Raw genomic sequence first — 144179 nt, forward strand, 5'->3', positions numbered from 1 at the left:
AGTGTAACTTGCTGTTTGAAACATTTTGCAAAATATCTTTACATGTAGAAGGCCATCCATCACTACCTGTCATTCTTGAGGTACAACATTAAAAGTGTTGGCCTTCTAATGGTGTTTGAAACTTCAGAGTGTCTATTACAGAGGTATCTAATTGGGTGTGGCCTACAGTTTTCTTAAGGATATCTAAAATAGATAACTTATTTTGTAACTTACAGGGTTTCATAATCTTACAAGTTCTTAAAACTTTATTTCAGTATTAATGGGGTGTCCACTTGTAAGGCTAGATTTTAGTCTGATTTTATATACTACCTCTAGCCTTTGGTTACTTTTTAAGTCTTTCTGTTACTCCACTCTCTGCTTCTGAAATAACAGAAATATTCTCAAACCCAGATATAGTAATCTTATCTACATATAAAATTAGAAAATGTAGCATTGGTTCTGCTTTGAAAGATGGCTGTCTAGCAGCTTAGATGTCTTTTAATAAATCTCATGTTAGCCTGTATCTCTTCTGAATTATGCTCAATAAAAGGGCAAGCTTTTTATAAAATTTCAAGATGGTTGTGTTACAAATTGCAGTTCCTTTCTTTTAAGTTTGTCTCACTAATTATTTGGCAGGAATGTATTTTTTAAAAATTTCCTTGCCCCATTACTGAAAGATTCTTATCTGACATGGTGGTATCATTTGGTCATTTTATTCCTCATAAATATCTTTCAAATAAATCAAAAACAGAATGGGAAAGGCAGACATTTAAGAAAGTGATGATGACTGGAGAGTAAATTACTTCACTTGTTCATATTAGGCATAAGTTCAGACTGTCCTATGAGTATATAACATTTTTTAAGGGAATTTATTTGAACTGAAATGTGTAGAGTCTTTGCTAACTAGCTCAATAGAATTACCTCATGTATCTCAATATATTTTAAAAAGCATAAAATCTGACCTATGCATAGTCATTATTTTTTTCAAGGCAGGGATTTCACAACAACTTACTACGATTTTATCAGCAAAGGTGATCTAAAATATTTCTAGAATCAAATTTTATTTAATAATAAAGGACATTTCACTTACTTTTTGGATAATTTCTTCCACAGAAAATTTAAGGCAATACTTATGTCCTCTTCCTGGAATATCCTATTAAGAAAACGTGATGAGTTATTACAACAGTAACTCAGTTCTTTGTATTGTTGGAAGAATACACTCTCATTTGGTTGGGGGCAGAGGGCTGACTGGCGGGGGTAAATGATCAAAGCCTTAGACCTTGAAAAAGGCATGTCACCATGTATAGAACTTCAGATTCAGGAAGTCCTGTATCAGGTTTATTTTGGATGAGAACAGAGAGGGGATTATAAACATATATATATATATATATATATATATATAAAATCAGAGGACTTCAGCCTCTGGATCTGTGATCCTAAATTCTCTACAAAAGAAATTGTGAAACATCTTTTGATTCTAAGACGAAAAACAGGATATACCAAAGAAAAGGTTTTCAGAAAGCCCTGTGTACCTTCCAAATCGTGTTCAATGAAGGTGAATTCCATTTTGGAGCAGATAACTGCAAAGTGGCTAGAGATGTTAAGTATTATTTTTACTTACACATTAGTGGACCTACAAAATGAAACTTTAGCAAGTAAGACAAATGTTTAGGTATTTCACTTTTGAATCAAAGATACAATTAAGAGTTTATACCTCATTATATGGTGCAGTTTTGAAGTAACATCTACTCCCTGTCAGCTCTTATAGCCTATTAGTTGTATTTTATATCAGATAACTAAGCTTTTAGTAAAATGGAAACAAGGCTGGTTAGTGGTTACTTTGGCCGTAAGCATTTATTTTAACCCTTTGCCAGAGGGAGCACATCTTTTACCAGCAGTCTGTGGCAGTGGTGTTTGGGTAGTTAAAGAAACGCTTCAGCCCAGAATGCTTTTCTCTGACTTTGGTTGTCGGTTTCTCTTGCTTTTGCTTCCCCTTCATTTCGGTCAAAGGGTCTGGTAAGGATTGTTCATAAATTTTCGGCAAAGAAGAATCGTTTGGAAGAGAGTTTTTGTTCAGGTTAGCATAGTAGATGAGAAACACAGTAGCAGTTTTAAGGTTCTTTTGAATGGTTCCTACAGGTTTCACTCTGTAAAGGGTAAAATGCCGCCCCACATTTAGAACATTTTCCCATTTCTTTGTAATAGTGCCCATTAAAAAACGGCCTCTGCCTTTCCAGGAAAAAAAACCGCCCTCACTGCTCTGGAGTGGCAACTATCTCCAGAACTGTTAACTTCCCTAGACTTGCCTAGTCCCCAAACGGGCAAGGGTGAAGTGGAAGGGAAGTCGCACGAAGATCGAGGCTGAGACCCTCCGGAGTGGAGGGAAAGCGAGTAGGTGCGGGCCCCCGCCCGCTGCCGTCTGCTGGACTCACCTCCATGCTGGCTTGTTTGATAGTCTGCACCATAAACACCTTGTGGGGGGTCCCCTGCTGGTAGTTGATGCAATTCTCCGCCACCGAGGCCGCCCTGGAGGCCGGGAAGTGGGTCGGGGGGATTTCCATTCTTGGTGAGCGGCGGGTGGGTGAATGCACCGAGGCTCTGAGGCTCTAGCTTAAGGGACGGGACCCAACCGGTGCACAGAACCGGTGCTTCGCTGGTCCAGGCTCCTGCTGGGTAGCTGAGGCGGAAGAGTCGGCACGCCTGGTTCGGGCTGGGTGTGGGCAGGCTCGCCAGCTCCTACCGCCCCCCCTTCCCTCCTTCCCTCCTTCCGATTCGGGAAGCTGCCGCGGGGCGCTGGCTCCTGCGGCACCGCCCTTTTGCTGCCTACGTTTACTCGCTGGTTCCTGCCAGGGCGAGGGTCCTGGCCTTCTTTCCGGCTGGAGGGGGTGGAGGTGTGGGGAGGTGGGTTAGGTTGGCAGGGACGTCTTCCTTTCATTGACCTTTACTGAAGTTCCGGGAGGGCTTTTCTATCCTTTTCCTTTATGGAGCGCCTCTGGGGATTCCGTTTTCCTCTCCACTGGAAGAAGTATGGTTGCTTCACAGCCTGGAGCACACCTTCCTTGTATGCAAAGGGACAAAGTGCAAAGGAGCTCTAGGTAGTGAGTTCATTACTACTTTCTTCTTCCCATTCTGAGAGTCCCAAGAGCCGGCTCTGTTTAATCCCCCCTTTCTGTGGGGTTTGCACCAATGCTGCCCAATCAGGGTATGAGAAACTGCAAACCATAGTATTAATGGGGATCAGGAGAAATAAAAAATACACCCGCACCCCTCTCTCCCTTACTAATCTTAGAAAAATGAGGTTTTGGTATAAATCATGCTTCTTACTTTATGAATCACTTTGAAAATTTTACTTTAAGAATTAAAACATAGGGGCGCCTGGGTGGCTCAGTCGGTTAAGTCAGACTCCTGGTTTCTGGTCAGGTCATGATCTCACCTCACCATTTGTGAGTTTGAGCCCTCATAGGGCTCAGTGCTAACAGTGCAGAGCCTGCTTTGGATTCTGTCTCACCTCTCTGCCCCTCCCCTGTTCGCTTGCTTGCTCTCTCAAAACAAATTTTTTTTTTTTGAGAATTAAAACATACTTAACTTAAAGCACTGCACTGAAGTAATTTCTAACAAAGGCAAGAGTTTTTAAAGCTGCTTAAGCAAGCACAAACTTTCAGTAGACAGTGCATTTTCATTCTCCAGTTTTCTTAATTACCTTCTTGTTTTAGTTTTCAAGGGCCTGGCTGTTGTTTGGATTTGCTCTAGATCAAGTTAAGGTTCCTTTTTATCTGTATGGCCAAACCTTCACTTTAGCTTGTTGGCTTGGAAATAAAGATTCTTTGCTTTTTTCCTCAAAATAGATTTTTGAAGATTCTTTGGGTAATCATATGTGTTGTGGCACTTTTAAAAATAAGTTTAAAAATGTATTTGTAATGTATTGTCTTCCTCAAATACCCTCTTTAATTTACTAATAAAGTCCTTATTTGGAGTAAGTATATATTTTTAAAAACGTAAGGAGTGAGGCATTTCTGTCTTTTCTAGTTATATTAGCCAATAGCTGTCAAGTAAGTAGGGGATGAAGGGTTAGTTTCTCCTCTTAAGGCTTTTTCTCAAAAAAATTGAAGGTTGTTTTACTTTTTGGGGAGTGAGGAGGTGAGTCATTCATCTATCAGTCAACATCTTAGGTTTTCATTATGTGTGTGGGGGTGGGGTGTGTGTGTGTGTGTGAATTGTTTGAATCATGTGTTTCTATGATAATGTCCAGGAAAGAAAGGCTGAGTACATTCTGATGATACTGAAAGAGCTTGTTGCTGATAACATTTTTAGTTTCACAATTGCTAGTTAACATCTCCTGGCTGTTACCTGTTAGAGTTGTGAGAAATACAATATGTGAATTTCCTAGATAAAGTCACCATTTGAAGCTTCATGAGTATGGTTACCATCTTTGCAGGTCAAAGCCAATTATGTAGGTTGTGACATATTAGACATTTACTAACAGCACACATGCTAATTTATGTTCTTTTGTAAGCATAATTATTACTTTAAAACTTAACTTTAGGGGCGCCTTGGTGGCTCAGTCAGTTAGGCGGCCGACTTCGGCTCAGGTCATGATCTCGTGGTCCATGAGTTCGAGCCCCGCATCGGGCCCTGTGCTAACAGCTCAGAGCCTGGAGCCTGTTTCAGATTCTGTGTCTCCCTCTCTCTGACCCTCCCCCGTTCATGCTCTGTCTCTCTCTGTCTCAAAAATGAATAAACGTTAAAAAAAAAAATTTTTTTTTAAAAACTTAACTTTAAATTATCACTTTAAAATGTTTTAACATTACTAAAATCATTTAAATAAAACACTTATTTACCTGGATGTTAAATAAACTGCATTAAGAGACTCTCATTCCTATATTTGAGTCCTTCAAATCTTATTTACTAAAGCTTTATGAATGGTTAGTCAAAAGTCTGTTATCCTCAGATTTGAATAATGTGTGGGCTACCTTTAAAGTAACAATCATTGTGGCCCTCCGGGATCAGGTAAATTATTATAATTTTATATAACTACATGAACATAAAACTAAGTAAAAATGTCTATGGCTTGCAACCTTAGTATAACAATAAAATCAAAATAAATCTACAAAATAGAGATAAAACCAACACAGTTCTAATTAACATTAATTTTATCGTGAGAGATGACATTTTGCCAAAACTAAATTGCCTTTCACAGCATGCTAGTGGTCTGATGGCAGGTATGGGTTCTTTTACCTTCAGCAGGCCTACTAGCTGCCTACCAAGTGATGTCTTAGTTCTCTCACTTCTTTTTTGAGCTCTTATAAAGTCTGTCTTAGTGTACCAGCCTCTAATACCTTTTGAAGTGAATGCATCATTTGCAGGTTACATAAGTTTATATTCTTGTTAGCCTTCTAGGAAAATGTTTGATTAAGAGTATTGGTTTTGGTGCAAATCCTGGCTCTGCTGCTTAATAGCCGTATCCTGTTGGGCAAGTTGTTTAGCTTCTCTGACCACAGGCTTTTCATCTGTAAAATGGTGATAGAAATTGTACACACGTCATAGTTGTGGTGAAGAGTCAATAAAACAGTCCATAAAAACTGCTTAGCACAGCCTGGTACCTACATGTTCCATTATTTGGCATCTGCTTAGTTACGATTCAGACACGGTCCCTGCAACTGCATAGATTACTTGTTTGTGAACTGGTCCTTCAGAGCAGTGCCATCCAATAGAACTTCATAGTGATGGAAATGTTCTGTCTGTGCTGCCCTGGACAGTAGCCACTTCCCACATTTGACTGTTGACCACTTAAAATGTGACTAGTACAACTGAGGAACTGGATTTTTAATTTTTAAAAAATTTTAATTTAAATGTAAGCATCCCTGGTTAGTGATTAACCTATAGATAGCACAGGTCGAGAATATATTTGTACAGATGTTATATTATTATGTCAAGTTGAAAACAAAATTTTAAATGTCTGAGAGCACTTGTGCATACCCAAGAATTTGTCAGTGGACCATAGTTTTGGAATCCCTTCAGTAATTCTGTGGTGCTTTGAAGCTGTTTCTCTTCTGCTTCTGTTCTCTTAGTTCTGAAAAATGGTTTTTTCCCTCCCAGGAAAATTAACCTTTCAGCATTTTGTTTTTCACAGCCCATCCTGAAGCTCTTGGCAGCTGGAATATTATATAAAAGCAGTTTATCAGGCACATTCACACTTAGGCTTTTAATGAAATCTGCGTATTCCAAGCTGGCATCTCCTACCAAAATTAACATTTACTTCTCCCAAACCACTCACAGATCTGTATGTAATACACTCATTAATGTCCATTTACCTGCAGTTATCTGAGATAATTTTGATAGCGGCTGGCCTCCTCCATCTTAGGGTCTTGAGGAAGGTTTCATTTAAAAAAAATTTTTTTTTAACGTTTATTCATTTTTTTGAGAGAGAGCGAGCAGGGGAGGGGCAGAGAGAGAGACACACACGAGAATCTGAAGCAGGCTCCAGGCTCCCGGCTCCCAGCCACCAGCACAGAGCCTGATGGGGGGCTCAAACCCATGAACCGTGAGATCATGACCTGAGCCGAAGTCGACCGCCCAGCCGACTGAGCCACCCGGGTGCCCCTAGGAAGGTTTCATTTTAAAGGAAGAAATGCCCTGCAGACTGTAGATACTCATGACATTTTTTTTTTCCAGTGAAATAGTGTATGTTTACAAATGTTTAATATGCATATAAAGTGCATATTCTTTTTACGTCATCATTAGTGGTTTGAAGTAAACACTGAGCTGTCTATGTATGTGTCTCTTTAAATGACTTACTTAATGTTGGTCATTATTTTGCCATTATTCTTTCTGGGTGTTAATCCATCTGCAACTCTCTTCTCTGGTGTTCTGCCACTCCATAACTTCCAAGTAGTAAACACAAATAGAAACCATCTGATTAACTGCAGAGCTCCTATTTTCAAGTGACTGTCTTCAGTTGTGGAGATTTAAGAAGAAAACACTGTGTCCCAGGGAAGGGAGGCATTCCAAAAGAAGAGGGTGAGTTCTTTGGAATGTAGGTTACAAGAACAAGAACCTTAGATGGACTTTTAATACTTTTACTTTCCTACTTATGAAGTAAAGAATTGGCATAATTAAACCCATGAATTACTTTGGTGTTGTATGCCACCATACTTCAAGTAAAAACAGGAAAGAGAGAATTTTTCTTCCAATTTATTTTATTTTTGAGAGAGACAGAGAGACACAGTGTGAGTGGAGGAGGGGCAGAGAGAAAGTGAGACACAGAATCCAAAGCAGGCTTCAGGCTCCGAGCTGTCAGCACGGAGCCCAACGAGGGGCTCAAACTCATAAACCGTGAGATCATGACCTGAGGTGAAGTTGGACACTCAACCGACTGAGCCGCCCAGGCACCCCAGGAAAGAATGACTTTTTAAATAAATTTTGTAATGAAGTTTTATGGCAAGGTCATTATGTTCAAAGGAAGAAGTAAAAATGGTGAAATGCGGTTTTTCATTTAAACCAGGAGTTATTTCATTTTGGTAATTACATAATGCTGTCTTAAATTTTTTTTTTCCTCCTAAATCACTTTCAGGTTTGAATTTACACATAAAAAACAATCTGGTGGTGCAGGCCAGTTTGGAAAAGTGATAGGTGTACTGGAGCCTCTGGACCCAGAGAACTACACTAAGTTGGAATTTTCAGATGAAACATTCGGGGCAAACATTCCAAAGCAGTTTGTGCCTGCAGTAGAAAAGGTAAAAACAAAAATAACTTTCTTACATTTTTTTCAACAAGCTTATTAATAAAGGTATGAAATCATGTATTTTTTAAAAGTTTTATTTATGTAATCTCTGCACCCAGCGTGGGGCTTGAACTCACAACCCCGAGATCAAGAGTTGTATTCTCTTCCGACTGAGCCAGCCAGGCACCCCTCAAATCATATTTCTTTCACATTGTCTCCCATAGTTCATTTTAGTTACAGTCCTGCTTCTTTATCTGATTGTTAAGCTTTCCATCTGATTTAGAATCTTCAATTCATTAAGTTCAAGAGCTGTAAATATATGCTATGACAATGTGGGGGAAGTCATTGTTTCTTAATCATAGTTATTATATTTCTTTTGATAAATTGAACCTACCTCATTAATTGTAATCAATAATTAAGATTCCCAACATCTCGGTTCTCCTGTCATCTCTGCTACTTATTAATGTCATCTTTGGTAAATCATGGTGTTCAGAGGTAGTTTCTTCAACTGAGAGTAAATAAAATACTTAAACCTCAATCCCTCACAAACTTGAGGACCAGATAATACTCTATGACATCTCTTTGTAAATTGCAAAGTGCTTTGCACATGCAAGGGGTTAGTGCTTTGTTGGCTTATCAGGTCACAGGCTTTAAGACTGTTGTAAACCTTCAGCAACTGTCTGTTCTCATAGATTGAGATTTTTAAGTTTTCATTTACCCTTTTAACTTAGAAATATTTACTAATAGATTTTAATTTGGCTTTAGTGGAGGAAGCATTTTTTGGGGGGATCAGTGTATTTCATTCATTATACTTAATTTCAAGACAATATTTCGTCATTCTCATACTTTTAAGTTGTCCTCTATTCTCCAAGATTAATGTAGGTGAAGGAGAGCTTATATTTTTTCCAACATACAGAGTGTACAGTCTTGCAGTGTCGTAAATACATTGTATTGCATGTGCAGCCATGTGATTGTTTGCCAAGAAAAACTAACTTGAATTGGGGGAGCTCTACAAATATTTAGGTGAAATGACTGAAAAAGAATTGCAAGCTTATCAAATTATACCTTTAAAATATGTTTAGTTTATTATTTATCAGTCATACCTCAGTGAGGCTGTTTATTTTAAAAAAACTGCATTAGGAAAAATAAAATTACTTTTGAATTCTGGTTCTTACGTATATAATGCTAAAGCTATAATGTCTGATCTGCCAATGAGGCACAACAGGGATGGGTGTCTGGTCGGAGCTCAGGTCATAGCTGTTGAGCCAATGCCAGTTTTGATGGAGGTACTCTTACTTGCCTTTCCTCTGTTTCCTCCTTTTAAGATTAAGAGCAGGCTGTCTGCATAATGGGTTATAACAGGTATGCAATTCCTGAAGATGGTAAGGGTTAGCACTCAGCATCATTTTTAAAACAGCTCACACCTTTAAATGATATGCTTTTCCAAGGTATTGTTCATCTAGATGCCACAGTGATAAAACTTAAATAGTGAAGGTGTTGAACTTTTTAAAACTTCTCTTTTTTTCTTGAGGGATGAAATGTAGTATTCATAAAAATGCTTAACTTCTAAACAGTAAAATGTTTGGGTATTCTTGGTAATTCATCTGCAAGTGAAATCCATTCACTCCAGAGGTTGTGTTCATTCATTAACAGGGGTTTTTGGATGCCTGTGAGAAAGGCCCCCTTTCTGGTCACAAGCTCTCTGGGCTCCGGTTTGTTCTGCAAGATGGGGCACATCACATGGTTGATTCCAATGAAATCTCTTTCATCCGCGCAGGAGAAGGTGCTCTCAAACAAGGTATTCTGAGTCCTGGCACTTGTTCCAAACTGTGTCTATTTTCCCTGATAGACCATCAGAGCCTCAGAGGGCAGCCCTGCCTTCTGTTTCAGTCTTGTCCCCCCAGAGCACTAGGCAACCCACCAGGGAACATGGCAGGTTCTGGGCATATATTTATAGAATCGAAGTGAGGACAGGTTGCTGTGTTCTCTTTCTTACAAAATTAAAAGCCTACCTTGTTCTCATAAATTATCTAGTAATTTTTGTCTGCTTAAAATTTATAGATAATCTGTAAGTTCTGTTTTGTTTTTTTTTTTTTAACGTTTATTTATTTTTGAGACAGAGAGAGACAGAGCATGAACGGGGGAGGGTCAGAGAGAGGGAGACACAGAATCTGAAACAGGCTCCAGGCTCTGAGCTGTCAGCACAGAGCCCGACGCAGGACTCAAACTCACGGACCATGAGATCATGACCTGAGCCGAAGTCAGCCGCTCAACCGAATGAGCCACCCAGGCGCCCCTAAGTTCTGTTTTTAATAGGGAAAATAGAAATGATCGGAATTCTAAGAAATATTTTATAGAAACATTACAGTCATGCTATTTTTAGTGACTTATTTAGATGTCAGGAATTCCATAATTTATAAGTAATTTTCTTATGTATGATATTGTAGGCTTTTAGGTGTTTTGAGGATGGCAAAGTATTTTGAAAGAACTCGGTAAACTTTACAGTGCAGACCTTGTGCAAAACTGCTAACATTGTGACCCTTTCTCGCACAGAATAAAGGTGTATTAAAACCCTGATGAACCAGAAACCTAAACAATGGCAAATATATCTGATCCATTGCTTTTTTTTCTCATGTTTGTTTATTTTTGAGAGAGAGAGTGCAAGCGGGTAAGGGGTAGAGAGAGAGGGAGATTCAGAATTGGAAGCAGGCTCCAGGCTCTGAGCACTCAGCATAGAGCCTGACACGGGGCTCGAACTCACAAACCATGAGATCATGACCTAAGCCGAAGTCAGACACTCAACTGACTGAGCCACCCAGGCGCCCCTGATCTATTGCTTTTAAAAGAGAAAAGCAAGTAACACAGCAATTTCACATCAGGGTTATTCAACAAAGGAACTTGAAACTTGTATCTTGAACCCAGAAAGTTTATTCTCTTTGTCATCTCTTCTGTATTCATTATTAATAATGTCCATAAGTGTCTTAACACAGGGCAATTATATTATGATTCACAAAACATCTCAGAAATATTTTTATCAAAGAGTATCAAAATGGACAGTGGAAAATCAGGTAAATCATAGCACATTTTTTAAGCATTCTATAAATCACAGTTTTATTGGTTCTGTATGAATTTTGGACTTTGATTTCATGTTGTTCTTCCATTTGCATCTATGATCAGGTGTAGGGCAGTGGTTGGAGAAGGTCACTCATTTCTTGACCAGGCTCTAATTCCTTATATTACTTAAACCAGTGGAAGCCATTCATAATTTGTGTTTTCGTTTTTCACTTGTGAATAGGAGAGAAAATCCTTCATTTTCTTTATTAAAAATGCAGTCAAAATCTGTGGTTTGGAAATCTTGTCATAATCTAAAGATTGTGTTGATAGGAAAATGGGAAATTAAGTCACAAAGAAAATAAGATTTTGTTAGGCATGATTCACATTAAAACACCTATCTCTTGGGGCGCCTGGGTGGCTCAGTCGGTTAAGCATCCGACTTCGGCTCAGGTCACGATCTCACAGTTCGTGAGTTCAAGCCCCGCATCAGGCTCTGTGCTGACAGCTCAGAGCCTGGAGCCTGTTTCAGATTCTGTGTCTCCCTCTCTCTGACCCTCCCCCGTTCATGCTCTGTCTCTCTCTGTCTCAAAAATAAATAAACGTTAAAAAAAAAAACAAAACACCTATCTCTTCCCCTCTAGGATGTTTATCACTTTAATATATATTAAGATAGACAAATTAGTTATAATCACTTTATGTACTTTTTTCAGCTTTGTTGCAGTATAACTGACAAAATTGTAAGATATTTTAAGTGTACACATGATGATTTGATATACATATATATTGTGATACATTCTACAACTACAGTTAAGTTAGAAATCACCAATTGTTCTATGCTGGTTCTTGACTGGAATTTGGTAGCTTTCCTGAAGATAGAATTTACCCAAAGCCAGATAATTGGTATGGTTGTCAGTTAACAACTAGCCTTATCATCTTTTTTAATTGCTCCTGTATGAAACATAATTAAATGTAGATATATATGCCCATTGTATACACGTACATATCCATGAAAACAGTCTGTATGTGAATATTAACTAAACAGTTGAATATGTGCCATTTGCTTTTTTAATTATTTAAGTGTGATTAACTGCCTGGTGGGTGTACACTAGATGGTAATTGGGAATTTTGTTTTTTGCCAGGTAAACGTGTAAATAAGCAGGATACTGGCATGAAAATTAATTACTTTGCTGTTTCCCCATCTGTTACTTAATCACCCATGACTAAGAGACAAAAGTGTATGAGGGTAAAAGGAAGTTCTTAGTTCAGTAAGAAAATCAACTTTTCATTCATATTCCTCTGTTGAATGCCATATGCGAGTTTGGGGGTGAAAACGTTAATAAATGAGCCCCGTATCAGGGTAGCTGAGGCTTATGAGCTATTCTCTATTATCAAAATTGGAAGAAAAATAATTCAAATTCTCAGGTATGTTTTCATTAAAAAAAATGAAAATTGGAACTGTGTTGAGTCACAGTTTAAACTTTGTCCCGGAGATTAATCAGTGATGTAACTAAAACTGAAATATAAAAATTGGAGGCCACAGGTGTGACCATTGCCATCATTTTCTGTGGCCAGGTTTTAGAAAAAGAACTATGCTTGGTCTCCCCAGAAACATCACACTGTGGCAATCTACAAGAGAAATAAAAGCCTGGAAATAAGGGTTAGCTCATTTAACTTGACAGTCCCCTTTCTTTGATCTCCTGCCCCATTATGTGATGGGCTTTGAGTTTAAATCCCAGCTCTGCTCCACATTTACTGTGTGGAGATGTGCAAGTCATTGGAACTTCCCCCAGGCTGCTTGGAGATAGTAATTCCACAGTATTAAACGAAAGAATGTAAAATTAAATATAAGAATGTATTTGAAAACACTTGAGCATGCAGCCTTGGGCAGTGAATGCTAATCACTCTTTCCTTCATGTTACCTTTGACTTAGTACTGTGACATGCCACCCATTCCCCAGCTTCTTGCCTCAAGTGGTCATAATAACATGTGTCGATCACTTATGTGCTATGTATTATGCTGAGCGTATCTTAATGTTCACAATGACCTTACAGTTGAGAAAACCTGGGACTCAGAGCAGTTAATTGAATGGCTCAAGGTTACATGATAGTGGCGGAGCTGAGAGTTAAATCCCAGGCAAAAGTCCTAGCCTTTGACTACCGCCTCATATGGCTTCTTCAGAATCTGGCCTGGTGTTATCAGTGTTATTCCTGGTGGGCTGAAATAAAAATAATATCCTGGTGTTATTCCGGTGGGCTGAAATAAAAATAATATCCCCCCTGCCCACCACTTCAGGCTTAAAAGTTCCCATGCTGATACTGGTGTCTTTACTTGTTATCGTAAAAAGCTGTAGACCACATACATGGATGTGCTTGAAGAAAAAAATGCTTTTAGGAGTTAGCTGCCATGTGGCTATTGAATATAGCAGGGTGAATTAGCTCCGGAGTGTTGTCACAGGGGGTTAGAAGAAGGCGTGGGTAAGGACAAGATTCTTTGGAAGTGAGTCAGCCGGTGAATTGAGGGAGGAAGAAGGGTGTAAAAGGAGAAAAGCAGGATGTGAGAATATGAAACTGAGAACTGGACAGGACATCCTCAACAATTAAGTATGGGCACTGTGTACTTAGCCCTTCCTTCCCTTTAAAACTGACCCTTTCACAATCTAGCTCTTATGTTACTCACCTATGGAAAATACTAGATAGTGTGTACTAAATCTTGTCTGCACACATCTTCCTGGGTGCCTTTTTCTGCATTAATTGCATTTATTTAGAGCCAAGGAAGCTCTGCTGTTGTGAGAACCCAAGACGTCATGAGAAATAGAGCTGTTTCTACTGCATAGAATTGTTAGTCTGCTGTTTTAGATGTCTGTATAGGGTTCTCCGGGGCTTAGATGATGGAGCTTAGGAGTCTGCAAAGTTCAGTTATTTCTCTTTTTTAGAACAAAATTCACTAATTAGGACTAATTACTCAAAGGTAGGTCTGAGCTTTGATTTGAATTAGAAAATATTTCAAAGAGATCCAAGTATATTAAATTGCCTTCCTTATAGTTATTGCACTTAAGCTAAGAGTGTCTTTAGGAGAAGTGCTTTAATTAATATACAAGAATGATTGCTAATTAATTATAAACAAATTAATGCTGGGAAAACTATGATTATCTTAAAATATTTTGACATCTTTTCTGTGTTTTGCTTAAAGTTTTTATTTAGAGATAATTCATCCAGTCTAAGGCTGAAGTAATACTCCATACTATCATAACATTAAATTTAAATATGAATGTTTGAAATTTTATTCTATTCTCTTCACATTGTTACAGTTAAACCTCAGTCGGCATTTGTCACAGTAAGAAGTATTCTGGTTACATATTAAGGGGGATAAAAAAGCAGCCTGGACACACACATTGGACATACACATTTTAATTCTTCAATATCTCTTAGCATCCAGGGTCTTTATTTTGCAGGTGAAGAAACTTGAGGCCTGGTTTCTTATTAGGGGCAGGGCATAAACTTATGAGGGGCATATAACTTATTAGGGGCATATAACTTATTAGGGGCAGGGCAGAAACTAGAACCCTGGTCTTCTGATTCTCAATAACATGTTGAAATTGTTTAGAAAAGGAAAGACAGATCTCAGGTGTGACTTGATAATTTTCTCCAAATATATGATAAAAGTTATTTGATGATAAAAATAATCATCTTCTAGGGACCAACCATAAAGAATCAGTTTATCTGGTCAAAGACTTAACAGTTAGTTGTCTTTATTCCTGAAAGTATTCAGAGGGAGAAAATAAGTAACCCTCAACTGGATAGTTTAGATGGTAAAGGACTTGATTGAATGTTGCATGAAGACCTCTTTTATATTATTCTCTGCAGCTTAGTAATGTTTAAGGATTAAAATAAAGTAATAGAAATATTAGTACTATAATTATGTATTATCTTATTGGAATTTCTGTTTAGGAGAGGGACTATTACTGCTACTAGAAAAAAGTCCAGGTCAAATATTTTAACCTCGTCACTCATGTGTATACCTTTGGAGGACACCCTCTATTTCCTTTTTGTATATCTAGTAGAAAAGAGTTATCATTTGTCTAAAGGTTAATAAACTAATTTGTAAATTTTTTTTTATCCAGCTTTGGCAAATGCAACATTATGTATTCTTGAACCTATTATGTCTGTGGAAGTCATAGCCCCAAATGAATTTCAGGGACCAGTGATTGCGGGAATTAACAAGCGCCATGGGGTAATCACAGGACAAGATGGGATTGAGGACTATTTCACGCTGTATGCAGAGGTAAGTACTATTGGTCACTGACAATCTTGCTTTTAGTAACCACAGAAGGAAATGAAAGTTGGTTTTTGGACAGTGTAGAGCAAATTGACACATTATCCTGGTTACTTGAGTGTTGTATTTGTGGCTTAGATATGTGTGGCAATTTTTATAATTTGCTATTAGAGCAACTCTTAAGTTGCTAAGCTAAAAATAAGATTTATATGTGCCTTTATGAATATGTCGTTTTCTTACATAGTTATGTGTCTTTCTCATTATAAGCTTTATTTGTATAGCTGTTTTATCATTTTCTCCCTGATTTGCTGGGATCATATTGAAGTCCATTGCCTGCATATATCACATTACATAAGGCCGCCTAGAAGACACTACTATCAGCATATTGAGGTGTCCAGAGGGAAGCTGTATTGACGTTTTCATGGGAGAAACACTTCTCACTGCTTGAGCTGCAGCCAGAGTGTGGAGGTTCTGAGGAGGGAAGGCCGTCAGTAGTGTCCACCCTGTGAAACAGAAAGATTTGGTTTCTAGTTGTGACTGTCAAATGAGTGTGTGTGTGTGTGTGTGTGTGTGTGTGTGTGTGTGTGTGTGTGTGTGTTATTTATTTTGAGACAGGGAGGGAGGGAGAAAGAGGAAGAGAGGGAGTATGCCTGAGCCGGGGAGGGGCAGGGAGAGAAAGAGAGAGAGAATCCCAAGCAGGCTCCACGCTGTCAGTGCAGAGCCCTACATGGGACTCTGACCCATAAACCATGAGATCATGACCTGAGCCAAAATCAAGAGTTATTTGCTTAACTGACTGAGCCACCCAGGCACCCCTCAAATGAAATTATTTTTAAATAAGGCTTTTACTTGCAGTAAAACAAAAATAGATTTCTCTGTCTTTTAATTCTTTTAAATCAAGAGTGGTTAGTAGAAACCCAAGTCTAAAGGAATTACAAGTCTTTTCTAAAATATTTTTCAATAAACAATACTAAAATATCTACTGTGTTTGTTTTCAGGTCCCTCTAAATGATATGTTTGGTTATTCCACTGAACTTAGGTCATGCACAGAGGTAAGCAGGTGTTTAAACTTTACTTTAGTGTTCTTTAAGAAACCACCCTACACAGCACTCAAATATGTGAAATCTTGTCTTTGCATGACTTTTCCTTGGTAGTTGTACCACAACAAACAAACAAAATCTCTTTTGTTGTTGTTTTAATTTCTTAGGGAAAGGGAGAATACACAATGGAGTACTGCAGATATCAGCCATGTTCACCGGCCACACAAGAAGACCTCATCAATAAGTATTTAGAAGCTACAGGTCAACTTCCTGTAAAAAAAGGAAAAGCCAAGAACTAACTTCCCTCACTTTAAGCTTACTAGCTGTAACTGAATCTGCAAGATTTAGATACTTTAATGGATTCCAGTGGAAAGAACTCATGCTGAAACAAATTTTAGAAGCCCTTCCTATTATATTCAGGAACTTCTGTTATATTCAAAGACAATTCTATGTATATCTCAACTCTGTTGATTGGTTTTATAGTTCATTGAAACACCTCGAATAAAATATGATTATTACTGAAATATATTTAATATTTAAGGGAAGAGACTGATTTCAGTTATACTTCTAAACTTAGAACGGTATGTCAACTTCCTTTCTGAATTTTTTGTCCTAAGAATTTTCAGCATCTAGAAGAGCTAAAACAGTACAAAGAACAGGCCTGTACAATCCATCTAGACCTTATAATAAAGAACAACCTTGTTAACAGTTTGTTCATCAAGTAATTATTTTGTCATATTTGCTTTATCTGTTTATATCTCATACCTTTGTATTTAAATTTTTTTTAATTATTGTTTTGCTCTGAACAATAATTTGAAAGTGAATTGCATGTATCATGACACTTCTTGGGGTGTCCTCCTTTAATGAGCAGGCTTTTTTGTGGAAGGCAGCTGTGCTCACCACTGTACCACCAACGCACACTTGAACAAACTTTTTTTGTTTAAGAGTGGATTTCATATGTTCTTAGTAGAGAACATTTCTCAGATTCTTCATGGGAATATTAAAATGGCTAGTAAATTTCTAGCTGTTTTATATATAGGTGATTGCTTCAACTTGTGGCTTCTGCACATTTGTAACTGCCTGTTTTTATGTTAGTTTCTTGTGGATCTTTGAAATGAAAAGCAGATGCTTGCATATTTTATTCTTACCTATTTTAATCTCTCTGAAGCTCTGAATAATAAAATATAATTTACGTAGTTGCTGCCTTGTCAGTTTCATTCACTTGGTAAATGCTAGTTGAATTGGGGTCTGTTGGAATTTATCATATATTGTATTCACTGACATGGTGAAAGAACAAGTGTTAAGTTTTTGTTTCTAGAATAGGTGGGACTTTCCCAGACAGTTCTACCATGTTGTTTAGAATTACTTCATCCCCAAATCATCTGATGTGACAGACATATCCTGGTCCTTTCCCTTAGTGGATAATAGAGATAAAATAATTATTTTAAATTCCTTTTTATTCTTGACTTATAGGTTTGGCTTTATAACTTAAGGTTTCTAGAAAAAGATTTTTTCAAGTATTGAGCATGTTTTCAAGGCATCTGCTAAATGCTTTAAATGCACTATCTAATATAGTTTTCACAACCCTATGAAAGTACTGTTACTGTGTCTGTTTTGTAATAGAGGAAGCAAAAACACAGAGAAGGTAAGTAATTCATCTAAAATCACACAGCTTGTTAAATTTTCACGTTGATAAATAGCTGTATTCATCAAACCAAGTTCATTTTCCCTATGAGTATGTGTGTTGCTGTATAGTAGCATCAAGCCTGAATAATACTGTTGCTTTGGCATTTCATCAGCCTCTTGTACTATTAGTGATGACTTTGAAAATTGTTCCCGATGAGGAAATACCTTCCTAGAATTTAGCTCAGTTTCTCTGGCTATTGCCAATAGTTAGGAATATCGGAACTGTGATGGATAAATTTGGATGTGTTTTTTAACTTGGTAAACATTCTGCTTATAAAGACAGACCATCAGAAAAGAACCTAGATATTTAATCTAACACCAGCATTTCATAGGCAAAAACGCAGGCTGGCTGATGGGAGTAACAAGAGTGGGATCACGTAGGGACAGGTGTAGGAACAGAACCTGCATCTCTTGCCATCTCTTGCTAATTAGTTTGGTTAAAATTGGAAGAGACCGCATCCAAACCAAAGTCTGTAGCCAAAAAAAAAAAAGAATATTCATAAATGAGGGTTTTTATGTATTACTCTAATGAAGGATAATTGTTGGCTAATATTTTTTTAATGTTTTATTTGTTTTTTTGAGAGAGAGTGCAAGCCGGGAGGGGCAGAGAGAGAAGGGGACAGAGGATCCGAAGAGGGCGCTGCAAGAAAGACCGTATTACTTGTGTTGGAGACAAGTAACAGCTCTAGGTAGTCAGTATTGCAGTGATTCCCAACCCACTAATTCTGACTGCACTTTAAAAGTCACATGGGGAGTTTAAGAAGAAACTCCCATTTCCAGCCCCTAGATACTTGGATCCTTTGGATTCAAGATCTAAAGTTTTCTTTTTTCTTTTTTTTTTTTTTTTTTTATATTTTTTTAACGTTTATTTATTTTTGAGACAGAGAGAGACAGAGCATGAACGGGGGAGGGGCAGAGAGAGAGGGAGACACAGAATCGGAAGCAGGCTCCAGGCTCTGAGCCATCAGCCCAGAGCCCGACGCGGGGCTCGAACTCACAGACCGTGAGATCGTGACCTGAGCTGAAGTCGGAGGCTTAACCAACTGAGCCACCCAGGCGCCCCAAGATCTAAAGTTTTCCACCTGAGAGGCGCATGGGTGGGTCAGTCAGTTAAGCCTCCAACTTCGGCTTAAGTCATGATCTCATGGCTCAAGGGTTCGAGCCCCGTGTCATGCTCTGTGCTGACAGCTCAGCACCCAACTCTCTCTCTCTCTCTCTTTCTCTGTCTCTCAAAAATAAACATTAAAAGTTTAAAAAAATCATTAAAAGTTTTCCACTTGATTCGAATATACAGGAAAGTTTAAAGACCAGTATTTCTTGCACCTCCAAGACATGAAGTGGAAGATTTGTTTAGATGTGTTGTATTATTAATGTTCTTTTGTATGATGTTAGAGTTTGGGATATAGGTTCTCAGTTTGATAACTCTACCTTTAAAGACATATGGTCAATTTTCCACCGTTTCTTTCCTCCTTGCTCACTTGTTTAGTTTTAAATTACTAAAATTTTATCAATTCAGAAGTGTTAGACTTTTTCATCTTTAATATTTTTAAAATCCGGATGAGTTTTTAAATTGATGCAAATGGAACTAGACATCCACGAGGTAGTAGTAAATTGTGACATGCAGAAGTATATCCCTTTATAGAAGACACCTATTTGCATTGCTAACACTATAAATTGTTGAATGAGAGCTTTAATTGTTGCTTTTAAAGTGTCTTCAAATAACTAACACTGGAGTGCATCCTTGAAATAGTCTGTTGTATTTACAATTTATTGTGAGCATTCATTCATTCATTTATCCATTCAAATAAGTGCCAGGAAGCAAGTTAGGTGAAAGTATGACTTTGAAAGCTAGGAAAGGTCACAGAACAGGTCATAGAATTTTCTAATCTGAGGGAAACTGGAATAAACTCTTACGTCATGAAGAACTGTCATTCAGGAGCAAATATAGAAACTTCCAACTGACTTTCAGAATGTGTTTCATTTCTAACAATTAATAATCCAGGTAAGAAAAATGAAAGTAGAAGGCAATGGAATGCAGATAAAATCCTGGTATTATTTTGTGTGTCTTAAAATTTTGAAAGTTCTAGAGATAAGGAAAATAAATGTGATGCTGTATATACCTGTTACTGGCTCAGTGACTCGGAAGAATTTAGACTTTTTCTTTTTTTAATTTAAGTTTATTTCTTTTGAGAAAGAGCACAAGTGGGGGAGGGTCAGAGAAGTAGAGACAGAATCCCAAGCAGGCTTTGCAACATCAGTGCAGAGCCTGATACGGGGCTTGAATTAACGAACCGTGAGACCATGACCTGAGCTGAGATCAAGAGTCGGACCCTTAACCAACTTGCACCATCCAGGTGCCCTGGAAGAATTTAGACTCTTAATGAAAAGAAGACTTAGGGATTTTAAGAGTTTTTCATTTTATGTCAAGGCAGATGAAGTAATTTTTCTCTGCAGTTAGCTGACAAAATCAATACTAGCAAATTTGGTCAGCAATTTAAGATGTTCTAATAGTGATACTAGGAATATTTAGTTGGTTTAAATTTTGGATGTTTTATAAATTTAGACAATTAGTTGTGTTTGTGTGTTGTCTGTAGAATTCCTCTTCATAATCTGTTATACTGAAATCTGTAAAAGGGTTAAATCTGATTGAATAATGGTCATATTTGTGAGCTTAATCTCACTAATTTAAAAAATGCTTTTATGAGGAAGAGGACTTTGAGATAAGTGAGACTAGAAAGCTGAAAGCCCTTTCTGGCCCTTAATGTGATACTAAAAAGTTGATTAAAGATCACAGGACATTGAATATGCTAGTACTATAATGCTCTCCAGACCTTTTTTGAAGATTACTTAGGGAACTTCAGGTAGAGGTTTTGGTTTTGACTTGGTCTTGTCATGATTTAATCATTGTAGACTGATATTTTATTTTATTTTTTTTAATTTTTTTTAACGTTTATTGATTTTTGAGACAGAGCATGAACAGGGATGGGTCAGAGAGACAGAGGGAGACACAGAATATGAAACAGGCTCCAGGCTCTGAGCTGTCAGCACAGAGCCCGATGTGGGGCTCGAACCCACGAACTGTGAGATCATGACCTGAGCTGAAGTTGGACACTTAACCGACTGAGCCACCCAGGCGCCCCTAGACTGATATTTTAGAAAAGGTCTTTTCTTTGCATTATTATATAGGTGGGAGATCTGGTGTTTCATTTAAATGATTGTTTCCTGTGCTTCAGAATACTTAATGGTTCTTTAAATCAGGCAGATTTTGGGAAGGTGAATACAAAGGATTGGGGTTTAAATAGAAAAACATATAAACTAGATCTAAAAAGTAAAAATACATAAACTAGATCTAAAAAGTAACCATATCATCCTAGTTTTTATTTTGTAATAGTCCATGTCTATAAAATTTTTTGCTTCAGTATAAACTCTTCTAATTTTCTAACAAGGTAGACTTAAAAGTAATATTTTGGTATATTTTAAAGCTGATGCCTCCTACTCAGTTACTCGCCAAGGAACCTGGCTAACAAGTTTTGAGACTGATATAAGCATTCCATTAAATGGCCAAGGGCAGGCCACCCCACAATGTCCCGCTTTGGTATATTGATTATTTTGAATAAAAGTTGCTTAAGAGACTAGGCACAAGGACACTTGGACCACACCATCTATGCCCCTGAAAGGAGGAAATAAATCATGCAAAAAGGCACCCTCTCTATAACACAAGGTGAAGACACAGCCTATCACCAGAGATAGGAAATTTAGAGCCAAAGCCAAGAAAGCTGTACAAACAACCCTTGTTACTTGTTACTAATTTACTATCACAGCCCAAATTCAGTTTAGAATTCTTTACTAATTGAAGCTCCCAAAGTTTTCTTTATCCTGTTAATTCCTCATAGATTGTCTATAAAGTAAAAAAAAAACAACAAAAAAACCTGCCCATTTTTTTAGGTCTCAGTTGCATTATTGGGCCTCTCTGCACATGTAAAAAAACCTTTTTTTCCCCCCTCTTGTTAATCTGTCTAATACCAATTAAATTCTTAGACTAGCTGGAAGAACCTTGATGAACAGAATAAAATTTAAATTCCTCCCCTACAGTTGGCATATTTGGCAGGATCAACTTCCACTGGAGAATTGCTGTGAAGATTCTGCAGTTTTGAAATATTGGGACATCTGATCTACAACCAGCAGAAGGTAAGATTTTTTTACCATGTTAGCCTCCCAGATTTGGCAGTAAGCATCTGCCAAATCTAGTGGAGTGAGAGTAATGAGAATCTTTTTTTTTTCCTTTAGATTAGCAGGAAAAAATAATGTGGAACTAAGTCATTGGGCTTAGCAAGTCTTGGTAAAAATGTGGGTGAGTACTCTCGGTTTTAGTGATCCGTTTCCTCCCAGAGATGGTCTTGGTTTTCCTTTGTCTCTTTTGTGTCATTTGTTATGAAAACGAATCATAGGGCAGAAAGCAGGCACAGGCTCTAGAAGCCTGCTGTTTGAGCCAACCTCACAGAATGATGAATTAATGGTTCTTATCAGACTGCTGTCTGTTTAGATAAACTTTGCTGTGGGTTAATGGGCACATGAGGGAAAGGCTGTTGCCAGAGGAAATCTTGGAAGCCAAAGCTTCAAAATGGATGGGCATGGGTTGAGCACTTAAAAGCTGTTAGAGTGCTCACCACCGAACTCAGGGACTCCCCTATGTTAGGAAAGTTGGTCACAGAACAGGTTAGATTGACAGTAAGCATCTGCCAAACACCACACAATCCACAACCGCACAGCACATCCCTCCTGGGTATTTGGCTCTGAGAGACCCAACACCAAGCTAAAGCTTAGAAAGATCAGACGAGATTTTTCCTTTTATCCTGTCATATGTCCTAAGAGCTTGACTTTGTGGTCAGTAAGAATATTCTCTCTGGTCTTCGCCGCCTGGATGGTACTTACTGGGGGCACCTTGGTGGCCAAATAGACCTGGGTTTTGATATGTGCAGTTACAAGCAGCACTTTGTACTTTTTACAAGAACTTTGGCTGTGCCAGTTCTCAAGGGGAGTTTCTCATAAAACGTCCTGGTCCATAAGGTCCTGAGCCTTTGTCGTCTTGTCCTTCATTGCTTGTTAGTGTTGGAAAATTCCATTGTAGTTGTGCCTGCCTGGTGTCACAGATTAGCAGATCTATTCATTTTTGTGGGAGACCGGCAACACCATTTTCACTACAGCATCCTTACTGCCTCTGCATCAAAGTCCTTTGCTTAATTAGATAATTCTGGGGAGTAAACTTTTGTATGACAGGGGTTGCATCATCTATGCCCTGTCTAGGGACACATCTTGCACCTTTGATTAAGCCATAAAAGGTCTTATTGTTTTGAGCTGCTACTGAAATTAATAAGATCCTACTTGTCAGTGTCCAGAAGAGAGATCCTTTGAATTGGCTGAATTTGAAAGAAAAAAATTATTTATGGAGAGTTCTTAATTATCTGATTAGTGTAATGACTAACCTGAGGGACTCCCTGGATGAAACGAAAAAAAAAATTAGACTTAAGACATTAATGTCCAGGGGCGCCTGGGTGACTCGGTTGAGTGTCCAACTTCAGCTCAGGTCATGAGCCCCCAGTTCACCAGTTCAAGCCCCGCATCGGGCTCAGTGCTGACAGCTCAGAGCCTGGAGCATGCTTTGGATTCTGGGCCTCTCTCTCTCTGCACCACCTCCCACCTTACTTATGCATTCTCTCTCTCTCTCTCTCTCTCTCTCCCCCCAACCTCTCTCTCTCTCAAAAAAAAAGACATTAATGTCCACATCCAACATAAATTCCCTTTTTTAAAATCCAGCCCCATCTGCCTGTGTTAACTTTCCCTAGAAGATTTACAGAGAACACTCTGGTCTAATCTCTAGGTTTAAAGTAGGCTACTCAGGCTAGTCGTGCAAACGCTGAAAGCTAGAAAGGGAATTCAGCAGAAGCACCTGGGACAGGCCATAGGGCTCGCTTTGCTGCAATCAGGCTCTTTCAGCTTTAGGCATTTCTGCGCAGTGACCTTTACAGATGTATCCTAGACCCCGCCATTATAAAAACTGCATGTCTCCTGAACAGCAGCAGATCCTGTGAATTAAAAAGCCTTTTTTCCTCCACTTTCAGAAGATCCTACCAAATTTAGAGAAGAATTAGATTAATGGTTATTTACAACCCCACTCACAGAGACCTTGACTGGCTTCTAAGGTGAGTTCTACCACCCCATGATTATACTATGGTTATTAGTCCAGGCAGGTCCCTGGAGAAACCCTCCCTTCAGAGAGGAAACAGAAGACCAAAATTTCTCATGGCCCTCCTACAAATGAATTGGGGAAGACCAATTTTCAGGCACTAATAGAAGCCAAGGTTAAGTTCTATACTCAGAAAAAAGGCTTTTGTTAAAATGCTTGATACAGATTTTACAAAGGCATAAATCTTTTGATTCCCTTTTTAGTTGAAAATCTTCCTGCTATAAAAAACTAAAACTTTAATTTAAAAGGCAGATCAGGGTGCCTGGGTGGCTCAGTCGGTTAAGCATCTGACTCTTGATTTTGGTTCAGGTCATGATCTCATGGTTCATGGGATCCAACCCCCCTTCTGGCTCTGTGCTGACAGCACGGAGCCTGCTTGGGATTCTCCGTCTCCCTCTCTCTCTGCCCCTTCCCCACTTTCTCTACAAATAAATAAGTAAATAAAAACTTTTTTTTTTAATTTTTTTTTTCAACGTTTTATTTATTTTTGGGACAGAGAGAGACAGAGCACGAACGGGGGAGGGGCAGAGAGAGAGGGAGACACAGAATCGGAAACAGGCTCCAGGCTCTGAGCCATCAGCCCAGAGCCCGACGCGGGGCTCGAACTCCCGGACCGCGAGATCGTGACCTGGCTGAAGTCGGACGCCTAACCGACTGCGCCACCCAGGCGCCCCAATAAAAACTTTTTAAAAAGGAAAAGGCAGGTCAATCCATAGATATTTAGGCTATAATTCATTTGTTTGAGGGACTTGGAAACAACAGTCTTTGTCTTACAAATTGCTACGAAACCAGAAATGGAACTCTAGAAACTATTCAGGCCCACCCTGGTTTTTTTTTTTTTTAGGTTTTAAATTTTAATTCTAGTATAGTTAAAATACAATATAGTGATTCAACAATTATACACATTACTCAGTGCTCATCATGGTAAGTGAACTCTGATCCCCTTCACCTATTTCACCCATCTGCCAACCCACCTTCTCTCCGGTAACCATTATTGTTCTCAGTTCTCTACAGTTAATTGTCTGTTTCTTGGTTTGTCTCTTTTTTTTCTTCTTTGCTCATCTGTTTATTTCCTGAATTCCATATATGAGTGAAATCATATGGTGTTTGTCTATGATTTCTCTTAGCATTATACCCTCTAGCTTCATCCATATCATTGCAAATGGCAAGAATTCATCCTTTATTACTAAATGATATTGCTATGTGTGTGTACTACCTCTTCTTTATCCATTCATCTTCCATGTGTTGGCTATTGTAAATAATGCTGCTATAAACATAGGGGTGCATGTACTCTTTTGAATTAGTGTTTTTATATTTATGGGGTAAATACCCAGCAGTGCAATTACTGGATCATAGAGTAGTTCTATTTTTAACTTGCTGGAGAAACACCATAGTGTTTTCCAAAGTGGGTATACCAGTTTGCATTCCCACTAACGGTGCACAAGGGTTTTTTTTTTCTCCACAACTTCTCCAACACTTGTTTCTTGTGTTTTTTATTTTAGCCATTCTGACAGGTGTGAGGTGATATCTCATTGTAGTTTTGATTTGTATTTCCCTGATGATGAGTGATGTTGAGCATCTTTTCATGTATCTGTTGGCCATCTGGATGTCTTTTTAGAGAAATGTCTGTTCATGTCTTCTGCCCGGTTTTAATTGGATTATTTGTTTTTGGGGTGTTGAGTTGTATCGGTTCTTTATATATTTTGGATACTAACCCTTTATCAGATGTGTCATTTGCAAGTATCTTTTCCCATTCAACAGTTTGTCTTTTAGTCTTGTTGCTTATTTCCTTTGCTGTGCAGAATCTTTTTATTTTGATGTAGTCCCAATAGTTTATTTTTGCTTTTATTTCACCGGAGATAGAATTTTAAAAAGGGAAAAGAGGCTTTTTTGAAATAAAAACTGCTAAAAAGGCTGTTATGCTGAGACTCTGGCACCTGTGATAAGAAGCCAGCATATCTCAGGGTGCCTAGGTGGCTCCATCGGTTAAGCGTCCAACTCTTGATTTCTGCTCAGGTCCTGATCTCGCAGTTGGTGAGATAGAGCCCGTGTCTGGCTCTGCGCTGGCAGCTCCGAACGTGCTTAGGATTCTCTCTATGCACCTCCCCTGCTTGCTCATGTTCTCTGGCTCTCTCTCATAAATAAATAAAATTATTTTTTTAAATGTTGTGAAAGGTTTATAGCAAAAGAAGCTTTGGAAAGGAATTTTATTTGTGTCCAGTACTGGCTAAGATTAAAATAAGTTTCCTTAAGGATGTGTTTTATCAAAAGTACACTGTTGCAAAATTAGAATTTGGTTTTTCTCTGTTGAAAACAGGGGCGCGTGGGTGGCTCAGTAAGTTTGGCTCAGGTCATGATCTTATGGTTCGTGAGTTTGAGCCTGGTGTCAGTCTCTGTGCTGACAGCTCTGAGCCTGGAGACTGCTTCAGCTTCTGTGTCTCCCTTTCTCTCTAACCCTCCCCCTCCTTGCACTCTCTCTCTCTCAAAAATAAACATTAAAAATAAAAAAAAATTTTTAAAGGAAAACCTTTTCTTAAGTTACTGATTTGCTTTTTATAAAATTTGTATACAAAGTTTTCCTTTACTTTTAATGTAATCTGCTTAGAAAAACAAAGATTCTATGCTTTGTCTCTGTTGGGTCTTTGATTATCAAAAAACCCAAGTCTCGTCTTACTATTAAAAGAGCTAAGCTTTACTCACAACTATATAACCTTCTGCACTTGCCTTTGGAATCTTTTATCACTTTGGTTAAACAGACAAGTATGGTTTCAGAATGTTCTGTGAGCCTATTTAATCAAATGTTCAAACCTTCTGCTATTTTTTGAGAAACTTGCCAGGATTAAAGTCTAAAATGAAGTCTTTTGACCACAACCTTTTTTTTTTTTTTTTTTCCTTAACATTTATTTAGTTTTGAGAGAGCATGAGCATGAGTGAGGGGAGGGGCAGAGAGAGGGAGAGAGAATCCGAAGCAGGCTTCAGGCTCTGAGCTGTGCCTTGAACTCACAAACTGTGAGATCATGACCTGAGCCTGTCTGACACTTAACTGACTGAACCAGGTAGGTGCCCCTCTTTTGACCACAATCTAACTGAAATATTCCAGAGGGCCCACGGAACATTTCAGAAGATCTGTTCTCCATATAAAAAAGTAAGTATTAAGCTAATTGGGCTTATTTATCATGTTCAGTTACATTGGAAGAATTGTCAAAGAAGTGATACTAAACCCTCTTAGATTATATTTGTGTAGATATGTTATTAAAATGTTTTCAAAGTTGAATGAAATCTTATATGTGCTAGTATGTTATTATCTTGATGTGTTAGTTGTCACAGCAATGACCAGATTTATTCATCAAATGCATTACAATTCATTCTAATCATGGCCATTTTTTTTCAACATTTTTTTTAATGTTTTTATTTTTTGAGAGAGAATGAGAAGGGGAGAGGTGGAGAGGGAGGGAGACAGTGGATCCAAAGCAGGATCTGCACTGACAGGACAGAGCCTGATGTGGGGCTCAAACTCACAAACCATGAGATCATGACCTGAGCTGAAGTCAGACACTTACCAGACTGAGCCACCCAGGCACCCCTCATCGTGGCCATTTTTAAATCTTTTCTCATATACAAACAATTCTACTTTTACTTAGATGCTTTTACAAAAGCTTCCTGCAGATGGGTTTCATCTTCAGTGAGACTTGTGGAAACAATTCTGAGTACAGGTTTCTGATGACCTTAAGATTATAAAACTGAACTGGGTAAGAATTTCTGGAACTAGTGGAAAAATTGGATTCAAGCAGCAGAAGAAATAATAACATGAGCCTGAATGAAGAGGAAGATTATAATTTCTATGACATTTTTATTAGAACCATTAGTGATTTTTTTTTAATGTTTTGGGGTTTTTTTTTCAAATTTAAGGGAAGTTTTTCTCTTACACTATGACTTACAGCAATTTGATAAATGTTTCAATTTGTTCACAAAGGTATATTTTATCTTTTTCCCCCCTACCTGATTGTTCCAGAGTTCCTAAACTCTCAGTGAGTATTCTTACATTTTCATAATAATTTTTATTTCCATAAGTTCAGTAAAAATCTGTTCTCCTTGTAACAGAACACAATTGGAAACATTGGTTGTATTACCAAGGTTTTCACTGAAATGTCATATTTGAGGGAGACATGCATAGACTCAGACATGACCAGAACAGCTTTAAGGTTGACTGTATGGAATAAAGCTCCTTAGAAAAAGCTGGATACAGGTTTCCCAAGCAGTCTAAGTGAGTAAAGAAGGTCACTTCGTTGCAGGTGCAAGAACCTCAGGATTCTTTGGGGACCTCAAGAAGAGAGGACTTAACCCCAAATGATAGGTATTACAGGCGAGGTCTGATGGCAAATATTTGGCTTGGCTTCTGGGCCTTCAAAGGCTGTTAAAAGTCCAGTCAGAGATTCCTTACAAAAAGTTTAAGCAAAGCAGATTTAAAAGAGCCTGTATGATCCATCACTATTCTTGCTGTACTTCTGTAAATAATCAAGCCAAGTTTATTGAAACTATATTCATTCTGCAAATAAATTAGCCTTACTCTGGTAAAAATAAGGGTGAATATAGAGGGAAGAATTTTATTTCACTAACACACCTTTGTGTAAATTAGATTCTAATACAGTTCATTATAAACTGGACTAGATCCTGATTCCTTTTAGTTTCCTCTAGTGCCTGGCCACCGCCCTTCAAATGAGCGAATGAATGTCTTCTATTTTTTTCCCCATCCTTTTGACTTGGAATCATTTGAGAATTAAAACTTCTTTTTCTTGAAGCCCTGCCAACTGAATAGCAGATCACCATAACAGCTCATATATAATCTTCATGCCTGTTGTTCTATGGGCCACTCAAAACCATCACCAGAAACATGCAAACTACAAAGAAAATCTGTCACATTGCCAGACCTGCCCTAAAAGCATCTATCTGAAGATGCTTTGAGCCTACATCTAGAAATCCTCTTGACTAGCTACTCTCAGAACTCAGAAATGGGTTCACAATTTGGTTCAATCGTTAACCATTATTTTTCTTTTATTTCCATAAAAGTTCCTCTTATTACATGATTATTTGAACCATAGGCTTAACGTTGAGAAGACACCTGTGTTCTGAAATGAGTTTAAGTTGGTTGACCTATTGTCAGTATTAAGACACTGATTCAACAAGAAGGAATAGTCTACCAGCTCAACTTGTAATGTGTGAAACTTCCAGGGAAGCTTCGGTGGAAGGAACTGTAGGAGCCAAGGGCAGGCCGCCCCAAAATGTCCTACTGTGGTATATTATTTTAAGTAAAAATTACTTAAGACCATGCAGGAGAGACACTGGGATCCCCTTCTGTCTTCCTGAAAGCAGGAAATAAACTCCCCCATGTGAAAGGAAATAAATACCCTTCCTGTATCACAAGGTAAAGAGACATCCTTATCAGAGATAGGAAATTTAGAGCAAAGAAGTCTGTACAGAAAACGTTTGTTACTTGTTACTGACTACCTGAACCCAAATTGTTTAGAATTCCTTATTAATTGGGGTGCCTGGGTGAGTCAGTCGGTTAAGTGTCCTACTTCAGCTTAGGTCATGATCTCACGGTTCGTGAGTTCAAGCCCTGCATCTGGCTCTGTATTGACCACTCGGAGCCTGGAGCCTGCTTCAGATTCTGTGTCTCTCTCTCTCTCTCTGCCCCTCCCCTGCTCACACTCTAACAGTAAAAAAAAAAAAAAAAAAAAAAAAAAAAAATTCCTTAGCAACTGAAACTCCCAAAGTTTTCTTTGTCCTGTCAAGTCCTTATAGATTTATACTCTGTCTTCAAAGTATAAAAATTGACTGCCTTCATTTCTTTAGGTCTCAAGTGCATTATTGAGCCTCTCTGCACATGTAGTAAAACTGTTTTATTTTCCTCCTGTTTATCTTCCCCTTTAATTCTTAGACCAGCTAGAGGAACCTTCATGGGTAGAAGAAAATTTAAATTCTCCCCCTACAAAGGATAGGAATTTTGAGAGGCAAGTGATGGCTACGTTTCCTGGATCACTTCTTCCTGCCTTGGGGAGGTACTCCACTGAATTTGATTACGGTACATATTATATTTACTTTTATAAATTAATTTAGGCCAACACTGGGGTGCAAATTGTCATTATAGATGAAAATTGTACATATTTGATAGAATTTCAGTTACATCACTATTCAATTTAATACATTTGCAGACACTCCGCTTTATCCATGAAACACTTTATTTATAAAATTTGAATTAAGCAATATTAAGAGTTCATTTAATTCAGTTTAGCACAAATTTTGCTTATGGATACAAATCTCTATAAACACACACTGAACACATTTTATATAGAAAAGTACATATCAAAAAAAGAATACTTGCTTGAAATGAAAAAAAATTAAAGTTTGTTCTAAACTGGTATTATTTTCCCTGCAATTTGCTTTCATTGAACTATATTTTTTATATACTAAGTAGAAGGAATTTAGCAACAGAAAATAGTTGGCTTTGCTATGTTCAAAGTAATGAGAAATACAGCTTTAAAGGTAAGACCATCAATTTTTGTTTTGCTAAATACTTATTGATCCAATTACAGTATATACCAGTTGATTCTTCTTTTACATTTAGGGCTGAAACCCTGAGAAACCTGTGGAGTAAACTGTTTAGCGCTGAGCAGAGTTCAGTATGCCTGTGTTCCCAGAATTAACAAAATAAACCAAACCAATCGAAAAACAAAAACCCCAGCATCTTTTAATTGTTAAGTATTATAATTGCAGGCTTTCTAAAAAATATGAGAATACTTTATACCTTACCTATTTTGCCAGAATAGTGATTTACACTATTTAATAGAGTCATTTTGTTTAGAATTTGGTATAAGCAGACCTTTTTTCTTTTCAGAAATTATTGAGCTCTGTTGGTGCCACAGCTGAACCTTCTTCAGTTCCAGAGGCTTCTTCTGGTGTCTGTAGCTCTTGACAGTGGTACTTCACTTTAAGTGGTTTGCCAGGGTACCAGACCAAGTGAATACGACAAGGAATGATTTCCTGGAAAATAAGAGTTCTAAAGTACTATGATCTGCAAAAATTTCTGGCAAAAGCATTTCTGTATCATAGGAGTGCTGACAATACTGACTCTGTCTTTGACCCTCCGTCTTGCTCATGTCTGTGCACTGACCTCCCTCAGGAACATGTTCCCGGCCCCTTGGAGGTAATATGCCCTGCCCCAAGTGCAGGAAGGCTTGTCTTGATCTCCCCTAATGTTTTGGTAACTAGCAGAGCTTGCCTAGTGCCCATGCCCCCAATCCTGATGGTACCACGAGGTCTGTGAAAATATTAGACCGCTGACCTCACCACAGTGACCTCTGCACATCCCCTTGCTCTATAAAATCTGTGCACTAACAGTCCAGACTTTGCAGAGAACAGCTGCGCAGCGCCTCGGTCATCACCTGCCGATCCTCCCGTCAGTAAGTCACCCTGACTAAAACTCCGTGTAAACTGGGTGCAGCTGCCTGCCGTGTTTTTTGGTCTCCAAGTGCCTTCTCAGTTTGTACGATACTTTACTGTTTCCCTCCTCTACCTTCTAACCTACATACAATTCTATGTTTTACCTGTGTTGAGAATTCATGGAGTAGAACGGTATAATCAAAATCAATTGCATCGTCATTTGTTTTCTAGAGAAAGAAAAAGAGAATTAGTGTAATAAATGGGATAGATTTATATTAGCTCAGAGTTTGGAGGGCTTCTATCATTATAAATTCTTGTTTGGACGAGTGCCTTGAATCTCCTGCTGCCTCTTCAATCCTAGCCTCAGCTCCTTTAGTAGTGGCCTGCAGGCAAATATGAAAGCCAGGGTTCCTTACTGTTTTGTCACCAAGTTAGATGCAAATCTAGTTGACTGTCTTACTATCACTTGTTCTAATATGTATGGCTAAGTCCTATGGGAGTAGGGAGAATCTTTGGACAGCCTTTGGAGTCTAAATACTGTAGATGCACCTGCATTTGTATGTCAACACCAATATGCCAGACACCTGGACAAGGGGCAGGGCAGGTGGCATTCTAAAATGCCACCATGGACCAAGTTCTGTGCTAAAAACTTTATACATTCATCATGTAATTCTCTGTCTTGTAAGAATATGTACTATGAGCCTGGCTTTACAGGGGAAGTAACTTGAGGTTACAGCTGGTAAGTGAAAAATGGGGATGTGAACCCTGATTTAACAATTTTCCTTTTAATTTAAATTCAGGTTAGTTAACATATAGTGTAATAATGGTTTCAGGAGTAGAGTTGAGTGACTCATCACTTACATAAAACACCCAGTGCTCATCCCAACAGGACCCCTTCTGAATGCCCATCACCCATTCATCCCACCCCACCCCCTTTCCCCACCAGCAACCCACATTCCTTACACACTGCTTCTAAAAGCTGTATGCTGGATATTTATAGGTAGGCAGGCAGACTATTTATGTATTTGTATAGTTTAAAAATTGGTTTTACTTATAAACTTGAAGTATTTTCTCAAGCCAATACCTTTTTATTCTGTTTTGGAAAATAGTAATCCGAAGAAAATCCTAGCAGTGTCTAGAGTTTAGGCAAATCCTGAAACGATGAGTTTCCAACTTAATCTTATAAACTCTATTGCTAAATACACAGTGTTACATATTTTTTAATACAAAAGTTTGGATTATTATAATGCTTTTAAACCCTGTACCATTTAATTAAGACCTTCCTCAATAACATTATTAAACCTTTACAGTTTTGGTTTTATAGATTCTGCCTCCTCCAGGAGGAAGCACTCTTACCTCAAGCCCAAAAGCAGGGCTTATTAAAAAAACCAGAGAACGGGACACTGCACATCCCAGCCTGGCAAAGTATTCCCGGGTTGGGCTGCCCCCGCCAAGGCAAGCTCTGCCGAGAAGTAGTTATTTTTAATGTTATTCAGATTTAATCTCCTTGGCTTCTATTCAAATTATCACAAATGCCAAAGCCTTATAATCCAAATTGATGATTTCCTGTCACATTTTCCAGTAATTCAGCACTTTCATCTTCCTAGAGGCCGACTGGAAGTGTTTTGTTTGTTCCCTCTTCCTTACTCGTGATCTCCACCACAACCAGTCTGGTTTTAGTTGAGTCAGTAGGCTTATATTATTAGTATATGCTATCCAAAGTAGACTTCTTAGTCGAATAAATAAGGTAGATAACAAGGTCTCTATAATGCACCCTTGGCTAGCGGGGGGCCTCTAGGTAGGGGAAGGCCTTGGACTGACTGCTAGTGCGTGGAATAGTTGGGGGGGCTGATAGTGATTGGTATGGACAGATAAGGGTTAGAACAATGCTCACTTTTCCTTTTCTCAATTCATAAAGGTTAAGCGTGTAGGGAAAGTCCTCATCTGTTTTGTTTTGTTTTCCTAGCCACCAAATACCTCCCTTGCCCTTGGCACGGTCCTTATGGCATTAGGAATAACACCCGCTCTTGATTTCCAAAGCAGTAACTGTGCCAGTCAGATGGGTCTTACTTCGTATCTGTATTTTAGTCGTTACCCCCTCTTCTTTCAGGCCTTGTTCATTTGGAACTGTGAGTTTGTAAGCCTGCACTTCCTTACACTGTTGCATTAAAAGGAGACTTTAACCCTGAGTGTAAAGGTAATAATTCCCACCCTTTAAAAAGCTTTTGAAAAACTATAATCTCTATACTTTGCTAAGCCACAGGACACCTGCAGTCACTTCCTGCCTCTGTGTTGTCTTGGCTTTATCAGCCCCACCACCTTCCTGTAGCTCGTCTCCTAGAACAGTATATAGATCTGATCTCAGTGACTTTTTAAACACTGTTTCTTGTTTTGCTTGTTGCTGCATTGCTTCTTTTGTGCATTGCTTCTTTTGCTGAGAGATCATGAGAATCCTTAGTGGCTACCAAATAGCAAAATCTGAAAATCTATGTGGATATGTGCATACTTTTCTTTAAGGAAACTGACAAAACAGGAAAGAGTATCCAGTGGAAAAAAGAAAGTGTCTTCAGCACATGGTGGTGGGAGAACTGGACAGCAACATGCAGAAGAATGAAACTAGACCACTTTCTTACACCATACCAAACTCAAAATGGATGAAAGACCTATGAGACAGGAAACCATCAAAACTCTAGAGGAGAAAGCAGGCAACAACCTCTTTGACCTCAGCCACAGCAATTTCTTGCTCGACACACCTCCAAAGGCAAGGGAATTAAAAGCAAAAATGAACTATTGGGACCTCATCAGGATAAAGGGCTTCTGCACAGCAAAGGAAAACAATCAATAAAACTAAAAGATAACCGATGGAATGGGAAAATATTTGCAAATGACATATCTAAATGTGTATCAACTTTGAAATCAAATTTACCAAGTGATTCAGTGATTTAGATTTTTGTTAATTTCAAAGACTTCAGTAAATTTGTTAATCCTCACTTAATAGGTCCTAAGAGATGAAGTCATCTGCCTTGGGTGGCACAGCAAGCCAGTAACATTACTCAATTATTAGTTGTCTAAAACCAAAATCCCACAGGGTTAAAAAAAAAAAAGCTAAATTTCCTAAGTGATGGTTCTCCCTCTGCATTTAAAAAAAAATTTTTTTAATGTTTTTATTTTTGAAGGAGAGACAGAGACAGAGCATGAGTGGGGGAGGAGCAGAGAGAGAGGGAGACACAGAATTCGAAGCAGGCTCCAGGCTCTAAACTGTCAGCACAGAGCCCGACGTGGGGCTCGAACTCACAAACTGTGAGATCGTGACCTGAGCCGAAGACGGACGCCCAACCGACTGAGCCACCCAGGCGCCCCCTGCATTTTTGTTTCCTTAACTCTACAATTACGTCGGTCCCAATTTGGGTGAGTGATATTAATGGACACATGATAGACCTCAAAGGACAGCTACAAGACAGAAATGGAGCTGCTGTATCTGGCCATACTGTGTCCCAGTGGTTGTTAGTTTGGTAGTGTGTTCTGTACAATGGCAAATGAAAAGAAAGCACTGACATTAAAAGATCCTAAGGAGCGGGGAAGATGCCAGAGTGGGAGGACCCTGAGCTCCCTAATGTCATGGACACACCCAAGCAACAACCACATATGTTACAGCTCACTCTGAAAACAACCTGAAGCCTGCAGAAGAGAGCTTCCACAGCTGGTTGTAGAGAGGAGGCCACATCAAAAAGGCCAGCAGAGGGGCGCCTGGGAGGCTCAGTCGGTTAAGCATCTGATTTTGGCTCAGGTCATGATCTCACAGTTCGTGATTTCGAGCCCCACGTCGAGCTTGCTGCTGTCAGTGCAGAGCCTGGAGCCTGCTTCGGATTCTGTGTTTCCCTCTCTCTTGACCCCTCCCCTGCTTGTGCTGTCTTTCTCAAAGATGAATAAATAAACATTTATTTAAAAATGTTTAAAAATAAACAAACAAAAAAAAGAGGAGCAGAGGTGGAGACACAGTTGGGAAGCAGACCTGACATGACTAAGCACAAATGACAGGGATATCACAAGCACAGAAGAGTGAAAGGATCAGACCCCACACCAGGCACCCCTGGCCCTGGGCATCCACCCTGGAAAGAGTCTCCATAACATTTACCTATGAAATAAGTGGGGCTTAACTCTGGGAAAGATGGAGGGGCCACAGGAAATAAAGTCTCTGCCCTTCAAGAGCCAAGATGCTAAATAATAAGGCCAAGACATAGCACAAAAGGAGCACTTTGCAAAGCACCTGGCATATACGTGAAAGGGATTTATTGACTGATTTTAGGACATGGGCCAAAGGGACAGGGATCTACAGAAGATTTCTCCAGGAACAAAAGTGGTGGGTGTCATTTTCTTGTCCTCCTCAGCCTAGACAGTCAGATGCTTGTGGGAGCCAGTTCTGATACTTTCCATCTACTTCGCCAGGACCACGTGCCCAACCTGGAGTTCCTTTGTAGACCCACCCAGCAGGCAATGCTGGTAAGGACCAGTGCCCCCTCAAAGTGATTCCTACCCTGGGGAGGGGAGGCAGCGATAACCCTACAAACCAGCATACCCACACTTCCTGGGTCTGGGCCTCTCATCTGTGCAGGGAGAAAGCCCCTCGCACTTTGTGTGCCTACAGTTTGTGCAATGGCTGATTGCATACAGCCATGCTGAGGGCCAGCCCTGCCCACTAGTGATCCCACAGCCACTATAGACAGGACTCTGAACAGCATGAAGAGCAAACCTTGCCCAGTGTGCCCGCAATAGGCAAAACAGGTCACTGCACCAGCTGGGCTGAGGGCCAGCCAGGATCACTGGCATGCCTACAGCAATCACATCTTGGCAAAAAACAGGTGTGCACACAGCCCACACAGGAGGACATCCTTGGAGCATGTAATTCTGAAGATGGGTTGGGGGATTGTGCTACAGGATATCACAGGACTGCTTCTATACAAGGCCACTACGTTCAAGCCCCAAAAGACTTAGACAAAATGAGGAGACAGAGGAATATATCCTAACTATAAGACAACAATCACAGAAACTTAAGTGACCATCAACTTAATACAGCTATATATAATGTATGTATAATATATATATATTATACATATATATGTATGTTATATATATATATACACACACACACATATATATATATATATATATATATATATATAATATACATTAATACCACGGTAACCACAAATCAGAAACTTGTAATAGATACACAGAATGAAAGAGAAAGCAATTCAAGCATAATACTAAAGAAAACCATTAAACCACAGGGGAAGAGAGCAAGAGCAGGAACACAGAGAACTACAAAAACAACCAGAAAACAATAAACAAAATAGCAATAAGTACATGTCCATCAATAACTACTTTAAATATAAAATGCTCTAAAGGCTCCAGTCAAAAGATAGTGACTAAGTGGATAAAAAAGCAAGACCCATCTATACTTCACGTACAAGAGACTCACTTCAGACCTAAACACACAAGCAGACTGAAAGTGAAGAGATGAAAAATAATATTAAATGCAAATGGAAGCAACGAAAAAACCAGGGTAGCAATACTTAGACAAAATAGACTTTAAAACGAAGACTGTAGCAAGAGACAAAGAAGGACATGACATAATTCCACAAGAGCATATAACATTAGTAAACATCTATGCAACAAATATAGGAGCATGTAAATACATGAAGCAAATATTAGCAGACATAAAGGGAAAACACAATAATAGTAGGGAACTTTCACACCCCACTTAGGTCACTAAATGTATCATCCAGACAGAAAATCAATAAGGAAACAGGTTTTGATCAACATATTAGACCAGATGGATTTAAATTGTTGAGATTTGTTTTGTGGCCTAAAATGTGGTCTATACTAGAAAACGATTTGTGTACATCCAAATTATGTTTTTGGATGTAATATTCTGTGTACGCAGAACAAAGCTCAAAGTCATTAGAAGGAAATAAAGACTAGACAGAAATAAGGAAAAAAAAATAGAAAAGATCAATGAAGCCAAGACCTGGTTCTTTGGAAAGATAAACAAAATTCATAAACCTTTAGCTAAGCTCATTAACAAGTAGAGAAGACTCAAATAAATTAGAAATGAAAGAATAAGTGACACCACATAAATACAAAAGTTTATAAAAAAAAATACTAAGAAAAATTAAATGCCAACAAATTGAACAACCTAAAAAAATGCGTAAATTCCTAGAAAAATACAATCTTCCAAAACTGAATCAGGAAGAAATAGAAGTCAGAACAGACTGATAACTAGTAACAAAATTGAATCAGTTAAAAAAAAAAATCACCCCACAAGCAAAAGTCCAGGACCAGAAGCCTTCATAGGTGAATTCTACCAAACACTTGAAGAAGTAATACGAATTCTCCTCAAACTATTATAAAAAATAGAAGGGGAGGGACAACTAGCAAGTTAATCTGAGTCTAGAATTATCCTGATGCCAAAACCAGACACTACAAGAAAAGAAAACTATAGGTCAATATTCCTGATGAATATAGATAGAAAAATAACAAAATATCAGCAAACTGAATTCAACAATACATTACAAGGATCATTCAGGGGGAGGGGCCAAGATGAAGGAACAACATGGAAGGTTTTTTTTTTTTTTTTATGTCTGTCGTCCCTGAAATGCAGCCCAATCAACACTAACCATCTTGCACACCTAGAAAACTGATCTGAGGATTAACACAACAATCTGCCCAATCTGAACCACAGAACTTGGCAGGTACACAGCATGGAGAGGTGAACTAGGTGAGAGAGAAGCCACGGAGGGCAGGGAGCTGTTTTTGCTTGTGGAGAGAGGACAGAGATGGGGGGAGAGTATGGGAAAAGCTCTGCCCACACAACCCCAAAAGCAGCTGGACAGAAAGTGGAAAAGTGGAAATAGCTGCAGGAACTGAACAAAAAAAGGAGAGGGTCTAAATTCCATTAAGACTCTACAAACGGGGAGCACAGAGTCTGAAACTCCACAGCTTGATACCCGGTGGTGCTCTGCTCCTGGGGATTCGCCCTTCCCACCAGAGAGTGAGGTCCAAGGGGTCTTCGGGCCACACAGAGGAGAGGCAGTTCCCCTGCTGGGAGGACATTTGGTAAAGGCTGTGTGGCTACCCCAGAGGCAAAGGTCCCAGCGGACCCCAGAGAACCACCATATTCACTGGTGCTAGAAGAAGGATGTTAAGCGGAAAGCCTGGTGCCAGACATGTGTTGTGATTTTCCATAAACCCTGAAACGCTGCTGCTACAAGACCACACTAACTTTTTCTGGGGCAGACTGGCACCCAGCCGCAGTCTCTGGGCATTGGCAGCAGTTCAGTCTCGTCAGTGTTCCTGGGGGTGGGGCAGCACCTGGCCATTGCTCAGTGAGACCATCCCCCAAAGGTCTGAGCGGGTCAAAGCCGCAGTCCCTTGGAAGTGAGGGTTTGGGAAACAGCCCATTTGAGATAAAACTCAGGAGAGAGGTGCTGCGTGGCAGGCTGACTGCTTGGTCACAGACAGTATAGAAGTGGGGAGTGGACAGAAGCTGGAGACAAAGGAGGGATGCCCGATTGCCAGTCGTGGAGAGCACAGAGTTCCAATACTAGAGGCTGGGTAGCTGGGTGACGCCATTTTCACTCCTCCCGCACATGTGCATACACATCTACACTGCCACAGCAATCCACCCCAGTAAGCAGAGCAGTGCCATCTAGTGGATAATGGAGTCATTACACTAAACCCCATCCAACTTGGCCATCAGCACTCTTGACAAACAAGTCTCTCTGCCTGCTTAGTTTATGGACTATAAAGTGCTTCATAGCTTGACTTCTACGGGAAACCTGCTGTAATTTCAATTGTATTTCATTGTTTGCTGGTCCTTTTATTCAACATTTTTTCTTATTCTTGAATACAGAAAGAAAAAATATATATTTTTATTTTCCATTTTTATTAAAAAGATATTTAATTTTTTCTACTATATGTTTTACTTTTGTAAATTTTTAAATTCTACTTTGCTTTCATCATTTCATTTTATTATATTTTATTGTAGTCATTTTTAAAATTTTTCAAATGTTTTCCTTTTTTCTTTTCTTTTCTCATCTTTCCCTTTATCTCTAATCTATCAAGCTTCTTTCAACAACCAGACCAAAACACACCTAGGATCTAGTATCCTTCATTTGATTTCTTTCTGTTGTTTTTAATTTTTAATTTTTTTTTACTTTATTAATTCCTTTTCTTCCTCCAAAATGATGAAACAAAGGAATTCATCTATAAGAAAGAACAGGAAGAAATGACACCCAGGGACTTAACACAGATACAAGCAAGATGTCTGAACCAGAATTTAGACTCATGATAAAAAGAATACTAGCTGGGGTTGAAAATAGATTAGAATCCCTTTTTGTGGAGGTAAAAGACATAAAAGCTAGTCAGGATGAAATAAAAACTGCTATAACTGAGCCGCAATCTCTAATGGATGCCACAGCGGCAAGGATGGATGAGGCAGAGCAGTGTATCAGCAATATAGAGGACAAACTTATAGAGAATAATGAAGCAGAAAGAAAGAAGGAGAACTAACGCAAAAGAGCATGAAATAAAAATTAGAGAACTCAGTGACTCATTAAAAAGGAATAACATCAGAATCATAGGGGTCCCAGAAGATGAAGAGAGAGAAAAAGGGGTAGAAAATATTTATGTGAGCAAATCATAGCAGAAAATGTTCCTAACCTGGGGAGACACAGACATCAAAATCCAGAAAGCACAGAGGAATCCCATTAGATTTAACAAAAATCAACCATCAACAAGGCATATCATAGTCAAATTCACAAAATACTCAGGCAAGGAAAGAATCATGAAAGCAGCAAGGGAAAAACAGTCCTTAACCTACAAGGGAAGATAGATCAGGTTCGCAGCAGACTTATCCACAGAAACTTGGCAGGCCAGAAAGGAGTGGCAGGATATATTCAATACGCTGAATTGGAAAAATATGCTGCCAAGAATTCTTATCCAGCAAGGCTGTTAGTCAAAACAGAAGGAGAGATAAAGAGCTTCCCAGACAAACAAAAATTAAAGGAGTTTGTGACCACTAAACCAGCACTGCAAGAAATTTTAAGGGGGACTCTCTGAGAGGAGAAAAGATGGAAAAAAAAAAAAAAGACCAAAAGCAACAAAGACTGGAAAGGACCAGAGGATACACCATAAACTCCAACTCTACAAGCAACATAATGGCAATAAATTCGTATCTTTCAGTACATACTCTAAACATCAATGGACTAAATGCTCCAATCAAAAGACATAGGGCAACAGAATGGATAAGAAAACAAGACCCACCTATATGCTGTTTACAAGAGACCTACTTTAGACCTGAAGATACCTTCAGATTGAAAGTAAGGGGATGGAGAACCAACTATCATGCTAATGGTCGCCAAAAGAAAGCTGGAGTAGCCATCCAGCTACTTAATATCAGATGATCCAGATTTTAATATAAAGACACTAACAAGGGATAAAGAATGTCATTATATCATAATTAAGGGGTCTATCCACCAAAAAGACCTAACAGTTGTAAACATGTATGCTCCAAACATGGAGGCACCCAAATATATAAATCAATTAATCACAAACATAAAGAAACTCATTGATAATAATACCATAATAGTAAGGGACGTCAACACCCCACTTACAGCAATGGACAGATCATCTAAACAGAAAATCAGCAAGGAAACAATGGATTTGAATGACATACTGGGCCAGATGGACTTAACAAATACATTCAAAACATTTCATCCTAAAGCATCAGAATACACATTTTTCTCCAGTGCACATGGAACGTTCTCCAGAATAGATCACATACTGGGACACAAATCAGCCCTCAACAAGTACAAAAAGATCAAGATTATATATACCATGCATATTTTCAGACCACAATGCTATGAAACTTGAAATCAACCACAAGAAAAAATTTGGAAAGATAAATACTTCGAGACTAAAGAACATCCTACTAAAGAATGAATGGGCTAACCAAGAAATTAAAGAGGAAATTAAAAAGTACATGGAAGCCAATGAAAATAACACCACAGCCCAAAACCTCTGGCACACAGCAAAGGCAGTCATAAGAGAAGTATATAGCAATCCAGGCCTTCCTAAAGAAGGAAGGTCTCAGATACACAACCGAACCTTACACCTCAAAGAACTGGAAAAAGAATAGCAAATAAAACCCCAAACCAGCAGAAGACAGGAAATAATAAAGATTAGAGTAGAAATCACTGCTATCAAAACCAAAAAAAAAAAACAAAAAACAAAAAACAGTAGAACACATCAGTGAAACTAGGAGCTGGTTCTTTGAAAGAATTAACAAAATTGGTAAACCCCTAGCCAGTTTGATCAAAAAGAAAAAGAAAAGGACCCAAACAAATAAAATAAAGAATGAAAGAGTAGAGATCACAACCAACACTGCAGAAATACAAACAATAACAAGAATATTGTGAGCAATTACAGGCCAATAAAATGGGCAATCTGGAAGAAATGGACAAATTCCTAGAAACATATACACTACCAAAACTGAAATAGGAAGAAACAGAAAATTTGAACAGACACATAACCAGTAAAGAAATTGAATTAGTAATCAAAAATCTCCCAAAAAACGAGTCCAGAGCTGGATGGCTTTACAGCATAATTCTATCAAACATTTAAAGAAGAGTTAATACCTATTCTCTTGAAGCTGTTCCAAAATATAGACATGGAAGGAAAACTTCCAAACTCTTTCTATGAAGCCAGCATTACCTTGATTCCGAAACCAAAGACCTCACTAGAAAGGAGAACTATAGACCAATTTCCCTGATCAACATGGATGCAAAAAATTCTCAACAAGATACTAGTCAACCAATCCAACAATACATTAAAAGAATTGTTTACCATGACCAAGTGGGATTTATACCTGGGATGCAGGATGGTTCAACTTCCTCAAAACAATCAATGTGATACATTACATCAATAAAAGAAGGACAAGAACCACATGATCCTCTCAATAGATGCAGAGAAAGCATTTGACAAAATACAGCATCTTTTCTTGATAAAAACCCTCAAGAAAGTAGGGATAGAAGGGTCATACCTCGAGATCATTCAAGCCATATATGAAAGACCCACTGCTAATATCATCCTCAGTGGGGAAAAACTGAGAGCTTTCCCCCTAAAGTCAGGAGCACAACAGGGGTGTCCACTCTTACAACTGTTATTCAACATAGTGTTGGAAGTCCTAGCCTCAGCAATCAGACAACACAAAGGAATAAAAGGCATCCAAATCAGCCTGAAGGAGGTCAAACTTTCACTCTTTGCAAATGACATGATACTCTACATGGAAAATCCAAAAGATTCCTCCAAAAACTGTTAGAACTGATCCATGAATTCAGTAAAGTTGCAAGATATAAAATTAATGCACAGAAATCCGTTGCATTTCTATACACTAATAATGAAGCAACAGAAAGAGAAATCAAGGAATCGATTCCATTTAAAACTGCACCAAAAACCATAAAATACCTAAGAATAAATCTACCCAGAGAGGTGAAAAATCTGTATACTGAAAACTATAGAAAGCTTATGAAAGAAACTGAATAAAACACAAAAAAATGGAAAAATATTCCATGTTCCTGGATTGGAAGAACAAACACTGTTAAAATGTAGATACTACCCAAAGTAATCTACATATTCAATGCAATCCCTATCAAAATAACACCAGCATTCTTCACAGAGCTAGAACAAACAATCCTAAATTTAAAAAATTAATGTTTTTATTTATTTTTGAAGGAGAAAGAGAGAGCATGAGTGGGGTAGGTGCAGAGAGAGAAAGAGGGAGACACAGAATTCGAAGCAGGCTCCAGGTTCTAAGCTGTCAGCACAGAGCCCGATGCAGAGCTTGAACTCATGAACTGTGAGATCATGACCTGAGCCAAAGTCGGACACTTAACCGACTGAGCCATCCAGGTGCCCCAATCCTAAAATTTGTATGGAACCAGAGAAGACCACGAATAGCCAAAGCAATCTTGAAAAAGAAAACCAAACCTGGATGCATCACATTCCCAGACTTCAAGACATATTACAAAGCTGTAATCATGAAGACATAAGATACTGGCACAAAAACAGACACTCAGATCAATGGAACAGAATAGAGAACCCAGAAATGGACCCATAAACATATAGCTAACTAATCTTTGACAAAGCAGTAAACAATATCCAGTGGAATAAAGACAGTCTCTTCAGCAAGGGATGCTGGGAAAACTGGACCACTTTCTTAACACCATACACAAAAATAAACTCAAAATGGATGAAAGACCTAAACGTAAGACAGGAAGCCATGAAAATCCTCTAGGAGAAATCAGGCAAAAACCTTTGACCTCAGCCACAGCAACTTCTTAATCAACATGTCTCCGGAGGCAAGGGAAACAAAAGTAAAAATTAACTATTGAGATCTCATCAAAATAAAAAGCTTCTGCTCAGCGAGGGAAACAATCAGCAAAACTAAAAGTTAGCAACTGACAGAATGGGAGAAGATATTTGCAAACGACATATCAGATAAAGGGTTAGTATCCAAAATCTATAAAGAATTTGACAAACTCAACACCCAAAAAAACAAATTATCCAGTGAAGAAAAGTGCAAAAGATGTGAGCAGACAATTCTCCAAAGAAGACATCCAGACGGCCAACAGACACATGAAAAAAATCCTCAACATTAATCATCATCAGGGAAATACAGATCAAAACAACAATGAGATACCACCTCACACCACTCAGAATGGCAACATTAACTCAGGAAACAACAGATGTTGGTGAGGATGCAGAGAGAGAGGATCTCTTTTGCGCTGCTGGTGGGAATGCAAATTGGTGCAGCCACTCTGGAAAGCAGTATGGAGGTTCTCAAAAAAATAAAAATAGAACTACTCTATGACCCAACAATCATACACTAGGTATTTATCTAAAGAATACTGGTGTGCTGTTTTGAATGGGGCACATGTTCATAGCAGCTCTATCAAAGTACAGAAAGAGCCCAAATGTCGATTGATAGATGAACGGATAAAGAAAATGTGATGTATATATACAATGGAATATTACTCAGCAATCAAAAAGAATGAAATCTTTCCATTTGCAACTACATGGATGGAACTGGAGGTTATTATGCTAAGCAAAATTAGTCAGAGAAAGACAAATATCACATGACTTCACTCATATGAGGGCTGTAAGAGGCAAAACAGATGAACATAAGGGAAGGGAAGCAAAAATAATATAAAAACAGGGAGGGGGACAAAACATTAGAGACTCTTAAATATGGAGAACAGAAGGTTACTAGAGGGGTGGTGGGAGGGGGATTGGCTAAATGGGTAAGGGGCATTAAGGAATCTACTCCTGAAATCATTGTTGCACCATATGCTAATGAACTTGGATGTAAATTAAACAATAAATATTTTTTTTAAAAAGATCATTCATCACAATCAAGTGGGATTTATTCCAGAGATGCAAGGGTGGTTCAGTATTTTTAAATCAATGTTAACATGTTAACAAGAGGAAGGATAAAAACCATATATTATCACTCCAAAAAATGCAGAGAAGATATCTGGCAAATTCAACATCTGGTCATGATAAAAAACCTCAACAAAGTAGGCTTAGAGAGAACATACATCAACATAATAAAGGTCACATGTGAAAAACCCACAGCTAACATCATAATAGATCAGGAAGAAGAGAAGGATGTGCAGTCTCACCACTTTTATTCAGCATAAAGTCACATGAAGTCCTAGCTGCAGCAATCAGGCAAGAAAAAGAAATAGAAAGCATCCAGCTTGGTAAGGAAGAAGTAAAACTTTTTATATTTTAAGATAACCTGATACTCTATATAAAAAGACCTTACAGACTCCACCGAAAAACTTTTAGAACTTAGAAACAACTTAAGTAAATTTGTAGGATACAAAATGAATATACAGAAATCTGTTGCATTTGTCTACACTAATAAGGAATTAATTTTGCTTTCTACTAAGAAAATAATTCCACTGATGATTGCACCAAAAGAATAAAGTACATAGGAATTGATTTAAACAAGATTTCAGATATACTCTGAAATCTACAAGACATTGATGAAAGAAATTGAAGATGTAACAAATGGAAAGATACATATCTTCATGAATTGGAAGCATGAGTATCATTAAAATGTCCCTAATACCCAAAGCAATCTACAAATTCAGTGCAATCCCTATCAAAATACCAACAGTATTTTTCACAGAACTAGAATAACCTTAAATTTTATTTGAAACCACAAAGGACCCCAAATAGCCAAAGCAATCTTGAAAAAGAACAAAGATTTAAATATCTCAATTCCAGATTTCAAGATATGCTACACAGCCACAATATTCAGAACAGTATGGTATTAGCACAAATATAGACACACAGATCAATGGAACATGATAAAATGCCCAGAAATAAACCCACACTTATATGGTCAGTTAATCTACAACAAAGAAAGCAAGAATATACAATGGGAAAAAGACAGTCTTTTCAAAAAATGAAGCTGGGAAAATGAGATAGCTACATGCAAAAGAATGAAACTTGAGCTCTTCTACACCATAAACAAAAATATATTCAAAATGGATTAAAGACCCAAAAATGTGAGACCCGAAACCATAAAACTCCTAAAAGAAAACATAACAATTAACAAAACGAAAAGGCAACCTACTGAATGGGAGAATATTTCTACATGATTTATCCAATAAGGGGACTCATTCAACTCAACACCAAAAAACCCCACAAAATACAAAACAAAACAAACACCTCCAACATTCCAATGAAAAAATGGGCAGAAGAGGGGCATCTGGGTGGCTCAGTCTGTTAAGTGCTGGACTTTTCATTTCAGCTCAGGTCATGATCTCAGTTTGTGACTTCAAGCCCCATGTTGGGCTCTGTGCTGATAGCACCCCCCCCTCCCCCAAACATTTTTTAAAACTGGGTAGAGGACATGAATAGACATTTCACAAATAGACCTACAGATGGCCAATGGACACATGAAAAGATGCTCTACATCACCGATCAACAGGGAAATTCAAATCAAAACCACAATGAGATACCACCTCACACCTGTCAGAATGGCTAGTATCAAAATGTTGGTGAGGATGTGGAGAAAAGGCAACCATCATGCACTGCTGGTGGGAATGTAAGTTAGTGCAACCACTGTGAAAACAGTATGGAAGTTCCTCAAAAATTTAAGGTGGGAATGTAAGTTAGTGCAACCACTGTGAAAACAGTATGGAAGTTCCTCAAAAATTTAAAATAGAAATACCATACGATCCAATAATTCCACTCCTATTTACCCAAACAATATGAAAACATTAATTTGAAAAGATAAATGCACCCCAATGTTAATTTCAGCATTATTTATAGTAGCAAAGATATGGCTACAACCTATGTATCCATCTATAGATGAATGGATAATAGAACAGGGAACTTTACTCAGCCATAAAAAAAGAATGAAATTGCCATTTGTAATAACACGGATAAATCTAGAGAGTACTATTGTAAATGAATTAAGTCAGGCAGAGAAGGACACATACACCATATGATTTCACTTATATACGGAATGTAAAAAATAATGAAACAGATACATAAATACAGAGAACACACACTGCTCATTGCTAGAGGAGAGGGAGGTGGGGGCGGTAGGGAAATAGGTGAAGACCATTAAGAGGTACAAACTTCCAGTTGTAAAATAAATAAGTCACAGAGATGGAAAGTACAGCACAGTCAATATAGTCTCACAGAGATGGAAAGTACAGCATAGTCAATATAGTCAATATTAAATTCTGTATTTTGACAAATGGTTACTATTCTTATAGTGACAAACAGTAATGTATAGCCCTGTTGAATCATTATATTGTTTACCTGAAACTAATGAACACTGTACGTCAACTATACTTGAATAAGTAAATAAATCACTTCAATAAAATAAAAAGTGTTTGAAAAAAATTCATTTTTTCCCTCTGTTGTGTCTATATTGCTGTATTATTGTGTTTTTGTCTCACATTCATTAAAATTTGTTCTAAATTGTCTTGGCATAATTTTCTACACTGTAAACCAAAAAGTTTCCCCTAAGCGTCCAGTTAAGGTAAAAGTCTCTTGTATATATAACCATTGTGAGGAATAAGCTTAGGAATTCCCTGAGCCTGCATTGATGGGTTAATAAGGCATAAAGAATTACAAAGCCATAGGATGCTCACAGCCAAGTTTGGGTAAACAACATTAGGTAAATAAGTATAGAGAGGGAGGGGCAAAGGCCCCAATACAAAGGTATATGAGGTAAATAAGATTAGGTATTCAGGGCAGATACCCCACCCTCCCCAATTTAGTACTAGAGCAAAAAGCTACTTTCACAGGAAGGAAGAACCAAATTAGGTAAACAGGTAAATAGGGCTATAGACTGCTGAAGGGTGAAGCTGCCCAGAGCAGAGCTAATTAGCAAAAGAAAGGTGCCTTGCTGACCCTGAGGTAGCATGCTCTGTCTTACCCCCTAGACTAGCTAAGATAAACAGATGAGGTGCCTCATGGCCTCATGTCTGCCATTAACAACCATCTGCCTGGCGCCAGGATTTTGTTTTATATTGACCCAATTTTAATAATTAATAAAAAACTATATTTCTCATTGTCTGTTTTACAAGTGGCCCTTGAACAACACACCAAACTTACCATCGTTAATAATGCTTACTTGACCTTGTGTGAGGGTCCAGTATGGCAATGTGGGAAGACCCTGAACTCACTTCCTCCATGGATACACGGAGTCAACACCCATATAGAGAACAATTCCTCTTAAGGAGCTTGAGGGGTGACTGAACAACTTATATACAACAAAAGATAAAGGGACCACAGAGAAAAATGGCAGGAGACACGGTAACCTTGGGAACCCCAGCCCCAAGGCTGCAAAGTGCAGTGAGTCTATAATACTGATAGACTGGGAACAAATTCATCTGCCCTGGGCCACAGGGAAAAAAAAAGCCACAGATAAAGAGTTCAAAGACAGTTCTCTCCAGACTGTAGAGAAGAGTGGATGAAGTTAGTGAGATCTTCAACAAATAGAAAATACAAAAATAGAACTAATCATAGTTGAAGAATACAATAAGTGAAGTGAAAAACACACTGGGGAGAATCAACATCAGATTGGCAGATGCAGAAGAATGGGTCAGTGATCTGGAAGACACGGAAATGGAAAGCAACTAAGCAAAACAGCAAAAGAAGAAAAAAAGAATGAAAATAAAATCAGGACAGATTAAGGGATCTCTGAGACAACATCAAGTATACTAACATTAGCATCATAGGGATTCCAGAAAAAGAAGAGAGAAAGCGGCAGAAAACTTATGGGAAGAAAAAACAGGTGAAAATTTGGCTAATCTGGGGAAGAAAACAGACATACAGTTCCAGGAAGTACAGAAAGACCCAAATAAGATGAACACAAGGAGGTACACCAAAACAAATAATTAAAATGTCAAAGATTAAAGATAAAGAGAATCTTAAAAGCAGCAGGAGAAAAGGGACTAGTTATGTCCAAAGGAAATCCCATAGTTATCAGCTGATACTTCAGCAGAAAATGTGCAGGCCAGAAGTGGGTCATTCAAAATCCTGGAAAAAAAAAAACCTACAACCAAGAATACTATATCTGACAAGGTCATCATTCAGAATAAAAGGAGAAATAAACAGTTTCCCAAACAAAAGTTAAAGGAGTTTACCACTGCTAAGCTGACCTTATAAGAAATGTTAAAGGGACTTACTTAAATGGAAAAAAAAAAAAGGTCCTAAGTAGAAGAAAAATGTAAAAGGAAAATATTCATGAGCAAAAGGAAACTTACAATAAAGTTTGTAGACCAATCACAGGTAACACTAGTACAAAGGTTAAAAGACAAAAGTAATAAAATCAATTATATCAAAAAAATTAGGGACTCAAAATAAAAAGATGTAAATTATGGCAATATATACATAAAATGGGGGAAGAAGACTATAGTGCTTTTAGAATGTGTGTGAACTTGAGTGACTGATGAGGGAGCAGGAGGTAGGCTGAGAACAAAGCATAAGCTTAGCACACACCCCACCCCCACAGATGGGATATGTGTGATATTCCTTGGACACTCCCAGCTACCCAAAAATGGGAAAGGACAAAAAAAAAAAAAAAAGTCAAACTGCTAACAGTCTCTACCAGTTTACCAGAAAAAGGCAGTATCATCATAGCTTAAAGTCCAGGAACTCCCTACTGTCTTAATGTTAATGTCTTGCTGGAGGGGAAAACAACTTTAGCTTAATAATAGCTAGACCTCCAGTAAATCTTTAGCAAGTGAAAGTCTCTTTGGAAACTCCCTCTTGATCCGGACTCCATAAAATAGATTGTCCCCCACAGTACAGCTCTTCCTGCCCAGAGGTCCTGTCTCTGTCCTTTAATAAAATCACCGTTTTGCACCAAAGACGTCTTCAAGAATTCTTTCTTGGCAGTCAGCTCCGGATTGCCCCTATCACCTCAAAACTTCGTCAAGACCATCAATTAATAGAGACTACTATATATTTAGATTATATATGAATCACATAGTAAACATATGTGAAAAACCTGTACTAGACGGCAAAAAAATAAAGAGAAAGGAATCCAAGCATAACACTAAAGAAAGTCATCACAAGGGCACCTGGGTGGCTCAGTCAGTTAAGCATCCGATTTCAGCTCAGGTCATGATCTCAGGGTCCAGGGGTTCCAGCCCCGCCTTGGGCTCTATGCTGACAGCTCAGAGCCTGGAGCCTGCTTCAGATTCTGTGTCTCCCTCTCTGGCCCTCCCCTGCTCACACCCTATCTCTCTCAAAAAATAAACATTAAAAAAAAATTTTTTTTTAAGTCATCAAAGAAAGAGAACAAGAGGAATAGAGAAGAAATACAAAACAACAGTAACAATGAACAAAACTGCACTAAGTACATACCAATTAATAACTTTAGATGTAAATGGCCTAACTGCTCCAATAAAAAGGTATTTTTAAATCCAGATTAAAAAAACCCCATCTCAGGCGCCTGGGTGGCGCAGTCGGTTAAGCGTCCGACTTCAGCCAGGTCACGATCTCGCGGTCCGTGAGTTCGAGCCCCGCGTCGGGCTCTGGGCTGATGGCTCAGAGCCTGGAGCCTGTTTCTGATTCTGTGTCTCCCTCTCTCTCTGCCCCTCCCCCATTCATGCTCTGTCTCTCTCTGTTCCAAAAATAAATAAATAAACGTTGAAAAAAAAAAAAAAGAACCATCTCTATGCTACCTACAGGAGACTCACTTCAGACCTAAAGACACAAGCATACTGAAAAAAATATTCCCATCATTCAGGGATGATAAAAAAAAAAGATATTCCTGGCATGCCTGGGTGGCTCAGTCGGTTAAGCGGCCGACTTCTGCTCAGGTCATGATCTCGAGGTCCGTGAGTTCGAGCCCCGCGTCGGGCTCTGTGCTGACAGCTCAGAGCCTGGAGCCTGCTTCGGATTCTGTGTCTCCCTCTCTCTGACCCTCCCCCGTTCATGCTCTGTCTCTCTCTGTCTCAAAAATAAACATTAAAGAAAATTTAAAAAAAGATATTCCTTCCATGCAAATGGAAGCAACAAAAAAGCCATGGTAGCAATACTTTCATCAGACAAAAATACACTTTAAAACAAAGACTATATAGCAAGAGACAAAGAAGGATACTACGTAAAGATAAAGGGACAAATCCTACAAGACGAGGTAACAATTATAAATACCTATGCAACCAATATAGGAGCACCTAAATACATTCAACAAACATTAACAGATATAAAGGTAGAAACTCACAAATATTAAGACATAAAGGTAGAAATACAGTAATATGGTTGGTCTGAAACACAATACAGAATCTTCAGTTTGAAAAGTACCTGGGGGCTACATGAAAAACATGTATTTACTAATCTAAGAACATGCCCTGGAGGAATAGGGATCTTCAGGAGATTTTTCCAGGAAGAAAAGTGCTGGTACTGCCATTTCTCTTCCCCTCCCCCCAGGCTAGATAGGACACTTGTGGGAGCCAGTGCTAATATTCTCCATCTATCTTGCTAACATGATAGGTCCTGCCCCAAGCAACTCACCAGCAACAGCAGGTGTCCCTCCAAAGCAGGTCCTGCCCTACCACACCCTGCAAGCAACTCTCAGCTGAGACGGGTACCACCACTCCAAAGTGACTCCTGCCCTTGGAGAGGTGGGGAGACAACCCCACACACTGGAAAGCCTACAGTTCCTGCAGCTAGTCCTCTTTGCTAGCTGCCCATGGATCAAATCTTGCCATGTTGGGTATGCCTGCAGCTGTGACAGAGAGGCAGATTGAAGACACCTGGTCTGACTATTGCTCCCATCCATCAGTATGCCTGTGGCGGCCTCAGAGAAACCTCTCAACAAAAAATATGCTGCTGGTGCGGAGCCTGCTTGGGATTCTCTCTCCCTCTCTCTCTCTGCCCCTCCCTGTTCTCTTTCTCTCTCAAAATAAATAAACCTAAAGAAAAAAAAAAAGACAAAGGGTGATGGAATGAATAAAAAAGCAAGACCCATCTCTATGCTGCCCACAAGGGACTCATTTCAGTCCTAGACACATGCAGACTGAAGGTGAAGATATAGAAAAAGCATTTATCATGCAAATTGAGAGAATAATAAAGGATAGCAATACTTATATCAGACAAAATACTTTTGAAAACAAAGACTTTAATGAGACAAAGAAGGACAGTATGCAATCACTCATAAAGGGAACAATCCAATAGGAAGTTATAAAAGTTGTAAATATTTATGCACCAAACATATATAAACCAGCTAATCACAAACATAAAGTAAGTAACTGCTAGTAATGCAGTAAGAGTAAGGTACTTTAACACCTAACTTACATAAATGGATAGACCATCCAAACAGATAATCAACAAAGAAACAGTGGTTTTGAATGAAACATTGGACCAGATGGATCTAACTTATATATTCAGAGTATTCCATCCCAAAACAGCAGAATACACATTCTTTTCATGTACACATGAAACATTATCCAAAATAGATCACATTTTAGGCTACAAAATCAGTCTCAACAAATTCAAAAAGATCAGAGTCATACCATGCATCTTTTCTTTTTTTTTTTTTTCAACGTTTATTTATTTTTGGGACAGAGAGAGACAGAGCATGAACGGGCGAGGGGCAGAGAGAGAGGGAGACACAGAATCGGAAACAGGCTCCAGGCTCTGAGCCATCAGCCCAGAGCCCGACGCGGGGCTCGAACTCACGGACCGCGAGATGGTGACCTGGCTGAAGTCGGACGCTTAACCGACTGCGCCACCCAGGCGCCCCCCCATGCATCTTTTCTTACCACAATGCTATGAAACTAGAAAGCAACCAGAAGAAAAAATCTGGAAAGACCACATACACATGAAGGTTAAATATGCTACTAAACAATGAATGGATCAACCAAGAAATCAAAGAGGAAATAAAAAATACACGAAGACAAATAAAAATACAACAGTCCAATATCTTTGGGATGCAGCAAAAGCTGTTCTAAGGGAGAAGTTGATAGCTATACAGGCCTACCTCAAGATGCAATAAAAATCTCAAACAACCTAACCTTACACCTAAAGGAGTGAGGAAAAAAACAAAACTCAAGCCAGTATAAGGAAGGAAATAATAGAGATTAGAGCAGAAATAAACAAAATAGACACTACAAAAAACAATAGATCAATGAAACCAGGAGCTGGTTCTTTGAAAAAAATCAACAAAATTGATAAATCTTTAGTCTGACTCATTAAAATAAAGAGTGAGAAAGAAGACTCAAAAAGAATGAGAATTAAAAGAGAAGGAATAACAACTGACACCACATAAATATAAAAGATTATAATATTATGAAACATTATATGCCAACAAACTGGTCAACCTAAAAGAAATAGATAAATTCCCAGAAACACGTAACTTCCCAAAACTGAATCAGGAAGAAAATAGAAAATTTGAACAAACTGATCACTAGCAATAACATTGAATCAGTAATCAAAAAACTTCCAACAAACAAAAGTCTAGGACCAGAAGCCTTCACAGGTGAATTCTACTAAACATTTAAAAAAAGAGTTTATACCTATTCTTCTCAAAGCTATTTCAAAAAACAGGAAAGAAAGCTTCCAAATTCATTTTATGAGCATTACCTTGATACCAAAACCAGATAAAGATGGTACAAAGAAAGAACTAGAGGCCAGTACCTCTGATGAACATAGACACAAACATCCTCAACAAAATATTACCAAGAAAGACAGCTTACAAATTCATTTAATGAGCATTACCCCAATACCAACACCAGATAAAGACACTAAAAGAACTACAGGTGAATATCTCTGATGAACAAAGATGCAAATATCCTCAACAAAAATTATGGAACTGAATCCAACAATACATTTAAAAAAGCATCCATCACAATCAAGCGGGGTTTATTCCTGGGTTGCAAGGGTAGTTCAATATTTGCAAATCAATTACGGTGATTCATCCCATCAAAAGAGAAAGGATAAAAACCATATGATCATTTCAATAGATGCAGAAAAAGCATTTGACAAAGCACAACATACATTCATGATAAAAAGCCTCACTAAAATAGGCTTAGCGGGAACATACCTGAAGACAATAAAGGCCATGTATGAAAAACCCACAGCAAACATCATACTCAGTGATTAAATACAGAGCTTTTCCCCTAAGATCAGGAATAAGACAAGGATGTCCACTCTTCCCACTTTTATTCAACACAGTACTGGAGGGTGTACACAGCAGCCAGACAAGAAAAAGAAATAAAAGGCATCCAAACTGGTAAGGAAGAAGAAAAACTTTCACTATTTGTAGTTGGGTTTTTTTTTGTTGTTTTTGTTTTTTTTAATTTTAGAGAAAGAGCATGAGTTGAGGAGAAGGGCAGAGGGAGAGAAATAGAGAATGTTAAGCTCCATGCTCAGCACAAAGCCCACTATGGGGTTTGATCCCACAAACCTGGGATCATGACCTGAGCTGAAATCAAGAGTTAGATGCTCAACTGACTGAGCCACCCAGCCACTCCAAACTTTCACTATTTATAAATGACATGATACTACATATAGAAAATCCTCAAGACTCCACCAAAAAACCCTACTAGAATTGATAAATGAATTCAGTAAGATTGTAGGGTACAAAAATCAATGCACAGAAATCTGTTACATTTGTATACACTAATAAAGAAGCAGCAGAAAGAGAAATTAAGAAAACAATTCCATTTACAATTGCACCAAAAAGTATAAAATACCTAAGAATAAACTTAATCAAGGAGGTAAAAGTCCTATTCTCTGAAAACTATAAAGAATTGATTAATGAAATCGAAGATTACAGATAAAAAAGTAAAGACAGTCTGTGCTCATGAATTGGAAGGAACAATATTGTGAAAATTTCTATACCACCCAAAGCTATCTATACATTTATTGCAATCCCTATCAAAATACCAACAGCTTTTTTCATAAAACTAGAACAAATAATCCTAAAATGGAAATCCCAAAAAATCCTAAAATGGAAAAACAACAACAACAAAAACAACAAGACCCTGAGTAGCCAGAGCAATCTTGAAAAAGAAGAACAAAACTGGAGGTATCACAATCCCAGGTATCAAGATATATTACAAAGCTGTAGTTATCAAAGCAGTATGGTACTGGCACAAAAACAGACAATGGAACAGAATAGAAAGCCCAGAAATAAACCCATAATTATATGGTCAATTAACCTTCAACAAAGGAGGCAAGAATATACAATGGGAAAAAGTCAGTTTCTTCAACAAATGTGGTAAGAAAACTGGACAGCTATATTTAAGAAAGAATCAGGACCACTTTCTCACACTATACACAAAAGTAAACTAAAAACAGATTAAAGACCTAAATGTGAGACCTGAAAACATAAAAATCTTAGAAGAGAACACAGGCAGTAAATTCTTTGATATTGGCCATAGCAATATTTGTCTAGATATGACTCCTGAGGCAAGGGAAACAAAAACAAAAATAGGGGTGCCTGGGTGGCTCCGTCAGTTGAACATCCAACAGGATCAGGTCATGATCTCAAAGTCTGTGAGTTTGAGCCCCGTATCAAGCTTGTCTCTCTTTTAAATGTTTTTAATTTAAAAAAAAAAAAGCAAAAATAAACTATTGGGACTACATCAAAATAAAAAGCTTCTGCACAATGAAGGAAACAATCAACAAAACTAAAAGGCAACCTATGGAATGGGAGAAGATATTTGCAAATTACATGTCAGATAAAGGGCTAGTATCCAAAAATAAAAAGGACTGATACCACTCAACACACACACAAAAAACTGAATAATCCAATTAAAAATGGGCAGAAAACATGAGCAGACATTTCTATAGAAAAGACACACAGGGTGTGTGCCTGGGTGGCTCAGTCAGTGGAGCATCCAACTCTTGATTTTGGCTCAGTTCATGGTCGCAGGGTCATGGGATGGAGCCCTGTTTCAGGCTCTGCACTGAGCGCAGAGCCTGCCTGCTGGCTCGCTCTCTCTCTTTCTCTCTCTCTCTCTCCTGCCCCTCTCCCCTGCTCATGCTCTCTCTCTAAAAAAAAAAAAAAAAAAGACAGAGAGAAAGAAAGACATACAGGTCAGCCTGTATGTCTGAACCTCCAACAGTATGGAGGTTCCTTTAAAAAATTAAAAACAGAATTACTATGCGATCTGGTAATTCCACTACTGGGTATTTACCCAAAAATATAAAAACACTAATTTGAAAAGATATATACACTCCTATGTTTACTGCAACATTATTTACAATAGCCAAACTATGGAAGCAGCCCAAGTGTCCATTGATAGATAAATGGATAAAAAAATGTGGTATATATACATATAGTTGAATAATAGCAATAAAATCTTGCCATTTGCAACAACATGGATGGAGCTAGAGAGTATAATGCTAAGTGAAATAAGTCAGTCAGAGAAAGACAAATATCATATGATTTCACTCATTTGTATAGTTTAAGAAAACAAATGAATAAAGAATAAAAGAGACCAAAAATAAAAAGACTCTTAACTATAGAAAGCAAACAGATGATTACCAGAGGGGAGAAGGGTGGGAGGATGGGTGAAATAGGTGATGGGGATTCAAGCATGTACTTATCATGATGAGGTAACGTACAGAAATGTTGAATCACTATATTGTACACCTGAAACTAATATAACACTGTTAACTATACTGGAATTATAATTTATTTTTTTTTTTTAATGTGCATTTTTGAGAGAGAGAGAGAGAGAGAGAGCAAGCGAGCATGAGTGGGGGAGGGGCAGAGAGAGATGGAGACACAGAACCCGAAGCAGGCACCAGGCTCTGAGCTGTCAGCACACAGCCCTATGCAGGGCTTGAACTCATGGACTGTGAGATCATGACCTGAGCCAAAGTTGGACACTTAACCAACTGAGCCACCCAGATGCCCCAGCTATACTGGAATTATTATTTAAAACACACAAAGATATTTCAAAGTAAGCGGACTACAAAGAATGCCTGCATAAACAAACATCTGAGATTAAAAAAAAAAGAGAGAGAGACCAATTGAATTTACATTTATTTATTTATTTTGAGAGAGAGAGACAGAGAGAGAGAGAGAGAGACACAGAGAGAGGTGGGGGAGGAGGAGGAGAGAGAGAAGAAAGAGAGAATCCCAAGCAGCTGACAGCACAGAGCTTGATGCGGGGCTTGAACTCACAAACCGTGAGATCATGCCCTGAGCCAAAATCAAGAGATGGATGCTTAACTGACTAAGTCACGCAGGTGCCCCCAATTGGTATCTCTTGAATAACTTTTCCTGAAAGAAGGGATTTATTTTGGGGGTTAATAAAGTCAAGTTTGTTTAGTGTTATCAAATGGCATAAAGGAACTAACAAAATGACTGTACAAAAGGAATGTCACATATTCTTTAAAAAGTTTTGTTAAATTTTATTAATCAATTTAATACTGATAATAAAATAACAGACATCAAAACCAATGATGAAAAAAAAAAGAGGAACTTCATATGGAAAATAGCTTTTTAAAGGAACCAATGATAAAAAGAAATACAAATCTCAAACAACAAGCTTATACCTACAGGAACTAAAAAAAGAAGAACAAACAAAGCCAAAGCTAACAGAAGAAAGAAAGAAATATTAGAGCAGAAAGAAATGAAATAGAGATTAAAAAAACACAAGAAAACAAAAACCAGAAAAGATCAATGAAGCCAAGGGCTGCTTCTTTGAAAAAATAAGCAAAATTTATAACTCTTTAGCCGGAATCATCAATAAAAAAAATATTGATCTCAAATAAAATCAGAAATGAAGCAGAATAACTAATGACATTACAAAAATACAAAGGATTAGAAGAGAATATTGGATAAATTTCTAGAAATACAATTCTCCAAAACTGAACCAGGAAGAAATAGAAAATCTGAACAGACCAATTACTAGTAATAAAATTCAATCAGTAATAATAAAAACTCCCAACAAAAGTCAGAACCAGGCCGGCATTACCCTGATACCAAAACCACATAAAGACACTACAAAGAAAACTAACAGGCCAATATTTCTAGTGAATATAGATGCAAAAATACTTAACATTATTAGCAAACTGATATCAACAAGACATTAAAAAGATCATTCAACAATCGAGTGGGATTTATTCCAGGTATGCAACAGTGGTTCAAAATTCGCAAATCAAGCAACATGATACATCACATCGACATGATACAAGGGAAAGGATAAAAACCATATGATCATCTCTATAGATGTAGGAAAAACATCTGACAAAATATAACATCCATTCATGATTAAAAACTCTCAACAAAGTAGGAAACATCCCTCAACATATGAAAAGCCCACAGCTAACATCATACTCAATGGTAAAAAACTGAAAGATTGTCTTTAAGATCAAGAAGTAGACAAGGATGTCCACTCTTACCACTTTTATTCAACATAATACTGAAGTCCTACTTGCCTACTTGCGTCAATTAGACAGGAAATAAAATCATCCAAATTGATAAGGAAGAAGTAAAACTTTCACTATTAGCAGATGACATGATACTGTATGTAGAAAACCATTAAGATTTTACCAAAAAATGATCAAAGTAAGTGAATTCAGTAAACTTGCAGGATACAAAACTAATTACAGAAATCTGTTGCATTTCTATACACTTATAATGAAGTAGCAGAATGAGAAGTTAAGAAAACAATCCCACTGACAATTATGCCAAAAAGAATAAAATACCTAGGAATAGATTTCACCAAGGAGGTGAAATACTTAAACTCTGAAATCTATAAGATACTGATGAAAGAAATTGAAGACAACACAAACAAATGGAAAGGTATACCATGTTTAGGAACTGGAAGAATTAATATTGTTAAAATGTTCATACTGCCCAAAGCAATCTACAGATTTAATGTAATCTCTATCAAAATACCAATAGTATTTTTCACAAAACTAGAACAAACAACCCTAAATTTGTATGGAACCACAAAGAGCCAAAGCAATTTTGACAAAGAAAAACAAAACTAGAAGTATCACAATTCCAGGTTTCAAGATATACTATAAAGCCACAGTAATCAAAACAGCATGGTACTTGCACAGAAATAGACACATAGATCATTGGAACAGAGAACCCAGAAATAAACCCACACCTAAATGGTCAATTAATCTATGACAAAGTCAAAACTTTACAATGAGGAAAGGCAGTTTCTTCAACAAATGAAAGCTGGACAGTTACATACAAGAAGGAAACTGGACCACTTTCTTACACCATACACAAAAATAAACTCAAAATGGACTGAAGACCTAAATGTGACACCCAAAACCATAAAACTCCTAAAAGAAAGCACAGGCAATATGTTTTAGACACTGCTTTTCGCAACATATTTATGAATATATCTCCTGAGGCAAGGGAAACAAAAACAAAAATAAACTTTTGGGACTACACCAATATAAAAAGATTTTACACAGCAAAGAAAAACATCAACGAGACAAAAAGGCAACCTACTGAATGGGAGAAGATATTTAAAAATGATTTCTCAGATAAGGAATAAATATCCAAAATATATAAAGGACTCTTACAACTCAACACACAAAAAAATTCAATCTGATTAAAATTGGGCAGAGGCCTGAATGGACATTTCTCCAAAGAAAATATATAGGTGGCAAACAGACACATGAAAATATACTCAACATCACTCATTATCAGGGAAATGCAAATCGAAACAACAATGAAATATCACCTTATACCTGTCAAAATGGCTAAAATAAAAAGACAGGAAATAACAAGTGTCGGCGAGGAGGTGGAGAAAAGAGAACCCTCACACTGCTGGTGTGAATGTAAATTGGTGCAACCACTATGGAAAACAGTATGGAGGCTCTTCAAAAAATTCAAAATAGAAATACCACATAATCCAATAATTCTACTATTTGGTATTTACCCAAAGAAAATGAAAATACTAAGTGGAGAAGATATACACACCTTTTGTTCACTGCAGCAATTAACTAACATATGGAAGCAATCTAAGTGTCCATCAATAGATGAATATAGAAGAAAGATGTGGTGTGGTATGGAATGGAATGGAATGGAGTATTACTGAGCTATTATAAAAAAGAAGATCTTGCCATTTGCAACAACATGGATGGACCTAAAGGGTACTATAGTAAATAAAAGTAAATAAAATAAGTAAGGCAGAGAAAGACACATACACTTATATGTGAATGTAGAAAAACAAAACAAAGAAAACAGACTCAGATATCCAGAGAACTGGTGGTTTTCAGAGGTGGGGAATGGGCAAATGGGTGAATTAGGTGAAGGGGATTAAGAGGTATAAACTTCTCGTCATAAAATAAATAAATCGTGGAGATGAAAAGTACAGCACATGGGGTACAGTCAATAATACTGTAATAACGTTGAATGGTTATAGATGTGCTAACAACAGTTTTTGTGGTAAGCATTAGCTAATGTGTAGAATTGTCCAATCACTATGTTGTGCATCTGAAACTAATATAATATTGAGTATCAACTATACGGAAATAATAAAAAAAAATTTTTTTTAAATGCTTATTCGATGATGGGCAAATCTTTGTGCTCAGAAGATATTCACTGACGATCCATCCATAGGTGAATCTATGGCTTCATGCATCCATGAAGAAAATGGATTTCAGAAATTTGTACTTAAGGTTATCTGAGCTTGCCTCTCTTGGAGTAGTTGACTTTGTTTACTGTGCAAATGCCCCTCTCTCTCTACATCACACTTGCCTGACAGGAACCCCATATTGGGCTACAGCCACCTCTGGCCTACTCCATGCCCACACCCAGACAGCTCGGCACGACTGGTCCTCCTTGAAATTCACGAGCCCAGATCTTCAAGGGGCCTGCAGCGGCGCACAATGCCAGGTCCATGCATCCCCCACACTTCCAACACCTCCGCTCTTCTCCTTCTCCGACCTGATGACTTTGTCTCTTTCACTGAGAGCACAGAAGCAGGGAGAATTTCCAGGGGCTCCCGCCAGGATATCCAGCCCCCTATCAGCAACTATGCCATTGCTTGTCTGCCCTCCCTCCAGGTGAACTCCTCACATTCCTGTCTAAAAGCAGCTCCTAGATTGATCCTATTCTCTTGCTTACTCAAAGATAGGAACTCCAACAATTCTTCCTTTGCTTTCCTGTAAGTCCTACTTTGCCCCTCTCGACTGGATTTTTCTCAGCACCACATAAATATGCTGTTAAATCTCCCAGCCTAAAAATACAACAGAAAACAAACTCTCTTTCAACCCTATGCTCACCCATCCTGTAGCTATGGCCCCTTGTTTTCTGTTGATCCTCGTGTGCAGGATGGTTTAGTGTTGATCTGGCTGTATTTCATGGATGTGAGACACACAAAAAAACTTCCATGCTGTTCTGCCATCTTGGCTCCTCCGCCCCTTCTTTCTTATACTCCCCTTTACAGCTAAATTCCTTGAAAGAGATGGAATGTCTATTTCTCTTTTCCCAGTCTCTCCCAACATATTCCGCTCAGGCTTTTGCCTGCAATGTGCCAGTGAGATAGCTCTTGACAAGCTCTCCAATGACTTCTGACAGCCTAAATCAAATGGTCAGTCTCAGGCCTCTTCACACACAATTCTCCAGCAGCACTGGATACAGCCAAGCCTCATCCTTAAAACACCTTCTTTTCTTATATCTTCAACCTCTAAAGTTACAAGTGTAGCAGGACTCTCTCAATACAGACCTTCTTTTCTCTATCTACACATTCTCTGTGATGTCATCCACTTTTGTGGCTTTAAATACTACACATGTGGTAGTTTAGTAGAATTTAGAATGCCCCAAATCAAGCTAATTTCTTCCCAGATCTGTTGCTCCTGCAGCCTTCCCCAGTCAGTAAATGAAGACTCTGTCCTTCCAGTTACTCAGGCCAAAGTTATAAGACTTTTCTCATTCTCCGTGACTTTTTTCTCCGTGACTTTTCTCATTCTCAGATATACCCACATCAACAAATAGGGTTGGTCTAACTTCAAAATATATAAAGAATCCAAACACTTTTCACCACCTCCATGGCTACCACCTGGTCCAAGGCACCCCCAGACCTTGCCTAGATTTTTGCAATACTTTGCTGGTCTCCCTGACTCCGCTCTTGTCTCTGTGTGGTCTGGTGTCAACATAGCAGCCACAATGATGGTATTGTAAGTCAGGTTGGGCTAAAAACCTCTGAAGAGTAAAATACAAGGTCCTTCCACTGGCCTGCGAAGCCTTACAGGAACTGGTCCTCTCCATTTGATTTCATTTCCCAGTACCCTCCCCTTGCTGACTCTGTTCCAGCCACAGTAGCCTCACTGCTATTTCTCCAACCCATCAGCCACATTGATGCTTCAGTTCCCTGCCTGAAAAAAATCTTCCCTTGTGGAGGCTTGGCTCACTCACTTCTCCCAGGCCTCTGCCCCACCGTCACCCTGCTCAAATTAGAGGGGCCTTATTTTAGACAATATAAGTAGTAATTCTAACAACACCTTGCATTCCCTTCTCCCTTACTTTTTTCTATAGCAATTACTACCACCTTTTGACACATATTAATTATTTATTAGTTCACCATCTTTTGTCTTCTCTCACTAGAGTTTCAATGAGGGCAGCTACACTGTGTTTTTTCTTCACTGCTATGTCCACAGTCTCTAAAACTATACCTGGCCCATTGCAGGCACAGAAATATTTATTGAATGAATGAAACTGTTGGCATAAAATTAGAAATTCACATTAATTTAGTTTTAGAAAACTGCATTGGTTGTATCTCTTATGACATAAAAATGACTTTCAGTGTTTTTCTTACCCATTGGTTAACACTGCTGAGCTGTGCCATGTAGTAATGTAAAAACTGGGTTGTCTTTTCCCACATCACATAAGAGCCACCAAGAAAAGCCAAATCCCAAATGGGTCTCAGAGAGGGATCAATATGTCCATGGCTATCTGAGAGAAAGAAAACGAAAACACATTTGTGTTATGACATTTTGGGGACAAAATTTCAAATGTTTCAATACTGAAATAGGGGCGTAACCTTAAGTCACATCCGTCATCTCTTAGAGCAAGACCTTGAGCTGGACACATGACTTGTTCTTACCTGTTTCCACATCATATGAAGATTTATGTGCTTTAATTTGTCCTACTGAGTAAAGCTACTATAAAAATCTTATTTGCTGTACTATATTAATGTACTATATTAGTACACCAGTATAGTATACTAGTACAAATGTATGATATTAAGGCAAAGTAAGAGCTATAATGATACTCAAAGTTGAAGTCTTGTTAGTTGAGAAGCATCTTTAAATTAGATGGAAAAGTCTATCAATTATTTTTGCTACCTTACCTTCTGTCTGGGTCTACAGTCAATGCGATGGTCTTTGCCAATCTCCAAATATCTTTATCTGATCATTGGCTTTAAAGCTAATCAATGAATTGGTAGTATTTCTGTCAGTGATTTTGAACACATGCAGAAATCAAGAGGGTTTTTTCTGTGGTATTGTTTTTGGAATTGCAATCTTTTTATTTCAGCAAACACTTATAAAAACCTACTTAACTACACTGCTTGAGGTGGGGTTAGTACATTACATTAACACATTACTTTTTGTGACTTTTAGGAACTCAAATTTTAGCAAGTGATTAATTTATGAGATAACTGCTCATGGACCAACATTTCATGAAAAATGGTGGAGATATTCTTGGCTTAAATATAAGCCCAATAATAGTATAATATGTAAGGAATAAGAACAAACTTACTAGGAAATTAATCCTTCTTGGTAAAATAATTAGCATAAATTCTTCTTTGTACTGTAGAACTTGGCTGGTTTGTAATGGTAATCAATTCAAAGATCATTCACAGACTGCAGGGGTGATGGGAGGGACACGAAGATGGGTCCCTACCCTCTACTTGTCGACAGTGCAGAAACACAGCTGATACCTTCCGCAAGAGAAGGAGGATCAAAGATCTGATAGAGCACATGGAAGGGAGAGGGACCTTTGGGCTGGAGAGATGTGGGGCAAACTTCACAGGGATGAGATTTGAGCTGAGCCCTGGATTCCTGTTGTGTATGTAGGGATGGGAGGGAGACAGTGAAAGCTTCCTTCATCCAGCTCCCCATCACATGATTCATCTTCCAGTGCCATTGTGAGTTCAACAAAACCCATTACTAGAAAGCAAGTCGGTTACCCCAAACACTGTGAACAGCGTGGACAATTGGAAGTACAAATGCTGGCAGTGCTACTATAGAATCACTCAGGTGACAGGACTCTGGCTGGTTGTCCCAGGTCTTCAGTCTTTTCCTTTGTAGAGTACTTGGGCTCATGTACAGGAAGTTTGTAAATTCATCAGAAAAAGTGAAAACTGTACTCATAAAAAAAAAAAAAACAAAAAACCACAAATACCTTTTTTGGGGAAAAATAGTTTGGAGCAAGGATATCCTGAAATGGATTTAGATAGCCTCACCTAGCAACTGTAGAGCAAGCTGGACTACAAAACCCCAACGTCCTGGAGGAGTAAATGCTGAATAGAAGCTGCTGGGATTTGAACTGGTTAATCCGAGGAGATTGCCACAGTTTTGACTGACTTTTGTCTAAAACCAAGCCTTTTCCATTTTAATAGTTTTACAGACAAGCTATAAATAGTGCCATCATATGCTTCTGCTGAATTTAAAATGACAACAGAGGGGCGCCTGGGTGGCTCAGTCAGTTGAGTGTTTGACTTCAGGTCATGATCTCACAGTTCATAGGTTCAAGCCCCATGTCGGGCTCTGTGTGGACAGCTCAGAGCCTACTTCAGATTCTGTTTTTCCCTCTCTCTCTGCCCCTCCCCCTGCTTGCTCATGCTCTGTCTGTCTCTCAAAAGTAAACATTAAAAATAATTTTAAAAATGCTAACAGAACTTGTAAATTCTGTTAATAAAAAGGTGCCCTCTATTAAAAAAATTTTTGGAGCTTCAAGCCACATTAAGTTACATTGTTACAGAATGATTCTTGTGGGCACATAGGACTTATTAACTGAACATAATGCAGTTTATCTGCACTATCATAAAGTATCCAGGGGCGCCTGGGTGGCTCAGTTGGTTAGGCATCCGACTTTGGCTCAGGTCATGATCTCACGGTTTGTGAGTTTCAGCCCCGAGTCAGGCTTGCTGCTGCTTCAGAGCCTCTGTTCCCCCCCCCCCTCTCTCTCTGCTCCTCCCCTAGTTGCACATGTGTGCCTGCGAGTGCACTTTCTCTCCCTCACAAAAATAAATAGTTCCAAAAAAGAAAAAGTGTCCAAAACCTAGTGATCCTATAGCAAATATTCAAAGAAAAGGTCCTATACAATTTCTAAAATTTGTGTTCTAAGGAAAATATATAAAATCTTATTTCCCCAGCCAATGCTAAAAGAGAAAAAAAAATCCCGAAATAACTGTAGATTTTAAGCATTAGTCATTAGCCCATTTATTTCAGACACTACTAAATACACACAAATTCTACCACGATATAAGATTTGAATTGTTCCTCATAATTCTTTGGAACAGAATTCAAGCGGAGTTGTCAGAGAATTACTATGAGAAACATCCTAAAGCTTCTGAATTTTAGAAAGGCAAGGAGCAGTATTCTGCCTGCAGGTTTTTTTTTTTTTTTTAATGTTTATTCATTTTTGAGAGACAGAGATAGACAGAGCATGAGCAGGGGAGGGGCAGAGAGAGAGGGAGACACAGAATCTAAAGCAGGCTCCAGGCTCTGAGCTGTCAGCACAACCCGGATGCGGGGCTCGAACCCACGGACTGTGAGATCATGACCTGCACTAAAGCCCGACGCTCAACCGACTGAGCCACCCAGGCGCCCCTGCCTGCAGGTTTTTAAGAACACTTGGTCTCCACAAATGGACAGAGCACGGACGCACTCAGGAGTGAAGACCTCCGGTCCTTCCACGTTGACACGGGTCTGTTGTAGTTGCTGGGCAAACGAGTGAGCTGCGAGAGAGTGTGGGATGGGGCGGGGGGCGGTGGGGAGCCGCGGTGCTAGAGTGGTCATATGTCGAGCTCAATACCCAAGCACAAGTCCAGAGATGACTTTTGTGGTTTGGAAAATTGGATTTTCCAGTAAGTGCAGTCTCAACGGCTGCCCACATGCTCTCCTGAGCTCCAGAACAAACGAGCTGTGCTTCAGCTGAGTCACTTCAGAGGGCAGGGCTCATTTCTTATTAAAGACGGCACCACTGCCCATTAGCTCTTGACCTAAAAGGAGATAAACCTGATTCCACTGCAGCCTCCAAGCAAGGCCCTGAGACAGGCTGGCTCTCCCAGCCCTGGTGTGGAAGTCTGTGATGGGCACAGTGGGGATCTGGAATGGTGTCTAATCACTTAAAGTTTCCAAAGCCGCTACCAGAAATCTTTAGAAACGTTGCCTCAGGCTTTGGGCTCAACTTGGAAAACTGCACCCCTACGTGCATATCCTAGTACAAAGACCTCTACCTTTTCTTTGAAGGTTCAGCTCTTGCTGAATCTTGCCTAGGATGGGAAGTGGGGAGATTAAAGGGGTACTGATAGCTCTTGAGGGCGTTACTATAGCTTCCTGGAGACAAAGAATAGGAAAAGGATACCTCTGCATTTTGTTTCAGTAACAAGGTCTACCACATTCTGAGTTCAAGTGCCATTATGGGGATAAAAATTTAAATGATCATTCTTTTTCTTTTTAATTTTTTTTTATGTTTTTATTTATTTTTGAGACAGAGAGAGACAGAGCGTGAGCAGGGGAGGGGCAGAGAGAGAGAGAGGGAGACACAGAATCCGAAACAGGCTCCAGGCTCTGAGCTGTCACACAGAGCCCGACACGGGGCTCGAACTCAGACTGTGAGATCATGACCTGAGCCGAAGTTGGATGCCCAACCGACTGAGCCACCCAGGCGCCCCATAAATAATCATTCTTTTTAAGATTTAGCAATTATATATATTCCTTAATATAGAAATTCCAGACACTGATTCATACCAGGCATGCTGACTACATCCAAGGGGGTTTTGAGTTGCTTCATGTGCTTGTAAAGCAGGTAATCCTCCTGTTGTCTTTTGTTCTTCTCAATGAGTCGTGTACAAGTCACATTAATGGCCGGTCTGGGTTTCTGATTCCTGAAAAACACTCGAGCGGAACATTTCCCCAAACGTTCCTCACCGTCCTGAAATAAAGATTTTGCAATTAAACACAATGGCTACTGATCCCTCCCCACCCACTCCAATACACAGATACACAAAAGACTGAGAAATTCCCTATATGTGGCAGGATGCATTGGCATTAATAGATGCAGGAGTCTTGGCTTTGTAGAAAGTGATTTGTGTGCTCACAACTGAATACAACAGTCCTTCACTATTTGCTGTTATTTAAAGTGCTTTCTGACAACCCCCTTATATAATCATGCTGGGCTTACTCCAAAGAAATATCACTGATGTCTATTGAGTACTGCTTGGTTCAAAACTCAAGGTTCTCTACCATGGACCAACAAAATGCTTAGCTGGACCTCAAGCTTGCTAACTCAAACTAAAAGATAACGCTGTCCCCATTAACAAAAATGACAACAGCCTCATACTGCTTTATGAAGTCGGTCCTCCTATTCCAATTTTACAGAGCGAGACACTGAATCTAAAGAGGAATTTACTCCATGTCTCACAGCTAGTAAACGGTAAGCCAGGAATTGAGCTCCTGTCTGTCTGATGCCAGAGCCCTGCCTCTATACTAATTCCATCTCTCTACTCCAGGATCTCATCTGAAAGGAATGTAGGCAGATGCCACCCAAATGGGACTAATTCAAGGGATGTTTTTTGCATTCACATTTAAATGCAGACATCTGAGTATTCTGGGATCATCCTCACTTGGTTTCCAATCCAGAGACATCTGGATCTGGACAACTGGGTGCTGTAAGTAAACATCAAATGTAGGACTCAACTGTCAGACAGTCCTTCTCCATCCTTACAGGTCACAGATTCCTTACCCCAACAACAAAAAAGCCAGGAACCTATTCCCAGAAAATTGCATGTATGCTCGGAGCATCAACACTGGGCCTAGAATTTGAGGAAGTTTGTGGCCACTCGTCATGGCCCCACCCAGACCCATCCATGGGCCCCTAGTTAAGAACTCCTGTTACAGAGTGCTTGGTTGAGCAGTTCACCTCTTTGTACTTTTACAGTTGTTTACACTGGATGGTCGTTTAACCTGGATGGTAACAACCAAAAAAGAAACGCCCAAAACTATTTTGGTTTCAACCAAAAAAGAAACAAAAAAGCACAAACAAATTTCAATCAAAATTGGATCTGCTTAATAAGCCCATTTCTAGCACAGTGCTAACTCAAAAAAACTGAGGTGTGCTTTCCAGTGGTTGACTCCCCTCTCCCCCACCCTGAATCCCCTGAGTGCTAGTTTGAATGAGAAGGAGCTTTGGTGGTACATTAAAATCTGAATTATCGGCACAACATAGAAAAAAGGTGAAGGGGGCATCTGGAAGAGGCTTATGGAAGGCAGAAGAAGAGAGGGCTGGCACACAGTCTCCTTTGATGTCTAAGCCGTTTCCAGGGAAGAGAAAAGGAACCAGTTTTGTTTTCTTTTTACTTTCCTTTTTGTCCCCTCAAAACAGCTCCACAGCTGAATCAAAGCAAAGCACTCTCATCCTCTGAAATGGAACATTTCAATTAGCTAGCTATGCTCTTTACAGAAACCTATTGCCGGTCAAAATGATCTAGGAAATGTTTTCCCTTTAGCTTTAATCTAACTTGCAGTTCGCAATGCTAGGATCAAAGGGGTCTTCTTTAAGCTTTAAGAAAATGCTTAATTCTTAGGTGAAGTAGCAAAGTCAGAATACATTGTTATTTTGTTACAACTTGTCTCTATAGACTGGTAAGCATTCCTCCAGAAGACTCAGTCTGGGTTGCGAGGTGGGGGTCCTGCCCCCCGCCCAACCCCCAGGAAGGAAGCTCTGCCCCCCTGAGACACTTGAATGTGATGCCGCCTGCGCTGACTCAGCACCACACAGAGAGCATCTGGGCTGGTCTTCTCTCCACCCATGTTCCAGCTGCTGACGTCCAGCTTGGCCCAGCACATGGAAGTTCATCTGGCTCTAATTTCTGTGTGAGTCTTCTGTTTACTCCCTTCCCAAGAATGGACGGGTAAAGGAAACTTGGCAAACCATGGCCTGCTCGGTCAGGATTGTAAGGACTAATAATGCCTGTGGCATACGTTGGTACTGCTCTGTGTTTTACAGAAGACTTCTGTATGGAAGCTCCTGGGTTGGCCTCGTGCTAAGTCGGCCCGCTAACAAGAAATGTCACCAGCTGACAGGAGGAAGGCAGGTTGACATTTGAGAGTGAGTCATTCTAAGCATTCAGAGGTGCTAGAAGAGACACCAAGGGGACTGTGAAATTTCCTCCCAGGGGCAAAGGAAGGAGGTGATGGTGGCTCTGTGGGCTGTTTTAAAAGTAGCCCTGCATAAGGCCATGATGTCGAAGGCCTTAAATACTGAGTTCCTGCCCAGCTCCGTTCTCCAGTTCTGGAGAATAGAAAACGAAGCAGAACAAAACAAATGCAAACCTCTGGGTCACTATATATTCAGATTTTCACCTTTTGTTTTTTAAAAATTTTTTAACATTTATTTTTGAGAGAGGGACAGAGTGAGCTGGGGGAGGGGCAGAGAGAGAGGGAGATACGGAATCCAAAGGCGGCTCCAGGCTCTGAGTTGTCAGCACAGAACCCGACGTGGGGCTCGAACTCAGGAGCTGTGAGATCATGGCCTGAGCCAAAGTCAGATGCTCAACCGACTGAGCCACCCAGGCACCCCCAGATTTTCCCCCTTAAAAAAAATAAATCCATAGGAGTTGCTAATTGGATACTTCACCAATTATGGCAGCTTACCTCTGGGTTATAGCGATCTGTGGTAAACACCAGGTCAACCTGACATTCCTTCTTTGGATTAACCTGAAACATAGAAACCGAATCTTAGCCTGTTAGAAGTTCTGTTAACATCTTCCTATCCAAGAATCACTCTCTTGGGATACCATGGCATGCAAATGGCAGCTATAGCATTTATACTGGAATAAAATCAATGACTTTTTAGAAGGAGAGAATATCTCAAATTTTGGTCTCATCATGACACTCTCCTTGGTAGTTTGACACCTACAAAGGGAGGTTGAGAAAGGGAAATGGTTGTACTGAGGCAGCCAGGTGACTTTGTGAGAGCAGCTAGATGAGAAACAGACGCGTGCATGCGGGTTGGGGGTGAGCACCTCTCCACGGCCTTCCCTGGGCGCAGGGCTGCGGCTGTGAGGCAGGTGGGGGCGGCAGGGGTGGTCAACAGGGGAGCCAGGAACAAGGGTGTACCCAGTAATAAATAAGGGGTTTTCTGATGGCGAGAAGTGAAGACAGAGAGGTGGGGCAGGAGTGGCTACTTTCTCTAAGGCTGCTGAGGAGCTGCCCTGAAGGGGGCCTCAGCTGAGCTGGAAGGGACAGCAGGGAAGCAGCCGCCCCCAGACCCAGCGGCAGACAGGACCTGCCAGCGAGTCAGGAAGTCTGGGACAGGATGGAGTACCGACCCTGACGCTGAAGAAGTCCTCAGCTTTATGCCCTCTCCTTCCCCCAGCAGCTTTCACCAGCAGGCACACTTCTAAACTTTGGGAATGCCTGTTTAGCCTTTTAGACTTTGTAATCACTTCCAATGCCTATTTTTAGAGTATACAAAGCCATATCACTGAGGCAATGTAAACGGTTTAGAAGAGCTTTATGCTATTTGCCATTAACCTTTTTTTTTTTTTTTCAGAGAAAAATGATCATTCAGTACAAGGAATATTTTCTAGAGGATATTTCTGCTGCATGGAGCTGAAGTTATTTCATATAGTCTTAAGGTAGACTTTGGAAACATTGATTTCCTTTGAATCTTAGCCCAGGAACACAACAACCAAACAGGACTATGATTTTAAATAGGCAGATATCACCCACTCCTAGTTCAGATCCTTAAAAAATTCTAGAAAGCTGGAGAATGGAGGGATAGGATTCTCTGGCAACTGTTTGTGTAAAGAATATTTAAACATGTGAATGTATAGATGTTCCTGGGGCAGAGGGAGCCCCAAGAGCACTACACAGGGGCAGTTTTTTTAGGGCTCATTTTCAACCTTGAAAAAGTTCTGGTGTAAGTTGAAATATTGATTTCAGTTTACAGAATTCATACACACAAATTTATCTTCACTCTCTTTCACTGTTTGCCGCAGACCATGCCAATCACAGGGTGGGGGTGGAGTGGGGAATGGGATACAAAGAAATACAACATCCAGTCCAGCCTTACCAGAGACCTACTTCTTGTGTGGGAACAGGCAAGTCAAGAGAGACATAGAGTGCTCATCAGTGTGGCTGACAGCTGCACAGGTGCAGGGTGCTAAGTGCGGAAGGCTTTCTATGGAGAGTAGGGCCTGAACCAGTTCTTTGAGGAAGAGGTACTGACCAGGCAAGGGTGTGGGAACAGAATATAGGGGCTGGCATTCCAGGGGAGGCAATGAAGCTAGAAAAAAGGCTGTGTGGGAGGTTGGCACAAGGTCATGGAAAGCCTTCCTTTTTTTTTTTTTTTTTTTTTTGAGAGAGAGGGAGACAGAGAGCATGCAAGCAGAGGAGGGGCAGAGAGAGAAGGAGAGAGAGAGAATCCCAAGCAGGCTCCATGCTACCAGCACAGAGCCTGATGCAGGGCTCCAACCCATGAATCGTGAGGTCATGACCTGAGTCAAACTCCAAGAGTTGGATGCCTAGCTGATTGAGCCACCCAGGCATCCCTCACTTCTTTTTTATTTTTTTTAAATGAAGAGAATTTGGAACTTCATCCTGAACTTGGGGGTGTCCCAGTAAACATAGCTACAGTAGTTAGAGCGTTGGGAAGCCTAAGATAGGGTATTAGAAGGGCTTAGTGCCTGGGTCAGGGTAAAAGTTTAGTGTATGTTCACTTATCGTTAGTAAAATCTATAGACATGAAGGAGAGAAAAAAATCTGTGCTAGAAACGAGAGTCTGGCCACATTCCAGGCTACGGAAGAATGTCAACACGGTCTCAAGGTTGCTTTTACTTTGGTTTACTCCTGCCTGGAGCTCCCGGTCTCCATAACTCCAGAAGTTTGGGGTCTTTGCTGCCCAAGTTAAAGAAACACAGGGAACTGTGGGCTTGCTGCCTGTGACTCCCATACCACACCGGCACCCACAAAGAACCAGTCCTCACAGAAGGCAGCACCTCTGCTTGCCAGCAGGTCCTACGCCTTGAATCATTTGTTGCACCAGCCCTGGGGCCCTCTCCCCAGCTACATGGGGGACCTTTCATCTGCACAGAGGCCCCCTGAGTGCAGCCCTCCTGCACAGGAGTCAGGGACCCCCTCAGGCTGCTAGTGGGGAGATGGGTGGGATGGGCAGTGAGACCATTCATGAGAAAAGCAGGAGGAGGCAGAGTTGACAGGTACAACCTTTGGTGCCCAGGAACATGGGAGAGGAGTCCGAGGGCAGCTGAATGTTACAGAGGTAGATTCAGTGGAGGTAGAGTGGGTGCAGCCAGGGAATTGGATGCAAACCCCCAGGGGAGACATACGTGTACATAGAGAAGAATCCTGAGGACCACCAACCTTCAGATCAATAATACATTAGGGCATGCTTATTCACCATACACAAGGATTCACAAAGGTCTTTCTTATCCTTGACACAACTGTGCAGATTTTAAATAAACTACCCAAGATAGTATTTGAAAACAATTTTTTTTTTGAAAACACATGGGGGCAAAGTGAGGTACATACTCTTTGTAGGGAAAGAAACAACTTGATTAACAAAGGCTGCGAGCTGAGTCAGAATGGAGCCTGTCCATTTGAAGAGTTATTTTCCTTGCTGATTTGATTTCCTTAGTTTGTTTTAATGAGGCACTCTTAAAAGCATCTACGTTTTGTCCAAAATAAGATTTAAAAAAAATTTTTTTTTCAACGTTTTTTATTTATTTTTGGGACAGAGAGAGGCAGAGCATGAACAGGGGAGGGGCAGAGAGAGAGGGAGACACAGAATCGGAAACAGGCTCCAGGCTCCGAGCCATCAGCCCAGAGCCTGACGCGGGGCTCGAACTCACGGACCGCGAGATCGTGACCTGGCTGAAGTGGGACGCTTAACCGACTGCGCCACCCAGGCGCCCCCAAAATAAGATTTTTATATTTTGGGTTGGACTTTATCATTTATCAAGACGCAGCACTTTTATCTCCCAAAAAGGCCTCTCCCTCCTCTCTTGATGAGTCACGAGCTCCTCTGAGGTAGCTTTGCCGGTCCTCGTGAGATAAGGTCTATGGGCACCAGCAGCAGGAGCCAGTGCCTTCTCTATCTGGGACAGTGTCTCGTGCTCCTCTGGCCTGGCTGCTGCAGGATTGTGTTTCACTCTGGCTGTTTTATTTTTTTGAGAGAGAGGGCACAAGTGAGTGAGGGGCAGAGAGAGAGAGAGAGAGAGAGAGAGAGAGAGAGAGAATTGGTGCTTACCCAAAGCGGGGCTTCTGCGTTACCTGCAGCAGGACTCAAACTCATGAACCGTGAGATCATGACCTGAGCTAAAGTCAGATGTTAATGACTGAGCCACCCAGGTACCCTTTTATTTTTTAAAATATCTTATGTTTTAGGGGCACCTGGGTGGCTCAGTTGGTTAAGCATCCAACTTTTGACTCAGGTCATTATCTCATGTTTCATGGGTTTGACCCCCATGTCGGGCTCTGTGCTGACAGCTCAGAGCCTGGCGCCTGCTTTGGGTTCTGTGTCTCCCTCTCTCTCTCTGCACCTCCCCCACTCATGTTCTGTCTCTCTCATTCTCTCAAAAATAAATAAAAACATTAAAAAATAAATAAAAATGTTAAGTCCAAAGTAACACAGTATGGATGTCCTCACCCCATATCTGAAACTTAGGTCTTTGTTTTTCACAGTTAGTGGGATTAGATTTGAGGAGTGTGGTAAACTCACTATATGTGGTTTCAAATTTAGAAGTTCTGTTCCCGGCATGGAGCCAACCTCTTCAGGTTGGGTGGTCCTCCCTCTGCAGCTGGCACAAGGGTTGCTACAGCCACATGGTGCAAAGCTAATCCATTCATTCACAGCTATTAAAAAAAAAAGAAAAAGCTAAATAGATATTTTTTGAAAGAGCCCAACCTAAAACCGGGACAACAGTTCTGGCTTTTCTGAGGGAAGAAGTGTTCCTGGAATAGCAGGTCACAGTGTTCATACCCTTACGTCCCGACATTGCCCACGTGTCCAAATAGGAGACACATTAGGAAGTTTTATATCTGTTTCTTAAAGCACAGCAAGAGGTACAACACATTGTTCTAATATTTTCTGGAATATTCTTTCTTTCATGAAAAGTCAGCAAACAAAGCAAATGACCATGTGACTGTATAACCTGAATGAATTAGCAGCTCTTTGCTACAGATTTCTTTTTAATTATGTATAAAGGAGGATTTATGGGCTATAGCCTGGAACAAAATGCTTTATAATCAGGGATGACTAATGACATGGATTATATCTAATCTGGTGTGTGTGTGTGTGTGTGTGTGTGTGTGTGTGTGTGTGTGTTATTTCCTAGGTTTCTTGGTTTTGTCCCCTCTGGCCACGAGGAAAGGCAGCCACCTCCCATGTGTACTTTCCACATGCTGAGCCTCACAAGGGCTCTTTAGGGGAATGATTAGCACTTTGATTTTGGGCTTCCCTTTCAGTAGGGAGGGAAACAGGCTGCTTTTAAAGTCCTGTTTGAGAAAGCGTACAAAGGAAAGTATACAAAGGATGACTGAACTCAGCACACTAGGCTTTTGGGGGCAGGGTAAGAGAAATGCTCCTCGAATCCTTACCCAATCAGTATCAAGTACTCGCATGTGAAGCACCCTGCTAAGCCACCAGGAAAGGACAATGATAAAGCTATAATATATACAATGAGCTCTCACTACATGCTTCTTGTGGTTCTACACAGTGCCTTGTATGATCACATCACAAGAGCCCTTTGGGGTAGATACTACCATTGCCCGTTTTAAAGATGAAGAAATGGAGTCAACCACCCAAAGTCACAGAGCTAGTAAGTAATAAAGCCTGGCTCCTGATTGCTGCTTTTCCCTTATATGGCTCGGAGGTTGTACTAACAGAACCAGCATCCTCCAAGAGAGGGTGGAAAGAAAGCTCTGTAATGTGTGCATGGGGTGGGGGGAGGGGAGGGGGCAGGAGGAGGGAGACTGACTGGTTCCCACAGACAAGACCACCAAGCCTGGAAGGGAGACAGCCAGACCCGGCATGTGTATCAGTTTCCCAGGGCTGCTGTAACAAAGAACCACAAATTGGGTGCCTTAACAGAAACTGATCCTCTCACAGTTCTGAAGGCTACAAGTCCCAAATCAAGCTGTTGTCAGGGCCATGCTCCCTTGGAGACACTGGGTGGAATCCCTCCATGCCTCTCCCCAGCTAGCTTCTGGTGGTGGCCGTCAATCCCCAACATCCCTTGGCTGCAGCTGCAACATTTCAGTCTCTGCTCTGTCTTTAAATGGCATTTTCCTGTTTGTGTCTTCATGTGGTCATCCTCTATGGACATCGATCATCAGATGTAGAGCCCACGCTAATCCGATATGGCCTCATCTTAACCCAACTGCATCTGCAGAGCCTCTATTTCCAGGGAGGGTCATGATCACAGGTAGGCGGCTTAGGACTTCAACATTTTTTTTTTTTTTGAGGACACCACAACCCACAACAGCATGGAAGTGAAGATGATCTGAGATTTTGCAAGCAGCCCTGGATACACTGTGGCAGGTAAGGTATAAAGGGGCGCACGAGCCAGTGCAGGTGGGGAATTCTCCAGGGAGGAGAGAGACCGAGAGAAAGGGAGCAGGCACCCAGTACAAGGAAGGGAGTGTGAGCCCTGGCATGGAGGTGAGCAGCCAGGTTGGGAAATTGGCAAGTTCACTGAGGGATATACTTGGAGTCAAGGTTAAGAGGGTAGATTGGGGCCAGCTTAGAGAAGGCCTCTTACAGAGACTTTGTTCTGGAGTGATGGCTCTAAAACAAGCTGCAACAGAGACTCTTAGAAGGCCTGCTAAAGCACAGCATGCTGGGCCTCACCTCCAGAATTCTTTTTTTTTTTTTTCAACGTTTATTTATTTTTGGGACAGAGAGAGACAGAGCATGAACGGGGGAGGAGCAGAGAGAGAGGGAGACACAGAATCGGAAACAGGCTCCAGGCTCTGAGCCATCAGCCCAGAGCCTGACGCGGGGCTCGAACTCACAGACCGCGAGATCGTGACCTGGCTGAAGTCGGACGCTTAATCGACTGCGCCACCCAGGCGCCCCTCCAGAATTCTGATTCAGCAAATGTGGGATGGGATCTGAGAATCTGCACATCAATGAGTTCCAGGGGATTCTGCTGCTGCTGCTCTGGGGAAGACCATTAGAGGCCTTCTCTGTAGGCGCAGAGTGAAATCACTGGGGCTCTGAGGGAGGGGTAGAAGTGACAAGTACCTCTCCATGTGACAGTCACTAGAATACAGCCGAATGGGGAACTGAGCACAGGACAATTCTGAGGGCCAGAGGCTATCATGGGGACCAAATGCAACGGAGGAATGTGAACTCAAGGTTTGGTTGATGTAGTGCTTCTGGCAATTAGGTCATGGGGCCTTATCCAAAGGATAAGGATACAAAAATGCTGATTTGAAGGGATACATGCACCCCCCCATGTTTATAGCAGCACTATCAACAATAGCAAAGTTATGGAAAGAGCCCAAATGTCCATCAACTGATGAATGAATAAACAAGATGTGGTATGTGTATATATACATATATATACATATATATATACACACACAGAATGGAATATTACTTGGAATATTACTCAGCCATCAAAAAGAATGAAATCTTGCCATTTGCAACCATGTGGATGGAACTATATAGGGCATTATGGTAAGCAAAAGCAGTCAGAGGAAGACAAATATATGATTTCACACATATGTGAAACTTAAGAAACACAAGAGATGAACATAGGGGAAGGGAAGGAAAAATAAGATAAAAACAGAGGAGGAAAACTATAAGAGACTCTTAAATATAGAGAACAAACAGGGTTGCTGGAAGGTGGGGAGTGGGGATGGGTTAAATGGGTGATGGGCATTAAGGAGGACACTTGTTGGGATGAGTAATGGGTGTTATATGTAAGTAATAAATCACTAAATTCTACTCCTGAAACCATCAGTCTACTATATGTTAACTAACTTGGATTTAAATAAATAAATTTAAAAAAATACTCTAGGGAAAAAAAAAAAAAAAAGAAAGTGAAGATGGTGGGTCTAGCCCCTGTTTCAGGGAGTGTAATAGGTAAGCTCTATGACAACACAGGATGTGCTCTTTTGCAAGCAGGAGCATTCAAAGAGGGCACTCTGGACAGAAATAGTTCCAATTAACAAAACATTGAAGAAAGTTCATTCCCTGCCTCCTATTACATGGAGAGCTACTTTGACACGTAAAGACATTTACATACGCATGAAGAAGTTAAAACTATCCATTCTAATACTCTACGAAGTCATGGCTTATTTTCAGTAAAAAAGCTGCTTTAATATAAAACACAAAAGTTTGTTTTCATGTCAATGGATCAAATATTTTTCTTCCAGCGTGTATCTGGACTATCTTTATATTAGATACTACCCCATGTTTGTTTGTTTAAAGTCAAGTCACTGAAATATTGATGTGGATATTAGAAATAAACCTGAGGAACTTAATGAGGGATAGAGAATATCTATTTATTCCATTTTAGAAACCTAAGACTGCCTTTAAACTCACTCAAAACTTGGAACCAAGTAAAGAGCAGGGATGGCGTCCCCAAGAAGCTTTGCTGTCACCTGCCATGGGGAGGCCATGAAAATGCTGGGACTCTGGGGGTTTTTAAAGACCTGATTCTGCCAAAAGCTAATTCTTAGAAAACAAAACCCTGTGCTTTGGAGAAATGCTGTCCTTGTTTTTCCTCTCTTTGCAGTTGGTTTCTAACCACAGTCCCTTCATGTTGCTTTAGAGGCAGTGGTGACAACTTTAAGCATCATGCTTTCAGGTCAAGGGAGTGGGTGGTGGGGACGCCTCTAGCTGTCAACCAGTTCCCAGGTGATTGTAATATCCCTTCCCACACACACTGGGCCTTGCTGGCCTGACAGACTCCACTTCTAAATGTCCCCTCCATCCTTCACATTCGGTAAGAAAATATAAATGCCATGCCATTTCAGTAAAAGCAAACTTGTTCATTTTGTAAGGTTAGTTTTATGAGTCAGGCTTAGTTGGAGACAAGCAAACAAATCAGTTGTGGATAAAAATTGCTGTGCTGTTCTTATGTTCTGGACAGAAAGAGCTTCAGTGTATTACATTATACTCTGGAATTATTGCATTTTCTGTCTCTTAGGCAATGCCAGATAAAGCAAATAGTATTTGGAGCAAAAGTCAGTGACCTTCAGATCATGCCCCATCCTATGGGGTCCAAGGAGACCTTTGCACGTGGACACTTTGCTTTATTAGGTTAAGTAGCAGTGGATAGAAAGACACAGAATGCTGTTTAGCCAACTCTGGTTACAAGTTCTTGACCCTTCTAAAGAAGTTAAAGTGGAAGTGGCCAGAGACAGTGTTACCCTTGGTTTCCCCTCTAGCTCAGGGTGTGGCTGATTAGAAAAGGTGGTTGTAAGAGGGATACTAAGTGTTGGGTCCCCCTCATTCTTCTAGAAGGGCTGGAGTAGGTCAGGGCCTGGCCTAGCTTGTATTCCAGAGGGCCAATGGTCCCATCACCCTTCCAGTTACCTTTAATTTCATTGAACAAATACATAATAATTTGTCTCTTACAGGACCCTCTGTCAGAAGAATGGAGGAAACAGAGAGGTTGTCTTCCGTAGTATAGAAACAGACATACTCCTGTTGAGGAGCGAGAACAAAGCTGCCTACGGTCAAGTACCAAGACTGTGTGTAAAGGGCAGACATGTTTGGAGGCGAGGAGATCACTAAGGCTGCAGAGATCAGCCAGACAAGAGGTGTGAGCAAGAGCTGCCATTTCTTGGGGACAGTCCCATGTCCAGCAGTGTGGTAAGTACTTGCAGGAGCCCACAGCTACCCCAGAAACTGGGTGACGTAGGCAGAATAATGGCCCCCAAAGATGCCTGCCTCCTAATTCCTGGAACCTGTAAATATATTACTTAACATAGCAAAGGGGACTTCACCAACCGGAGGCTTGAGGATCCTCCAGTTAAGGATCTTAAGACGGGCAGACATCCTGGATTATCCAGGTGGAATATTTGCAAGAGTTATTAGAAGCAGACAGGAATGAGGCACCTGTGTCTTCCTCTCTCTCTGACCCTCCTCTGCTCACGTTCTGTCTCTCTCTCTATCAAAAATAAACATTAAGAAAATGAAAAGAAGCAGATGGTAGTGTTGTATTCAGGAGATGCTTTGCTGCTGGCTTGGAAGATAGAAGCATGAGCCAAGAAACTGGACTAGGCAAGGACACAGATTCTCCCCTAGAGTCTCCAGAAGGAACACAGCCCTTCCAACACCTTGATCTAGCCCAGGGAGACTCACTTGGGCTTCTGACCCCCAGAATTGTAAGAGAATAAACGTGTGGAGTTTTTTAACCTACAAAGTTTGTGGGTATTTGTTACAGCAATGAAACTAGTTATAGATGTTAGGGGTTCTTTTTAAGATTTTTTTTAATGTTTATTTTTGAGAGAGAGAGCGAACGAGTGAGCAGGGAAGGGGCAGAAAGAGAGGGAGACACAGAATCCGAAGCAGGCTCCAGGCTCTGAGCTGTGAGCACAGAGCCTGACGCGGGGCTCAAACCCATGAACTGGGAGATCAAGACCTGGGCCAAAGTCTGACACTTAACTGACTGAGCCACCCACTACTATTAGTGATTCTTTATGTGTTCTTCATGGGCAGGTCCTTTTGTGACCATCATGGTTTTACATACCCCTTGCAAACAGTTACAAGACCCCTTGATAACTTGACTTTACTGGTTAGAAACATCCTGAATAACGCCTTCAATTGTAAAACGCCTTCAATTGAGGCACCACTGCAAAGGCAACTAAATGCCAAGGGTGCATGTGAGAGGATAAATCTCTAGGGTGACTCATTGTCCATACACTGAGATCAAAGGTCAGGTTGGATTTGGGACACTGTGTGTGTGTGTGTGTGTGTGTGTGTGTGTGTGTATTTAACATTCTGTGCCTCATTAATCAGTCATTTTAGTGTTGAGAATTTATATTCTATCTCCAGCAGAACAGCCTAGGCTGTTCAAGGAAGGATGTGCAACCAAGCCAGACTCCTGGTGGTTAGGTTCATGACCCACCGCCAGTGATCTTTAAATGGGGCCGCTGCTCATAATCTGTGATCACACACATCCCTGGCTATGACACCACATGTGGCGAGACAAGTGGAAAGTGTTGTGGGATGGTAAAAAAATGTTTATGGTTCAAAAACAATTCATTACAAGCTGGTCAAAAGCATTCCTACTTACTAGCTCATCTGGGTGCAGTTGGCTTGGGTGAGTGGGGCTAAGTGCCAAAGAGGCCAAGGCCTAAGTTTATCATCTGGGTCAGATGGCCTTTCCCATCCCACGCTAAACCCAGACTCTGCAGTCAGAGCCTGCAGACCAGATGGGTGCTGTAGTGAGAGGTTGGGTGGAGACCTTGGGTGCACCTGTGCCTTTTCAGCACAAGGGATGCCTGGGAAAGAAGGAGAGAGTGTATCTCTGTTTTGTGGTCTCAGGATCATTAGGTTTCATTTCCCAGAGCAGGGTGAGGGCAGTGAGGAACACTATGCTCATCTTGCAAATCCCACCCGGGTTCTTTCGTGATGGCTGTAAAAGCAGTTAGGAGACTTCCTTAAGTGAAAGTATAGATTGGAAAGTGATAAAGGAAGGCTTTTCTTAGTAGAGCAAGTGCTCTCCTAAATGCCTGTGGCTCAGCAGACAGGCTCTGTGGGTGGGTACCCACAGTAGCCCAGCCTGTCTGTCCCACTGGTGGCCCGAGACTTACCAAAAGTCCATTGTTTTGCTCCCAAACTTGCTCCTGCCAGGTGTGGCTATTATCTAATTGAAAATTAAGTGTCAGGTAAACTGGTGAAGCGTGGGTGTGAAATAGAAGTGTCATGTCCACAAAATCCAAGGTAAATTTGTAGAAGGAATTGATGAAGTGTCTAAAACTCTTGCTGTTGAATTGGGTGTGGGTGAGTCAAGACTGAGCAAGAAAGAAGAAAAAAGGGTAAAAGTAGAGGATTATGCGCTGTATCCTTTGCAAGCGCTCCCCTGCACTGTAAGTAAACCAAAAGGAAAGACATGGGTGATCCATAACGGCTGAGTTTTCTTGCTACAGAAACTGCAAGGGGTGACAGTTAAAAGGCCCTTGCCCTGTACCAAAAAATAGGTGATTCATTTATATTTATTGATTTTAATTTAAATAGAAACATTTGGGGTATGGGCCTAACCTCCCTCCCCCAAACAAATGAACCAAGAAATGTAAGAGGGCATTCACCCTAAGTGACCAATCCTCAAACAATGGCTGATTCCTGAATGGGTGCCTTTCTCATGAAGTATGTGCACACAAAGATCTTTAAATGTCAGGGAAGGGCTGGCTGGCCTCTCATCAACTGCTAGGGGAAGTGGTCTCAGTACTTGCTGAGACTTGTCTCAGTGTAAGGGGCAGCCTCTTAAGGGGAGGGAGGAGTCAGGAGTGGGGCTGATCCAGGATATCCCGGTTATCAACCCCAAACTCTCCCACCACCCTGCACTGTGGGTAATGAGGCTGTGCTACATGGTATCAGAAAAACAGAAGTTCCCTTGGTGGTGGAGGGTAGTGTAAAGCCAGAAAAGAGATGCCACCAGGTAGGGCAGTGAAGGAACACAAGCTGTGGTGTGTGATCTCTCCCTACAATTCGTAAACAAACCAGAATGCCTCTTTCAGCAGCTAGCATTGATTTCTTTTCAAAACTTGGCTACATTTCCTACCACAGCTATCACTGCATTTCACCACGAGAGGGCAACAGTGTTTCTAAAATGAGGGATTTTTGCAGAACTAAGAAATCACTTAGAATCCAGGAAATTTCCAGGCGAGAAGAGATCTTAAAAATCATTTGGTTTACTGGCTTTCAAAATCTTCTTAGCTGAAACCAAGATCAAGAATTTCATTCTCCATAATCACCTAGTTCATACATGTATATTTGAAACACATCTTAGATACTATTTACTCTTACTTTTGCAACACACTCCAGTAGTTTGTATTCTAAACAATTTTGTTAAAACATCTACAACCTACTAAACTGATTTCTTAACCCAATATGGGGGCCATTATTTTGAAAACTCCTGACTTGGTCCCTGCTTCTCATCTTACAAAGGGGTGCAGGGACCTCATGGGTGGAGAGGGCTCCCTACTGGCTACACTTCTCACACATACCCAGCCACCTGCTCACCCTGGGCTCAGTCATGGATGAGGGACATTGTGTAGCAAGTGAGCACTCGCTCTGGAAATGCACTGATTGAATCAAGAATGCAGACCCGTTTTGGGGATTTACTATTTTTTTACTTCTTGTCCATACTATGACTGTTCTTGTAATTAAAGCAGAAATTCCTTAAGCCACTATGCTGAAAGTTCCATGCAGGTGGTTGGTGTCTGTGCTCCTCATTCACGTAGCTGAGACACTGCTTCAAAACTGAGTGAATCTCAAAGAGGGTTTCCCGGATGATCCCAGCCCAATCTGAATTGGGGCCATAATGTGTAGCCCAGTGTCTGGCACATAGTAAGTGCTCAACAAATAACTCATAGATAAATGGATCACCCTCAGACAGTATAATGGTAACTCACATTTTTATACTTTACCACTGGTACTTGTATCATCTTATAGAAAGAACTCTTAAAAATTGCCTAGCATGGGCGGCAGAACATGGATTATTTCCACTCCAAATGAGGGTATAACCAGAGAAGACATGATCTTTCTTCTCTAGGTTGTGTGGCTCACTGGAGGTAAAACAGGGGCTAGAATATGGGTTCCCTACAACACCACACCAATTGGTCACCCACATTCTGGAAAGGCAGCCCATGGCAGCTCCCCAGTAGAAACAGCACACACACTCAAGCCGCCCCCTGCTCTGCTTCTGCTACCCCGCAGGACTCTGGCAGGCCACTGCCACAAATTTAAGACACACTTTGCCCCTGGCTGCCTTGATCACCCTTGAAGGGGGGGGGGGTCTGTCTTCACTTAGTGGTGATGTTTCGAGGTGGCAGAGGAATGGAGGGAAAATTTCACCAAATTGCTGGGAAAAACTGAAAACACTTTAGCCTCTGGAAATTCTTGGCCCTGAAAGTCACTGAGCTCGCTTTCCTGGCTCCTTGATCTAAAAACACTTGTGGGGCTCCTGGGTGGCTCAGTCGGTTAAGCATCAGATAGGCTCAGGTCATGAACTGGTGGTTCGTGAGTTCGAGCCCTGCATTAGGCTCTGTGCTGACAACTCAGAGCCTGGAGCCTCCTTTGGGTTGATTCTGTGTCTCCCTCTCTCTCTGCCCCCCCCCCCCCCGCCACTTGCACTCTTTCTCTCTCTCAAAAACAAAGATTAAAAAAATTTTTTTAAAACATGTATAACCATTTTCAGAAGAAATGTAAAGGTAAACCAAATGACAATAGGAAGTTATGCTTTCTTAGGGTCAATGCCCTGGATTCCCCTACGTATTAACTCTTCCTCCCCCATCTCATGCATATCTGCCTCTAATGTGTTGATTTACTCCCCCACCGGTTTTTTGTTTGTTTGTTTTCGTCAAAAGGAGAATCTCCTTAAAATTCAGGAACGTTATACTATTACTGATGAAAAACACTGAGTTCTTTGTGGAAGAGAAGAGGAATTTTTACTTAACTCACTTGTGTTTTGAGAGCTTAGTTTGATTATTTTGTGAAAGATGCCAAGTATTTAATCTTTCTTTCAAGGGGATGACTAAATGCATAAAAAAGCAAAGTGTTATTATTTAGCTTTTATGGTTTTGGAAGGAAGAAAACAATTCCTGAATTTGAAAACCGAGCTTGGTTTTCTGTAAGGAACCCTCCTCAATGAAAACCAGGGAGCAAATCTTCAGGGACACTCTTTTTGGGCTCTGGGAGGTGGCTACTTGGATAGAAAGTTCTCAAGCTCTGTTTCTGCACTTCTCTGTTGGGCTAGTAAAACTGAACAACTTTCTCCCTGAGCCAGTAAGGATTGTCAAAACAGGTGAGGAGAGTAGGTTGCCTTTTTCTAGGAAAAATTTTATTTCAGCGGTCAATAAATTTAACAACCTCAGGTACAAGATTAAGTCTTTGACGAACCAAGGCTGAGTTTCCAAAATGTCCTCTCCACCTCTGTATCTGACACCAAGTCTAGAGCAATCTAGAACACTCTTTAGAACTAATTTATAGGAACTCCCGAGTGGCTCAGTCGGTTTAGTCGTTAAGGGTCATGCTCTTGGTTTCAGCTCAGGTCATGATCTCATGGTTCCTACAGCCAGAGCCTGTAAATTAGCAACCAAATAACGAGCTGCCAAATTCTCATTCATTGCATTCACAGGGAAAACAGCTCTGGTCCACTCACTCCCCTTAAAGCAGACGCCAGTATTACCAAGGTTTCTGCCCAGGCCAACGCGTAAATTCCAACCACATTACCCTGAAGCCCTTGCAGGGTCTCCTGCAATTAAAAGGCACTCCGTCCACGGTCCGCAGGGGAACTGGCATAGTTTTTGGAAATCCCGCCCAGGACTTCTGTTGGGGCCATGGTGGGCCGCGCAGCGACCACCCCCTTCACAACCACCTCTGGGTACTCCCAGACAAGATCCAGCCTTGCCTTTGGGGCCTGTTCTTCAGTTTCCCCATGCACCTCTTTCCCAGGAATGGGAGCTGCCCTGTAAAAAAAAATCTATGGTCTCATAAATGCCGAAAGGGCCACCCAGCTTTCTGCGAACTGCGCACAACCACGGACCGCTCCACGGCCTGAACGCTTCGCGGCCGCCGATCTCCCACAACGCCGTACTCCTCACAGACCCACTCTCGGATCCGCCGCTGGGCGGGCAGGCGCGCACACAAGTGTCATGCCCCCACGGTGCGCCGCCGCGTGGCGCCCGCACTCACCCTGGCGCGGCCGTCCAGCACGTCGGCCAGCACGCGAAGGGTGCTGGGCGAGCCCGCGCGGAAGTTGACGAAGTGCAGCGCCGCGCGCGCCGCCTGCTCCAGGAGTCCGCGCGGGAGCTCCGGGTCCTGGCGCCGAAGGGAGTCCTCGGGCTCCCCGGCCCCCGCGGGTGCCGCCGCCACCCCTTGCAGGGCGAGCGACAGCAGCAGCGCGAGCGGCAGAACCGCGGCGCGCGGGCGCCCGGTCCCAGAGGCGAGCGGCGGTTGCAGGCGGGGCGGCATGGACGCAGGAGAGCGCGGCGTTCGACGGACAGGCTCCAAGTGAGCTGCGCCGGCGCTCGAGGAAATAAGGCCGCGGCGGGCCACTCCCCTCCGCCCTCGGGGCGGCCCGCTGCCCGGAGCTCGGGTCCGTGCCCGGCCGCGCCCTCTCGGCGCTGCTTCCAGCCCCTGGGCCCCTCCGCCCCGCCCCACTCCGCCCGGGCCCCAGCTTTCCGGCTCGATGCCGGGACGCGGCGGCGCCTCAGCGGCGCGGGGCCGGAGATGTCCAGCCCCGGCTGCGCTGGCAGGGGACGAGGGGGGCAATGGAGACTCCTTCCCCGAGGGAGCACGACTTGCCCGCCGCCACCCTGCGCCGCGCCCCCAGCCCAGTCCGTGAGCCCGCTTCTCTCCTCTGCAGTTGCTGAGATTTCGAAACCCTTCGGGTTTTAGAACCTGCTTCAGTTCTCCAAGGCTTGGAACTTCGGTTTCGCACACAGTGAAATTGGGGGCCGTGGAGAGAAGTGGGAGAGACGCAGCCAGCATTGATGGGGGTCCCTGTGGCACAGTGACGTTGGAACTGGGACAGGTCTTCAGAAAGCTGGGGCTGGAGAGGAGGCTGTAAGTGGTCAGCAGGACCTTCACCCCCTGGTCATTGCGGGGGTGAGGGTGGTTCAGGTGAAGACTCAGGCCCCTATTTGGGTGAGTGAGTCATGAATTGTTGGTGAGGTCTTGGAGGGAAGCTGCTCCTCTAGAGAGCGAGCCCTCCCCTTGCTGCGCCTTTGAGAGGAAGCCTGTAGCCCCAGAAGGTGCTGGTGCCATCTTGCCACCCTCAGGAAAGTAGGCATCAGGGTGAAGACAACTGGGGGGGGGGGGGGGGAGGCAGGAATGAGGCATGGAAAGAAATCAAGTCCTTGGAGATGATTTCAAGGTGAAATGAAGTCCTGCTGACTCAAGACCCACCTGAAGCCTGCCCTAGCTCTAGACTTTAGAGTTTTAAGAACCAATAAACCAAATGTATTGTTTAAGCCAACTTGAGCATGATTTTGTTATAACAGTTGAAGAATTCCTAATTTTTCTGCTAAGGCGGATACTACTAGCAGGAACCAAAGTTATAAGGCTGCCGTGTGTGTGTGTGTAAGGGGTCTGCTTGTGCCAGCACTGGAGGACAGTCTGGGACTACCTCAGCTACTCCCTACCTTGAGAAGACCCTATTGGCAGATCCCACCAACTTTGGGCTGAGCCAGCTGGTGAAGGTTAAGCTGGTTAAGGCCAGGCTGGTCCTTAAGGAGTGACAGCTCCCAGGCTGGAAAACTGTCAGCTCCAGTCTCTCAGGCTCTTCTCTAAGAAGAGCAGATCAGGAGGAGTGGGAGGGGGAAAAGACCCTGCAGGAGGAGAAGGAATCCGCTAGAGACTTGAACCTGGACCATGGCGAAAAGTCCCATCCTGAAGCACTGGGATGGATGGACTGTTTTGTAAAGGCCTGAGTACTCTTTATTGACAACTTAGTTTTCTCCCCGTCCCTCACCCCTGATATCACCAGTTGCAAGCATCCCCACACAGATGAAATCAATGATTAGAAAGCACAGATGATATCAATTATTAGGAAAATGATGAAAACATTTCCTATTCATACATGAGTGAGGCCACAGAATGTAACACCACAACTCCTTTCTGGACATTTGCGCAGAATGTCTAGGACAATTGGAAACTGCTAACAGTGGTTGCCTCTGCAAGAGGGAGCTGGAGGTGGGAGGGGTTTATTCTAACTGCAAGTCTTTGGTTCTTTGCCATCATCTCTTGCTGGTAGCGCAACAGTGGGAAGCTTGGACTTGGAGCCAGACCCCCAGCTTCACTAGTGTGAGCTGAGGCGTGACTCAACTGCTCTGCACTTTTGCGGTGCCTCCTAATGGTTTGCATCTGCTAATATCTGTACATACATAAAGCGCTTCCAACGGTGCTAGGCACACAGTAATGGCTATGTGCGTGATTGTACTCTTTAGCCTTCTTAACCTATTATTAGAGCTATTAGCAAGCGAGAAAATGTGATTCTATATCCCTTTTCTGTTCTCTTCAGCAGGTGAAAGTGAAGGGAGGTGGGATTGGGAGGAGTATATGGATAATCAATCCTTGACTACTGAAAGCTGTTTAACCAAAGCTCAGGTGTGACTGAGATGATCCTTTTCTCTGAGCCTTGGAACCAGGGACACTTGTGAAGAAAGTGTGGGTCACCTGGTTCCCTGGGTCTGCATCTTGCATGCTCTAAGGTGACGTTAGTTTTTGTTTCAGTTAAGCCCTAGAGATCTTTATATTTCCCATGCTATGTCCCCAGGCCTGTAATGTAATAATTGTCCTAAAACCCCTGGAGGAAAGCACTTTGCTGGTCAAGGAAAGAAAAGAAGCCCTGCTCGACAGTGAGCTGTTTGCATACAACATTTGGCTTTCTGATCTCTCCCTTGAAAATACCTAGGACTCAGGGAGAAATTCATTGTCCTCAGCACGGGCCCATAAGCTACCTGATGCTCACACCGGCTACAGCAAGTTTCCAGAGATGGGAATAAGACCCAGGGCTTGAAACATCACACCTACACCCCACCAGATCCTCGGTAGCCAGGCAGAGGGCACCCGCAGTGCCAAGGGCTCTAGAATGCAGGTCTGGGTTGGGATGGCTGTGATAGGTTTCTGAATCTGAGATTAAGGAGAAAGCCTTTCTAGCTTGAACTAGTAAGAATGAATTCTTTGAGATGCAGAACTGGAGATAAGGTTCTTTCTATAAAAGATGTGAGGGGGGGGCGCCTGGGTGGCTCAGTTGGTTAAGTGGCCGACTTCGGCTCAGGTCATGATCTTGCGGTCTGTGAGTTCTAGCCCTGCATCGGGCTCTGTGCTGACAGCTCAGAGCCTGGAGCCTGCTTCGGATTCTGTGTCTCCCTCTCTCTGACCCTCCCCAGTTCATGCTCTGTCTCTCCCTGTCTCAAAAATAAATAAATGTTTAAAAAAAAAAAAAAAAGATGTGAGGGGCCTCTGGCGCTTTCTCAGCCTTAGCGCCATCTTCTTGGAAATCTCTGCACCATGAGAGCCAAGTGGAGGAAGAAGTAAATGCGCAGGCTGAAGTGTAAAAGAAGAAAGATGAGGTAGAATTCTGAGTAAACCGCTAGCTTGTACACCCATGGAGCCACAGGAGCAGAAATAAGGAAAGCCAGATGCCAGGGACACTGGTACCAATTGTTGGACTACACGCCTACTTTCTAGAACTTGATTCGGTGGATCTAGAACATCCATTGCCATCTAATTGCAACCACCACCTTTGAGAGACTTGCCTTGCTCATACCAAAACAGTCTCTTTTGATCCTTTGCTTTGGACCTGTGACCTTTGGGACTAATTCTGTTTTCATTTGTGGTTGAATGTGACCCATGTACAATAAATCCACTCTTCAGCTGTCTTAGCTGGAGAAAAAATAAAATAAAAAAAAAAATAAAAAGGTGGTGCCTGTGTGGCTTAGTTGGTTGAGTGTCTGACTCTTGATTTCAGCTCAGGTCCTGATCTCACAGTTTCTGAGTTCAAGCCCTGCACTGGGCTCTGCATTGACAGGTGTGGAACCTGCTTGGGATTCTCTCCCTCCCTCTCTATTTGTCCCTCCCTTGCTTGCTCTCTCTCTCTCTCAAAATAAATAAATAAACTTTAATTTTATAAATTTAATAAACTTTTTAGTTAAAAAAAATAAAAGAGATGTGATATGAAATAGAGTAGTTGCATTTATTACTGTCACCAAGGAAAGATTTCACATGACATAGTTTAGAGACTGAAATTGATATGTTTGGAAGCCTCCAAATCCAAGTGGGTAAGGTAACCAGCACCATCCAAAATAACTTTAGAGTGAAAAGGTTTCTCTATTTCCATTGTCTAATATGGGAGCCATTAGTTACGCGTAGTTACCACTTGTTTGAAATGTGGTTAGTGCAACTGAAGAATGAATTTTTATTTAATTTTTTTTCAACGTTTTTATTTATTTTTGGGACAGAGAGAGACAGAGCATGAATGGGGGAGGGGCAGAGAGAGAGAGAGAGACACAGAATCGGAAACAGGCTCCAGGCTCTGAGCCATCAGCCCAGAGCCTGACGCGGGGCTCGAACTCACGGACCGCGAGATCGTGACCTGGCTGAAGTCGGACGCTTAACCGACTGCGCCACCCAGGCGCCCCGAATGAATTTTTAATTTTATGTAATTTTAATTGATTTAAATATATATAGCCACTTGTGGCTGATTACCATACTAGACAGCACAGTTATAGACAACTGACTTCACTACAGGGTTGATTTGGGGAAAGAGGGAAAATCATATTTTGGGGAGTTGTGTTTCAGATATGATGCTACATGCTTTCTGTAACAGAATTACCTCCTTCAATCTCCACAGTTTAGAGGACTAAACCGGAAGCCAGAGAGAGGTTACACGATTTGCCCAAGGTCTCATTACCAGCAAGGGTCAGGAAAGGGGTCCACACTCAGGTGTGGCCCATTGTTTCTCCAAGCACTATTTTGTACAGTCCACAACCAGAGACTCAGGTGGAGGGGTTTGGATTACATAAACAAAACAAAAAGCCTAAAGAATGATGGGAAAATGTGACTTTGTGGTCAGAGGAGTTGGGATTATTTTGTTTTGGGAGAAGAATACTGAAGGAGCCACTCAATCTTCAGTGTGAAATTCAAAGATCATTTTTTTAGAGGGGAGTAGTGGGTTGTCTCTGTTACCACTAGTGAAAGCTTCCTTTTATTCTGGTTTTTCTTGGTTCTGATGTGTGGGCATTTCTCTTATATCTCAGTGAGCCTGGCTAGACTTCAGGCCCCCAGGAGGAACTCAACAGCTTGGGCCTTAGGATGTTGTATGAGGAGCATTTGGGATGGCCAGAAACTGGTGGCATCTAAGGAAAATAAAAAGCATCAAGCTTCCTATATTCAAATTATTTGGTGATTGCAACACTGGTTTTTAGCTAAGGTACATAGTGAGTGGGGACAACCTATTTGCCTGACCACTCTTGATTCGGCATCACTGCAGCATTTGAGCAGATTAATAGAACTGTTAGGACGTTCTCTGTTGCACTTACCGTGAGTATGAAACAATTCTTTTAAAATCCACCATGTGTTCACAGTTAAAACTGAAAGTAATTTAGATGGTGTGGCTTTGAGAAAAATTTCTTCTTTTGAAAAGATTTGACAAGCCCATTTTGACACAAAATTGCCAACAGATGTTTTTAAAAATGTAATGACACGAACGTGGTCAGTACCCAAGGTATTGGATTTGGCAATTTTCCAAATAAGTCCTCATTTTTGCATGTAATGCTAGTTAGGAATGCAACATCTTTATAGATCAATTATACATTTTCTAATGAATTTTGCTTGGCATTTTGTCCTTCCATCAATCACTTAGGACAGGATATTTGCCATTCCAAGAATGAATTAACATTCTACTTGATTTATAAACTGTGATGTAAAATAAATGACAAGTTGGGACTGTTTTAATTTTCCAAGCAAAAGATATTTAAGTAAAGCTTGAAATTGTAAAGTTTATTCTTTCTTGAGAAGATGCTATATTCATTACACAGTGAAATAAAGAATTTTAAAGTTTTTTTTTTTTTTCGCTGGCGGTACTACTTAGGATTTTATGTTTTTCAAAGAAAAATCCCTAGTAATTGTTCATATTTGTATACCATGAACTCTCTGGAGTGATCGATTTTTGAAACTCTGTTTATGATGCTAGTGCTCACCACTAAACTTCATAGAGTATGTTATCAGGGCCAACTAAAACCAATTCCGCATACCGCAGAGGACTGCATCTGCCCACATATGGCAGCCTAGATAACAGGACAATGTGTTAGAAAACCCACATTGTATTTTTTTCCCTTCTCACCATTCTTTCCACAGAGTACCTGACAGGGCATGTGTCTAATAGTAAGAACAGAATACTGATACAGTAAATCACCTGACTGATAAATAGATGACACAATCGCCTAGACAACTTATATATAAGCAGACGTCAGGCAAGTTCCTTGCAATGTAATGACGCAGTAGGGGTAGCTTCAAGTTGGGAAGTTCTTCCAGAAAAGTTGCATTTGTGGTGGGTTTAGAAGAGTCAGCAAGTTGTGAGAACATCAAGTTGGGGGACTGTTCCAGGCAGAAGGGGTGGCCTGAATGAATTGTAGGGAAGCCCAAGCTCAGGACAGCAGTGACGCTGACTGGGATGGTGCCAGTGGCTACCTGAGGTAAAGGAAAAAGGCAGAAGACCCTGAAGCCCAGAAAGAGGCATTTTGTTCTTAGAGGTTCCCCCAGAAGTTTCCACATGCCTAGGCTGAGAAGAATGCACAGTACACAGGGATTCCTGGGTGGCTCAGTCAGTGAAGCGTCCAACTCTTGATTTCTGCTCAGGCCATGATCTCATATTTGTGAGTTGAGCCCTGAGTAGGGCTCTGTGCTGGCAGTGTGGAGCCTGCTTGGGGTTCTCTCTCTATGCCCCTCCCCCGCTCTCCCACAGTCTCTCCCTCACTAGCTTTCTCTCTCTCTCTCTCTCTCAAAATAAACATTAAAAGAAAATTTTTAAAAATTACAAATAGAAGAATCCACAGTGCACAAAGTGAGTTAGATTATATGAACATTATTTTTTTGGAAATAAATAACTAGTTCAAAAATGGTTTTCACTGGTAAATAACAGAAATGATCAGACTTTAGGATAAGCAGACACTATTATGGACTATGGGCTATTATTTTGAGAGAGAGAGCATGAGCAGGGGAGGGGCAGAGAGAGAGAGAGACAGAGAGAGAGCGAGAGAGAGAGAATCCCAAACAGGCTCCATGCTGTCAGTGCAGAGCCTGATGTGGGGCTCTATCTCATGAACCAGGAGATCATGACCTGAGCTGAAATCAAGGGATGCTCCACCAACAGAGCCACCCAGGCACCCCTCCATCTTTTGATTCTTAAAGGACTTAAAGTACAGAAGAGTGCAGAGGGTTCTGGTCTGAGAGGCAGGAGGAAAGACTTCTAGCCCAGCTCAGCCACCCTAACTGGCCTCAGTCTCTTCTGTATAAGATGCTGGTTTGGGGGTGAATTAGATGATAATCAGAAGGAAGAACCAGTATGGAACACTGTGATTATACTCTCCTTTAGCTGTGCCTCCCCATTGCAGAGAGGCTTGCTGGATTGTCCTTCCTTTGGACTAATCTCAGTGCCATCTTCCCACCCTCTACAAGAAGCCCTGTGCTCTCTCCCCAGCATGCAGGTATCATACATGGACTTATTACCTATTTTAGTTTATTATTATTTTATACTTCAGTAGTTCCTTTTTATTTACTTTACGTTTTATTTATTTTTCAGCTTTTTGGGGGTTTTAAAAAATCCAAACAAAAAAAAGACTGATAGTTTAATTTTTATGCCTATTTTCTGAATTAAATGAGACAATCAAATGTTTGAAATTTGATAAATGAGATGGCTCATGTTTTAGGTTGTGAGTAAAGCAATGGGGCAGTCAGGATAGGCTAGGGTACGCTGCAATAGTGAACAATGCGTCAGTCTCAGAACTTAAAACAGCAAAGTGTATTGTGTTGCCCTCACTACCACTCCATCACAGGTTGGCTGGGGGCTGGCCTGTATCACTTGTTCCAGGGAGCAGGTGAAGGTATAGCCTCTTTGGGAGCATTGCTCCTTGCTGTGGTGGAGGGGAAAAGGAGCAGGGGGAATCATGCTCAGGCTCTTAAAATTCCTGTCACATTTTATTGGCCAAAGCATGTCATGTGGCCATGCCTAAGTTCTTCAGGGGGTGGGAAGGTACAATATCATTACGTTTCCCAGGAAGTGGCAAGCTGGAAATATTTGGAACAGCACAAAGGTCTGCCACAACAGTTATTATTAGGCAAGGCCCTACTTACTCATAAGTCTTTTTGTATGTCATCTTAGTCTGCTAGGGCTGCCATAACAAAGTACCACAGACTGGGTGGACTGAACAGCAGAAATTAATTTTCTCACAACTCTCGGGCTAGAAGTCTGAAATTAAGGTCCTGGCAGAGTTGGTTTCATGTGAGGCCTCTCTCCTTGGTCTGCAGATAGCCACTTTTGCTGTCTCTTCACGTGGTCTTCCCACTGTGTGTGTCTGTCTTAATCTCCTCTTTTTATAGGGACACCAGTCATAGTGGATTAAGGCCTGCCCTAATGACTTCATTTTACCTGAATTACCTATTTAAAGGTCCTATCTCCAAATATAGTCAGAAGTACTCGGGGTTAGGGCTTCAACATGAATTTGGTGGGGACACAATTCAGCCCATAATAGATATGATATTAAAACTGGGGCCTGTCTCACTAAGTAAGGCTATAACAATGATGGGAATATGCAAAACTTTTCAGTGCATTTTACCCCTATACTTGGGGCCAAAACTCTAATGAGATCAATTTTTGTAAATAAATCAATTTTTGCTATAACTTTCAAGACAGATAAAAAGACATGTTGTGATTAGAATAATAAAAAAAAAATAACATTAAGAACTACAAATTTAATTACAGGTCTGTGGAGGGTTTCCCTGATTCATCTCCTACCCTAAACTCTCTGAATTTATTACATAGTTCAGAGTCCTGATTTAACTTTTTACTGGCTTAAAAAAATTTTTTTTAATGTTTATTTATTTTTGAGAGAGAAAGAGACAAAGCATGAGCAGGGGAGGGGCAGAGAGAGAGAGGGAGTCATAGAACCTGAAACAGGCTCCAGGCTCTGAGCTGTCAGCAGGGCTGGAACCCACAAACTGTGAAATCATGACCTGAGCTGAAGCCAGATGCTTAACCGACTGAGCCACCCAGGTGTCCCTTCTTTTTATTGGCTTTAATGGGTCTCTTGTGAAATGTATTAGAAAGCCATAGAACGATTGCTCTTATTGAATACATCCCTGCTATTGGACAATGACTTAGGCTAGTGGTTCTCAAACCTGTATATGCATCAGAATCCCAGTAGGTCCAGGATGGGCCTGAAGCTTTGCACTTCTGACCAGTTCCCAGGGGATGCTGATGCTGCTGGTACCACCCCAGGGATCAGACTTCAAACACCACTGGTCCAGGAAGTTGCAGTTGACATGATGGAGAACTACCTTCGTATACATCTCATCTCTGAGTGCCTGTGTGGGGGATGCCTGGAGGCAACCTGGTTAGTGTAGGTACACTCATTGGCACCTTCCAGGCATGGGCTGACATGGGCTGAGCAAGACAGTCAGAACTGTCAATCGTCTAACCAAGACTAGCTGTTTTGTATTTCTTCATTGCGACACAAGCCATATATTACCCACTCTGCACAAGGCTGCTTCCTCTTAGCCCACTCTTCAATCATTTTGTTTTTGTTTTTAGAACACAGGGTCCTGCGTTAAAGAACATTCTTTTTAATAGTTATGCCAATTCCACCAGAGTCTTGAGAAAAAAAAAGACTTACCCAATCCTTTTTCCATGTCCAACTGTGCTGCTTTTCTTAAAGGAAAATCTCCTGGGCTCAATGTTAACTGTGACCACCTCTGCTTTGGGAGTCACAGAGCTCCTTGCCAAGACACAGCACTACAGCCTGCACTCACCCTCAAGGTGAGTGCATCTTGAGGTGAGTGCATCAAGGACCTCTCCTTGATGTCTGTGTGCCCTCCTGTTTAGGGCTGCATCCTCAGGCTGTGCCATTAGGGCTAGTGGTTTTTTTCATTCCCTGAGAAGTGAGGTGGAGAGATGACGAATGTATAGTGCAGAAGAGGTAGCTGGGGGGGACACTGCTCTCTGCCTACCCAATATCCATTCTCCTTTTCTTCCTTACTAGCTAAACCTAAACCCCAGTATTGTTCAGGATTGCAATGTGTCCATTGAATACTGCGCCAGGGCCCTTGTAGCTGGGGTAGCTGTGGGACCTGATCCTGTCCAATGACATCCAAGGGGTTTCCACACAATGCTTCCAGGATGGCTTTTAAAAGGGGTTTGGCTTAGGGGCACCTGGGTGGCGCAGTAGGTTAAGTGTCCGACTTCGGCTCAGGTCATGATCTCCTGGTCTGTGGGTTCAAGCTCCACATTGGGCTCTGTGTTGACAGCTCAGAGCCTGGAGCTTGCTTTGGATTCTGTGTCTCCCTCTCTCTCTACTCCTCTCCCACTTGTGCTCTCTCTCTCTCTCTCTCTCTGTCTCAAAAGTGAATAAACATCAAAAAAATTTTTTTAAATAAAGAGGTTTGGCTTAGCTGGGGTGTTGTTATGGACCTTTGCCCTTCACCCCTTTCTTTTTTCCTTCCTGGAATGCAGATGGTAGGCTTGGAGATACAGCAGCCACTCTGCCACCACAGAAGCTATGCACCGAGGGAGGTGGAGCAGGAGAGAGAAGGACCTTGCCTCTCTAGTGGTATCCCCAAGCGGCTGCAGGACTCCAGACTCTCTTATGTGAGAAAACTAACCCCTGACCGGACAGGGCCTCTTTCCGTCAGGTTTTTGGTACTTGTGAGGGCTCTGCCTGCCTCACGGAGCATGAAGTCTGGGAAAGAAGAGAAGTCATTGGGATGTATGTGAGCATGCTCCCTGATACTGACGACGATGGTGATGACAATTGTTAACCACCTTTTCCTGAGGACTTACTCTAGGTCGGGTACAATGCCATGTCTTAGATTGGTCATTTTACACATGACAAACCTAAGGCTCAGAGGGTATTTAATTTAACAATAAGCCCAAATCACACAGCCAGGAAGTGGTGAAGGTGGGATTCTGGCCTGAGTCTGTCTGACCACTCCACCCTTCATCATGACTCTTGACCCCTCTAACTCTGGTTCCTAGGCTTCTGCCTTCGGTGTCTGGAGGTGGGTATTGAGGTTCATGGCTCTGGCACCCATAGCTTGGTATCTCTCTGTTATGGACTGAATGTTTGTGTTCCTCACCCTCCAAATTCATATGTTGAAGCCCTAGCCCCCACTGTTACAATATTTGGAGGTGGAACCTTTGAGAGATAAGCGGGTTTATATCAGGTTATGAGGGCAACACTATTCTCCATGAAGGGATAGTGTCCTTATTAGCAAAAGACAGACCAGAGCATGCTCCTTCTCTCTACCATGTGAGGACACGGTGAGAAGGTGACCACCTGCAAGCCAGGGAGAGAGACCGCACAGGTTTTAAACCTGGAAGTTCTATGTCTGGAAACTCCCCTCAGTCCCAGGCAAACCAAGATGGTTGGTCACCTAACCTGTACCTCTTTACTCTTTTTCAGCTTAAATAATGAATTTCCTAAAATGTTTCTGGTAGAGCAGGTATCTACTTCCACCTGATCCCCCTCTCTGGCAGACACTCCACTTTGTCAATGTCACTCTTAAGATGTAGCACCTGTGACAAAAGGAGAGCATCAATGTTGAGTTTAGCAGACCTGTCTGTCAATGTGTTCAATTTTTAACCAACTGTACTACACCATTGATGCACAACTGCATGTGTGATCAGTGAAAACCATTGGGCTTCTTTTCTGCCAAGTCAGGTGTCCCCACTCCCACCCTGGATTTGGCAATTGGCTTTTGCACCTGATGGTAGTTTGTTTTTAATTTATTCTAGCTTAAGTTTTTGGCTTGGGCCCCGTCATTGTTCCTGTTTAGGGGATGTGAATTATGAGCCTCTGGCCCCTCTTACCGGTGGTCTCACCCCTGTGTGTGGCTTCTGAACATTTGGTAAATGAATCTTCTATGCCCTCATCCAAATTGTTGATTAAAATGTTTAAGAACCTTGAGGGTCTGTCAGTCAATAACTTATAGTTTTCCCATTCAGCCACCTCAGAATAGATCTAATTGTGTTTGGGCCCTCAGGGGTAACCCTAGAGGCTTTTGCGCACATGCTCATAAAAAAATTGGGATCCCTTAGGGCCCAAAGCCTTTTCCAGAAAGCCTAGGGTGTCATTGGGTCAACCCCACTCTGAATGAGCACAGATAATTGAGGCGTTGACCCTGTAATTATGTAGGCGGTACACTCCCAGCAGAGGCCTAATCTTCAGTTGACTCCCACTGCTACTCTGAGGTCTCTGACTCACCTCCTCTTACCTTCCATTATTTACCAAACTTCTGGGGGGGATGAGATTGATTTTTTTAGTGTTTCAAGATTGTATTCCATCATAAAGAGACTGGTACAATGGGATATACCTTCCAGTGTAACCTTTTAGAATTTGTGTTTTAACTTTTTTATTCCTCTACATGTTCCTGTAAACTCAATAGGGAATTATACCTATAGGGAAATGCCCAGATAGTAAGTATGCAGTTCTATGAGTTTTGAAAAATGCATAGATCCATGTAGCCAGCATTCTGATCAGAATACAGATCATGTCTATCACCCTAGAATGGTCCCCTTCCCCATTCCTCACAAATTCTATGGTCTAACACTCTAACAGATCTTAGACACTATGCAACTGTAACGGGAAGAGAATAAATATCCCCTAAAAATAAAATGAGACAGATATATGTGATTTATAAATACATATAGTTTAAAATTTGCCACCCCCTTCCATGACACAGGTGTTTACTATGTTGTTTTACCACATTGCATAATTTTCCTTAAACAGTTCAGTATGTCATACCAATTAAAGTATTTATTTCATGTTGTAACGTGTAGTATTTTTCAAATATGTATATAAAATTGAATTGAAATGGAGACAATCTTCCTGATCATGAATGTCATTAGGTATGTAAGGACCCACATCATGGTGACTGACTGGCAGAACTGACCCATGAGGTCTACAACTGGGAGAGTTGCACACAGGTGTAGGGGTGGGTGCTGGCCAGCCTCCACCCCTGGTTTGTGTTGGCTGCTATTTATGGAGACCTGCATGTGTAAGAGCATCATTGACTGCTGTGGCTGACATACCTGCAGGTGTCTGTGGAATGTGAATGATTGGTGCGGCCTCATCTTGCAAATAATGAAGGCTTCTTTTGTTGCGGGAGATGAACTGGACTGGCCCATTCATCATAGGTGGACAGAAGACAACAACATTATGTAATTCCACATGATGAAGAAGGTTTCACATTGATTAGTATGACAGTGAGCTTAGGAAAACCCTGAGAAGTTCTTTAAGCCTGATAGCAAATTATGTTTTAGCTATCCTGTTTAGGTTCAGCTTTGGTGTTTTTGCCCAGCTATGGTTAGGTGACATTTAGATCACTGAGTAGCAATGAAGAAATATTAGAAACAACAATATAGCCACCACCACCACAATAATAATAGTAACAATTTACTGACTGGTCATCATGCTGAATACTGCACTGAGGAGCTTATGTAGATCATTTAAATTAATTCCCATGGTGGCACCATTTATAGATGAAGTAATTGGGGTCAGACAGGTTAAGTAACATGCCTAATAGGTTAAAAGCAGAATTTGTACCATGTACACCAGTCAGTGTCCCAGAAGAGAGCAGATGGCAAACAAATTGAGCAGTTAGGAGCAAGTGTAAAAAAGGTGTGGGCAGGTCTTAGGGAAACCAAACTCCTAATATGGGTGCCATTGTACCCCTAAGCTGATAGGACACAGAAGGAATCTGGGGACAGTGAGGCTATGTGGAGAGGGCTCCTTCAGGAGCTGTGGACTTTGGTTGAAAGTCATAGCCAGTTATGGGAACACCCATGGATACTGAGAGAATAGATGCTCTGACTTCATAACATCTGCCCGCCTCCAGTCTATTGGGTTCTTCATTGATAAACCCTATGGAAGCAAGAAAGTGGGGGTGGGATGGGGCTCTTGATGTAGTCAGTTACATGCCTTGAAAATATCTTCTCTCAGTCTATGCATTGTTTTTTTTTTTCATTTTATGTATATTGACTTTTGTTCTACATATGTTTTACATTTTAATGTAATCAAATTTTTCTTTCGTGGTTTTTGCTTTTATATCTTATTTAGGAAATTTCTTTCCCACTTCGATGTCATAAAAATAACCTCTTATTTTCTTCTAAAGATATTAAGATGTTGTTTTCCACACGTGAGTCTTTATCATACATAATTTTGAATATGTGTGTGAAAGTGATTTTCTTCCCAAATCCACAGTCAGTTGCCCCAGAACATTTTTTTAGTCTAAATTGTAATACCACCTCTGTCATAAGTGGGTTTTCAAGGGCACTTGAGTGGCTCAGTCAGTTAAGCATCCAACTCTTGATTTCCGCTCAGGTTACAACACCGGGTTTGACCGTGAGATCATGACCTGATCCAAAATCAAGAGTCAGATGCTTAACTGACTGAGCCACCCAGACACCCAAGTTTGCTAATATTTTATTAAAATTTTTGTTATCTTGGGGCGCCTGGGTGGCGCAGTCGGTTAAGCGTCCCACTTCAGCCAGGTCACGATCTCGCGGTCCGTGAGTTCGAGCCCCGCGTCAGGCTCTGGGCTGATGGCTCAGAGCCTGGAGCCTGTTTCCGATTCTGTGTTTCCCTCTCTCTCTGCCCCTCCCCCGTTCATGCTCTGTCTCTCTCTGTCCCAAAAATAAATAAACGTTGAAAAAAAATTTTTTTTAATTTTTGTTATCTTTCTTCAAATGTTTGGTAAAACAATTATGAAACCATCAAAGATTGTTGCTTTCTTCTAAGTAGACTTTCCTTGTTTTTAAACAGCAGTGTTAGGTTCATGGCAAAATTGAGCAGAAAGAACAGAAAGTTCTTTCTACTCCCTTTCTTTCCCATCAAAGCTCCAGCCTCCCCAACTATCAACATCCCACAACCCAGAGTGGTAAGTTTATTATAAAGTGATAAACCTACACTGACACATCATTATCACCCGAAGTCCATAATTTATATTAGGATTCATTCTTGGTGTCATACATTCTCTATGGGTTTTGATAAATGTATGATGACATGTATGCACCATTATCATATTATACAGAATACTTTCATTGCTCTAAAAATCCTCTGTGATCTGCCGGTTCATCCCTTCCAATCCCTAGCCCCTGGTAATCACTGATATTTTTACTGTCTCCTTAGTTTTGCCTTTTCCAAATGTCAGATAGTTGGAATCGTACAGTATGCAGCCTTTTCAGATTGGCTTCTTTCATTAGTAATATGCATTTAACTTTTTTCCATGTTTTTTCATGGCTTTATATAGCTGATGGCTTGATAACACTGAATAATATCCCATTGTCTAGATGCACCAGTTTGTTTACTCATTTGCCTACCAAGTTTTGGTAATTGCTTCCAAGTTTGGGTAATAATAAATAAAGTTGCTATAAACACTTATGTACACATTTTTGTGTGGCTAAGTTTTCAGCTCCTTTGGGTAAATACCAAGAAGCATGAATGCTGATTCATATGATAAGATTATGTTTATAGTTTTGTAAGAAACCTCCAGACTATCATCCAAAGTAGCTGTACCATTTGAAGGATTGTTGCTTTTTTCAGGGGTTGACTTTTTTTTAAATTACTGATTCAACTTATTTTTATTTTGATTTATTAAAAAATTTTGAATGTTTATTTATTTTTGAGAGAGAGAGAGAGAGAGCATAAGCATGGCAGGGAGGGGGGTGGTGAGCAGAGAGAGAGAGAGAGAGACACAGAATCTGAAGCAGGCTCCAGGCTCTGAGCTCTTAGCACAGAGCCAATATGGGGCTTAAACCCATGAACTGTGAGATCACGACCTGAGCTGAAGTCAGATACTTAACTGACTGTGCTACCCAGGCACCCCATGATTCAATTAGTTTTTAAACATACAGATATTTTCAGGTTTTTTTATTCTCCTTGATTTTTTATATTTTTCTAGAAAATTATCTAGTATATCTAATTATTATTGTCATATTGTTCATAGTGTTCTTTCATGACATTAAAAAGGTTCCTATGCCAGTATTTATATTTACTTTCCATATTGTATGTTGATCTATGCCTTTTCTCATTGTACTTGACCAGTTTTGTGAGTTTATCCATTTTACAAGACATTGTAGAGTCAGCTTTTGATTTTATTAAACCTATTTAGCTATCTTTTTTTTTAATTTCTAACTGAAATTTTTTTTTTTTTTTTTTTTGAGAGAGAGAGAGAGAGACAGGCAGAGAGAGAGGGAGAGAGAGAGTCTTTAGCAGGCTCCACATCCAGCACAGAGCCCAACTCGGGGCTCAATCTCACAATTAACTGTGAGATCATGACCTGAGCTGAAATCAAGAGTCAGAGGCTTAACCAGCTGAGTCACCCAGGTGCCCTTAGTTATCTTTGTTTTTTAATTTCATTCATTTGTGCTCTTATATTTATTAGTTCTGTTGTATTTTATTTTATTATTAATTCAATAGTTTCTTGAACTGAATGCTTACATTTTAAAGTTTTTAGGGGTAGTTCAGTTAAGCGTCTGACCTTGGCTCAGGTCATGATCTCATAGTTCGTGAGGCCAAGCCCTGCATTGGGATCTGTGCTGACAACTCAGAGCATGGAGCCTGTTTTGAATTCTGTGTCTCCCTCTCTCTCTACCCCTGCCCACTCATGCTCTGTCTCTAACTCTCTCTCTCTCTCTACAATAAATAAACATTAAAAAATTAAAGTTTTAAATGTTTATTCTTTTCTAATATATCTAATTTCTTCTAAGTTTTGCATTAGTTTCATTCCATATGGGATATAGAATTTGGGGGCATCCACTTCTAAATATTTTATCATTTTTAAGCAATTTATTCTTTAATTCATGAAATATTTAGAAAACTGTTTCTCTCTCTCTTTTTTAAGATTTAAAAGAAAATTTTTAAGTATTCTCTACACCCAATGTAGGGCTTGAGCTTACAACCGTGAGATCAAGAGTCTCATGCTCCTCTGGATCTCTGGAGTGGCTCAGTCCATTAAGCTTCTGACTCTTGATTTTGGCTCAGGTCATGAACTCACAGTTCCTGAGCTCAAGCCCTGAGTCAGACTCTGTGCTGACAGTGGGGAGTCTGCTTGGGATTCTCTCTCCCCCCCCCCTCTCTCTCTCTGCCCCTCCCCTGCTCTCTCTCTCAAAATAAAAAAATAAACATTTAAAAAAAGAATGCAGGAAGAAAGACTTGTTTAATAAATCTGAGAGCCTAATCTCTCAATAAACACTTGGATGATATAGATGTGCCAGTTACATAATACATATAATTATATAGTAGGTGTAATACTTATAACACAATATATTTAGGTTTTCACTTTAGCATTTAACCTAACACCTATTTGCAACACTGCCTTTAAGCTTCATAGAAAGACTTCAGTTATATATGATATTTTAAAATTATCTTTAAAAAGTTCTATCCAATTGGCTGCAGTTACCAGTTAGGTCACACTGAGCTATCCTAGCTAACTTATTCTGTACTTGAGGAATTATTTATTGTCAATTTGTGCCACTGTCTACAGAAACTGAGATCAGCTTTGACTAAGACAGATTGGCTGTGTACCAGCAGCTTGAGAATTTTCCTCCTGTTTTTTTTTTTTTTTTTTTTATTTTCAAAGTTTATTTATTTTTGGGATAGAGAGAGACAGAGCATGAACGGGGGAGGGGCAGAGAGAGAGGGAGACACAGAATCAGAAACAGGCTCCAGGCTCTGAGCCATCAGCCCAGAGCCTGACGCGGGGCTCGAACTCACGGACCGCGAGATCGTGACCTGGCTGAAGTCGGACGCCCAACCGACTGCACCACCCAGATGCCCCTAGATTTCTGTTTTCAACGTTTATTTATTTTTGGGACAGAGAGAGACAGAGCATGAACGGGGGAGGGGCAGAGAGAGAGGGAGACACAGAATCTGAAACAGGCTCCAGGCTCTGAGCCCTCAGCCCAGAGCCTGACGCGGGGCTCGAACTCCCGGACCGCAAGATCGTGACCTGGCTGAAGTCGGACGCTTAACCGACTGCGCCACCCAGGCGCCCCTGTTTTTTTTTTTTTTTAAAGGTTTTTATAATATGTGGAACAGGGACTGTCCAATTTTCTTTACTATGGCATTACTACATCCTACTGGGCTGATTGCAATTTATTGGATCTGCCATCCCCACAGATGGGAGGACATTGAAGACTTCAGCAGACCTCAGTTTGGGAATATAATCTCTCTGAATGAAGAAACCACAGTAATTAAAGTGTGCTATATTTGGAAGAAGTAGGATTGGGGTGAGGTAAAGTCTTCGTGTGCTAAAAACAAGATAGCCCTTTGGGTTCTTGATGAAGACAAGTTCATTTTAAATGCTTTAGACCATTTGACTTACTACTTAATACGGGTGTACATTTAATTTACTTTACCCTGTCATAGTTCTGAACTCAGTGACTATTTGACTCATTTGGTTTTCTCAGGCTGTTGTGTGGGGGTGGAATCTCTCCACTGAAGCACATCACATGTACCCTGTCTCTCTGAGCTGACTCACCCCACCCTCTGCCAGCCCATCTTCTTCCTCTAACTCAAAACGGCACCTTGTGACTTTAATCAACATTTTTATCAATAAAGTTTATCTTCGAAATAATTATTTTTATTATTTGAAAAACAGGATTGTTGATTTATACTAACCCCCAGTTTGCATCAAAATACTGTACACATTATAGGTGATCCATAGAACTGGCTGGTTCAGACAGAAGTAATACTACTAATGATCCCCAACATTTTTGAGTATTTGCTCTATGACAGATACCTTAAGTGGGCTCTTATTTGATCCTCATGCCAATTCTGTGAAGAAAGAGCAGATCCTTTATTCTGAAATTTACAGCTTGGCAAGATTTGAATCCTCATTTACTGTAGCTGTGCTGGCTTGCATTGTTCAGATAATTTCTCTTGTTGTACTCTACTCTTTATGCTGACCTTGACCTTGAAATGTAAGGTAACTTGACGCCTTGAGAGAATGGTTCTTGAAGGTATAAAAATAATGTTTAAAATAATTACTTCCCACTTTGATACAATTAGAGGAATTTTTCTTCCCTTGATCATTTAGCAGCATGTCCAGAACAGACAGGACATACTTAAGTCACCTTATAACCACATGACAGAGGATAAAGAAGGAAAGACAAGTCCTAAGCTGTAAGGGAGGACTGATTCATAGAGTAAATTAATAAATGACCAGAACCAGAGCTTCTGTTTCACAAAGTGCTGTGTAATGGAGAGAATATGAGCTTTAGAAATAGATCAGGTTTGAAATCTGCTGCTTACTGATGTCATCCTGGACACATTACATAAGCTCTCCTAGCCTCAGCTATCTTGATAAAGGTATTAAAAAAGATATTTAAAAGGTTAATATAAAGTGAACAAAAGGAAGTTATAGTAAAAGAGTGAATGCAATCATGCATGTTTAATTTTGTGTTGATAGTAATGAGTAGGAGAACAGTAATACATGCAGGCTTTTATTTCTTCACTTGGCTACATTTCCTTACCAACACTGAGTATGGATGTGTGCTTGTTACTGACTGTGAAGAGAGAGAGTGAAGGGCACTATTGAGTTCAGCTCTGGTACTGACGGGGTGGGCTCTGTGTGTTGGTGGGAGGGGGGGCTTCGGGTTTCCTGCAAGGCGGTGGTGGCAGCAGGGGTGCTCCAGAGCCCTGGACACGCAGTGGTTGTGCACCCTGGTAACACCACTTTCCTTTTGCTCTTCTGGTAGCTGGAGGGTGATGGTGTCCTGCTACTGCCAATGTCTGTGTTAAATTTCCTATGTCTGACATACCCAAAGTGGGTTTGGTTTTCCCAACTGGACACTGAGTGATACGCCAACCTTTTCTTTCGACCTGGGATATTGAATGGTCCTTGGAACATATTTAAATAAGTAATACTGCATTTTGTACAAACCTGAGAAGGCATAAGAAGTATAAAAAGTACTTAAGAGATGGGGTGCTTGGATGAGTCAGTCAGTTAAGAGTCCAACTGTTGATTTGGGCTCAGGTCATGATCTCATGGTTCATGAGATGGAGCCCCGCATTGGCTCTGTGCTGGGAGGGTGGAACCTGCTTGGAATTCTCTTTCTCCCTCTCTCTCTGCCCCTCCCCTGCTTGCACATGCTCTCTCTCTCTCTCTCTCTCTCTCTCTCTCTCTCTCAACAATTCTTAGGAAATAAGTTGGGTTATATTTTAGAATAGTTTTAAGGGTTTTGTGGTCATCATGTTTATGTTTGAACTGTTCAGAAATTAGTTATGCTAAAATGTCATTGTAGCTTAAATAACTTCAGGTAATTTAAGTAAATAACCAATGCTTGAATGTAAAGGAATATTTGATTTTCAGAGTTTTGATTACTAAACTTGTAGGTTTTAATAAATTGAGCATTAAACGAAATACAAAAAATGAGTGTCTTTCTGTGGGGAATTCTTAAAAATAATGAATGTGATCACCTTTTTTGTGGGTGTGTTAGAGATATTTATGGGTATTAAATGGATCATGGTCTGAAAAGCAGGATATAAATTTTCTCTTTAAACAAATACTCAAATTTTATTGTCTTTTTCTTTCCGGATGGTAAAGAGTTATTCAGTCCATTCTGGACGTGAAGATAACTTTCCCCAGGGCTGAGAGGCAACATTCTCTTCTCTCTTTGGAGTGAAGATTAGACTGTTGGGTTTGATGAAGAATGAGCACCATCTTCCCTTGAGAGCTGAAGTGGTGAGGTCAGTCATTAACAACTGGGGTTCCTCACTAATCTGACTGGGCAATAAGTAGTCTTCCCAACAATAGGCCAACCACAGATATTGTGAGGGAAGAGAAGAGACGAAGCCTTTGGCTCAGAGGATAAAAGGGATAATGGCCAGAAGATGAGAGAGGTTCAGAAGTTATGGGAAACCAGGCAACTGTGCTTCTTAAATAGGGGCCTTGGCCTAGAGGCAGCCTCAAGTGGGTCAAGTGAAGAACTACTTCCTAGGAGCCACAGTGGATCACTGCCTTGACCAGGCAGTGTGCAGGATTTACATCATGGGTCTCCAATTATTGTTAGTTCTCTGGTGCCCAGCGGATCTTGGCTACTGAAACAGAAGTCTTGGGACCAGTCACAACAGTATCACAGCCTTATAATGTATCTAATACTTGGCAGAGCTGGCTTATCCCTGCTATTCTTTTCAGACAACATTGTCTTTGACAGCTCCACAGAAGTTGAGAAGAAAAACCACTTTAGATAAAGGAATTAAGCTGGAAATTGGAGTGGCTTATTTCAGAGGAAAGAGGTCTTGGAACCCATCGGCTGCACAGAGAGCTCTGAAGAATGAGCAGGTACACTAGTTGATTTTCATTTCCCGATCAGTCAAAGGGATAGTACATGAAAAGCAAGGAGAAATTTCTTTGTCTAATAGACTGAATACAGATTCAAGTGTTATTTCACTAGACTTCTGGGGCAGTGAGAGGGTCTCTAATGGTAGAAAAAATTAGGAAGCTCAGTTATGTTGACTAGACTGCTCAACATTTGCCTGATGTTTAAAATGTCCAGGCACACCTGTCAGAATGGCTAAAATTAACAACTCAGGAAACAACAGATGTTGGTGAGGATGTGGAAAAAGGGGAACCCTCTTGCACTGTTGGTGGGAACACAAACTGGTGCAGCTACTCTGGAAAACAGTATGGAGGTTTTTCAAAAAATTAAAAATAGAACTACCTTAACACCCAGCAATTGTGCTATTAGGTATTTATCCAAAGAATACAAAAATGCTGATTCGAAGGGGCACATATACCTTGATGTTTATAGCAGTGCTATCAACAATAGACAAATTATGGAAAAAGCCCAAATGTCCACCGACTGATGAATGGATAGAGATATGGTATACATATACAATGGAATACTACTACTCAGTGATCAAAAAGAATGAAATCTTGCCATTTGCAACAATGTGGATGGAGCTAAAGGGTATTATGCTAAGTGAAATAAGTAAGTCAGAGAAAGATGAATATCATATGATTTCACTCATATGTAGAATTTAAGAAACAAAACAGATGAACAGAGGGGAAAGGAAGGAAACATATGATAAAAACAGAAAGGGAGGCAAACCATAAGAGACTCTTGAAAATTTTTTTAATGTGTTATTTATTTTCGAGAGAGAGAGAGAGAGAGAGAGACAGAGCACCAGTGGGGTAGGGCATAGACACACACACACACACACACACACACACACACACACACAGAAATTGAAACAGGCTCCAAGCTCTGAGCTGTCAGCACAGAGCCCAACATAGGACTCGAACCCACGAACCACAAGACCATGACCTGAGCTGAAATCAGATGCTCAACTGACTGAACCACCCAAGGGCCCCAAAGAGACTCTTAAATACAGAAAACAAACTGAGGGTTGCTGGAGAGGTATTGGGTGGGGGGATGGGCTAAATGGGTGGTGGGTATTAAGGAGGGGACTTGTTGGAATGGGCACTGGGGTGTTATATGTAAGTGATGAATCACTAAATTCTACTGCTGAAATCATTATTCCACTATATGTTAACTAACTTGGATTTAAATAAAAATAAAAATTTTTAAATATATAAATAAATAAATAAAATGGAAAAAAAGTCCAGTGAAAATAACTGAGTCCCTTTTAGTACCATGAGCCTATGATCATTTTCTTTCTTTTTGAAGGATGGAGATGCATGAATTGAAGTAATCAATATACTATTAAATTCCAGAGAACAAGGTATATAAGTCAACCTTTACAGTATAAAAATACAGATAAAAATCTGTATGTTGATTATAGCTTGTGCTGCAATGGTGGGTAGTGAACCCAAATATTACATTTATAAGGGATGGAACAGCACTCTACCATTTATTAAGGCATCAAGCAGTTATTGAGTCTGTGATGAACCTGTGCCAGGCATTAGGAAAAAACATGGTAAGCAAAACATACGTGAGCCTTGCCCTCATGGAGATCACATTTGAATGGAAGAGGAAGATGTTAATCAAATAATCACGCCCATGACTGCATAATTGCATATGTGATAAATTCTTGAGGAAAAGATACTTGGTTCTGGGAGAGGTAAACTAATCTGGGGCAGGAAGTTCATTAAGGAACAGACCTTTCAGTTTTGATCTCAAGTACTAGCGTGAGCCATGAGCCAAGGCAAAGGGTGGGTGGGGCTGGAAGGTTGGGAACAGCCCGTACAGAGCTCTGTGACAGGAAGTGCCCTCAGGGGATGCCTGAGGAGTTTACAGAAGACCAGTGTGCAGGAGGAAAAGTAGAAGATGATGGTGAAGTGGGCAGGAGTCTATACCAAGTCCTGAACACCCTCTTAGGATTTGGTCTTTGTTCTAAGACTGACAGGAGGCCTGAGTGTTTAGCAGAGGTGTGACACAATCAGAATGTGTCTGGAGAGAGTCAGTCTTGCTGCCCTGCTAGGAACATATAGGAAAAGGCACCCAGGAGCTCAGTGAGGAGGGTGTTACTACAACATGTGGCACTCAGGATTGGTTTCTTCCTCTCCCCAATTTATTCATCAGCGAGAAGAACATCGGGTTACATGATACTTGTAGCAATAACCTTTCTCAGCAACTCGGTGCCCTGGGCTTATGGTAGGGCTTTGAGGGGCGTCCAAGGTTTCAACAGCACCCCAGGAGTGCTAAATATTGTTATTACTGACTCGAGGGGCATGAGGCCTCCTAAATAATAACTACCATGTCCTGCTGTACCCCATGTGCTTTTTGTCCTGTTTGAATTCTCTCCAACCCTAACTCCACTTTGCTTGAGAAAATGATACTACAAAGCCCGAGGGGGCATGGCTATGGGCCCTACCTTAAGCAATCTTAATACTTCATGAAATTAATTTCTCTTTTCCTCTTTACTGACCCACAGAACTTTTACTTACATCATTTGGGGATTAATTATGAATTTGGAGGCAATGTCCATGTAAACTGATATGCTCTTTTAAACCATAACAGGGAGAAGTGAAGTTATTTTTCTCTGGTGTAATTATTAGTGGAGCTATTACTTTTTTTGTAGTGCTAATTTCTCATCACAAAATAATAAATAGTAACAACAAGATAATATTGTACCAACCTTCTATTCAGCAATCAACATAGTTTATTTTGGGACAAATGGTATTGAAAAAGTACTTTGTTCCTCTCCAATTAGAGAGATTCTTATCTTATCAAAAGAGATCAAATTTACTCTGTCCATCATCTTGGAACCCGTGGAAGGTTGCTGGGAATAGGACTTCTAAAGCAGTAACTATGTCAGGGAGGCTGTGGTCCAGGGCTATTTTTGCTGGCAATGTCTCCAGAACCAGATAGAATACACAACTCTTTTTAAAACTGAAGTTGTTTGTTTATGCCTGACATGAAGCTGAATTCTATTTGGGCAAGAAATGTGTGTATGAGCATAAAGTACAACTCAGTGACTCCTGGCAGGAAACCAGGAGGAATCTGGCAAAAGACAACTCATGCTGTGGAAACAGTGGAATGGTTTTTGCCAAACTGTAAAGCTGCCTTCTTGCTAAGGCCATTGCACATAGATTCCTTGCCATGTTGTACCCCTGAAGGATTTAAGCTTATTGAAAAGTAAATAAAACTGGGCATTTTTCTCTTGAAAAAACAAAAGATCAAATTCTGATGTGTTGGGAAGGACAAACAATAGAATATGGAGCTTTAAGGTGAAGGAAACCCTTTAGGGTCTTTCCTTCTGACCTGCCGTTTATGTCACGAAAGCAGTCTGTCTGGAATGTCCTTCCACTTGCCATCTGCTCCATTTCCCCAGTGGGTCACTGATAGGCTGCTCTGCTGTCCCCAAGGGGCCTTTTATGGGGGCCCAGGAGAGTCCTTTCTAATGCGATGATACTGGTAGAGGTAAGACCCATTCTCGGAGAAAAAGCTAATCAGATGAAAATGTTGAGCAGCTTGAAGTCAGGATAGCGAGAGAAGGTCATGAATTCTATGGAGAATCATTAAAAGAGCCGCCACACAAACTGGAGATCCAGGCAAGCTGGTAGTGTAGTTCTAGTTCAAGTGCCCAAGTGGACCGATGTTCCAGCTGGAAAACAGCTAGAGGGAGCGAGCAAATTCTCCTTTACTTCACCCTTTGTTCTATAGAGACGTCCAAAGGATGGGATGAGGCCCACTTGTACTGGGAAAGGTAATATGCTTCCCTCAGTCTACTGATTCACATGTTAGTCCCACCCAGAAACACCTTCACAGACACACCCAGGAATGATGTCTGACCAAATATCTGGGTACCCCATGGCTCAGTCAAATTGGCACATAAATTATCACACTTTGATATTTTTAAGGTTAAAGAAAAAAGTAAGTTACAGAAAGTATATAGAGGTAAGATTTCATTTGTGTGAAATACATACGTGGGTTCATATAGACATGACCCACAGGTGACTGCATTAGTTCTTCTTAGGTGAGAGCCCTTGAGTGATATGGGGGGGATACCATGACATGGGAGTGGATTGTGTGTAGGTATACATACACACAGATATATTTTTTTTGAGGGGGAGGGGAGAGGGAGAGAGAGAGAGAGAGAGAGAGAGAGAGAGGGAATCTAAAGCAGGCTCCACACCCAGCACAGAGCCCCACTCAGAGCTCAATGCCTGGCCCAATCTGACAACTGTGAGATCATGACCTGAGCCAAAATCAAGCTGGACGCTTAACCAACTGAGCCACTCAGACACCCCTACACACGGATATATTTGCAAAAGACAAAATTTATGAGATCAGCAGTGTCATCCTCATCAGTTATGCCAGTTTGTGTAAAACAAGGTGTGTGTGGGAATGAATAGAAAATTTCCATAAGGATACACAGGAAGTTGTCGACTGTGGTTCTCACTGGGAGGCAGAAAGCTGGAGGTCAGGAGCAGTGGGAAGAGATTTTACTTTTCATTTTACATACTTCTATACTGTTAGAACTTTTTAACCACAATCACATTTTTAAAAATGAAAACTTCTTTAAAGTTTGTGTGTGTTTGTGCATGTTGTTTGTTTGTAATAGGCCCCTTTAGCATGATGGGCTGCAGCAAACCATGCTGATAGTGTGAGCTGAGGTTACAGACCTTGGTTTGGTCAGCTCTGTGGGCAGTTTTGGATGGACATATTTCAACTAGAGTATTCAAAAAACTGCCAGTAAGGCCACCCCACACTCACTAGGATGGTTGCTCTAAACAAAAACAAACAAACAAACAAACAAACAAACAAACACAAAAGAAAAGATGGCACGGATGTGGAGAAATTGGAACCCCTGTTGGTGGGAATGTAAAATGATAAGCTGCTGTGGAAAACAATATAGATGTTCCTCAAGAAGTTAAAAATAAAATTACCATATGGCCTAGCAATTCCATTTTGGGTATATACTTAAAATAATTGAAAGCAGAGTATCAAAGGGATATTTATACACCCATGTTTATAGAAGTATTATTCACAATAGCTAAAACATGGAAGCAAACCAAGTGCCCACCAATAAATGACTGGATAAGCAGAATTTGGTATATACATGCAGCGGAATATTATCCAGTCTCAAAATGGAAGGAAATTCTGCAACATGCTACAACATGGATGAACCTCGATGATATGCTAAGTGAAACAAGCCATTCACAAAAAGACAAATATTGTATGATTCACTTCCATGAGGTATGTAGAGTGTCAAAATTATTAAGACAGAAAGTATAATGATGGTTGGCAGGGGCTGGGGTAAGGAGAGATGGGTAGTTATTGATTAATGAGTATAGAGTTTCCGTTTCACAAGATGACAATAGCTATGGGGATGGATGGTGATGACAGCTGCACAATGTGAAGGTATTTAATACCACTGAACTGTGTGTGCACTTAAAAATGGTTGAGATAGTAGGGGTGCCTGGGTGGTTCAGTCGATTAAATGTCTGACTTCGGCTCAGGTCATGATGTCACAGTCTGTGGGTTCGTGCCCTGCGTCGGGCTCTGTGCCGACAGCTCAGAGCCTGGAGCCTGCTTCAGATTCTGTGTCTCCCTCTCTCTCTGTCCCTCCCCCACTCATGCTCTGTCTGTCTGTCTCTCTCTCAAAAATAAAATAAGCCTTAAAAAAATTTAAAAATGACTGAGATGGTAAAGTTTATGTTATGTATATTTCAATACAATAACAAAAGAAAAAAATACAGTCAGACATGACTATGTCTTAAAAAATGAAAAGGAACAAATAAATCAATTTTAACGACAATAAGAAAAGCTTCCAATACAATGGTTAAAGAAAAGTAAATCATTTCATCCTTTCTAGTGTGTGGAAATTCCAGAGAGTCTAGTCCTTGTCTAACTTAAGGAGACTTACTGAGGAGACATAAGTAGGATTGTCCTTTGGATGACCCTTTTGGGTCCCTTTCGGTTCCTGGCAACAAGCCACAGGGTGCAGGAGTCTCTCCCAGGACCTTCATGACTCAGCTTCCTTCCTGGCCCCCAGGACAGGGACCCCTAGTCAGCTGGTAGTAATTTATCTCCACTACTAGGCTTCCTGGCCATAAAAACCTCCAGTTAGACCTTCAGTCAGGTTCTACCACCTGCTCTCAATCTCAAAGTCCTTGGCAAAAGGGAGGGCCATAGGGGTTCTCTCTCTGGAGCATAAACCAGGCTGTGTCCAGCTGTGTCTGGCCTAAAGCATCTTTCTCAAATGACACGTGACTTGGGAAGGACATGCATTCTCTTGCTGACCTTCCCCTATTCATTGAAACTGTACCGTGTGACACTGTGGGGTTTGTAGCAGCTCTTCACTTGACAACAACTTAAATAACTCTGGGGCAGGATTGTCCAATTGACCTTCCTGTGATGATGGAAATATTCTATAATCTGTCCTGCCTAATATGGTAGCCACTAGCCATTTGTGGCCATTGAGCACCTGAAAGCAGGCAAGCATGAGTGAGGAACTGAATTTTAAATTTTACTCGACTATAATTAATTTATATTTTAATAAGTACATGCAGCCAGTGCCTACTTTACTGGAGAGTGCTGCTCTAGGGACCTGACCAGAATGGATGTGTTAGCTTGGTTAAACTCTATCCTTGGAATGTTAAACTGACCTTCTTGAAATATGCTCTGATTCTTCAGTCGGAGAGCTATTAATGACTAGTTGTATCACTTAAAAATTTTTTATTTATTATTTTTTATTTTAGAGAGTGAGTGCATGCATGCATGCAAGCTGGGGAGAGGGGCAGAGGGAGACAGAGTGAGAATCTCAAGCAAGCTCCATGCTCAGCATGGAGCCTGACACAGGACTTGATCCCATGACCCTGGGATCATGACCTAAGCCAAAATCAAGAGTCGGACACCCAACTGACTGAGCCACCCAGGCACCCTGTATTGCTTTTAAATCAACTAACTAGTCCAGCAACTAACTAGTCAACAACACCCTTTCATTAACCCACAGCTTCCTCCAGGTACCACCATGTTTTCTCTTTCCCTTCACAGACAGAATTTTAAAATCATTAAAAAATTTTTAATTTATTTAATTTATTTTTTTTTTATTTTAGAGAGAGAGTGTGTGTGAATGGGGGAGAGGGGCAGAGGGAGAGAGAGAATCTCAGCTCATGCTGAGCATGGAGTCCCACATGGGGCTCAATCCCACGACTCTGGGATCACGACCTGAGCCAAAAATGAAGAGTTGGATGCTCAACCAACTGAGCCACCCTGTGGTGCCCCAGAATTTTAAAATCATTTTCTATAACTGTTTGACATTTCCTCATTCTTGCTCACTCCTCAGTCCCTGCCACCTGAACTCCCATGACGCTCCTCTCAAAGCAGCTCCTCTCATCAAAGTCACCACAACTGCTGTGTTCATTTTCAAGGGCTGCCACCACAAAGTACCATAGACTGTGTGGCTTATACAACAGAAATTTAGTTTCTCATTGTTCTGGAGGTTGGCAGTCTCAGATCAAGGTGTTGGTGGGGCCAGTTTCTTCTGAGACCTCTTTCTTTGGCTTGCAGATAGCTGCCTTCTTGTGTCTTCACATGGTCATCCTTCTCTGTTTATCTATGTCCTAATATCTTCTTTTTATAATGACAGCAGTCATATCAGATAAAGTGCATCCATATGACCTCATTTTAACTTAATTAACTCTTCAAAGATCCTATTTCCAAATACAGTCACATTCTGAGGTACTAGGGATTAAGACTTCAACATATGAATTTTGGGGACACAATTCAACTCAAAACCACTGCTTTGGTGCTAGGTCCAACATATACTTTCCCACCCTTATGTTGCTTAATCTCTCAGCATCACTAGACAATGTTGTCCACCCACACCTACAAGTCTAGCTCCCTTATTTCTGTGACTCCTGGTTTTTTTCCCCCACCTCTCTGGCTGTTTCCTCTTAATCTATGCTATAGATTCCTCTCTCTCTCACTCTTTCTCTCTGCTTATTTATTTATTTTGAGAGAGAGAGAAAATGTGAGCAGGGGAGGGGCAAAGAGAGAGAATCCCAAGTAGGCTCCATGCTGTCAGCACAGAGCCTGAATGGGCTCCATCCAATGAACCATGAGATCATGACCTGAGCCGAAATCAAGAGTCAGATGCTTAACTGACTGAGCCTCCTATGCTCTCCCCATCTCTTTTTTAATCTTGCTTTTAAATATTGGTGCTCCTCGGGGGTTTGCCCTTGAATTCTCTTCTCCTTTTACATCTACTTCCATGGTTTTTGTTACTTTCTTTGTGCTGATGCTTTCCAAGTCCATGTCTTCAGCCCAGATTCTCTGATGAACTCTACACCTAAACACACAGCCATCTAATGGACATTTATTTGTCTCTTCTTGGCTGTTCTACAGGTAACTCAAATTCAACAAGTTCAAACTGAATCTATCATCTTCCTACCTTCTTCAAATCTGCTTTTCCTCTGTGAGCTCTAGCTCAGGGAATGGCATGTCTGTTTATCCAGCTGTTAATTCTAGGAGCCTGTAGCTTCATCATGAATCCCCCGACCTCTCATCCACCATATCCATTCTCCTCACAACTATATATTCTGTCTCCTAAAAGACTTAAATTCTGCTGTTTTTCTTCATCTCCACAGCTGCTCTGTTGGTTTGATATTTCTAAAATGCAAATGTAATTATGTTCCTAACCTGCTTAAAATACTTCAGTGACTTCCCATTTCTCTCAACATGAAGCCCAAACCTCCTAACATGCTTCCTCTGTGATGTGCCCCCTCTGTGATGTGTCTCTCACCCTCTCTCATCTCTTCTTCCTCCTTTTGCTTTCTGTGTTCCAGACTTAACCCCAATACATGACAGCATCTCTTACCTATGAGCCTTAACACATGCTGTTCCCCTGCTGGAGCTCTCTCCTGGCCCACCTGCTTTGGCCAGGTTTTAGTTCTTAGAGGACACTGTCCATGCTTGTCTGGGCCAAGTGTCCCTCTGGGTGCCCCATAGGACTCTAACTTCTAGCCTCTTCCACGAGACTACAAGTTCCTTAAAAGCAGAGATTGTGTCTGTCTTGTTTCTCACTGACACATAGTAGGTGCTCAGCCCCCAGAGCAGAATCCTTAAATGGAGCATGGTGGTGGCAGACCTTCTTCCAATGAAATCTAAGGGGAGAAATCCAGCTGCTTTCTCCCACACAGAGATTTTCCTACACCACAAACCATGCTAACGAGCCTGTGCAGTTCACAGAAAATGGTAGCTGGAGCCCCATCCTCCTGGAGCTGGCCTCACAGAGGAGATTATTTGGAAGAGCCAGGAGACCGGCTTTTTTCCTTACACTTGAGACATACAGGCACTAGATTAATCAGCGTAAGCTGGTTCCCAGGGTAGCCTCAAACAAAATAGGTAGAGTCTATGTAAGCTTGCAGGACGGCAAGTATATTTGAAGAGAACACAAAATAGAACTCTCCAATGTTTTCATATTGTGGTAGGATAAGCTTATGGCAATCAGATGAAAGGTTTTTATTTCTCATTCATCTAAAAATACTTATCCGGGGACTTTTTTATGCCAGGCTCTGTTGTGGATGCACACAGAAATGAGCACTCTACACACACAAAAGCAACCAGATCCTCAGCAATAACCATCCTATAGAGTTCAAGGGCCTTTTAAAGGTTCAGCTCCTCTTGTAATGATCTTATTTCCCAAAGGAAGGCAGGGACATTTAAATGCCAAGGGTATGCATTTTGTTAAAATGAAATATTTATAAAACTTAAAGAGTACTGCATCTCTGGATATTTCTGCAAAAGTAAATAATAGTAAAGTAGCCAGAGCTAAGGAAATGAAGACTTTATGTTTTGAGGTCTGAACCTCAAGTTCTAAGCCTCTAAATCTGAAGTGCAGAGTGAGACAAAGAATTCTCCTTTATTAGGTTATTCCTCCTAGGACATGGAAGGGGCTACTCTCGTGGGACCTGGTGGGGCTGGCAGTGGATGTGGTGCCATGGGAGGACACAGGAGTTGAGGCAGAGTTCCAGAATTTAGAAAAGACCAAAATGAGCTCAAAGCAGTGAAAGTTCTCTTAGCTACTCATGTATAATGGTCTGATCATTGTTCCAATGTTTCTTTGGGAAGAAATACCCCAAAGGGGGAAATCAATTGGCATCTGCAGCCATGGAGTAAGCAGAGCTGGAAAACAGCAACACCTCTGTCATTGCCCTCCTGGCAGCAAGACTGGTGAGATTTCATCACCAGAGGAACTGTTATTTTCCTGCTTTAAAGAGACAGCACTAAGGCAAATATGAGAATGATTGTAGGGCGCCAGCCAAATCTGTGCTTTGTTGACTTTTTTTTTGGTATTTATTTTGAGAAAGAGAGAGCACTGAAGGGTCAGAGAAAGAAAGAGAGAGAGAGAGAGAGAGAGAGAGAGAGAGAGAGAGAGAGAATCCGAAGCAGGCTCTGCACCATCAGTGCAGAGCCCTATGCAGGCTCAAACTCAGGATCCCTGAGATCATGACCTGAGCCGAAATCAAGAGTCGACACTTCACTTAACTGACTGAGCCTCCCAGGCGCCCCAACGTGCTTTGTTGACTTTTGTCAACTTTGTTGACTTTTGTGACATTCTCTTCCCATCTTCCCATTTCCCATCTTCAGTGTGAGCAAAATACTTGGAAATGACTCTTTTCAGCTAGTATTGGGAAATTCATGCCTCCTTGCATCAGACCCTCATTCAGGTTATGAGTTCAAATCCCATAGTAACTTCTCCTCTTGCACCCACTGTCTGTGGCTAATTATTTAAACTTATCTATTTACATTTTGCCTTCCCAAACAGATTGTAATATCTTTGAAAGCAGGAGTGTTCTTTGCACATTAGGGGTGCCCACTTCATATATAACAAAGCACACAACAGGCCATTAACTCTGAGTGAATCAGAAAGAAGCACAGAGGCAAAATAGTGTTGTTCCTAGTTTGTTAGGCATTCACAATGCATGAAAAATGAGTTTTCTTGTTCATTCATTCTTTTTTTCATTCATTCAAACATGTACTGAGTGTCCGCTACGGTGGGTGGCTAGTGAAGCCACCCATAGTTCTTCATGTTGATGGGAAACACAGATGTGAGAGGCTCAGGGAATAGACCTGCTGTGCTAACACCCCAACTCTCTGTGTGGGCTCTGGCTCTTTCCCTATTTGTTATGACACTTTTGGCTTAGAAAAAAAGGATGAACAAAGTTCAGATGAAGTTCACTGTGTGTGTTTGTGTGTTCCTTAGGGCTTCTACTTGGCAAATCTCAAGGGAGTACTTTGGCTGAACTCAGTGAACTAGAGAGAAAGAATCGCTAAAGTCTGGGATTTTTTGACCAGAAAAATCCCCTGTGGTCTGACAGACTACCATTTCCACATGGCCCTTCTCATCAGAGACACGGAAGTGTCACTTTCAACTAGCTAAGCTGTTTCTTCTGGATCTTTCTTCCATGTGTCTAAATAATATGCTTCCCTATTGATTTTTAAGATTTAGATATAAACTCTTGACTTCCTCCTATGAAAGATGAGGATTTAGCACCCTTGTTCTCCTCCTTCTTCCAATATAAATATATCATAATATTTGGTTAAATCACTCTTCAGTTAACACTGTCGTGATTATTGTAAGTATCTTCCCCAGTTATGGCATGCAGCAACTAATAACAAAACATTATTATACAAAGGACATCCCTGGATTTCAAAATTATCTTACGTCTTGGTTAATACCTGTCCCTAATGCTCTTCCAACTCTTTGTCAAAACCATTAATCTTGTAATAGTTCAAATATGTCAAATAATCTGGTTATTTTTAAATTTTTATCATAATCCCTCTGGAGCCCACTGTCCTGTTCTGATGTATCATCCAACTTCCCTGTGTTGGATCTCTTATTCTTGAATCCTGTGTCTTCTTTTTTCCTGGTTTATTCCCTCATTTTGGTGGAGTACATTCTCAGGTAGTTTCTTTTAAAGCATGCTTGGATTCTATTGAAAAAATTTTTCTTGTTTTTTTATTTTTTTAAAACTGAGAAACATTTTTTGTACAAGCCAGTCTATTCTTTTTTTGTTGATACAATTATCTTTTATTACCTCTCTGAAGATACTGTGATTTTCCTGACAGTTTATTCTGCTCTTTGTGCTGTCTTGGTTTCCTCTGAATTTCTATATTTGATTAGGATTCCCAATAATCATTGTCTGTAAGTTTTTTCTTTGAGGAACTCAGTTTCCCTAAGAAGGAAACTTTGAGGCTGCTGGCTCAGGTCTCCAAGCTGGGCCACCAAGATTCTCAGAAGCAATGGGGAAGAGTTACTAGTGATTGTCACCATTCATTCAGCACGCCACCTTGCCCTCAGTCTCCTTCTCCAGTATGTTTTCTGTTGGATGAGGGAGATGCCTGGTTGGTGGGGTGAAGAAGTGATCTAGGGATCTCCTTGCATTTAGTACAGGCTTTGAACCAGGACCCCACTTCCTGAGCAGTTCCTGGTGCCTCTGATCCTACGCCTTTCAGGGGCTCTATGAGGCTGATCTGTTAGCTTTCTGCCTCCTCTCTGCACCCCATGCCCAGTCTCTGAGTCATTCATCATTGGCTATCTGTTTTCCAGTTGCCAACACTGTGTTCACATCTCTCTTTCCATTCTTGTTGCCTTTAACAAAATCTTTATATTCTAATGAGGTTTTGAGAGGAAATAGAGGCAAAAAAGTGTGTTTAATGCACCATGTTTACTTGGATGGCTACCCCATCCTTCCTCAATGGAAAAAAAAGTACTCAAAATAGATTCTATGGAAATTCTACCCACTTTGAGAATGTTATTAAACCTTCATGTTTCTAGTGCCCAGTTCACAACCCTCATAGAGCTGGTGTCTGCCATTTAAAAGGTGAGCAATTACTTTGAATGAATTCATTTGAATGAATAATATCAGGTGATCACTGATAGTGCTGCTAGCTCCTGGGGAAGCTAAAGGGCTCTGAACACTCAGAATAGGGGAGAGCATAGCAGGTGCAGTAAACTAGGGAACAGTGGCTTCCACATTTGGTTGCAAATTAGGATTGCTTGGGAAGATTCTAGAATTACAAATCCCTGGAGATCATTCCAGAACTAACTGAATCCTGTCTCCGGGACTGGTTCTTGGGGAATCTGAATTTTTATGAAGCAACTGCCCACCTCTAGCCTTTTTGTTACATGAAAAAACAAACCTCTGATGTTTAAGGTACTGTTGATCACATTTTTTTTTTGTTGCTTAGAGCTGAGAGTATTCCTAACATATACAGTAAAACCTTGGTTTGTGAGTGTAATTCATTTCAGAAACATGCTTGTAATTCAAAACACTTGTATATCAAAGTGAATTTCAAGAAACATCGGCTCAGTTGTGATCACGTGACATTCAGCATCAAGTATTACTCATATTGCAAGACATCACTCATTTATCAAGTTAAAGTTTATTAGAAATGCTTGTTCATCTTGCGGAACACTCACAGAACAAGTTACTTGCAATCCAAGGTTTTAGTGTACATGGGGCTCATTAGAATCTCAAAACACTTAGTGGAAAGGGTGACCATTCAGGGGAGTATGAGAGCAAACATCTCCAGGGATATGCAGCCAGCTGAGGGCCTCCTGGGGGAAGGGGTGGTAATGGGAAATGCTCCAAGATGCTCCCCAGGTTTTCAGTGCTGACCTACTCTTTGCTGTGTGCTCCTCCCTGTCCCTCCCCTCACCCATCCAGGAGACCTACACTAGTGCCCCTAGAGACACCGGGATGTGGTTGTCTGACAATTCCTCTAGCCTCTCTCCTTGTTCCATGTTTCTTTTTTTTTTTTTTTAATTTTTTTTTTTTTTTTTTTTTAGTGTTTATTTTTGAGAGAGACGGAGACAGAATGTGAGTGGGTTAGGGGCAGAGAGAGAGGGAGACACAGAAGCAGAAGCAGGCTCCAGGCTCTGAGCTGTCAGCACAGAGCCCGACGCGGGGCTCGAACCCACGAGCTGTGAGATCATGACCTGAGCCGAAGTCGGACGCTTAACCGACTGAGCCACCCAGGCGCCCCTGTTCCATGTTTCTTTATGTGCTTCATGACCCAAGCCCCACCTTTTGAATCTCAAAAGCTATTTCAGAGTCACAAAGCTCAGCATTAACCATTCTCAGCTCTTCTCAGTTCCTCTCTATGAACTTTACTCTTCCATGGGGTCACTTGCTCACTGTACAAGGAAATGGGGAAAAAAACTCCACAGATGAATATCTCAAGATAATATCTAGCCATGTTTGTTAATAACAGCCTGCCCACTGTTGCACCCACCCCCCAGACCTACCCTCAGCAAGAGAAGCTGAGCTTACTCCCCGAACCACTAGAGGCAGATTATGCAGGATCCTACAGAGATGGCAGAAATACAAAGAATTCTGGTGAAAGGGGAGTGGCTAGAAACCAAGGGAGGTCCCAGGGACTAAAGAAAAGTAAGGGGAGGAGGCTTTTTTTCCTTGGGTGAAAGGAAGTAGGTGAACTCCAGGATCAAAGCCCCATCTCAGAGAGGCAGTGGGAGAAGGGATACCCCAAAAGAATGGTCCCCATCTTTGAAGATTAAAGTTAGGCAAATGTAGCAGAGTAATTTACTCCTCCTGGGGAAAAAAGTTTTGGTGCAGAGATTATGACCAATCACTTGAGAGTTTGCCCAAGTGGGCAATGTATATTAGGGTCATATGTGTGGGGTGACCACAGACAGGATCGAGAAGTCAAGGGATCCTCATGAAAAACAGCTCGTGGGGCAGAAATTAGTGACGACACAGGGAACTGAGTAATGTGCTCCTTACTGGGGAAGAGACCCACATTTTAAAATCCTCTACATATTTATGATCCTTTGGACCATAATCCTGGAGCTCTTCACTGTTATGAGTCTCTGATGAGGACTCCTGAAGGGCCAGGTACCAAGATGCAACTGCACATTATGTTTATCTTTTGACAATAAGACCAGGACTGGAGAATCCTAAGGCTGGGACCTGGCCTGGTGATCTGCTGACACTGAATAGAATTCACTTAGAAAATTGCAGATGGAATGTAACAGTCTTGGTAAGGATGTAATATTTGCATAGTGTTTTTTTTTTTTTCTTCCTTCATCTTCAAATAACCTAATCTTTCATTTGTTAAATTTCAGAGGATCTCTTTGAACAAATTTTGGGTTCAAATTTCATTTTTTTGAGGAATGTAAATTATTTATTTATTTTTTGATGTTTTTATTTTTTTTATTTTTTATTTTTTTCTCTCTTCAGGCTCAGAGGGGCTGGCGAACACCAGTTTGTGTTCCTTCTCCACCTTAACAGTACAGATGGGAACAGGGTCCAGGTGCCAAAGTCAGCCTGTCACCTCAGCAGCCCCTAGATCCGCAGTCTCTACTAGCCCGGGTTGCTCTGGGGCACAGGTAAAAAAAAAAAAGCCATGGTTTAAAAGAGCAAGTAGACCCAAAGCAATCTACAGATTTGATGCAATCCCTATCAAAATACCAAACAGCATTTTTCACAGAACTAGAAAAAACAATCCTAAAATTTGTATGGAACCACAGAAGACCTCAAAGAGCTGAAGCAATCTTGAGAAAGAAGAACAAAACTGGAGGTATTATAATCCCAGATTTTAAGATATACTACAAAGTTTTAGTTATCAAAACTGTATGGTACTGCCATAAAAAGAGACAAGCAGATCAGTGGAACATGATGTATAGTCCCGTCATAAACTCATGCTTACATGGTCAATTAATCTACAACAAAGGAGACAAGAATACACAACAGGGGAAAGACAATCTCTTCAATAAATGGTGTTGAGAAAACTGCACAGCTACATGCAAAGGAATGAAGCTGGACCACTTTCTTACACCATATCTAAAAATAAATGCAAACAGAGGTGCCTGGGTGGCTCAGTCGGTTGAGCGTCCACTTAGGCTCAGGTCATGATCTTGCAGTATGTGGGTTCCAGCCCTCTTCGGGCTCTGTGCTGACAGCTCACAGCCTGGAACCTGCTTCAGATTCTGTGTCTCCCTCTCTCTCTCTGCCCCTCTCCCACTTACAATCTCTCTCTCTCTCTCTCTCAAAATAAATAAACATAAAAAATGCAAATAAAATGGTTTAAGGGCCTACATATGAGGCCAGAAACCATACAACTTCTAGAAGAAAACATAGTAATCTCCTTGACACTGGCTTCAGCAACTTTTCTAGCTTATCTCCTCAGGCAAGGGAAACAAAAGCTAAAATAAACAAATGGGACTAAATCAAACTGAAAAGCTTTTGCCCAGAGAATAAAGCCATCAACAAAACAAAAGGCAACCTACTGATTGGGAGAAGATATTTGTAAATGAGATATCCAATAAGGGGTTAATATCCAAAATATATAAAGAACTTATACAACTCAACATCAAAAAAACAAAGAAGCAAACAAACCCAAATAATCCAATTAAAAATGGGCAGAACACCTGAATAGACATTTTTCCAAAGAAGACATACACAGATGGCAAACAGGCACATTAAAAGATGGCCAACATCACTCATCATCAGGAAATGCAAATCAAAACCACTTTACACCTGTCAGAATGGTTAGAATCCAAAAGAGAAGCTGTAACAAGTGTTGGTAAGGATGTGGAAAAAAAAGGAACTCTGATGCATTGTTGGTGGCAGTGCAACCTGGAGAACAGTATGGAGGTTCCTTCTCAAAATTAAAAATAGAAATATCATAAGATCCAGTAAGTCCACTACTGGATATTTACCTAAAGAAAAAGAGAACATTAATTGGAGAAGATATATGCCTCCCTCTGTTCATTGCAGCATTATCTACAATAGCTAAGATATGGAAGCAACCTAAGTGTCCACTGATAGATGAATGGATAAAGAAGAGTGATATATATATATATATATGTATATATGTATAATATTACACAGCCATTAAAAAGAATGAGATCTTGTCATTTGTGAAAACATAAATGGACCTAGAGGGTGTCACACTAAGTGAAATAAGTCAAACAGAGAAAGACAAATACCATATAATTTCAGTTATATGTGGAATCCAGAAAACAAGACAAATGAACAAACAAAGCAGAAACAGATCGATGAATACAGAAAGCAAACTGGAGGGACTTGGAAGGGTGGGCAAAATGGGTGAAGGGTAGTGGGAAGTACAAGCTTCCAGTTACAGAATGAGTAAGTCAAGGGGATGAAAGGCCAGCATAGGGAATATAGTCAGTGGTGCTGTAATAATGTTTTATGGTGACAGATAGTAGCTATACTTGTGGTGAGCATAGCATAACATATGGAGGTGTCCAATCACTATGTTGTACAACTGAAACTAATGTAACATTGTGTGTCGACTCTACTTCAATAAAAAGAGTGTCTATTGCTTTTTGTATCCAGTGTTGCAGTTTTAGCTTTTTACTTGGATTTAGAGAATTTATATTAATTATTGATTTAGTTGAGTTTATAGTGACTTATATTGTTTTCTAATTAACCCACCCGCTTTGTATTACATTTTTTTCCTTCCCTTTTTTTGGATTAGTACGTTTTTTTATTATTCCATTTTGCCCCTTTACTAACTTGTGATAGTCCTCTTTATTGACTATTTTCATTTCGTCAGTGCTGATGTCTGACAACATATTAAGGCATTAGTTAGAATCCATGTTCTGGATTCCACAGATTAAAGAGGAAAAGTAGCAGACTTTCCCAGTTCTAAAAGGTGAGCAGTAGATGGTTTAAGCTTAGAAATTAATGGCTGGATGGATAAATAAAGATGGAGGGCTGAATCTGGTAATTCTTTGAAGGGATCCGTGAGACACACGGTTTTATAATGGAGGGGACTGCATTTCCAACAACAGAAAACACTATCAATGGTGCTTACTACAGTTGATTCCTTTAATTTGTATTTTGGTCTTGATCCATACAACCAATTGCTACTGGAAATTGCCACCAGATTACCTATGAGCATCTCCAATGCAACGTATCCTCCCTTACTCACTGCCCCAGCTCCCTCTCTCTCTCCTCTTCTCTCAGGCAACAGCACCACCATCCGCCAAGAACCTGGGCATCGTATCTGACTTATCTCTCTTACTCACCCATTTTCACCACCAACTCTGATTCCTTCTGTATCTTAAAGGTTCCTCACAGTTACTCACATCTCTCCATCTTCACTTCCTCACTGACCCCACGTCTTCTCTGTTGCTTAACCACAGAATGCTGTGAAGTGGAGCGGTAACTCCATTTGCTAAATGAAGGAGCGTCCACGTCCACTACAGGCAGAAAACAAACATTTTAAGATAAACAATGAATACCTTCTAGCTATATCAATTGGCCTTTTTTTCAGATGCTAAAGAGGCGCCCACAAGGGTGTGGGGGGGAGGGGTGGGGGGGGGGGGGAGAGGCCAGATTCAGCAAGATGGAGTAACAGAAGAGCATTGTAAAGGATTCAAGGTTTTAAATCTGTGGGTCCTATGCTAGCCTGTGCTCCTCTCTTCATGTTAGGAAACAGAAGATACTGTCTCTGGAGGTCATAATAACCAAAGTGAGCAAAACTCTGAAAGCCAATTTGCAATTCCCAAGTATATTGGCTATCTGGAATTTTCAGTGGACTTGATGGATCAGAGTAATGCAAAAATCGGGACCTCCAGCCTCAAGATTTTATAGCACCTATAAAACATGTTTTACAGTTTCGGCTCAATTTTATGCTGTTAAGCTAAACATTTGATATCATATGGCACTTTAAGCACATTGATTTATGGTAAGCCAGCAATTGCATCTGTAATAAAAAGTCCAAAGTATGGGTTTTAAAAGTAATCTACTGTATTTATTATTGACATAAACAGTTACCTGCAGTCCATTTGAACATCATCTTAGATTTAACTCATGTATTAAAGATATTATGCTTTCCACCCAGCAAGGTCATCACCAAGGTGAAAACTATATATGGTTGGAAATGAAAAAGATCAAATGGGTAATGATAAATATTTTAAAAATAAGTGACATATAGGATTTCATCTTTCTACATTCCTGATTAATAATCATATTCTGTTTATTTTATTTTTTTATACCCACCTCCTTCCCCCATACCCCAGCTCTGGCAACCACTAATCTTTTCTTCACCTCTGTAATTTTGTTATTTCAAGAATGCTGTATAAATGGAATTATACAGTCTGTAACCTTTTGATATTGGCTTTTTCTTTTTTAATTCAACACAATTCCTGTGAGTTCTGTTTAATTTTATGTGGACTGTCTCATTCTTATTTCAGCATCATGGTTACAACTAGGGTGACATAATTCAATTAATTTAAGAACTATTTCAATATATACCAAAGTAGAAGAGTCTAAATTCAAAGTAATTTCATAACAGGGAACATTATAGTTGAGTCCACATTAAAGAGTGAGAGATATTTACTTTTAGGCAGTGTCAGAGCAGGTCTGGACAAAGTGCATCTGGTTCATCTAAAGGACAGTTGGCAGCATCATTAAAAAACACACAATTTCCCTAATGTGAATTGAAGAGCTGCTTTAGTTACACATTTGGAAAAATTTATGAAACGATTCCATTTTCACTTTACATTTGCAGAATGTATGTTATTCAGTTTGTAAGCATTTATTGAGTTCATCCTGTGTATACAGAGTAAGCCCGACAGTCATGGAAAAACAAAACTTGCATCAGCTAGTGGCACAGATTTGTATTGCCTTCTATTTTTTTAAGTTTATTTATTCTGAGAGAGAGAGAGAGAGAGAGAGAGAGACCAAGCAAGTGAGGGAGGGGCAGAGAGAGAAGGAAAGAGAATCTCAAGCAGGCTCTGCACTGTCAGCGCAGAGCCTGATGTGGGGCTCAAACTTTGACCTGAGCCAAAATAAAGAGTCAGGTGCTTAACCAACTGAGCCACCCAGGCTTCTTTGAATATTGTTCTTAAGATACAGAATGTGGGTTTATTTTATTTTGGGGGGGAGGGTTATTTTTGTTTTCACACACAAATTGAAAGTTTGACAAAGGCTCTTTCTTTTCAAATAACCCAACAAAGGGAAGGCTGCAATTTGAGGTAAGCTTATGTCAAGACTTGTTAGCAGGCCATGTCATGAGGTCCCCAAGACCAACCATGTTCAGTTATTCTCTAGGAGGACCCATAGGACTCAGCATAAGTCAGAGACATGGGTTTGATTTGTTACAGAGAAAGGATAGACAGCACAATTAGCAAAGGGAAAAGGTGCATTGGGTGAAGTCTGGAGGAAACCAGGCACAAGCTTCTAAAAGTCCTCTTCCAGTATAGTCACACAGGACACTCTGAATGCTCCCAGCATCAAGTTGTGACAATACATATATAATGTTGCCAATGAGGGAAGTCCATTAGAAGTCAATGCTTGGAGTTTTTCTTGAGGGCTGGTTACACAGTATTCTTTACCTAGCATATATTCAAATTCCAGACTACCAGAAGGAAAGCAGATGTTCAGCATAAGCTACATTATTTGCACAGTTGGGTTCAGTGAGGCACATTTATCAGTTAATGGGTGGGAACCCTCCTGAAATCTAAGTTCTAGATGCCAGAGAAGGAGCAACCTTGCAAGTTGGAGTTTTTCAAGGATAGTAGCTTAGGCCTGCCATGTTAACTCTTTTCTGTACATACTACTTATCATTCTGATCTCCATATGTCTAACTGCTGTATCTTAGAACACAGGTGGGTAAGAGACAAAGGTTATCTGTTGACTCTCAGCTAAACTGTTTAGCAGGGACAAATGAACATGGAAATGGCTAGGCAGACATGCCTCTTTCTCCCAGTGAGAGAAAAAAGAAAACCCGGCAACAAAAACCGACACACAAAACTTTTAGATTAAGAATACTATCTGAAAAATGGATTGACATTTACTATCCTTATTGACAAAGTCTATACTGTGACTTGAGATACTGATAATGATACAGGAGGTATCCAGCTAATCAGACATTTAAAATATTGTTTTCATTTTAAAATCTCATCCTTTAAAATTTTCTTTTTTTATTATTTATTTTGAGAGAGACACAGCATGAGGGGGGAGGGGCAGAGAGAGAGGGAGAGAGAGAATCCCTCTGCTGGTGCAGAGCCTGATGCAGGGCTTGAACACCCAAAGCTGTGAGATCATGACTCGAGCTGAAATCAAGAATCAGACGCTTAACTGACTGAGCCACTCATCCTTTAGAATTTTTCTTATGTGTTTGGTTATTACTATGAGATACCATAGTACCTATGAAATACCATTCAGCCTTACAAAAGAAGAAAATCCTGCCATTTGCAACTAGATGGATAAGCCTGGATGACATTATGCTAAGTGAAATAAGCTAGATACAGGATGACAAATACACATGATCTCACTTATATGTGTGAGTGGAACTTACAATAACAGAGTAGAAGTGTGGTTATTAGAGGCTGGGGTGGGGGTGGGAGAAAATGGGAGATATTGACCAAATGGTACAAACTTTCAGTTCTAAGATGAGTAAGTTCTGAAGACCTAACGTACAGCATGGTGACTATAGTTAATAATAATGTACTGTATACTTGACATTTGCTAAAAGAGTAGATTTCAAATGTTCTCACCACACACACACAAAATGAAAACTATGTGAAGTGACAGATATGTTAATTAGATCAATCGTATTAATACGTTCACAATATACACAAAATTTAAAACATCACATTGTATACCTAAATATATATAGTTAGCCAAACCATAATTAAGCTTGGAAAAAAATAAGGAAATTGAAGCCTAAAGAGGTGAAGTTGACTTGTCCAAGGTGATGTAGAAGTTAGTTGTAGGGACAGGCTAGAACCTGGATCATCCTTGAGCCACACAGGAGTATTTGACAAGGTGTGGGAAGCATGACAGCCACAGTTCTTTTGGGGAAAAGAATGAATGAGCTACATTTCTCCTTGTCTCTATTTTCTTGTGTCATCTTGTGTTGACATCTTCTTTTTTTATATTCTTCCTCCCAGGGGTACTGACCTGTCACAGTTTGTCTTTTCTGGAGAGAGGGGACAGGGGGATTTATGCCCCCTTTTTTCTCTGGTGAGTGTACATGGGATATTGCTGGTTAGACAATGGTCAGGAATATGTTAGCTCAGAACGTTTCATACTGCATTGTGTTAGATGTTATTTTACTCCTTTCCAAGTTAATAGGCTAGAATTAGAAAAAATTAAATTCGTCTGGATTAAAATTTTTTTTAATGTTTTATTTATTTTTGAGAGAGAGAGAGAGACAGAGTGCAAGCGGGGGGGGGGGGGGCGGGGAGGGCGGAGAGAGAGGGAGACACATATTTGGAGCAGGCTCCAGGCTCTGAGCTGTCAGCACAGAGCCTGATGCAGGGCTCAAGCCCACGAACCATGAGATCATGACCTGAGCTGAAGTTGGATGCTTAACTGATTAAGCCACCCAGGTGCCCTGGATTAAAAAAAAATATCAGTAGTAATAATCTCTTATGTTTTCACAAGTCTTCCCCAGTTACAAAGTATTTCTCTCTATAGTATAAATTGGTTATTGCTTAAACTACTGAATTTTGGTATAGTTTGCATAATCAGAAAAGAATGGAGGGTGCCTTGGTGGCAGTTGGTTGGGCATCCTGCTCTTGATTTCAGCTCAGATCATGATCTCATGGTTTGTGGGAAGGAGCCCAGTGTTGGGCTCTGCACTGACAGCATGGAGCCTGCTTGGGATTCTCTTTCTTCCTCTCTCTTTCATAAAGAAAAAAAAAAAAAAAGAATGGATAAAATTATTGATTCTGTCCAGGAGAAATCAAGACTCAGAGATTTTGTTAAAAAAATTTTTTTTCTTTTTCTTTTTCTTTTTCTTTGTTTCTTTCTTTCACAGAGTGTGTGTACAAGCTGGGGAGGCACAGACAGGGAGGGAGAGAGAGAATCTTAAGCAAGTTCCATGCCCAGCATGGAGCCTGATGTGGGGCTCTATCTCACAACCGTGAGATCATGATGTTAGCCGAAATCAAGAGTCGGACACTTAACTGACTGAGCCATCTAGGTGCCCCAAGATTCAGGGATTTTAAATGATGAATGTAGCAGAACTGAGTCCCAAACAAGGGCTTCAGATTCCACCCCACCACTACACTACAATACTTCCATGATTCTGCAGTATTAGTCAGTCTTTACACAGACTCTTACAAAAAGGGTGAAGGACTGACTCCAGGTAAACGATTTTATATCCCTCCTTCCTGTAATTTTAGTTTGAATTTTATGGTATTCTTATAACATAGGCATCCTTTGTATAATTTAATGAGCTGATTCTAAAATATATGTGGAATATCAAAGGATACAGAATAGCCAAAACATTTTGAAAGAGGAGAATAAATCTGTAGAATTTATGCTCCTAATTCTAGGATGTACAAAAAAGCTTCATTAGTCAAGATGGAATGGTTTTAGAATAAGGATAGACTTACAGATAAATGGAATACAATAGATAGTCCAGATGTAGACCCATGTATATATGTCCAATTAATTGTTTACAAATGTACTAGGGTAATTCAATGGGGAAAGGATTATATTTCCAATAAATAATACTGGAGCAATTGGATGTATAAAAAGGAAAAAAAAAAAAAGAACCTTGGCCCTTACCTCACTCCACATATAAAAGTTAACTAGAAATAACCCAGATAGATCTAAATATAGAGGCTAAGATGGTAAAACGTATTAAAAGAAATAAGAGGAGAAAAGTTTTGTGATCCTGAGTAAGGGCAAGATGTCTTAGATAAGATACAGAAAAGCAGAAAGCATAAAAGAAAAAAAAAATAGATTAACTGGGATTCATCAAAATTAAAAATATATATAATCTTAGAATATAGACGATGAGACTTCTGGAAAGGCCATGTGAGGAGGGGAGAAATAAACAATTCAATAATTATAGTTGGAGACTTTAATACCCTTCTTTCAATAATGGATAGAAGAATTAGGCAGAAGATCAAGAATGACATAAAAGACTTGAACAATAATGTAAATCAACTAGATCTCGGTATCTCTAGAACACTCCCCCCAACAACAGCAGAATACACTTCTTTCTCAAGTGCATATGGTGCATTCCCCAGGATATATTATATAGTAGGCCACGAAGAAAGTGTCAGTAAATTTAAAAAGATTTAGGTCATACCTAGCATGTTTTCTAAGCACAATGGAATAAAATTAGAAATCAATAACAGAAGGAAAGTTGGGAAATTCACAAATATGTGTAAGTTAAACAACATATTCCTAAATAACTAACAGGTCAAAGAAGAAATCACAAGGGAAATTAGAAAGTCCTTTGAAATAAATAAAAAACATAATACAATATGTAAAAGCTTATATGAAATCAGTCAATGTGATACAACACATCAATAAGAGAAAGGATTAAAACATATGATTATTTCAGTAAATGCAGAAAAAGCATTTGACAAAGTACAACATCCATTCATGATAAAACTCCCCAACAAAGTAGGTTTAGAGGGAATGGACCTCAACATAATAAAGTCCTTATATGAAAAGCCCACAGTTAATATCATACTCAGTGGGGGAAAACTGAGAGTTTTTCCTCTAAGGTCAGGAACAACACATGGATGTCCATTCTCACCACTTTTACTCAATGTAGTACTGTATGTCCTGGCCACAACAATTAGACAACAAAAAGAAATAAAAGGCATCTAAATCAGTAAGGAAGAAGTAAAACTTTCATTATTTGCAGATGACATGGTACTATATACAGAAAATCCTAAAGACTCCACCAAAAATCTGCTAGAACTAATAAATGAATTCAGCTGCAGGATATAAAAATCAATGTACAGAAGTCTGTTGCATTCCTATACATTGATAATGAAGCAGCAGAAAGTGAAATTAAGAAAATAATCCCATTTACAATTGTACCAAAAATAATAAAATACCTGGGAATAAACCTAACCAGAGGTGAAAGACTTGTACTCTGAAAACTATAAATCACTGATGAAAGAAATTCAAGAGGACACAAAGAAATGGAAAGACATTTCATGCTCATGGGTTGGAAGAACAAATGTTGTTAAAATGTCTCCATTACCCAAAGCAATCTACACATATAATACAATCTATCAAAATACCAACGGAATTTTTCACAGAAGTAGAATAAACAATCCTAAAATTTGTATGTAACCACAAAAGATCCCGAACAGCCAAAGAAATCTTGAAAAAGAAAAACAAAACTGGTGGTATCATAATTCCAGACTTCAAGTTATATTACAAAGCTGCAGTGATCATCGCCATTAACAAAATAGTTATTACATTGTGTTCATATGTAAATTACATACTAAAATATATTGGTATATATTTAAATGGAACAACAACAAAAAAAGAAGACTCAACTACCTGCTGTCCAAAGAAACACAAATCCCAAGTGTGACTATTTTTTTTTTCAATATAGGTTCTTCAGCTTCATAGGCTTTGAGTGCTTTAAGTAGACCCTCCAGGTTTTCAGACTATCGTGGTGCATATAGTTTTCTTCACTCAATCAATGAAAATACTTTTTTGTTAATAAGTTAACATTGTTTTATCAATAATAACTATATCTTGATTTAAAAAGGCAATGTGAACCAAAAAGATTGAAATGATCTCTTTTTAATAGAAAAATGTATTTCATTATGTACTGTAGCAAATTATCAAGGGCATATCTCATCTACATGACACAATAATCAGTCACAAAAGACTGAATTCTGTAAATATGTGATTTTAAATATGAACTGCTTTAACACTAATAATTAAAGAGTCTGGTTTTTGTTTTTGGGAATGATGGCATTTGCTGATAGATTAAACTATTACAACTTTCCAAGCATTAAAAAAACTCAAAGCTATAGTAATCAAAACAGTATGGTACCGGCAAAACATCAACACAGCAGAATAGAGAGCCCAGAAATAAATTATTATATGGGCAATTAATCTTTAACTAAGTAGGAAAGAATATCCAATGGGAAAAAGACAGCCTCTTCAACAAATGGTTTGGGAAAAGTGGACAGCTACATGCAGAAGAAATAGGAAGAAATATAAGAGGATACCTTAAAAAACTGCATGCCAACAAATTAGAGAGATAAAATGGAAAAATTCCTAGAAAGACCCAAACTACTGAAACTAACTCAACAGAGAAAATCTGAATAGACTAACAATAAATAAAAGCTTAGTAATTAAAAAAAAATTTTAATGTTTATTTATTTTTGAGAGAGAGAGAGAGAGAGAGAGAGAGAGAGAGAGAGAGAGAGAGACAGAGCACAAGCAGGGGAGGGGCAGAGAGAAAGGGAGGCACAGAATCCAAAGCAGGCTCCAGGCTCTGAGCTGTCAGCACAGAGCCCGACGCGGGGCTCAAACCCATGAACAGTGAGATCATGACCTGAGCAGAAGTCAGACACTTAACTGACTGAGCCACCCAGGCGTCCCAAAGCTTAGTAATTTTAAAACTTCCCACAGGGGAGCCTGGGTGGCTCAGTCAGTTAAGTGTCCCACTTTGGCTCAGGTCATGATCTCATGGCTTGTGAGTTCAAGACTTGCATTGGGTTCTGTACTGACAGCTCAGGGCCTGGAGCCTGCTTTGGATTCTGTGTCTCCCTCTCTCTCTGCCTCTCTCCTGCTCACACTCTGTCTCTCTCCCTCTCTCAAAATAAATAAACATTGAGTAAATAAATTAACTTTTCACAAAGGAAAGCCTAGGCCCAAATGGCTTCAATGGTGAATTCTACCAAACATTTAAAGAGTTAATAACTATCCTTCACAAACTTTCAAATAAAAAAGGATGGAATATTTTCCAATTCATTCTATGAGGCCAGGATTACCCTGATACCAAAAACAGACAAAGACATCACTAGATAACTATAGACCCATATCTTTTATGAATACAGAGGCAAAAATCTTCAAAAAAACACTAGTAACCTGAATCCACAAACATATAGAAATAATTATAAATCATGTACATATGGGATTTATTCTAAGAATTCAAGGTTAGTTTAATTTATGAAATTTGATTAATGTAATATACTCTATCAATTGGATGAAGGGTAAAAATCACATGATTCTCTCAATAGACACAGAAAAATTTGACAAAATTAGTATCCTTTCATGACAAAACATGATAAAACATGATAAAAACACAACAACCAGGAAAAGAAGTAAATTTCTTCACATGATAAAGGACATCTACCAAAAAAATCCTACAGCCAACATTATACTTAATGGTAAAACAAGACAAGGATGTCTGCTCTTCCCACTTCTATTCAACATTTTACTGGAGGTTATAGCCAGGGCAATTAGGCATGAAAAATAACAGGCATTCAGATCAGGAAGGAAGAAGTAAAATGATCTCTATTTGCAGATGACATGATCTTGTGTATAGTAAATCTTAAGTAATCCAGTAGTACACACTAGAATTAGCAAATGAGTTCAGCAAGGCTGCAGGATAAAATATCAGTTCTATATATAAAAATCAATTATACTTATATACATCAGAAACAATCTGAAAATGAAATGAAGAAAACAATTCTAACATCATCAAAAATATCATCAAAAATAATAGAATAGTAAGAAATACATTTAACAAGAGTACAAGATTTGTACACTCAAAAGTATAAAACGTGGAAAAAATTAATTACAATCAAAATAAATAGAAAGATATCCCATAATCATGGATTAGAAGACAATATTGTTAAGATGGCAGTATTCCTCAAATTGATCTACAGATTCAGTGCAACTAAAAATCCCAGATGCCTTTTTGGTTTGTTTGTTTGCCTTACAGACACTGACAAGTTGATACTAAAATTCATACAGAGATACAATAGACCCAGAACAGCTAATACAATCTTGAAAAAGAACCAAACTAGAGGAGTCACACTTCCTGATTTCAAAATTTACTACAAAGAGTATAGTATTGGCGGAAAGATAGAAATGCATATCATTGAAATAGAATTTATAGTCCAAAAATAAACCCTTACGTTTATGATCAATTGATTTTTGACAATTCAATAGGGGGAAAATGATCTTCAACAAATGGTGCTAGATAAGCTACATATAAAAATGCAAAAAAAATTAAGTTATGATCCTTCCTTGTATCACACACAAAAATTAATTCAAAATAGATCAAACACATAAATGTAAGGAGTAAAATTATAATTCATAGAAGAAAGTAAATCTCTGTCACCTTGTGTTAGGTAATGGTTTCTTAGATATGACACCAAAACTTTAAGAGAAAAGAGAAAAAGTTTATAAATTGAATTTCATCAAAATTTAAAACTTTTGTTCTGCAAAAAGTATGAGTAAAACCTACAGAATGAGAGGAAATATTTGCAGAGCATATATCTGATAAGGGTTTTATATCCAGAATATATAAAGAACTTTTACAGCTCAATAATAAAAAGATAATCCAATTAAAAATGGGAAAAGGCTCTGAAAAGACATTTCTCCAAAGAAGATGTATGAGGTCTAATCAGCACATGAAAAGGTGCTCAATTTCATTTGCCATTAGGAAATGTAAAGCAAAGTAATATGACTTCGTGCCCACTAAGATGACTTAAAATAAAAAAGACAAGATAATAACAAGTATTGGCAAGGATGTGGAGAAATTAGAACCCTTATATATTACTAGTGATAAGTGAAAACATATGTCCACAAAAACTTGTATATGAATGCTCATAGCAGGCTTATTCATAATAGTCCAAAAGCGGAAACAACCCAATGTCCATAAACTGATGAGTGGATAAAGAAAATGTAATATGTTCACGCAATGGATTATTATTGGCAATTCAAAGGAATGAAGTACTGATACATGCTACAACATGGATGAAACTTGAAAACATTTTACAAAATGAAAGAAGCTAATCACAACATATTACATATTACATGATTCCACTTGTATGCAATGTTCCAAATAGGCAAATCCAGAGATACAGAAAATAGACTAGGGATTACAGAGCCCTGGGGTGGGGGTAATGTGGGATCAGTAAGGGGAAATGGGAGAGTGAATGCTAATGAGTACTAGGTATTTTTTTGGAGTGTTGATATATTCTAAAATTGGATTGTGTTGATGGTTGCACAACTTTGTGAATACACTAAAATCCACTGATTTATATACTTTAAATGGTAAATTGTAGGATATGTGAGTTATATTTTAATAAAGCTATTTTAAAGGACTTCATTAAGAACATGAAAATGCAAGCTACAGACTGGGAAACATTTACAAAATATAATCTGATTAAAGGACTTATATCCTAAATAAGTAAAGAACTCTTACAACTAAATATTGGGAACACAAACAACTCAATTTTTAAAAATGGGGAAAAGATTTGAACAGATACTTCACCAAAGAAGTTACATGCATGTCAAATAAACACATGAAAAGTTGTTTAATTAATATCAATGATCATCAAGAAAATATATAGTAAAATCACCATAAGCTATTACTACACATCTATTAGAATGGCTAAAACTAAAAGAAAAACACCTGACAATATACAGTGTCCAAGAGGATGCGGATTTCTCATACATTTCTGTTGGAAATGCAAAAGACACAGCTAGTTTGCATAGTAGTCCTGCACTTCTTAAAAAATTACATATATACTTACCACACAACTCAGCAATCCTACTCATAGGATTTACTCAAGAAAAATAAAAACATATGTTTTTACTAAGTTTTTTCCAAGAATGTTTTTAGCAATTTTATTCACAACAGCCCAAACTGGAAGGAACTCAAGTGTTCATCAACAGGTGAATGGATAAACAGACCATTCTATATTCATTCAGTGGAATACTGCTCGGCAATAAAAAGGAGTAAACTACTGGTGCTCACAACAATATGGGTGAATCTTAAATGACTTATGCCAAGTGAAAGAAGATAGACAAAAAGACTACATATTTTATGATACCATTTACATGAAAATTTAGAAGAGGTAAACTATAAAGAAGGAAACCAGATCAGTCAATGTCTAGTATTTGGGCTAGGGGTAGAGGAAAAGATTGACTGTAATGGATCATGAAGAAACTTTTTGGGGAGATGTCTATTTTGTCTTGATTGGGATGGTGATCACATAATTGTATAAATTTATCATGAATCATTGATTTGCACATTGACAAGGGATAAATTTTATTGAACGTAAATTATACCTCAATAAAGGTAATTACAATTTTTTAGAAAAAAATCAAAGAAATATGAGGTTTATTGTGGGAGAGGATTTCTGTAGATTGTTTGCTTTCCCTCTAAAATTCTTATGTTGAAATCTAGTCCCTGATGTGATGATATCAGGAGGGAGAGCCTTTGGGAGGTGCTCAGATCAGGAAGGCAGAACCCCCACGAATGGGAGCAGTATCTTTACAAAAGATAACCATGAGGGCTCGCTTGCCCCTTCTGCCATGTAAGGCCGCAGTGAAAAGAACCATGAGGTGGACTCTAACCCAACACCAAATCTGCTGGCACCTTGATCTTGGGTTTGCCAGCTTCCAGAATTGTAAGAAATAAATTTACATAATTTTTAGCTACTTCATCTATGGCATTTTGTTATAGCAGCCCAAATGAATGAAAACAGGAATTAACAAGGGGTCTTTGGTGGCAACAAACTGAAATCCATTGATGTTAGCCAATCCTTATGTGAGGTATGAAAGGACTAAAGTCAAGATCCCTACTCCCAGAATAGAGATCTATCCATTATACTACATTTTCAGTTCTTTTTGGTTTGTATATTATTATTATATATGAATCCAAAGAATTTTTAAAAAGAGTGACACATTAGTAACTTTCAAAATCAAATATATTGAGTTTACAACATGATTACTGCCCAGTAATCTCAGAGGAGGAGCATACTCCAGCATTAGTATGGATTAAGTGAACCCTGACACAAAGATCTGAGGATAAGAAATTTACTTGGGATATCTCTTGTCCTCAGATCTTTGTATCAGGGTTCACTTTATGTGGATAAAAGCATTAACACACCAGGCCTAAGACTGCTATTCTGCTTGCAAAGTTGGCCCTTGGCTGGCATCAGGGAACTTGGGTTTTGAGACGGTTCCCAAAACCCTGGTAAGTGGCTCACTGTGCCTAAGTTGCATGCAAACAATGTGATTTGTGCTAAACACCTTCCCTTCTGGGAGTCTGGGATTTGGGCACATAGCAAGCAGAGGGTGTCTATATGATCAACTTTTGTTAAAGACTTTGGGCATGGAGTCTCTAATGAGCTTCCCTGGTAGACAGCTTTTCAAACACACTGTCACAATTTGTTGCTGTGGGAATAAAGCACATCCTGTGTGATTTACCGGAGGAGACATTTTGGAAGCTTGTTTCCTCTGGGCTTTATTTCATGCACCTTTTCTTTTTGCTTTTTGTCCTTTAGCTGCGTTAAATCATAACCATAAGTACGACCATATACTGAGCTGTGTGAATCCTCCTAGAGAATTACTGAACCTGAGAAGGGTGGTCTTGGAGACCCTCAACACAGGAGGTGATCCCAGAAGACACTAAGAAGGGAAGAAATGATGGCCCTTAAAAGGATATATTATCATATATTACTAGAATGGGCAGTCAGAGCAAAATTCTTCTGGGGAATTTTGGAACAAGTGTAGAAGATGGACTTCAGAGTTATCCACTCAAGTGGCAAGAAGGATGTGATATTGGGGCGCCTGGGTGGCGCAGTCGGTTAAGCGTCCGACTTCAGCTAGGTCACGATCTCGCGGTCCATGAGTTCGAGCCCCGCGTCAGGCTCTGGGCTGATGGCTCAGAGCCTGGAGCCTGTTTCCGATTCTGTGTCTCCCTCTCTCTCTGCCCCTCCCCCGTTCATGCTCTGTCTCTCTCTGTCCCCCCAAAAATAAATAAATGTTGAAAAAAAAATTAAAAAAAGAAGGATGTGATATTTATCACCCAACTAAAGAACTGGTATTAATTGTCTGGAATTTCCAGTCCACCCTTTGCACAGGTCTAGTGGGCTCTGGTTCCATAACCAGCCCTGAAGCAAAGAGCTGCAGCTGGAGGTTGGATTTGCATGTATGGAAACTGTATACTCTTGTGGAGAATATGATGGGACACTTCTCCCACAGCCCCTAAAAGGCATGAAATCAAACATGAACGTAAGACTACTGCCCAGTTATTTGACATGTGGCCCATTGCTTTCCCTAGGATGAGTTTCTTGTACCTTATTCCCATGAGGGAGGCTTTGCCTCCCAGGAGAGTCCTTTAGAAGCTTCAATCTGGCCCAGTATAGTGAGAACATAAGGGAGAGTTTGCCTTATCCATAGAAGACAGAAATAAGGTCTCTATTCTCCCCTCTCTGCTTTCAAGTCCTGGTCATAGGAAGTCCTGCTAGGGTTTCCTGTTTCTTTTGTTTTACCTCTTTACTAGCCCAGGCTAATTAGTAAGGTCAATAGGAGGCTTCTTCTCCCATAGAAGGGGCACCTAGCATGAACCTCTGGCTTTCTATCCTCAGAACATAGGCTCCTCCATTAGGCCACATACTCAGGGATACTCTTTTATCTGGGTATTGTGTAGGTCCATTGGGCTGATCCATCTTGCCTGCTCTTGGTAGAGTCCCTACATTTCCCAGAACCTCTGGATTACTTAGTTTCCTCATTCTACCTTTTATTACTTACATAGCCAGAAATACATCATTTATTTAAATTCTTTTTTTGAGTATAATTAACACAATGATATATTAGTTTCAGGTGTACAATATAATGATTCAACAATTCAATATATTGCTCAGGGCTCATCAAGATAAGTGCATTCTTAATCTATTTAAAGTGTACCCCTTTATCTATTTCATCCATCTCTCCACTCACCTCCCCTCTGGCAACCACCAGCTTCTCTGCATTTAAGAGTCTGTTGTTGGTTTTTTTTTTTGGCCTCTTTTGAAAACTTTGTTCATTTGTTTTGTTTCTTAAATTGAATGAAATCATATGGTATTTGTCTTTCTCTGACTTATTTCATTTAGCATTATACTCTCTTGGTCCAACCACGTTGTTGCAAATGGCAAGATTTCATTCTTTTTGATGGATGAATAATATTCCTTGTGTATATATATTATACATAGTAGTATATATAGTAGCATATACTATACATAGTATTATATATAGTAGTATATGATATATATACTACTTCTTCATCCGTCTATCTGTGGATGGACACTTGGGTTGCTTTCCTATTCTGGCTATTGTAAATAATGCTGCAATAAACATAGGGGTGCATATATCTTTTCAAATTAGTGTTTTCATTTTCTTTGGGTAAATAGAGGAATTAATGTATCATATGATAATTCTATTTTTATTTATTTTTAATTTTTTAAAAAGTTTGTTTAATTTAGCGAGACCACATGCATGAGTGGGAAGAGTAGAGTGAGTGAGAGAGGGCGGGAGAGAATCCCAAGCAGGCTCTGTACTCTCAGTGCAGAGCCCGATATGGGGTTCAATCTCATGAACCATGAGATCATGACCTGAGCTGAAATCCAGAATCAGACTTTTGACCAACTGAGCCACCCAGGCTCCCCTGGTAATTCTATTTTTAATTTTTTGAGGAAATTCCATACTGTTTTCCACAGTGGCTACACCAGTTTGCATCCCCACCAACAGTGCATGAGGCTTCCTTTCTGCCCCCCCACATCTTCACCAACATTTGTTATTTCTTGGGGTTTTGGTTTTAGTCATTCTGACAGGTGTAAAATGTTATCTCATGATGAGTTTAATTTGCATTTTCTTATGATTACTAGAAATTCATCATTTATAATATGAAGATATTAAAAGTACCTATCTCATAGGGTTGTTGTGAGGATTATGTCAGATAATACCAGTAAAGTGCTTAAAACTTCATGGAACACAGTAAGCACCTAATATTATTATGTATGTATAAATAGTTGGCATATGTGTATTTATTAGAAAAACTGGAATGCCTAGATTGCTTTAACCTGCTCATTGAAATGCATTCGCAGACTAGAAAGGCAATAGATTCTTCAGCAACTCAGCTGATTTTCAATTTCAGCTTCTGAAAAATTTCAAGAGTTCTATGTAAAATACTATTCCTCTCAAACAGTTGTGAATGATTTAGCAGTTCAACTCCTAAATTCAAGGTTGCTAGGTAGACTTAGTGAAATTCTTGTTCAAGAAATGAAAGGTAATAAAATGGTAACTCTTCTAAGCTCACTGTCATCTTCTACCACCTATACAATTTAATCTTCCCTTTAAAAAAATAGCTCAACATTTACAGAGCAGAAACTCCTCCTTCTATAACTGCTTGTGGGGAGAACATAGAGGCCATGGCCAGAAAACTTAGAATTCTCAAATTAGACACACACAGAAGCCACAGGGCCACACACAGACAAGGAGATGAGCCACTCCTGTGGTCATGTATGATGAGCAACAGACATTCAGCAAGCACAGTGGAAGGAAGAGGACACTCCTGGGAATTCCTTTTTGAAAACTGCACTTCAGGTGACCTTGGAATAAGAGCATAAGCAGGAACTCAGGACTGTGTGGCAACTGGAACACAGGCTGTAACACCCAAAAGGTACTAGGCCAGCAGGTGACAGCGTGTGGCAGAACTTCCACAGTGCAGAGAAATTCAGAATGGAGATGATTTCTTAGGCATGCTTGGCTGAAGGTTATAAGAGATTTAACTGTTGGTATTAGAACTCAGTGTGTATCATGTTGCCAGTTTTATTGATCATGGTTCTGTTTACTGAATATTGTGCTTATTTTAGGATGGGGAGTTTGGCTATTCTCAACTCATCTTTGGCGATCTTTATTAAGACTCTTAGAACCTTTTTTTGATATATCCTCTAGTCCTATGCTCTCATTTTTCTGGTGGGACTCTGCTGATAAAGTATCTATTTAAAAATACAATCTATATGACATGTGATTAATTTTGATAACAAATATGCCTGAAAGCAGCTCTAATCTGTGAACTTATATCTTTTCTTTTTGGTTTGAAAATTACCTGCTTTTTGAAGTAATGAATATTCAAAATCTATAGTTTAACATTCTAGATTTGCTAAGATTTCTCTCTTCTCTTAGTCCACCAAGTAATGCAAGGATTCTCTGGTCCTTAAGATCATGCTTGCCAATTTTCTTAATGCATAAATGCTTTAGGAATTGACATCAAGATCAATTTTATGAAGGCAGTGTTAGCAGAGGGAGTGCAAGAGCTAAGAAATTTGCATTTCATGTTTGGAGACTGTTCTAAGTGAAAAACCCATTGTGTTCGGCTGGAGAGGAGTCTGCTGAGTGAAGGTAAGGTCCCCTCTAGTTTTTCTGGACCTGTAGAGGTCATTTCATCAAGGACAAAACCCTCAAATCTGTTAATATTTATATGTATTAATGAGCCACATGATCATGGTTTAGTTCTCATTGCCCATGAATTTTGTTTTTAATTTAGCTAATTTTAGTTATTAGATCAAAACTTACCATACAGTTTAATCAGAACATGCTAAATTATTTCTCTTTTTCTTTTTTTTTTTTTTTAATTTTTTTTTCAACGTTTATTTTTTTGGGGACAGAGAGAGACAGAGCATGAATGAGGGAGGGGCAGAGAGAGAGGGAGACGCAGAATTGGAAACAGGCTCCAGGCTCTGAGCCATCAGCCCAGAGCCTGACGCGGGGCTCGAACTCACGGACCGCGAGATCGTGACCTGGCTGAAGTCGGACGCTTAACCGACTGCGCCACCCAGGCGCCCCTAAATTATTTTTCTTTAGCTCTTCAGAAAGCTTTTTCCTGCTAAGCATATTAGTCTTGGGTTTTTTTTTTAAAAAGACTTATCCCTTGGAAACTCTTGCCTAGTTTATGTAGTGAATACATGCAGTGGAGTTTTAGAGTTACTGTCCTAAGATACCTGAACTGAGAGGGCTGTACCAAAATCTATCCTTTAAAGTAGCACTACAGTGACCCCCACTGGCCAAACAGCATTAGTGGCTGTGAGAGACAGCTTCCCTCTGATGAGCAACAAAGAAAGAACATTGGGAGACAGATGCTCTAAATAGCTGAATATGCCAGTCCAAAAGCAAATGATTTCTGCCTTTAAGAATTTATATCTACTACTGTATACATTTATTCATGTTATTTTTATAAGTCATATGTTGCACACACTGAACCAGATAGGCAAAAATTCAAAAGCTTGACAGTATACTCCCTTGGTTAGGCTGTGGGAAAACACATATTTACAACACAAAATGTTACAACCCCTCTAAAGGGAAATTTGGAATATAACAAAACTATATATACACTTATCCTTTGATCAACAATTGCATGTTAGCCTGAACACAGACTTCCAACACACACTTCCAACAATATGAAAACACATACGCACAAGATTATTCATTGTAACATGATTTGTAATTGCAAAACATGGAAAGCTTAATAAATAACAAATACAGAATAGTGGGTGAATAAACTACAGTACGTATATACAATACAGTGTTATGCAGCTATAAAAAAAGAATAAGTAAGATCTTATAAGAACTGATATGGAGGACTTTTCAGGACATGTGGTTAGACAGGAACAACTTTTACCAATTGACATCAGTATCAATGCTGTTTTTTGACCTAACCCAGGTATAATTTAAATTTTTAGTAGTAGAAATTTGTGGTGAATCAGGAATGGTAGAGATGGATGAGGAAGGCATTTTAAGACAGGTAGAACTGTCTTTGCCTTCCATGGGCCAGCCCTCCTGACATATTCACTAATGTACTCTATATGTGGCAGGTCACTTTCTTGCTCTCTCTTTCTCTCTCTCTCTCTTATTGTGATTTCCCCCCATATTTTTATTTAAGTTCTAGTTAGTTAATGTACAGTATAATATTGGTTTCAGGAGTAGAATTTAGTGATTCATCACTTATGCATAACACCTACTGCTCATTATCACAAGTGCCCTCCTTAATATCCATTGCTCATTTAGCCCATCCCCTCCCATCAATCCTCAATTTGTGTTCTCTATAGTTGAGTCTCTTATGGTTTTCTTCCCTTTTTTCCTTCCCATTTGTTCATCTGTTTTGTTTCTTAAATTCCACATGAGAGGAATGATAAGGTATTTGTCTTTCTCTGACTGACTTATTTTGCTTAGCATAATACACTGTAGCTCCATCCATGTCACTGCAAATGGGACAATTTCATTCTTTTTTATGGAGATCGCTTCTCTCAAAAAAGAGATACATACACACACATACACACATACATAGGGATCTGAAACAGATAATAAAAGTGTGTTTAGGCTTAGATGTATGAATTGAACCACACATGGATTCTGCCAATGTTGCGGTATTCACAGACAAATCACACTTGAATAGATGACAGCAGATGGCCCAGTGTCTAGTAAGTTTGTTCATTCTAGATTTTACAATGATCTCTTTTTTTTTTTTTATTTTTTTTCAACGTTTTATTTATTTTTGGGACAGAGAGAGACAGAGCATGAACGGGGGAGGGGCAGAGAGAGAGGGAGACACAGAATTGGAGACAGGCTCCAGGCTCTGAGCCATCAGCCCAGAGCCCGACGCAGGGCTCGAACTCCTGGACCGCGAGATCGTGACCTGGCTGAAGTCGGACGCCTAACCGACTGCGCCACCCAGGCGCCCCTACGATGATCTCTTTGACATAGGTGTGTGTGTTGATTTAAATTTCAACCCTAGAGTAGAGAAGACCTTATTACCTCCCAAATTATAAAATCTTCCCTGCTTCTGCACTGGTATGC

General features: G+C 40.2%; 3 protein-coding genes across 3 annotated transcripts in view; 1 reads left to right on the plus strand and 2 right to left on the minus strand.

The window, feature by feature from the left end:
- LXN (latexin) overlaps window positions 1-2691 on the minus strand; it is a 6156-nt gene extending 3465 nt beyond the window's left edge. Inside the window, exons 1-3 of the mRNA XM_040480607.1 lie at window positions 2412-2691; window positions 1070-1132; window positions 1-11 (exon numbers count right to left, since the gene is read on the minus strand). The exon at window positions 1-11 is cut by the window's left edge and continues 167 nt beyond it. Of these exons, the coding sequence (XP_040336541.1) occupies window positions 1-11; window positions 1070-1132; window positions 2412-2540 (203 nt within the window). The 5' untranslated portion in view covers window positions 2541-2691. The remainder of the gene's footprint in view (window positions 12-1069; window positions 1133-2411) is intronic.
- Window positions 1-17264, plus strand: part of GFM1 (G elongation factor mitochondrial 1) — a 46683-nt gene extending 29419 nt beyond the window's left edge. The window contains exons 14-18 of the mRNA XM_040480605.1: window positions 7550-7712; window positions 9353-9497; window positions 14874-15034; window positions 16024-16077; window positions 16233-17264. Of these exons, the coding sequence (XP_040336539.1) occupies window positions 7550-7712; window positions 9353-9497; window positions 14874-15034; window positions 16024-16077; window positions 16233-16364 (655 nt within the window). The 3' untranslated portion in view covers window positions 16365-17264. The remainder of the gene's footprint in view (window positions 1-7549; window positions 7713-9352; window positions 9498-14873; window positions 15035-16023; window positions 16078-16232) is intronic.
- A 12949-nt stretch (window positions 17265-30213) lies between these two features.
- RARRES1 (retinoic acid receptor responder 1) lies at window positions 30214-88628 on the minus strand. The gene is made up of 8 exons (XM_040481129.1): window positions 88499-88628; window positions 87866-88037; window positions 85098-86043; window positions 69854-69916; window positions 66950-67133; window positions 62788-62924; window positions 31600-31662; window positions 30214-31036 (listed from the first exon to the last, which is right to left on the minus strand). Exons 1-8 carry the CDS (start codon window positions 88626-88628, stop codon window positions 30887-30889), a joined length of 1845 nt encoding a protein of 614 aa, XP_040337063.1. The 3' UTR covers window positions 30214-30886.
- Between the last annotated feature and the right edge of the window lie 55551 nt (window positions 88629-144179).

The sequence above is a fragment of the Herpailurus yagouaroundi genome, unplaced genomic scaffold (genome assembly GCF_014898765.1).
Source record: "Herpailurus yagouaroundi ecotype Mexico unplaced genomic scaffold, PumYag 159, whole genome shotgun sequence".
Classification (NCBI taxonomy): Eukaryota; Metazoa; Chordata; class Mammalia; order Carnivora; family Felidae; genus Herpailurus; species Herpailurus yagouaroundi.

Bases quoted from the DNA above. Each gene is read 5' to 3' on its own strand.
- RARRES1 (XM_040481129.1), bottom strand. From the start codon at position 88,628: ATGGATGTTCTAGATCCACCGAATCAAGTTCTAGAAAGTAGGCGTGTA. The intron at 31,663-62,787 runs GTAAGAAAAACA...TTCTTTCTCTAG, and splicing joins TCAGCAGTGTTAACCAATGG to AAAACAAATGACGATGCAAT. The intron at 31,037-31,599 runs GTAAAACATAGA...CTTATTTTCCAG, and splicing joins TCCATGAATTCTCAACACAG to GAAATCATTCCTTGTCGTAT.